The 144,179-nt window shown below is 45.3% G+C and overlaps 2 protein-coding genes across 4 annotated transcripts; both read right to left on the reverse strand.

The window, feature by feature from the left end:
* Nucleotides 1–653: 653 nt before the first annotated feature.
* On the reverse strand, nt 654–85,347 carry GSG1L (GSG1 like). Of its 3 annotated transcripts, none has more exons than XM_009674656.2 (7): nt 84,324–85,347; nt 60,371–60,418; nt 39,171–39,323; nt 31,545–31,656; nt 26,582–26,749; nt 2,376–2,978; nt 656–1,485 (listed from the first exon to the last, which is right to left on the reverse strand). In XM_009674656.2, exons 1-7 carry the CDS (start codon nt 84,622–84,624, stop codon nt 1,095–1,097), a joined length of 1,776 nt encoding a protein of 591 aa, XP_009672951.2. In that variant the 5' UTR covers nt 84,625–85,347; the 3' UTR covers nt 656–1,094. The 3 variants fall into 3 exon arrangements, with proteins under 3 accessions (XP_068764843.1, XP_009672951.2, XP_009672952.2); XM_009674657.2 differs by lacking the exon at nt 656–1,485 and adding an exon at nt 17,855–17,922 and having other exon boundaries at nt 2,863–2,978; XM_068908742.1 differs by lacking the exon at nt 26,582–26,749 and having other exon boundaries at nt 654–1,485.
* Nucleotides 85,348–108,516: 23,169 nt separating this feature from the next.
* IL20RB (interleukin 20 receptor subunit beta) lies at nt 108,517–117,592 on the reverse strand. The gene is made up of 7 exons (XM_068908985.1): nt 117,588–117,592; nt 117,100–117,285; nt 116,136–116,326; nt 113,778–113,902; nt 110,111–110,261; nt 109,658–109,803; nt 108,517–109,484 (listed from the first exon to the last, which is right to left on the reverse strand). The coding sequence occupies exons 1-7, from the start codon at nt 117,590–117,592 to the stop codon at nt 109,359–109,361; spliced, it is 930 nt and encodes a 309-aa protein (XP_068765086.1). The 3' UTR covers nt 108,517–109,358.
* Between the last annotated feature and the right edge of the window lie 26,587 nt (nt 117,593–144,179).

Here is a 144,179-nt window from a genome sequence, read left to right on the forward strand (position 1 = left end):
CTGCACATTTGGCATTATGAAGGTAGAGGACCTGGACTGCAGTCAAGCAGTATTTGTCCATAAACGTCACTGCCCATTAAAAGGGGGAAGTGATCTCACAGAGATATGCACTAATGCATAAAAAAACAAGAACCTGGGCTCCTATTACACATGTCCTAGATGCTGGATCGTTAAGTGAGACAGGTAGCACGGGTAACCAGCACGAAGTAGGGAAGACATGCACCAGAGGAGCACCATTGTCATATGAAGACAGAGCATGGTTGTCAATGTATGTGAGCTGTTCTGTTTGCTTAGTTACCAGAAACTGGGAAAGATGGAAGTCACAGACTCCTACCTTTACCTGTTCCAGTGGTGGATAGTTATGTCCATCATGTCTGAACTGACGTAGGGGCATATTGTACATCCTCGTATCCTTGCCTCTTGGCCCTCTAGTTACCTAGAATGGAGACCTGTATGAGCGCACTGTAGCTCTTGACCAGCCTGTGTGCTCTGCTTTTCTTCCCATGCAATCCATGATGCAGGAGGGCAGGGGAGGGTGGTTTGCTGCATGGCCAGATCTCACCCTATTGTGTGTTCAAGTTAAGATTGTTGTTTGATTTGATGTGCAAAGTATTTGTAGACAAAAAAAAAAAAAAAGACAGGCAAAATTTTCTAACAAGTAATGTCATTTAATGAATGGTACGCTCTAGAAAATAGAAACTAGCCAGATGCTGGTTGGTAGGTCTGTTTGGGGTGGGGGGAAGGCCCTTGTCTGCATACACAATGCCTTCTTTGGCCTCTTTTGGCAGCAGCTGTAGTTACTGGAAACAAGGGAGCATCCATATATTGAAAGAGACACTAAGGGGGTAAATTTTTTCAAAAATGTAGAAAGTACGCAGAACATCTTCCCACCCTGTCTCATCAGGTAAGAGTGATACGAAGGGCTCGGAGCTCACCAATGTGTTTACAGATAAACTCCTACCTAGAAGGGATAGACCCAGCTAACTTTACACACAACAGTTCAGTGCTCTGAAAACATCAGAGATTTCTCATCTTGCAGAAGATTTTGTGGACTATGCTGTTATTGCACTTCTTTCTGTGTCCTTTTCTGCACGTTATGTCTCTTCCCTCAAGGTCTGACTGCTAATTCCAGGGAATATGCTTTTCAGAATGTCACGGTACACTGTGTATAACTCAGGGTCTATTTTGGGCTTGGGCAGAGATCTTGAGTTGCAGGCCTGTTCGGTGACTGAGTGCTGTAGCAAGTACACATCACTGAAGAGCACAGTTAGGATTTTGTGTGCAGCTTTGTAAGGATCATCTTCAAACTCCACCATTGCCTTGAGCTCATTTAGGGTGTAGCCGTTGTAACGCTTGCTATCTTCTGCCAGGGGCTGCACTGTCTCACCAACGTGTCTCACTTTCCACTTCAAGCATTTCAGTTCTTCTCTTACATCTTCTAGTTCTTTCTCCATGGCTTGGAATTCCTTCACAGTTACAAATCTCCTGCCAAGAAAAGAAATGGCAGATGCACTGTGGAATTCACTGGCTCACTAGGATAAAATCAGTCCAGCTTTCTGGGGCCAGAGCCTAGAACCTGAGGTTTGGGATGGAAGATACCTGCCATGTCACTGAATACAATCTCCACCTCTCATTTGTCAGACTTTATAGTAACAGCAGGTTTTCTCTGCTGCTACTGTGATTAAGAGATTCTTCCAGAGCTTGATCATGCTGTTAATTAAGAGGCTTTTTCCAGTGTCCACACAGACTGTGTTTGTGGCCTTTTTGCCTTTATGTCAATTTTGGTATTTTGTTTAAACTCCTTTCCCTCCCCAGAGGGAGGCTACACCCTTCTAACTGCGGCCAAACACAGCAGTTTTGTTGTGATATTTGGATTTGGGGTACTGGTGTCACTTGAATGGGGAATGTTGTTCCATAAGTCTCACCTGGAAGCCCAACACTGAATGATAACAATATCAGCCCATTAGAGGATAAAGAAGGAATGATGGAGGGGGGAGGTAAGCTGTATTATGACAATTCTGCTTCCCAGGTGGCGGTGACTAGTGTAATGAGGGATGCATTTTCTCATTTGAAAGGAAATGAGACCACCTTAAAACTGTGCCCTGTTTAAGGAGCTGAGATTGACAATCTGGCCCAGACATGGTCTGTAATCCGGTCTGGATAGCCAAAGGAATGTATGGAAAATATAGTATTTTGCTTCTCAAACAGATGTTAGTGGGAACATACAGTCATTACTAGAAAATAAACACCGGGAACATGTAAATCATTAAAGGGTATTTAAAGCATTTGATAAGCAGTTGTTTGATGACCCTGTACCATCTGTATTAAGTTGAGTTATTTAGTGACTTAAACATACATATGATCTTGATACATACCTTTCATGATCAGGATCTTCCAGATCTGATTCAAAACCCTTTCCTGTAGTCTTTAATTCAGTATTAGAATAGTCAGGAGACTGGGAACTATCTTCAGGAGTCGTTGTTGGAGGCCTTGTGCTTTTCCTGGGTGGGGTCAGTGTGTGGTCTGATGCTGAAGCTTTTAAGTTTTGTGCTGTGTGAGGACAAAAGGAATAGAAGGAACTTGCATTGATCCCTGGACTGACTGGAGAGGAGTCAGAGAATTGCTGTGGACTGGCTGAGCTGGGTGTCAGACTGAGCCTGGGGCTGGCTGGGCAAGATGCTGGAGTTGTTCTTGCACTGAGTGGGCTGGAGCCTGATGTTGCTAAATGTTTATTTCTTTGCTCCAATGGCTGAGGATTTGGTGATTCTCCTGGGGCCAATCTAGTGATGGAGACAACGTCCAACAGGGCTTGATCCTGAACCATGGAGATCTGGCTGGCTGGTTTTGATGAAAGTGAAGAGCTTTTTGATGTGTTGCTAGAAGAGCTTGACGTAGTGAATGGGGGTATTTTCTGAGCATTATGGTCACTCCTGTTCCTCTGCGTGTTAGTGACATTTAGAGCTGGGTGTTGTGAAGCCCTGAGGAAAGATAAACAAATACTTTTTCCCTGGACTGGACTGAAGGCTTATAAAGCACTTTTAGGCCTATTTTGGGCCAAAATTAAGCCTTTTTCCCACAACCTGGTTCTCCCATTGTTTGATTTGCTTCTCATATCTCTATAACACCCTCTGCTCCTGACAGCCAACAGCAAAGTGTTAGAGAATAAGGCACATCAATTCAAGATCAGTTCCTCCCTGGTGTCACCTTATCTATATTGTCAGTGTAATTCCTGGCACATCAGTATTTCCTTCTCGAAGTCACAGAGGCTCTATGAGAACCAAGGGCTTGGTGCTGGGGATGGGGACAGGGAGGGCAGAAAGTTACTGGTACGTTGAGAGTGACAATTACAACATGAATGAAAAGAGATGAGATTGACTTGCAAGTCGCCTTGGGCTTTCCCACAGCACTGGCCCTTGATCATCGCTGCCAAGTGTAAAGACCTGCATTCACCTTGGACCTGCACGCTTTAGACTCCTGCTAGAGCTGCACAGTATTTTTGTTGCCCAGTGAATCAGGAGAGGAATAAACAGACAAGGTAAAGGTAGAAGGGCAACACAGAATGACATCATCAGTCCTGCAGGGATATTATAGGTCACTTTTGTACAGCCCAGAGGAAGAGCGTTAAGGTCTTCTCTTTCCCCCACCAAAGCTGTAGACTTCTACAAGGCTGACCTTCTAGGTGGCTTGAAATGCCAACTGGATAGGATCCAAGCTACCTCCCCCAAACGTTGTTCCCTGTACTTGTCTCCTGGCTGCTGCCAGGCAGGAGACATCCCACCAGTTTTTGTTCTATGGTTAAATTACATTTAGTTTGACAAGACACTGATGGCAAGGCTAGAAAATGGACCCATGTAACCTGAAAGTGCTCTCCTGGATAATAAGAACAGTGAGAACCTTGAAAGGGAACATGAACATACATGAACATTCATGATCCAGAATTTCTAACAACTAAAAGATACAATGCACTTTCACAGCAGCACCAGTGACCAGGTCGGTCTCCTTGGGCATCTGGTATGTTCACGTTCCTCTTATGGTTGAAGACAACAGAGAAGCCAGGCCTGGATGTGTTATAGGCAATCTGGTGCATGAGGGAAAGCACAATCCTGTTCTATTAGTACCAAAAGCAGAATGAGCTACTTATCAACTTCTCCACCTCCTTGTATGTTTGTCAGTGTTTGATAAAAGCAAGCCACAAATTTTTATGGCCCAAAACAGCATTGCCTTTGGTGCAGGGGGGAGATGGTGGTCACACAGTTAAGGCTTTTGCTATATTATCACGTTTAAATGAAATGTAGGGTTATTATAATTGGAAGAGCAGAGAGTCACAGTTCTACTGAATAAAAACCAGAGGTCTTTAAAAAAGAAGCATAAAATGTGTTATAAAAAAGGCAGGAAAGAAAGCAAGAATGCACATGTCAGAAGGAGCAGTCCTTCCCAGAAATGCCTTGCTTTCATAAACTGAGTGAATAGGGATTGGGAAGACATTCCCATTGTAGTAATTAGAGAAGCTAAAGAGCAGGATCTAAGATGCAAAATGGAAAGAGCAGTGTGGTAGAACAGCAGGCTTCCTACCTGCAAGGAGGACAAACATGAGCCAATGCAGCAGAATTCAGGAGAGAGCAGTCTGAACTCCTGCTGCTCTCAACTGTCAACTCAGCTGCCAAAGGCAGAATGTGACATGTTCAAGGCCAAGGCACTAGGGATGGAGCTGTGTGTACTTGTCAGGGGTTTGGAAAGCTCTTAGCTAACTGAGTCACAGTTTGTCAGGAAAGGTAAAGCATTGCTGTAGCCAGAAAAAAAGTCACATTTGGGGGAATATGGATGCTTTTGCAGGTTCCCTGCTTTTTTTCCTCTTCCTCCTTCTTTGACAAAAGGTTTCTATTTGCTAGTGTAAACTGTTCTTTGGTTGGCTAGTACAGCTTTTTTTTCCTGCGGTTAACTCCTGCCTGTCTGTGTGTAGCTTAAATGGTCTAGAACCCATATCAGAGATAAGTGGAGATATCTTGGACCCATGGCCTAGGATTGTGCTCAGCCCTGGGATCTTGCCATCACTTGGGCATCATCAATAAAGATATTGTTAAAATTATTCCTTTAGTAAAATGGAGAAATCATATTCCTTCTCTCTTTTACTACCTTCCTGTGAACAATATGCCCCATTGTAAATGATCAGAAACTTGAAACAGCTTCAAAATGCAGTCTTCTCCAAACAAAATTTGAAATGAAATGGAAAACTTTGCAGCTACAGAGGTAGGTTCAAGCACTTCATCCTCTTTCCTACTTGTCATAATCATCCATTTTCTGAAATAGCCCAGCACATCCTTATATATTCCTTCCTAATATGTAAACAGGTTTATACATCTACTGTAGCAAATGAATATAATTCTTAAAGTTTGTCACCTTTTACCAATTGCTAAGTTGAAACTTATTTGCCATTTAAGCTAAGACACTGCTAGTAGAAAAGCATACTTAACTGAACAATTTCTCTTAAGGGTAGTGTTACAGAGAATGTTTTAATTTTGGTCTTCAGTATTAAGGTTCTCTGACAGAATTTAAGGCCCAATTCTTAAACAGCTATCCAGGGATCTGAAAAGTCTTTAAAACAGCTTTTATACAGAAGTTCAAAAAAAAACAAACCAAAACCCTAATCTGATGCTTTCAAAGAACATTGACTTTTTCTATACAACTAGTTTACTGTTCATTTTCTAAAGGGGCTTAGAAAGCTACCTCTTATGATCTTCTAGCTCTGGAATTAATATTTTCATTCTTTATTTACCTGAAAACATATATATTGCTGAAAAGCACCTCTAACAAGGAGATGGTTCAAAGGATAATTGAGGTCATTTTGCAGAATAAACTCCAGGCCAGATTTTTCAAATGTGTTGAATCATGGCTCTATTTCAGCTCACTGAATATGCTTTACTTTAGTGCTCCAGCAAAATCCAGTCCTAAATATTTAGATCTCTATGTAACATGTGCAAAAGGAAAATGAACCCAGTGACAAAACTTCGTGAAGAAAGTCTTTAGCAGACCAAGCCTGAGGTGTCTTGGATGATGTTAGGAGTGCTTCAAGGACCTCTAGTTTTCTGTGCCATTGGTCACACACGGCATGGCATGACACTCATCAAAGCATGATGTGCAGAACTTGCAGCAGCGTCTGGTGAGGGGAAGGGTTCATAGCACAGGACTTGCTGTTCCTGTAAGAGAGGGGGGAAAGGCTGATCCATAGTGCACCTGGTTAACTGCAGAGCAGAATCCAGTACCCATTCAGCATGTAACTGTTACCCAGACAATGCTGCCGTGGGCAAAAGCAGGTGAGTCATGACTTGCTTTCATGTCAGAACGTAGGAACTCAGTAGAAACACTGGGCCATGCTCCTGTCTCATCACCACAGCAAGTGCTCCTGAAAACCTAAGCTGGGATTTTTAAAAATGTCTAAGGGATTTAGGCACTGAGATCCCTGATAAAGAAAGGGGAATACTTAGTTGCCAGGATATTTCTGAAAACATCATTTCCATCCTCATGGCAGGAACTACATGAGTACCTTGGCTGCCACTCTCTCAGATTTCTGATGCTGCGTTACTCGGACTCCAGTCACGTCAGCTTTCATAATAATGGTGCTCACGTCTTCATTGCTATTGTAGCGATCTTCCTCTTCTCTTCTGCTACTGCTCCTCACTTTTGTTTTCCTCTGACCCAACTCTCTTGTTTCAATGCAGGCTTGAGGCTGGCTGGCTAGAAAGCAGCTTTGCAGAACAAATAGGAGTCAGCAGTGTGCCCTTGCAGCAGAGAAGACCAACCACATCCTGTGCTGTATAAGCAAGAGTGCAGCCATCTAGGTGAGGGAAGGCGTTTTTCTCTGTTCAGAAATTGTGAGACTGCATTTGGAGTACTGTGTCTAGTTTGGACCTCTCCAGGTCAAGAAAGACATTGAGGTACTGGAGTGAGTCCAGGGAAGGGTCATCAGGATCGTTGGGGACTGTAGCATATGGCATACAAGGAAAGGTTTAGAGAGCTGTGGTACATCCTGGGAGAAGAGAAGGTGAAGGGGTGATCTTGCCATCTACAGCTAACGGAAGAGTGTAGAGAGCATGGAGCCAGACTCTTCTCAGAGGTGAACGGGGACAGGATGAGAGGCAACAGACCCAGGGCGGAATACACAAATTTCCAGCTAAGGAAATGCTTTTTCACCACAAGGATGGTCAAACACTGGGACAGGGGCCCAGAGAGGTTTTGGGATCTCTATTGTTGGAGATACTCAGAACTCAGCTGGACAAGGAACTGAGCTGCGTGTTCTAATGGATGTGTTCTGACCAGTGGTTTGGATTAGAGACCTCCAGAGGTCCCGTCCACCCCTGCGTTGTTCTGCGATTCAGTGGTTCTACCTAACTCACTCAGAAGCAAAGCACTAGTGTCTCCCACGAAAACACCCCTTCTTTCTCCCACAATTTCCCTTTCTCCCTTCCCTTTTCTCTCCTCTGACTCCTGTCTCACCATTCTTCTCTTCCATTCCACCAGCCTCTCTGGGCTGTCCCCTTCCTTACTGGCATTACACTTGCCTGTTGCAGGAGACACTTTCAAAAATAAAAAGCTTTTTAAAGGGAGGGGATTGTTATTTGCAGCCCTCTGGCTTAGTCTGATTGCTCCCCCCTTTTTCACAGAAGTCAAAGTCAATAGATCAGGCCTTTGGAAAAGTGGACTGTTGGAGCAAAGATAACTTGGAGCTGGGCGTCTTTGGCTGCTGCTTCTCCTTTGGAATGTGAGTTGCTGTTTCTCAGGCTCTCTTGAAAGCAAGGAATGCTGTATCGGTGCATGTTTGGTCATGCCATGCGTGTTTTCACAACATGTGAATATGACACAGGCGAAGGTGACTGTTCTTCATCTCTCACTAGGGTGACTCAGAAACCTGGTAAACTCGTTAAGGATCTAGAGCAAGAACTTCTAGCTGAAGAACTGCATCTCCTCTCTCCAGAGATCTGGCAGATGGAGAGTGAGTTGTCTGTGGGCTCCTGGGCTGCTCTGGGACCAAGAGGAAGAGTGCAACAGGATGATCATCTGGTACAGGGAACACATCAAAATGACTGAGTTATATAAAACGGAGCTGAATCTCAAGCATTCCTTAATTCTCGCTACAAAACCCATTGCATTACGCATTCAGTAAGTGCTTTTTGCTGAGGAAAGGTGGAGGAAGTTTATTCTGACAGGAGCAATACCCCTCTGAAGAAAACACATATTTGTCCTCAAATATCCTGTGGCATAAAATGATCAATAACATTGAGAAACAATCCTTATCTGCATTCTGGAAGAACTACAATATAGCCAGTAACTGAAAGGCTATTTGAGTGCATATACAATTACACAATCTGAAATGCTTCACTTTGCATCTTTAGCCATGTTGGACAGGGTTTTTTATAACATAACTCCAGAATAAGCTGTAGGAGATAGCACTTCTATGGAAAGATGCTGTTTAAAAGATTGAGAAAAAAATCATTTACATAACTGATCTTATTAAAACGTCTATGAAAAACTTCACCAATTCACCTGCCCACCAGAGGAAGGAAAATAGTAATTTAAATGATCTTTTTTGTTTGTTTTGCTTTTACGCTTTTTATTTTTCACTGGCCCCAGTGCTAAATATGGGATTCAGTTTACATTTGTCATCCCTGTCTGCCTCAGAAATACAGGAACTGGTTGATTAGGAAGAAATCTGAAGTTTGTTAAAGCAAAATGTCAGTCTGGGTTTAAACAGAGTAAGCTGAGGGCAGACCTGAGACCTTTAATTTTGGGGTTTCGTAGTGAGCAAGGGCTTACTTGAAGACAGGAACAAAATTCCTATTGGTTTCAATAAAGCAAGTCTGGATCTTAGATCCGTAACCTTAGTACTTCATCAGAGGAGATTTTTTTCCCCCTGCTTTTACGTAATGTATCACTATGAAATGAATAAATTACAGGAGGAGTTACAGGAAGAATTGCAAAACCTGGAGTTGAAATCAATGCTGACATAAAATAGAAAGGTGATTGCAGCTGTCATGTACCTCCACAAGGAGAATCCTTGACTCAACTTTGAGTGACACTTCAAATGCGTCAAGTCCTTGTTGTCTGCCTCCTTCCAGCCCTGTGCTGCTCAGCATATAAAGCATGTTCCCTGTTGTCAGAGTGACCTTGTCTGCCGTCTGTGCCTCGCCCTCTCCTGCTGAGCTTGTGCAGACTTTTTGTAGCAGTGATTTTGGACGCATACAAGAGTTGCCTGCAAACCCAGCACCACCTTCGTTCTGTGGCTCTTGCAACCAAGCAAACACAGTGGATTTTCTTTCTTCTGAATCATTTGTACCATATTTAAAATCTACAGATCTTCTGATTATCTTATTCAAACAGAAAAAAGAACAGGCCTTACAGTGAAGCACGGAGGGGCCTGTTGCATAAATCTTACTGTAGATAGGCAGAGGTGGGAGGATGGTAGAAGAGCTGTGGGATGGATGCAAGAGAAACTCCTGCAGGGTGATAATGAGGAGAAAAGGATTTTTTCAAAGCCCACTCCCTGTCAGATGACCCTCCTAAAGTGCCCATGCTGTCAAAACAGTGACTCTCCTATTTTCCTAAAAGTGAATTCATTTTCAGTGTTCCTTTAATTTCTAAGAGAAAAGTTCATGTCCTGGACCCTGGATTGATCTGCTCAAATAACAAGCAATACTTTTAGCCACAGACAGTGGGCAACATGATGGTCAATATATGCTGTTTCCTGCTCCACTCTTGGCCCTTTTAAACTGTCCCTTTCTCCTCTTTAGCTTTGTCACCGTAGTGTCACGTTTCTCCTGCCTCTCCCTTTCCCCTTGTTCTACATCCATCATCTTTACCTGTCTCATCTGCCCTGCAGGTCCCAACCACATTGATCTAAGCAGCAGGCACATCATGTTAATGCCTAGGGGTGGGAAAGGATTGGAGGAGAGGGTAGAAGTAGCATGGACATACAGATGTCTGAAATCAGCTACAATTGCTGCCTGGAGTCTAATAGCAGCGAGCGTTTCTTGGTAACAAATGCATAACAACAAAATCCTAATGTGACACTTCTCCTTCTATCATCTCTGCACAGCAGCTCTGCACGACCAGAATATGAGTGCACTGAGATCTCCCAGCCCTGCACATCTGAAAGAGAAAGTCAAGACCTGCAAGGCCAAAAAAGACAGCAAATAGGCTCAGAGTGTTTAGAGATTTGTAATAAGGTAAGTTTGGCATGAATGAAACATGACTGGGAATATTGGTGCGTAAGGACCAGTTCTATATGTTTAAATAGGAAGCAACACATGGAAGCTGGTTCTGGGGGAACAGAGAATGCCAGTTTATAGCTAGAGCTCTTTGATGCTGCTCTTAGCACAACTCAGACATGTTTAAACCTTGTTAAAGGAGTATTACATTTTAGTGATGAGCATCACAGGGTTTAATGTAGAATTATCAAGACTGACTATTGCATTAGCCTGATAAAGACTCCTCTGGAATCAGTTTCTGATGAGATTTACATTTTGAGGCCACTTTTTTGAAACTGATTGATAGCTTAATCATATTGATTTTTCTGGCAGAAATTATCCACAGAACTCACTGACACATCTCACCAAAAACATAGTCAAGTTTAAAAGGAAATTTTATAGATGTTTAGCAACAGTATTGTTTAATGAACAGTTAATTTTAACTAATTACCTCTGTGGTACTGAAACATGAATGCATTTCATCATAGACTTCTTTGCCTCATGGCTCCTCTCCAGAATTTTACAGCGTGCAGGTAATGTTTATATCTTGTATGGGACAAGAAGGATGTGAGGGTCCAGACTGCAGCCTGCTTTTTTTGGAATTAACCAGGCCCTTAAAACCAGACCACTAAGATAAGCTTCAGCACCAAGTGTCTTGATAGCACATCGTGGGCTTCCTCTAGACATAGCCGGTTCTCGCTAGCAGAGGAACCTGAGATCACATCCTGGTCCTGGCTTGGCATAAGGTCCTTAGTGCTCCCTGCACTCTGGCCTGACCACTGCTCCTGTGCTATTCTCAATCCTGTAATCTTCTCTCTTCTAAAGTGACCCATCAGGTGGGTACTTATTGTCTTCTATCATTTCTTAGCATTTTTCTTTTTTTCTCCTGTTGAGAGGTTGTAGTATTTTGCTCTACAGTGGCAAAAATCCGTAAAAATCCTTATCTCTCAGTAAGGACCAGATGCTCTGTTACATCCTTATGGAAGGACAGAAAAGAGAATAGTATCTGAGGATGAGTGAATATTGTTTATACGCTGTTTGGTTCAAGTTAGAATAGCCTTTGAGCGTTTCTAAATGAGGCCAGCTGGCAAGGCCTCCAAGAAATGAAATGCCAGTTGAAATAAGCAGTAAGAAATAGCTTCTGATTACATGTCCCAGTGTCCTGCTGGTGCAGGACAACCTCTGCGTGAAGAGTTAAATATGAGACTCGGCTCACATTGCCTCTGCTAGAGTAATGCAGGTGGTGAGTTTGTCAGGCAATGCAGAGGACACTCTGTGTTCTGAAGTGCTCTGCCCTCCTTGACAAAAGCAGGCCCCCGGATAATCAAAAGGGCATTGTCACCTTTGTGATTGATCTGACTCAGCATGGCACTTCCCATGTCCTGTTCCTGCCATCAACAGGCCATGAGCCTGTTGCAACGCTGGCTCATCCGAATGGAGAGGCCTTGTCCCCTGCCGCTTGCCACTGCCACAAGACAAATGCATAATAATTAGTACTAATATTAATAAATAATGTTAGTAATAAACATTCATACTAATGCTCGCTGCATATTTTGTGGCTTGAATGTCTGCCTCTGGATTTTGTACTTCCTTGTTCACATCCCTTTCATTGTATACTGCAGAAACAATCATCAGCTTGGCACATGTGAAAAAACTCAGCACCAACATTACTAGCAAACTTTTATGTGCAAACGGTAGAGAAGTCACAACAGTCGCAAAGCCAGCTGGCAGAATGGCATGTAGAGATAGACCTTTTTTTCCACATGCAGAACCTGGCCCCAAACTATGGTTTAGAGACCCAAACTCTATGACAGTGCCCTTCCTAAGCCTAAAGAAAAGGATTGTAGAAAGGTGAGGCTGAAGCTGCAGCCTGTACCTTTTGTGACCTTGGACATGTTGTTTCTCATTGCTGCCTGCTTGTCTTCTTGTTGGTAGAAATTATAACACTTACCTACCTCACAGGGGTTGCAGACCTCATCACTGATGCTTTTGCTGCAGCTCTGCATGGTATTTCTTATGCAGGTATTATAATGAGCTTGTCTGCATATTTCCAATTAATTGGCATACAACCAAAAAGATGAGCTTTAGAAAAAAAGAAAAGAAAAAAAAGTAGGCCCAGTGCTGGGGAAAGCAAGCTGCTTTGGTTTGGTAGAAGACTGGCATTTATCCTTAGTATGAGATGCCTTTGGCTATCTACCTGGGCCAAGCAGGGAGGCAGATGCTGGTGGTCCCAGTGCAGTTGTTCAGTCTGCCTGCAGTGGGCAGTTCCTGGCTTGTTTGTGGGTGCGCTCATGAAAGCTGAGGTGGGTGCACAGCTCTGGAACTGCAGCTGAGACTTTCTCAACTCTTTCTGCATTCTGGATGCTCTGCATTTCGTGGGGAGAAATGGCTTTGAATCTGCACTGTGCTGAGTCACGACACTTGCTAGTGATGCAGCTGAAGAGCTCAAATCCATTGATCAGCCTTGTGACACCAGCCCCTGTGAACAGCTTTTGAGAATTTGGCCCCAGTGCGGACAGTCTTACAGTGATATAGAAAAGGCTGGTCATCAGGAAGTTTTCAAACAAGATTAGGATGACTGTTAACGTGTTGTCTCCTCTCACTTAGTGGCACTGTGCAGAATTACGGTGCTGAGGAGCCTGAATGTGAGCTATTTCGTGAAATTCTGATGTGCCTGTTCTGCCCTGTCCCTAACAGGCTCTCATAACACGACTCTGAAGTCGGTTATGAGCGGTATGGTGCTCACTTGCCTATACAGCAGGGAGTCTGTGCAAAGCCACTCGCAGGTCTGGGCTCAGAATGCAGGTTATTGTCTCAGCCTCCATCATGCAGCTTCTGCCAGAGGGGGTGCACAGACAGTTTGGTGCTCCGTGTTGAAAGAGTCTGGCTGTATCACCAAAGAAATGACTATGTCTAGAAAAGGACAAGAGTGTTATAATTGCTACCTTGCAGTTCAGGCAGTAAAACCCAAGGTTCATGGTGTAACATCCAGCAGTTTCAAGAGCTGTTCTCAGTGATCTCCAAAACAGACGTTATTACATTTGTCTGCTCTCTCTGTAGTCATGCAGCTACAATCTCACAGGGTCAGGAAGAGGCAACAAGAACTGTAATGCCTAATAATGTTCCTAAATAACGAGTTAATGCAGCAGTGTGCAAAGTCCACCTTTGTGCTTGTCTGGCCTTTTTCTGAGCAGCAGTCTGTGGTTTCAGGCCAGAAAGTAAAAACTGAGATGATTTTGAACTCAAAAGCCTAACACTGAGATGGGATTGTGGATGCTGTGCAGTATAACTTGTTTTCATTGTCACATTTTTAGCATTTGCAGTTTGGGTAATAGGACAAAGATAGCAGGAGTGTTTGAAGCTAGGAACAAAGCTGAGGAGAATCCTCTGGTCAGATACAGGCATGTTAAGATTTGACATAGTATAAGAATTGTTCCAGGAAACGGACTTTTCATCTAAAGGTTGTGAGCATTTGTGCCATCATGTGCAGCAGGAACTAACTTTTTTTCCTCCCTAATAAGCATGAATAATAAAGATTCTAACGTGGAAGTTGCATTCATAAGTAAACTCAGCTTGGAGCCAAACTACTCTTGCATCACTTTATTAAACTTGATCGGATGTAGTCACAGTAGGTAACTGATGTGAAGCTGAAACTGATGTGATACTGAACAACGGCCACTGTTCCTTAACCTGGTCTTCCTGTCGCTCTACTCCTATCCCCCAAATGAAAAAGCATTTCTCTTCTCCTCTCCTCAGGGAAAGTGTAGTATCCCTGAGGACACTACACAGGGATGATTCCCTGGGTTCCTGTTTAACAAACCATTTCAACTGACATACATCCGTATTAACTTGTTACCTTTTAAAGGAATGGTCCTGGCCTGCCCTCCCTTCTTCTGTTTTGTCTTCCCGAGGTGCTTGAACAGCAAGTAGTGCTCCCCCTTGGTATGAATGAAGTAAGTATGGAACCGTGTTGGTGTAAACACCAGAAGAAACAACAGAATTAAAGGAATGGTCAGTGCTGATAACTAAGAACATTACCTACAGCAGTAAAACCATCAAGCCCAGAAGGCCAAGGCCCCGATAAGGTCATGACTGCTAGAGCCGATGCAAGCAAGGAGGTGAAAATTCAAGGCCAGGGGAAGAAAAGACCATTCTGTTGAGCAGTCTATTGACTTAAACCAATTGCAAAACCACAAGTTTAACTTACAAAATGACTTCTGTACTGTGCACAAGACTGCTGGCCCTTTGGGTCAGGGTCTCATTTGGATAAGATACTTCATGGCTGTATTATCTCAGTGCAGTGACCTGAAATAGCTACTCTTGTCCTCTGTACCACATCAGTGTCACTGTGTGGCAGTGCCCTAATAATTATGCTGGAGTCATTCTGTGAAGGGAGATGCAGCTCAGTGGACTACTATCAACATTCACCCTTCTAACACATTCACAACAAGGTCACTTCCTTTGCTTGTTGCTCTTAGTTATGGGCTTCTGAAGCGTGCGCTTTTTACCTTCAGGCTTAAAGTCAGAGTGAAAAGATGGATATAGATATATGATCTTCAAAGCAATATTGGGCAGCAGGAATAATACAAAATGCAAAGTGCTATACTTGAACTTCTCAAATATGCTTGCTCTACTGATGCTTAAGGTCATTTTCAATCACAAAGAGACGTGTTAAGTTAGGAAATAGAATTTCTTAGAAATTGTACAGGGGTAAATGCTGACTACAGATCCTCCACAGGATTACACTGACTTCCAAAGGTTATCCACTTTCCACTAGCTGAGGATCTAGCAAAGAGACGGTTAACTACAGTCTAACAGTGAGGAATGTTAAAATGCTGAAGAAAATGCTAGTAAAAGCAAAGAGTTAGGTTGGGTGAGGAGACCTGAAGATGGCATATTTGAAGTATATATACTACTCTTCTTTCCTATGGTTTTCCAGTCATTTGCTACCAGCTACTGCCAGAGGCAGAATGCTAGGCTAAATGGACTTTTGATCTGACTCAGCTCAGCCACTTTCACATTCCTTAATATTTTGTGTAGGCTAGGTTAGACTTTTGCCATACTGCATTAACTCTAGCAAATCCAGTTATTAGATGCTAACTCTTTAAATCAGGGCCATGAATCGACCCTCAAAGCGGAGTCTACAACATACTTTGGTCTTCTGTTGAGACTAAACCAGTCTTCCCAGTGGGATGACTGGCCAGGTCTGAATACCTCTGAAAAGTTCAGCTTGTGGCCTGTGAAGTGAACCTGTGCTCCAGTGGCTTGTGTTTTTCTACAAAGCAGTGACTTTTCCTAAGTAAATGGTCTTCAGTCTTTTGGAAAGTCACTGTAATTTGTCACTGAAAGTGTGGATGATCGATCATTAGTCTGCCCCCAACCTTCCTTATGCAGAGCATCTGGTAGTGGGGACATTCTGATATTACTGTAGGTTCTAGGATTTGCTTGTAATATTTCAATTTTTGTCTTCAGTTTGACCTAGTGATATTAACTGTCTTACAGGTTATGAATCTTGTTACAGAGTTAAGGAATGATCAGTTACTGGTAGTAACACCTTTGGATTAATTCACTTCCTAAACTGATTTATCAAGAGGTTTGTTAATTGGTCCAGGGAAATAGCTCCATATCACAGGTCTTCCACTCTGTGAGGCCCCAGAATTAAGGTTAATTTTACTTTTGTCCTTGGATTTAGGACAAAAGTGGGAGGGCTCTTGTGTAGCTTTTGGGATCATTTTGGCTGTATTATCAAGAAAAAGAAGAATGCCAATGCTGTAGATATTTTATGTGGTGACTGGGTAAACCTGCTGCCAGTCAGATGAAGGACTGACTCCAAAGTTCATTCCAAGGTATCACTCAGAAAAAGGGAATTGGATTATTTTAAGGAAACTTCTTGAGTATGTGAGAGCAGGAGGAAAGAAGAGGAACTTTTAATGATTTGGGGATTCTCTTGCTTTTGCATCTGCTCCTGTAATAGCAGGGTGTGATAATGGTCAGAAATTCTTTATTTCACCTAGATTTCACATCTATCACTCTTTTTGCTTCCCCCTTGCCCCCAGATCATAGTACATTCTACGTGTCTGTGACTTTTTAGCCGAAGCACTGAAATGGTCTTTGCAGGTAAGGACACAGCATCATCTCAAAGTCTAATTAGCTGAAAGTACACATGTATATAATGCTTGCATTAAATTATTAAGCGATTGCAGCAATGGGAAATTTAATTTTTTTGTTTGCTTTCAGCTGTAATTGGTTGTAATTCAAGACACTGACTTGAACACACTGAATGAAGTGCACCTGGTGATTTGGATACCCGTCTTCTTGCTTGCAGTTTGCTTTTACAGAGCTGCCAGCGCAGCTATGGAGGTAAGCTGCGTGTACTTTACATCAAAGTACAAAGAGTGGAGCTGGGGGTAGGATCAATAGAACCTTGATTCTATTCCTTGAAACACCTCACAATGCCAAGAATTATTTTGTGATTTTTATTTTGAAACAAAGACCTTTAGACCTTCTTCATGATGAAATAAGCCCATTTGAGCAATAGCCAATAGCCTGCTACGCTGGGAATTTTCTTGGGAAATAATGTCACAGATCAGTTTCATATTGATAGAAATTTTCTGCCTGTGAAAACAAAGTAGGTAGATCTGCCTGTGGAAAGGCCCCTAACTGACATGACATTTCAAAGAGTAGGAGCTACCAGCTGAGCTGGTGACAAACCAAGCTTGAGAGCAAAGCTAGTACTATCATGCCTATGGGAAGATCACCTGCAGGGACATGGGGCTGGAGAGGTGTTTCAGCAGGTCTGATGAGGAATCAGGTGCCTCAGTTGTGAGGGCTGTGGACATCACGCTGCCCTGAGTTTGTAGCTGAGAGGTGCATCTCAGCAAGACAGAGGAAGTGAAATGCTATGAGGTTCCCACATTTTAGTAGTGCAGAGTTGATCTTAGAGCTCTGTCAAGCAGGTCACTTTCCCAACTCTCCCTTCTGCTAAATGAGGAATTGCTTGCTTTCTTTTCAAGGAAATTAATGCATAAAACTGCACACACCTTTCCTGGAGAGTAAAGGAAAAATATAGTATTCACAGTGGGCCAGGATTTGTGCTCCAAAATTGTTCCATACATAGAACCACCGACTGCCATAGCCTAGAGTAAGAATTTTTGCAAATGCTGAATAAAAACTAGCAGTTTTCTGAGAAAGAATTAATAGAAGCGCTGGAAATGGCATTAATTATATTAGTCTTATTGTCTACCAATAGCTGCTTTCAATCATTTTATATTCAATAGCATGCATCATCATGAATTGGTGATAGAGAAGAAAAAAGGTAGTGATACTGAAAGTTATATAGTTATAAATTAGAGCATATTTTAAAACTATTATGAAGTCACAGCTTCTTGAGCTAACATAAAATTATAGGATATGTGCACATCCTAAATTGAATCCTGGAGAATTTTGTACTGTTTATGTGCTAGTGGATTATCATTTGGGTAACACTATCTGGGGAAAGTACAAAACTCTATTTTCACAAGTTCCTACTCCAAACCCTATTCTTAACCCCAAGGAACCGGTATGGGGACGGTACAAGCCATTGTGTATTGGACATGTTCAGAGCCATGGTCACTTACTATTTGGGGAGCAGCTATGGAGGCACTGTAACCTCAGGTCCCCAGCCTCAGCCCTGTCTTCCTCAGTCCTGGAAAAGAGAATATAGAAGTAGCACTTTTAACAGAAACAAAAGCTGCTCCCAAATGTACAGAAATGGAAGGGTGAAAATCAATAAGAGTACAACATACCTGGCCTCCTCCATCTATAGCCAGCCAGGCCCATTATGGTGATCGTAATGGTCTCAGGAAGGACTTGGTTCCATTGGCTTTGCCCCTCTCAGGGAAAAGCTTATGTAAAGAGGCCATGGGGAATAGAAATGAGGGGCTCAGGGCTGCGTCTCTCCCATTCTTTCATTCTTCGTGATGAATCTAAGCGTCGGGGACTAACAGCATTGTACAGTACATGTGTGTTGGAAGTGGGTATGTTGCTAGTGCTACACCATTTAAATGCCAGTCCATGTAATTTTCCAGAAGGAACAGCTCTGCAGATAAACCTTCCTGTGTTGCAGAATAAAGTACAGAATAAATCCAAGGCAGAATGTTACACTCATCCTTGTGTGCTAATGAAAGGTGAATAATCAGATTTGAAATTCTTATTGATGTCCATATGGAAAGATACTGACGTCATAAATGGGAGGTACTGCAGCTCAACAGCTTAGAACCTGTTCGGATATCTAGGTGACCAAGGTGGACATCAGAGCAAAAGGTTGGTATGTCTTTGGAAAATATTGGCTATGATTATCTATGACTGGAAAATATTGTCTATGTCCTATATGAGTACAATGAAGTTATAAAAAAAAGAGGTAAGATTAAGGTACATTAGAGAAATGCTGTTGGGTCAGGAATAGTTCTGATTTATCATTTCTGCTATAGTTTTGGTTCTGATGTCTGTTTCCACCTGCTCCCAGCATTACAAAACTGAATTTTCAAGCCCTGAAGAGACATTTTGTCTGCACCGGTGTCAGTGGAAGTTTGAACTCAGTTCACACTAGAATTTTACCAGTAGCATCTGCCTGATGTTGAATTGGTTTCGCAGATCAGAGCAAGCACTCAGTCACCAAGATCAATGCAGTGAAATCAGCTGCAAGTGCCACAGCGAGTGTTGGTGGGCAACTGCAGGTTGGCATACATTGCGTTATGGATAAGTTAACTGTGGAAGGCTTAACCTTCCAGATTTGCTGGCTGAATTTGTATGTTGGGTTAACAGTGCCTAGTAAGTGAGATTTGCTTCACAGGGAGCAGAAGGCTGGATATCAGGCTGGAGAGAGGGCTATGCCATTCTCTAGGATTCCCTCTCCCACTGGTGCCAAGGTGGGCTGACCTCCTTCCCCCTCTCTACAGTGGCTGCAGTTCCAATGGGACTCAACTCCTCTGGCCTCCTCCAGCCTCTCCAGGCCTGGATGCATTTCCAAAAGCTGCTACTCCTCCTCTCATCGGCAGCAAAATAGTCAGTGGTTAATTTAGGTTGTTTCACATTACTGCAATAACTTGTCATTCCTTGCCCAGGCAGTGAGTAGCTCTCTCCACCCAGAGCTCACCTGAATTGATTTCCACCCTTTCCACCTGCTATGCCTGATCCTAGGCTCCAGTTCTCCCGTACTCTCATCCCAAGCCTCTATGTTTCATTGCTCCAGATCGTTCCCCCTGTAGCTACAATCCTCCTTGTTCCAGAAGCTGTGACAATTGCTCCAGAGCCTCCATCTGCCCACTAACATCTTCTGCCCTTCGCCCAGCTTACTGAATAAGGAAAGAGGAAGGTTTCCTTTCTTTATCTGAAATCTAAGTCCACCAGAGTCCTGGGAACAGGGAAGGAAGGTGGGGAGTGGCTGAAAGAGGTCTTTTGAGTATATAAAAAAAGTAGCAGAAGAAACTGGGGACCAACTTGGGGAAGGCATTCAGCACGAATAGCCTAGATGCACTATTCCCTATCTGAGCTGATGTGATAGTGTCATTGTAGCCAGCTGGTCTAAATACTGAGTGCAGTTCTTGTGTTATCCGTGTTCCTAATTATAACAGCAATAGGTTGGGCAGAGCTGCTAAAATTGCTGCATCTACTCTTGATTTCCATCTTGCCTTCCTTTCACTGCTTCTTTTTGAACCCCCAAACTAGGCAGTTGCACATAAGTGAAAAGTCACACAAAGAAAGCTGAAAATTTGGCAGTCCAGGTGCACTGAAGTTAGTGCTGCACTGGAAGGGTTACCTCTGTCCTTTGCTTGTGAGCTTTATTGTCCCATAACCTTACAGCTAAGCTTGTACAAGGTAGAGAAGAAAGTGAGGGAGATCAGGGCAGTTTCCTGATTCCCTGTCCTAGACCCCAGTGAAGAGCAGCTAAATCTCTGTGGCAGCAGGCCAAAGGGAGCGAGGCCCTGGAACTGCTAGCTGTGCTCTGCAGGGCATTACAGAAGGCAACTGCAGTAGAAGTGGGGAAGGTCCCAGCATGTTGACATTCCTCCAGCTGCCTGTTACATAGCGTATCAAATGAGAGAACATAGGACCTCCTCCTAACACGTCTGGAAGGGTCCTCAGAGGAAAGGAAGCAGAAGCCCATGTGGAATGATACCCCCTCTGCTAGCTGATGTGAACTGTGGACAATGGACCATGCTCAAGATAATATGGGGCAAGAACAACTTCATATGAAACAGAGCGGAAGGAGAGCTAGACAGCTATTATGAATTGAAACCTAATTAAACTGAAAATTGAAAAAGATGAGCAAAAATTATAGCAAAATATTTAGGCAAAGGGAAAACAGTAGAAAAAGGGCAGACAACAGATAATAGGACAAAGACCAGAAGCTGAGAATTTGCAGCACATTCTACTGATAGTTTTATAGAACGCTTAGTACATGAATAGTGCCTCCAAGTCTGTATCATCTACTTGTTCTACCTTGAGTTACTCTGAGAACAGAAGGGCTAAAATGTCCTCTGATTTTATGGTGTGAGCTACCTAGTATTTTTTGTCTGGACTTTTCAAAGTATACCAGGCCTGGGAGAGAAATAGCTGTTGAATATAGCCCCGTAAATCTTTCATTTTCAGCAGCTCTTTAAATAGTTATCCCAGTAATTAAAAACAGTAAAATGTTTAGCTGTGGAGAGACACAGTTTGCGTCTTTGTGGCTGCTTGTAGTCAGCGAATTAGGCCGTCTCTGTGTAAGCATGTAGTTTGCAACTTCATTGTGCTCTTGTGCGGACCTAAGTTTGGATAACCACATGAGCACTGTTCCAGGTAGAGTCAGACCAGGCTGTGGAGCAGCATCTGGGGTGTCCACATATGTTCATCCTATCTGAAAGGTCTTGCCTATGTTCATCACAGCTGAGGCCGTTCTTACAATGTGGAGATTGAACTTAACAAGCAGCAGTGTCCCATGAGGGATGTTTCCCCCACTTCAAGTCTATAAATAACTTTTTTTTTTTAACCTTTTACTTCAGGTTTAAATCTGAAAGAGGCAGACTGAGGTGACAGTAATGGAGACTGTGCGAGGCCCACATGCTAGGGGAGGGGATGGGGCGAGCTGATGGGGAGGGAGGGGGTCAGGACAGCAAGTCATGTGCTGATTTGGCTTGTCCTCAGCATGACCCCTCTGCACTGGTTGGTGGACAGGGCACACACTTTTGGAACTGGGAGCTTTCAAGGGGACATAACAGCTCTATCATCTAATACAGCTCTAATAAATCTTCATATGGGATCTTAAGGACTCTTCACGAGAAGGTGATGCAGTTATATGCCATTAAAATTAACTGAAATATAGTGATGCTACTTTTGACAAAGTACTTGCAGTATTAGTGATGTTTTACTATCAATATTTTTCATAAAAGAAATGTCATCTTCTCTGGGAGCAGGGACCTGGAGAAATATGTTCCAACAGAGAATTTCTGTGAGGCAAAATGGGGGCTAACTCCTTCCCTGTCTCTCAGAAGATAAACTGCAGCTGTGGAGAATAACGATAAAGCTTTAGCTTTCAACAAAAACATATTATTCTTAGAAAACTGCCCATTGCATGAAGTCTGTTCAGCACAGAGGCTAGCTGCACGTGTGCAAGGTGCTCCATGTGTACTCAGGTAGAGGAACATGCAGAGGTGGGAGCAGGGATGCGTGCAAAGCAACTGGAAGGAAGAGAGGCTGGAAGGATTTATTTATAGGATATGAGAAGGAACATGGAGGTGTAAGAGTAGGAGGAAATTTGAAGTATCCCTGGATATGTGTGCAGGAAGGAAGGCTAATCTAAGTTATTTTCTATTTGTGCAAAGGAAGGACAGAGACAGAGGAAACTGTGTGCTTGCTGGGACCGCTGGCACTTCGCTGGCGACATAAAGCTTATGAAAATACTGTGTTACTAATTGATGCTCCCAGGACCCTCTGCACTGGCAGAGAATACACAGGTCAAAGTAGTGAAGCTGATCGTGAATATGCCAACTAAAAAAAAAGGGCATGTAATGCTGCATAGCTTTAGATCTCTGGAATGATCCCATGGTAACGCTCTCTCTGGGCTCCTTGTTATGTGTTCAAATACAACAATTAAAATCATGTGAAATAAGAAAGTAAAGTCGTAATCACGAAGTGCATTAGTTGACAGCAAAGCTGAGCTCACATATCAACAACGTGCTAGTTAAAAATTTGGTAAGGATGTTGTAATTATCAGTACAGAGACGTAAGACCGTTGTAGCCGAAGTGTGTGTGCCGGGCGGTCTGTGGAGTGCTATGCTGAAGGATGAGCAGGGATGCAGCAGAGGCGTATTCTGCATGAGAGGTCTGAGAGATGCCAGCTCTGTGATGCGATCGTGGGCCTGAAGGGTACATATGTGATTCGGAGGTGCATATGTCCATGCACATATACATGGGGCAAACGTGTATTTTAGGCTCCCTGTATTAAGAGTAGCACTTCCATTTTGGAGGGGGCCCACTGAGGGAGTGTTTGGGTGTCTGCTGAAGCTGTTATATGTACATGGCGTGATTTCAGTTTGGGAACACCATGCGCTTGGGCTGTGTTTGCCGAGTGTCTGTGAAAGGGGTTGGAGGATGTGACCAACAGGTGAATTGTTTACACAGACTGAAAATGTGCAGAGAAGCTGGAAGGACAGAACAAAATATACAGGCCTGTGAGAAGGCAGGTAATGCAGACAAATGTATTAAAGACAGCGTGGCTCAGACCGTGTACAGAGGAATCACAAGGACCAGGCTGTTCTGTATGTATCTTGTCTAGTACGGAGCTAGTTTTGTGTGAGATGTATATATAGAAAAGGAGAGGTAAAAAGCATATTGTTTTTTACTGACCGAGGTGGGACTTGTATCTTGTCTAAGGCGTATGTGTTTAAATACCCTGTCAGTTGCATGGGTTTCTCCCCGGACACCTGAACAAGCCTTTGCTGCTGCATGCAACTTGTCTTTTTTTGTGGACCAAGATCAGCACTTGACCTGATTAGCTAGTGTGTTGGTGTGAAGGTCAGTGAGATTACAGCTACTGCAACGTGAATTTGATTGGAGACTGTGATGTGGTGTTGATCTATACGTATATAAAAATGGGAGAGTTTGAAGTGTCATATGGAGAGTGCAAGAGGAGTCAAAATCAGAACACACAAAACAAATGTGGAGAGATTGAGGATTACACTCTTCCATGCAATTAACATTCCTTGCTATTTGTTGTTCCAGAAAGGGTAATAGCGATACTTTATCAAGTTCCCTTAACTTTTCCCAATGTAACTCAATGTATTCTATTGCTTACGATTCTGACATTCTGTCATCTGCAATTCTGATTTCAATAATTCAGTTTACTGTCTTCCTGTCACTTACTGCTAATTTCCCCTGAGGCACATGCTGACCACTTCCCCCTCACTATGTATTTTTTTCCTACAAAGAATTTTTAAAAATCACTATTACATCTAAAAAGAAAATTAGGAAGATCACAGTCATTTGAATCCTTTCACTGATCATTCCAGAGTGTCTGAAGGGTAGAGTGAGAACTTGTACTTTGGTAGAGGAGTAACTGTAACAACAGGGACTATTAGTGAACGTTAGCTAACCAAAGCAAAGTAATAAGCATGGAAGGTCTCCATTTCTTCCTGCTCAGAACTCCTCATGTTTGCTATAGAAATGTCTTGTGACTCCAAATCTTCTCTCTCCTCTGAGCTTCCCCACCGCTCTCTTCCACCCTGAGAAACAGCCACATCTGTCAGCAGAACAAGAATGAATCGTCCTCCTGCCTTCTGCCCCCAAATTATCTTTGCGTTACTTCCAGCAATAGACTTTTGGTAAGCCTCCTCTCTGTACTTATCAGCTCTTCATTCTCCATGAAGGGGTAGGGAGAGTCTATCCACCCTTCCTTGTATCTGGGGTCAATTATTGGAGTGTCCTTCACATCCTGCAGTTTTAAGCAAAGCCTCAAGCTTCTCACCACAGGAAGGCAGCAAGTATCCCCGTGTAGCCACAGAGCGTAACAAAGAGGTTACACAGAGCTATCTCTAGCAGAACTCAGAAGAACATGCTTTCTAGCATGGCATATCTACATCCCACTTATTGAGCCACAGTGTTTTTCAGAAGGACCCTGCAAAGTCTGAGGTCTTTTCTATTCTGTTTATAGAGCAATTATTTCTTAGGCAATGTACTAGTTTATATGATACGATGTGTCAGCACTTTCCAGAGCAGCTGATGTGCGTCCTGTCTCTGTTGCCCATGTGTGTAACTGCTCCAGTAGCTCATGTCAAGGCCCGTTATACACCCCACCGAGACAAGGATAAGGTGTGCCTGACTCTGCATTTGGTAAAGGCAAGAAAAGAGAGCTGGGTGGTAACAGGAGGGGAGGAGTGCATGGATGCACAGGGCACAGAGCCTATTTGACAGTGGACTGACCAGCGTATTTTTAAGAGGGGAGAATACTTGACATGTGACTGATGGTTGCAGTGGGGAAACAGTATGGTAGAGATCACTGATGGTGTGTATGTGTATGGGCAATGATTTTTGTGTGTATAAGAGTGTGGGGAAGGGGAAGCATGTGTTAGGAAGGGGGTGGCTGGTGTATCATGGACCAAATATGGAAGGAGATTGGAGGCCAAATAGTGTGTGGGAGGCAAGTAATATGTATGAAGGGGAAGACCATTGCATATGCCAAGATGGTGTGTAGACAATGTGTGAGCCACGCTGGTTAGAGAGGATGGGCTTTGTGTGCATGGGGGAGTATGTATAAATCTATCTATACGTATCTATATATACACACACATATTTATATGCTGAAGGGCTGTGCAATTGTTTAAAGAAGGCATATTCAGGGATTTCCGGAATTTGTGAGTGGAGTGATGAAAAGCAATATCTAAACCAGGATTAGTGGTGTGGAAGAACAGGTAGAAGGGTGAAGAGCTTGATGTATGTGAAGAGGACAGTGGAAGGAAACAAACTCTGTGTGTGCGTGAGAGAGAGATGGATGAGCTATTTATGCTGAGGGGTAGAGGTTGTGAATGCTGATGGGTATGCTGGCATTTCTGGAGGATGTATTGGGCTTGCGGGGAAGCTTGTAAGAGTTCAGTGGGGTGAGCCCTGTGTTTGGTCCAGGGCTAGCTGTTCTGTGGGTACTGAGGTATACAGTTAGTATGATTTGTACGGTGGAGCATGTGTCCAGGATGAGCCATAGGAGCGGTGCATCTCTATGGAGGACTTTGATCACACCAAAGCAGAGGAGGAGGCACAATATGGGGCACTGGCTGTGCAGCAGGAGTGGGAAAATATCTGACGCATGTGGGTGATGTTCATATGTGTAGGGGGTGGATGGCAGGAGAGCATGACAGGAAATGTTTCTTCTCTGGAGGACAGGAAATACTTTATATGAAGTGGAGAAGAAAAATGCCAACAAGAAGTGTTTCTGGTTGTTCTGTTCTTTCCATGGTGATAAAAGAACTCTTTGGCCAAGGAAGGAGCTGAATATGGAACTCTCTGATGAGCGGCTATTGAGCCGTTGGCTATGAAGAGCCATCCAGCTCTGCAAATGTGTGACTGCGGGCAGGAATGGGCAGTGCGTGCAGGAAGGCAGCGTGGGCTGATTGGAGGGTGCATGGTATTGGGTAGTGTATGGGGTAGACAGAAAGTAGGGTGGGTAGCGTGTGATGGCGGCCTGTGTTTTTTAAAGGAGAGCTGGTCTGTGGAAGAGTGGTTCTGGGCCTTCAGGGCTCAGATAGGATTTCGACAGAATTTAAGATGCTGGTAGCAGTGCAGGTGACAGCGTGGGGGGTTTTCTGCAGAGGAGCATAGTAGTGCACAACACCGTATGAGCTGGAGGAACCCAGGAGGAGCCCAGGAGGGGTTGTAAGCGTGTGAGTATGGAAGATGGCAGCTCAGCTGTGGCTTGGTGGTGGCTGGAAACAGTATCAAAGCAGTGGTAGGATTATAGGGAGGTGCTCGTTACATATGCTGAGAAAGGATGGTTGTAACATTTGTTATACTCCTGTAATTTTCCCTGTCGAGAGAGGGAAAATCTGCTTGCTTTTGCAGCATAGTTCTTATGAAATGCTATGAATCAGACACATACTGTAAGGACTTGCCAGTCTTGTGTTTTAATGAGTATATAAGAAACGGCAGGCACTGGGACATCACAAAATTTAAGAAAACACAAATCAAATAGGAACTTTTGTGTTTCTCTTTAACACACATCTTCTCCAAGTATCTCAGAGACTTCACCCACATCTGCTGAAATGGGTGAGAGCCTGGATTTTCTGAGACTAGCAGAGTCCACAAAAGCCTCCACTGATCGAGAGACTGACTGCACTGACCTTTCTCTGAAGTACTTGATGGCTTCCTGGTCTAGGAAGTTCTGCTCTTCTCGAAAGCCCTGCTCAAAGATTTTGCGCTTGTGTCTGAACTCAATGACAGTCTTAGTGTAAGAGTTCAAGGTAGTAACGGAGGCCGCCATGCAGCAGGTGAAAGAACCCCATGCCAGACTGTGGAAAGAGAAACCAGCAGACAGAGCTGGGTTAAGACAGTAGCTCTATTTCTGGAGTCAAGAGATACACATACATAGGATGTGACCAGGCAGGTAAGTCAGCAGTGACAAACCCATTCTCCGTGTCTTACTTCGCATGACCTGTGGCACATGCTCAGCCATGCAGGCATGATGCTGTGCTAGGGGATTCCTGCTCTGCTTATGGGATTGGGCACAACTTTCATCCCACAGAGAACCATGTGGAAGAGCACTGACCTGAACACTTTGTGCACTCTGAGAGGAGAGTCTAAGACATCTTGATTCCCCTTTGAAATATTTCAGAGGCTTACAGACAAGTGCTGATATGTATAGAGCCGTAACAAATTTCTGGAAGTAGCTGCGCAGAGAAGTGTAATGCCTGGAGAGCCGGTCTTCTGGACCAGAGGAAGTTCTCCAGCACCCACAGGAGACTGGCTCTGTAATGGCACAACACTACTGCAGGGGTGTTTTCTGTTACGTTCTTTATGCCTTTATCAGACTACTATATATCCTTCTTTCCTGGTTCATGCACTTTTCTAGCAGTCTCAGTTTATCTAGTCTTTGAAAGCCTGATGAGAATAGAAAAGAACACTTTTGTTTCATGGAGAGATCCAATCCGAAGGCAATGCCATAAGTGCACATGTTGTGCCAGCTGATTGTAGTCAGCCAGTGGCAGGACAACTGCAGGTGCCAACTGGGAGCATGGAGAGGCAGAGGGAGAAGGAGAGTGGAAGTGCAAAAGTGACCATCCCAATGCCAGGCTGGAAATACAGCAAGTGTTGGCCTGGGTCTCAGACAGGCAAGGAGAATTTGGCTGGGAGCTGTTCCGCTCCCTGCTCCTGGGATGGCTTTCTCTCCTGGGTGCCTTCTGCCTTTCCTGTATACCTTTCCTCCAGCCTTTACCTCACTGACCTCACATTCAGACATGGCTGGGGGAAACCCACGGCTCCTAGGAGTTCAGGTGCTTTTTGAGCATAGGAGATGGCACAGGCAAGGCACTGAATCCCTCCTTTTCCTTGCAGGACTTATCTACGTTCAGTCTCCCCTTGCCATTATGTTCAGCCCTTCCGCTCCAGCTACACATAGTTCACAGGGTCTTCCTAACCAATTTGGATTAATTTAATCATCTGTGTCACCTACACACTTTACCTGCTCCTTTCTTACACCTTGTCTATAGCCAAATATAACAATGTTATGAATTATGCGGCACAGGAAAAATACAGCCACAGTAGCATTATCTTATAAATAAGAATTATAAATAGAGCTCTCAGCATGAACTGTTTTCCTATTCTGCAAACGTTTTGCAGGCAGGGAAGCAATTTCCCATTTCAAATTTAGACAAAATTTGAAAAAAAACCCACATCTTCGTGAACTGGAAAATCTGAAAAAGAAAAAAGGTTCAAGTAGACAGAAAGGGCTCATTTCAGATTTCAGTGTGGAGTCCTTTAGGGAATCCCATGGTGAGGAGATGCGTGGAAGCAGACCTTTCCAGAAATTTTTGAACCTGTTTGCCAGTTCTAATCAAATCAGAAGGAAGGGCAGTGAACCCTGTGATGATGAAGGTTTCCCATGGTTGGGTGGAGAAGTGGAAAGGAAACCTGTGGCTACATGTGAGCATGCAGCCACAGGAAAACCTAGCAAGGGACTTTGCACACAGTCTGTGGAAAAGCTGTAACTGCCCCTAGCGTTTCCAGCAGGGCTCATAATCAACATCAAGGGAAAAGCCACCTGAAACCACCTGCTTTGCTGTGCTCAGTTGATGCCTGGGGAATGACAGATGGAGAAAATTTTCTCTTGAAAGTTTCTAATCATTCTTAATCCTTAATGCAGAAATGCTGAAAGGTTCAGAGAAGGAAATACGGATTGAAAGGCTCTCAACATGACCTCGGGTCTTGTGTCTCATAATAATGAGACAATTGTGATTTATCTTTTTTAGATTTAATGGACCACAGTTAAATATAACTTATTTTTGAGGGTAAAGAGCACTGAGTTATAGCCTGCCTTAAGTGAAGATCTCTTTAACAGTGATGCCCCTCCATGCCAGCTGTGACCCAAATGTGGTGGGCCTTTATCTATACTGCCTCTAATAACAGTGCTCAGAGCTAGGCTCAAGTTCCTCTGTGGCTCAGATCGCTCAAGTTTTTGCATTTGTAATTTCTAGGGAGGCAAAACTTCAACTTCAGTTGATCCTCACAACGACTGAGACTCCCCACCTGGAGAATCGCCTGGCTCACTCCAGGCTTATGCCGGAGGGCAGACCAAGATCTAGGCCTTAACTCTAGATAACTCTATAACCTGAGTTATCTAAGCAAATCACAAGCAGCCATCTCTTATGTTGAAGAGAGGAATAATTATCATTCCCATTCAGCAGAGGGGAAATAGAGTCACAGAAAACAATAGTTTTTTTCCATTGTCACATAGGAAACTGATAATCTGGATCTCCACTCATGCCCCCTGGCCCTTGGCCATGAGTAAATTGTTCCCTGGCACCACTCTTCAGCAGTGTTTAAATTCTCCTTGCTCCTACAGGTCGTTTAGTAGGAGGCTGCAATGATACTTTTTACAGGAGGCTGTGAATAGCACTGATGTTTACAGTACTGATAGAGGGATATTTAAATCTCATGCTTCAAGGCATCACCTGGATCCAGAGGGAGCAGGAGGAAATACCTACAAGTGCAGAGTTCCCAAGCTCGCTCAGGCCGTATGAGCACTTATTTTCGTCTTCCTTCAGACAGATGTTCAGTTTGGGCAATGCCAGGGGCAGTTGCAGTTCTCTAGTCTACATGGCAGTGATGGTTCAGTGTTAGCTGGAAGGAAGAAGCCTTGTTGTTGCAGTGCATGCGTTTCAGACTTTCCTTTGCCTGGTCTACTACCAATCACTGGCATGGCATGAGGAAGCCCATGGCCTTCCTCAGGTGCTGAGCCCAAGTGCAGGCTGAAAATGCTGCTGCTCTTCATATCTGTCACAGGGGGATAGTGACTAAGCTGCTGTTTGCTCAGCGGCCAGCCTCCTGCATTGGCAGGTGTGTTGCCTTGAAGGGCAAGAGTATTAGGGGAGGAAGAGAGGTTACTAAATCTGAGAAGTTGCCTTGTAATAGCAAGAGCTTGGGTGGAGGCTGGAGCTTTAACTAGGGTCAACAGCTTTAGCTGTTTAGCTGGAGCTTTAATAGCCACTGCAAGGAGTGAAGCTGAGGCTCCACTTCAGGGATGTGCAAAGAACTGAGGCTGCCCCCACATATTCACCTGCTCATGGATATCTCCAGCATCTGCCACAGTGAGGCTTAACCCAGGGTCAGCCCTGATCTTTAAACCAAACCTCTCCATACCCTGGCTCTGGCTGTCCAGGGGCAGCTGCAGGCAGGAAATGCACCTGAAATGCGGTCCTGTCCCTGAAATGCTCTGGGACAAATCTGTAGCTAGGACAGAAAGCAGTGCTGGGTGCTGTCACAACAGGATGGGATTTGGCTTCTCAATAACCATCTTCAAATGTGTGTAGGGTCAATGGGCCCAGGGTGGGCTCATAGCACCATACAGCACACATGAGCCTTTGGTGCCTCTTCTGGGACATGGGGTCTCTTGTCTTGCACAAGATAAAGGAGAATAATCTGTTGAGTGCTTTATCACACTAGACATTTAACACCATTCTGAATTTTAAGTATTTTAGTAAATTAATTATAAAATAGATTACCAAAGACAAATACATAGATAATACTCATTATTTTTTAACTACGTTAATGAATATACAATTAGTATCATTATAAAATAGTTATAAAAATGTCTTTAAGTATTCTAAATATATGAACATACTATATCTATGTTTGTCATATGCAATAAATATTTATTATTAATAAACAAAAATAACTATATTATAAATCTAATATAATGTTTTGTGATATGTTACTAAAATGTTAACAACTCCTCCCATAAAGCACAGCGTAGTGAAGGGTGAAAGAGAAACTAATGATCCCCTGCAGCACTGTGCATAAGAAGTATTTGTATTCCTTTATTAGTGTTTCTAAAGATTGTTGTCTCTGCTTTGAGATGGAATTAAAATAATACAGAATATTCAGAAATGAAAAGAAAGAAAGAAACTGTTTTCCCCAGCCATCCAAGGAGTTTGATGTCTCTAGAGGGCTATGAATGTTATTTGAGATGCAGGCATTTCTGTTCTCCACAGTCTTCTATTCTTGTTACACTTCTTGTAAAGTTGGAAACAATAAAACCCACCTGATGTATCTTGGCCAAATTATTTCTATATGATTTTCAGAATATAACTGGAAAAGTTAAAACAAAACAAAACAAAAAAAGAACCTCTCTCCAAAATGTCTTGTCTGGTTTCCCAAGACTTCTCCCCATGATTCACAGGGAAGTATCTTGGTACCTTCCTCTGCAGTTGTGTTAAAAATCTCAGTGTAAGGTTAAACTGAGACATTAATTAAAAGCAAAAAAAGCTAAGTCTCTGAAATGTCATGGCAATTATGTACCTAAATTGAACTTTAATGAGAGTGTTCAATCTGTGTTGGTAATTGTGGCTGCTGTTTATTTACAAATGCTATGTACCTGCTGATATGCACAGCTGCTGCTGCACAATTACTGAAAACTGTCCTCTCACACCTCAACAGTTCTACGTCCATGGTGGGTTTTGGCTGCTAGCATTCTGGCAGCTGGAAATTCACATGCATGTTCCTGGAAATTTGAGATGATACGTACAATTGCCCAACAGATTGATGGGACAACTCAAAAGTGAAAAGGTATTAACTGATAGTGACACTTACCAGAAGGACCATCCATAGTCCCACGAATGTGGTCTCCAGTCCTCTGGCCCAAGGCTGACTGTCACTTGGAAAACTTGAGTATACATCATGTGTGCCACCATCCCCAAGAGACCTGAGGAGCAGGAATTATAATAGGATTTTTTGTGCTAATGTTTTTTATAGTTCTTGAGAAAGCTGCTGCTGGAAATGCTTTGAAAGCTCCATTGAAGGGTTGTTGCACTTTTTATGCCTTCTATTCTCCTGTGGAGGAGAGAGCTGCATGGGCAGAGGAAAGGTATGACTGAGAGCTTGTTATTTTACATCATACTGAATTCTCATTTGAGAGAATAGTTAAAGAAAGAAAATCTTTGAAGAAAATGTTGCACAATAAGCATCACTACCTACTTTGCTGCTGCAAACCAAGGCTACACCACCCACAAGATATTTCATTTGGCCCATCTCAAGCAGGCCCCAGATAAGGAGACAGACTTCTGAAGGCAATACTATTGATCGTACAGTGTTGAAGACACTTGCATTTGCACCATTATGTTTTGCTGAGATAATTACAACTGGGTGAAGATAAGACAATGTATGAGTCAGTCTACTGACTATGATATTAAAGAACCTCACAGCATGGTTCTGTTATAAAATGGTGCTATTGGCAGTTTGGCAGAGTAGGAATGGGTTGCAGTTAGATCACAGGATAGGCTGAATTTGCTCTGCCACTGAGCTGACCAGTACGGTGCTTCAGCTCAAGCAGAAAAACCTGCCTTTATTTTTAGAACTAGACATCTATCTGAGGGAAATCAAAACTCGCTTTTCAAGAAGCGATGGCCAGAAGCAGCTCTGATACTTGGAGAATTTTCTAGCTACAATAGCTAGGGATGTGTCCCTGTTAGTAACTGGATGGTTCAGAATGATGACACTAGCTGAGCTCAGGAAAGGCATGGGTTCAGACACTTAGCTCAACAGCAGAGCAGGATCATCCAGGTCCCAAATAGATCTTGGGCCTACAGATGCCAGAGAACCCCTTAGGCTGCAAAATGGCTCAAGGCACTTTGAAACTCTGATATTCTGCAGCAGTGGGGTATGGTGTCGGCCCATACATTCCACTTTGCACATTAACTGAGGTCACCACTCACTCCTGTCTCTTACTATCCACTCTGCTCTACAGGGACCCTTCCTCCATGTGAAAGATCCTCATTTGCTCTCCCGAGACCCAAATTTTGGCTCTTGACTCCTGTTTACTTCCAGAGCCTAATGAACCTCATTTGTCTCACCACGCATGTGGATGATTCAGGGCAATTCTGCGGGAGGGAAGTCAGGGAATGTCATGTTAGTGTTGTGGGTATGTTAAGCAGGACCTTCAGCAAGACAAATATCATATGTGATACAAATAACTGCAGAGGCTGAAAGAGGATATTTTATTACAAGAAACTGCAGTGATTTGCTCAGCTGCTTTGTGTTGATGTGACACACTGGGAAGTTAGGAGGTGGAAAGCAGCAATTCACATTGGCAGAAATGAGATATTGGCAGGGTGGGCGGCCTAATGGGAGCACAGCAACCTGGTACGCACCTTGCTTGTTTCTGGCTATATTTAATTTCCAGAATTCATTGGGAGCTTGCAGTACTTTTAAAATCGGGATATTTTTCTCCAGTTGACAGTTACAGCATTGATGTTAAAGTCTGTGGATTGCTGTTCATATACCTACTGTCAGTAACTTTTCAACCTTGATAAAACATTACAGACAGACCACCCTGAGACATGTCATAGTCACTCACAGCCATCAGGAGGTCTGACACAGCCAAGACTACCTTCTGCAAAGCAGTTCCTTTATATCATGCAAAACCTTAATGGGGGTTTCGTCAATGTTCAAACCTTTCACTTGAAGGGACTGTGTGGGAGTCCAGGATGACAGTCCATTGATATGGGTGAGTAGGAGGTCATCAGCAAGTACTGCTCTAACACAGGGACCAAGATGCAACTGTGCCATTTATTTCTTTTTCTGCCTAATGGGAGGAGGGTCGGAGGAGGACATTTATCTGGCTGTGGTGACAACAGCACATTATGCAATGTATAAGCTACAGAGCTTCATACATGTCTTTTTTTTTTGATTATGCTGCTTCACGCACTTTTGGTTTGTTCTTGTTGCCACTCATAGATTTGGTTTATTTTACACATACCTTGCCAACTTCTCCATGTAGATATCCTATGATATTTTATATTGCATTTTTAATGTTCATATTTTGGATAAAATCACAGAATCACAGAATCGTTTAGGTTGGAAGGGACCTCTGGAGAACATCTAGTCCAACCTCCCTGCTCCAGCAGGGTCACCTAGCGCATATTGCCCAGGATCACATCCAGATGGGTTTTGAATATCTCCAGGGAAGGAGACTCCACTACCTCTCTGGGCAACCTGTTCCAATGCTCTGTCACCCTCACAGTGAAAAAGTTTTTTCTCAGGTTCAGATGGAACTTCCTGTGGTTCAGTTTCTGCCCGTTGCCTCTTGTCCTGTTGCTGGGCACCACGGAGAAGAGGCTGGCCTCATCCTCTTGACACTCCCCCTTCAGATACTTGTACACGTTGATGAGATCCCCTCTCAATCTTCTCTTCTCCAGGCTGAACAGGCCCAGCTCTTGCAGTCTTTCTTCCTAGGAGAGGTGCTCCAGCCCTCTAATCATCTTGGTAGCCCTCCGCTGGACTCTCTCCAGGAGTGCCATGTCTCTCTTGGACTGGGGAGCCCAGAACTGGACACAGTACTCCAGGGGAGGCCTCCCCAGGGCTGAGGAGAGGGGCAGGATCACCTCCCTCCACCTGCTGGCAACACTCCACCTAATGCAGCCTAATGCACCCCAGGAGACCATTGGCCTTCTTGGCCACAAGGGCACACTGCTGCCTCATGCTTAACTTGTTGAACACCAGGACCCCCAGGTCCTCCTCTGCAGAGCTGCCCTCCAGCAGGTCAACCCCCAACCTGTACTGGTGCATGGGATTATTCCTGCCTAGGTGCAGGACCCTACACTTGCCTTTGTTGAACTTCATGAGGTTCCTCTCGGCCCAGCTCTCCAGCCTGTCCAGGTCCCTCGGAATGGCAGCACAGTCTTCTGGTGTGTTAGCCTCTCCCCCCAGTTTAGTATCATCAGCAAACTTGCTGAGGGTGCACTCTGTCCCTTCCTCCAGGTCATTGAGGAATATATTGAACAAGACTGGACCCAGCACTGACCCCTGGGGGACACCACTAGCCACAGGCCTCCAACTAGACTCTGCGCCATTTACCACAACCCTCTGAGCTCGGCCATCCAGCCAGTTCTCAAGCCACCTCACTGTCCACTCATCTAGTCCACACTTCCTGAGCTTCCCTAGGAGGATGTGATGGGAGACAGTGTCCAAAGCCTGGCTGAAGTCCAGGGAGACAACATCCACTGCTCTCTCCTCAGCTACCCAGCCAGTCATTCCGTCACAGAAGGCTATCAGCTTGGTCAAGCATGATTTCCCTTTGGTGAAGCCATGCTGACTATTCCTGATCACCTTCTTGTCTTCCACATGCTTAGTGATGACCTCCAGGAGGAGCTGTTCCATCACCTTTCCAGGGATGGAGGTGAGGCTGACGGGCCTGTACTTCCCTGGCTCCTCCTTCTTGCCCTTTTGGAAGACTGGGGTGACATTGGCTTTCTTCCAGTCCTCAGGCACCTCTCCTGATCTCCAGGACCTTTCCAAGAGGATGGAGGGTGGCCTAGCGATAACATCCGCCAGCTCCCTCAGCACTCGTGGGTGCATCCCATCGGGGCCCATGGATTTAGGGATGTCCAGTTTGGACAAAAGATCTCTAACCTGATCCTCCTCCACCAAGGGAGAGTCTTCCTTTCTCCAGACTTCCTCTCTTGTCTCCAAGGTCTGGAATTCCTGAGGACTGGCCTTAGCAGTGAAGACTGAAGCAAAGGCAGCATTCAATAACTCTGCCTTCTCTGTATCCTTCGTCACCAGGGCACCCGCCCCATTCAGCAGCAGGCCCACGTTTTCCCTAGTCTTCCTTTTGCTATTGATGTATTTGAAGAAGCCCTTCTTGTTGTCCTTGACATCCCTTGCCAGATTTAATTCCAACTGGGCCTTAGCCTTCCTTGTCGCTTCCCTGCACACTCTGACAACAGCCCTGTATTCCTCCCAAGTGGCCTGTCCCCTTTTCCACATTCTGTGTACTTCCTTCTTCTGTTGGAGTTTGGCCAGGAGTTCCTTGCTCATCCATGCAGGTCTCCTGCCCACTTTGCTGGGCTTCTTACTCATAGGGATGCACTGCTCTTGAGCCTGGAGGAGGTGATGCTTGAATATTAACCAGCTCTCCTGGACCCCTCTTCCTTCTAGGGCCCTACCCCATGAGATTCCTCCAAGTAGGTCCCTGAAGAGGCCAAAGTCAGCTCTCCTGAAGTCCAGTGTTGCAATCCTACTCATTGCCCTGCTCCCTCCTCGTAGGATCCTGAACTCCACCATCTCATGGTCGCTGCAGCCAAGGCTGCCCCCAACCTTCCCATCTCCCACTAGACCTTCTTTGTTTGTTAGTACAAGGTCTAGCATTGCACCTCTCCTCGTTGGCATCTCCACGACCTGAGTCAAGAAATTATCATCAATCCTCTGCAGGAACCTCTTTGACTGTTTGTGCCTAGCTGTGCTGTCTTCCCAGCAGATGTCAGGGTGGTTGAAGTCTCCCATGAGAACCAAGGCCTGTGATTGTGAGGCTACTTCCAGCTGTCGGTACAAGGCCTCATCGATGACTTCCTCCTGGTCAGGTGGCCTGTAGTAGACCCCCACAACAGTGTCACCCACGTTAGCCTGCCCTTTGATCCTTACCCATAGGCTCTCAACTTGCTCTTCATCCACCCCGAGGCAGAGCTCCATACATTCTAGTTGCTCCCTCACATAAAGGGCAACTCCACCACCTTGCCTTCCTGGCCTGTCTTTCCTAAAAGGCACATAGCCATCCATGACAGCATCCCAGTCATGTGAACTATCCCACCATGTCTCTGTCACTGCAATGAGATCATGGCCCTGTGACCGCACACAGATCTCTAACTCTTCCTGCTTATTCCCCATGCTGCACGCATTGGTGTACAGGCATTTCAGAGAGCCAGTCAAGCATGCAAGCTTCCCAGGAGAGGTGCAAGAGAAGCCTCCATAGCCATGTGCCATGCTGTCTCCCCTGGCTGTATGCACCCGCTGGAGGCCTCCTGACTTGAGCGGTGTTTTACTGACTCTCCTGCCACTATACCACTCCCCTTCCCCCATCTTGCCTAGTTCAAAGCCCTCCGTACCAGGCTGTCCAGTCTTTATGACCTGTCTTTAACAGAAATGAACAAATGAAGTATTTACAAGACGATCCTTTCTTGCAACCTGCTGTTTAAGGGCTGGACAAATGAGACAAAATGCCTGTATGCTCACCCACCTGGACTCCAGGGCAATGGATGTTTGTGGTACCTTGCAAATGGAAAATCTGACAAAACGGTGGGACTGGAGTGACTGGTGCGGAAGTGCAGACCGTATGGATTTTTTTTGAGATCATTAGACTTGCAGGACCAGAGCTGTTTCTAAGTCCCAGTAATGGGAAACCTTAAGGGACTAGTTTTGGAAAAGACAATGTATTTTGAAGCATTTTTGGAAAAGTTTCCTAAAAATATTACTTATGGAATATATCACATGAGTTAAATATAAACATTACTATTTTGTTTTTTTTCCCATTAGTTTTAAGAGGTTAAGAAACAAGAATGCATGAACATAATGTTAGGATAAATTTTCCTCAGCTTAAATGTTTTAGCACTTTTAGCAGCAAACTCCAGGATGACATGACTTTAATACTCATGTCATTTACCTGGTATGTTGCTGAAACACATGAAATTTTGTCTGAACATAAGGAAAAAATTTTGACTGTGAGGGTGACTGAGCACTGGAACAGGTTGCTCAGAGAGGTTGTGAAGTCTCCATCCTTGGAGATATTCAAATGCTGTCTGGGCATGGCCCTGGGCAACCTGCTCTAGGTGACTGCTTGAGCAGAGGGGTTGGACTAGACGATCTTTAAAGGCCCTTTCCAACCTCAACCATTCTGTGATTCTGTTCTGTGATCATTTTTTCCAGGTACATCCTAAGCCAGAAGTTTTCTGCATTCCAAATTTAGGCTACTTAAGAATTAAAACCACAAAGTAGAGTTGCCAGTGCAGAGAAGCAGCATGTTTTTTTCCAGAATTTTGGAATTAGAATAAGCAGAACTGCTTGTCCAAAAACCTTTCACTTGTAAAAATAATGAGAAAAATGGAAACAAAAAGAAATTTGTTTTAAATAAAATTTTTAATTTTTTCAGGTTTGGAAAAAGTGAAATCTTTTCTAAAATTAGTCTTCTTTCCTTCCTCTGATATTTTTGTCACTGAAAATAACACATAGCATTTATTTTATTGCTTCTTCCTATTTTTCCATCCCTGTACCCTGTAAAATTTTAAAATTTATATTTTGAATCTGATGTCATTTTATTTGTAAAAGAGGAAGGAAAAAAGAAAGACCAAAAGATGTTTGAAAGAAAACGTTATAATTCTTGCAAAGCTTTAAAATTGCAATTAATGGAAATAAAATGGAAAGAATTACCTGAATGCTGAAGAATTCCATGTTGTCTGGTTTTGAAAATTGAACTGAAATGGCATTTTTTTATCCAAACAACATCTAGAGATGAAAAATACGCTTTGGCCATTTTTAACCAGAATTTTTTGTCCTCTCAGATCCACTTCTGATCTAAGTTTTAGACCACAAATTGCACTGTGCAGTTTGAATCAATCCCTGAGAACAGAAACTTCTCCACAGAAATGAGTACCGCATGCAATAATCTCTCTTGGCTTGAAATGCAGCAGGATAAAACGCACTTGCTCTCTTTTACTGCAGAAGCCCTTCCTGCCAGAGAAGTCTGTGCAGGAGCACTCACAAAGGACAGCTGTTGCTGGCTGCTTCTGTAATTCCTGGGAAGCTGCTCGCTGAACTATGGAGTTTTCAGTCGGCTCAGAAGTGAAAAGACCCTTAACTACATCGTTATAGTTGATAACTCCCTTTAGAGAAGTGAGTTCCTTAAATTTATACACTGAAGGACCCCCAAGCAGAGACCAAGCATGAAAATAGCCTGAAACAGTTGCTCTGAAAGATGTACATGTCCCACTTTACTCTGAGGGTTGCTGCTAAGTGTAATTACTAGAACCCTTTTCATTCCCAACTTTGCTAATGAACAAGACGGACTTCTTTTTTTTCGTTTGCAGTATCAAGCCTTCATATTTTCTTAAGATTAACATGGCAAAAAGAATTTTCAGTACTATATGTTTTTCACTTCCTATGGGCTAACCAGTGTGATGTTGCTGAAAAAAGGAGGCTTAGGGAGGCTGTGGTTGTGGGTGGGGGGCTAATTACTGCATTGTCATTGTGAATTCAGGACTCTCTATTTCTGGTTCTCCCTGGCAAGAGTCAACTTCTTTATTATGCTGGCCTTGCTCCAAACTTGTAGTGAAAATGGGATGGCTAAATGTGGATAAGGGAGTCTTGTAGTCCTGTATTTTTATTTTTTCAAAGTTTTAAAATCCATTTTTTTCTGGTTCCTAGGGCAACAAGAAAAGGGAAGGCTCATACCTGAAAGCACAGTGAAGACAGCAGCAAAGGCATTTAACTTGAGCCCATCTATCACACTGCTTGAATGAAAGAGCTCTAGGCACATAAGGCTGAATCCGACGACTAACAGCATGATGTATAACACCTCAGATACTACTGACAGCCACAGGACACCTGCAACATAGAAGAGCAGCAACCAGTCACTTATTCGGTGAAAATAAATTGGGAAATCTGTAATATATAGCAGTAGTTGGCTATTTAGACAGTTCAAACTTAGCAAACAACCACCCAAACTCTCTGGAGAAATAGAATAAGTGGTAAAGAAATGTGTGAAGAATTGAAGGTTGGTAAAAGTACTGGAGAAAGAGAAAGCTGTTGCCTAGGATCCCAGCTTGCCTAAAGACTTCCTCATTGTGTATATATATGTATTTGATCATCTTGGCTCCTGTGACCCAAAACATGGGACACAGGGTGTTCTCTGCTATGTCATGGTTTAGATGAGCAGAATTTACCATACGTGATGGTGATGGCACATGTTACCCTGCAGTATGTGGGCTGATGAGAGATGGAAAGGTTTGGACTCCTTTTCACAAGGCTATTGAAAGCAAATGCTTTCAGTGCAGGTTTTAAAATGCGTACCAGACTTGGGCATCAAGTACCAGAGCCCTGTTCCAGGAAACTCTCTTTCCTAGAAGCTAGTGTCCTGCAGAATGACTGTTCTGACTTGGGGTATTTGGATCCGCTGCACAGATCTCTACTGCTGGGGCCAGTAGACAAACTGCCAGAAGACCAGTGCATTGGAGCCAGTTATTTATGACATACTCAGTGAAAGAACCGCAGATAGAAATTTTGGCTGCCTTCTGCACCATCAACCCCCAGATATAATCTTATAGAGGAAGGGAAAAGCTGCTGTGCCCCATTGGACCCTCAAGTTCTGTAGGACTTTGGAGACATGCACAGGTAAGTGGTTCTGGCAGTGTTTTCGTAAAATGTCAGGCTGAGATTAGTGCATCCACTGCAGATGTTACGTTTGGACCTTCCAGCCCAAAGCCTCTAGCATGATCTGCTGAATCTTTTAAAGTCACAAAGCCATGGGGTAAATTTGAGAGGATGGTAGCAGATGACAATATTAAATCCCTGCCAGTTTTCCAGTAGTTGTTTCAAAACAAGAATCTGCCGGCATTCTTTAATATGTTTGCTAACCTGATTGCGAGAGAATTCACCTAGAAACAATGAGCAGTGATGGAAAATGTCAGTCTAAGTAGTTGAAACATGGAAAGTTTAAGCATCTGAAGACAATGGCTTATATGAGAAAATTATAGTCTGTAACCATAGAGATTGCTACAGACTCCACTTTATATTAGTATATTCTCTCCTAACTGTAATAGCATGTGTGTGATAATGACTGTAGCTGAGCTTATCAAATAAGGTATGCAGCTTCACTGTTATCACAGTGTTCAAATCTCCTCTTAGCGACCGGGAAGATCCCAACTCACATTTTGTTTGAGAATGTGTCTTTGTAATTTCATCTGTTAATATACGCTATTACTTGCTGCCGCTAGATCTGACCTTTTGAGTTTTAAAGCAGCGCTACAGAGATGGCAATAAATAACCCTTTTAATTTCTTACTGTGACTTTATGTGTAATATTGCATTTGTCAACAGCAAACAGCTGTTTATCTCATCACTATTAGTCAGTTTGGTGTCAGAGCAACTGGCAAGCTTTTCTGAAAAGAAGAATGAGACACTGACAGCAAGGGTATTCTGAGATGCAGCAGGATTAAGGAGGGATTTCATCTAATTTCCTCAAAAACAAAAGTTTCTATGACAAGAAAATGATGAAATTCTTTGAATTGGAAAGGCTTCTCCTTAGATTATCTAAGCCTGACCTATAAACTGAAGCAGCAGAGAGCTCTAATTAGTCCTAATTCGTAAATGTCCAACCCCACCTGGAAAGAGTGATGTACAACATATCTGTTGAGATGTTTATTTATTGTCCTGATTCAAATCTTGAGGTAGGATGACTGCTGATGTCTACACACCAGGGTATTGCTGTAGTAGTGACTGCCGTTCAACGTTATGATGTGACTCTGTCCTCTACTTCCCTGGGTATGAAATCCATCCCCTTGTTTCAGTCTCTTTCCTTGCAAGACTTCTTTGTTCTTTTCCACTTTCCCTACGTGCATCCCCACATGACCCCTACCCTTACCCCCCTGAGACTAATGCGTCTCTAATGATCATATGCATGCAGTTGCTCTGATCTCCTCCAGCACCTTTCCAGGACATGAGGCATAATGCATTTTAATTGCGCAGAATGGTGCTGAAAATGGTGTTGCAGAGCACAGCATCCTAAAGCATCACTGTAGTGTCTGTGCGTACTAATTCTGGTAACACAGGTATGTGTAATTTCAATACTGAGAGTGTTAAATAGGTTGTTCATCATGAATTTCTTCCTGGCATTGTCATGGAAAATATTGATTTAGTCTCTTATGTGATTTTTATGAGCATCTGGTTGTCTTTAATCCAAGCATTTATAGGCACATTTTACCTTGGCTTTTCTGAAGTTATGGTAGTGATTTTGAAGGAATAAAAAGTAGGAGTTTCAGACTTGTTTTCCAGTGTTTCTATCTTCATCCATCTTCTGATAGATTATTGGGTCCTGATGTGACAAGAGGATTCCAGAGTCTGTCCTATATGAATGCCTGTTACTGAGTTAGGGATGCAAGAAACACAGCAGAGCAGAGTAATCCACTCAAGAACTCTAATAGGTGCTTCAGTCTGCTTTGCATCTCCTGTCAAAGTCTCTGGCCTGCTTCCAGATTAAATGCAGATTGGAGAACTGGTACTGCAGGAATAATGGAAGAGGCCTCGAGACCAGGTCCTGATGTTCAGCGTTGTTTGAAGTTGACTTCTAAAGTAAACACGATTCATTTCTGAACAGAAGCTTTTCCTAAAATGCCATGCTCATTTGAAAGTCAGACCTAGATTTATTTGGTAAATAAAATATGCCACCTGTGCTCAGTTTTGGTCCGAGTTGTAAACAGTGAAAAATACTAACTTCACTTTCAAAGTTCTGGTGATTCTTTTTGGTCTATCGCTCTTCAACTTGATTGCTACTGCTTCTTCCTCACCTATCAGTGCAAAAAGGCCATCAGCTTCCAAAACCCTTCTCCCTGAACAATGAACTACAGTTGTCATTCATTCACCTTACAGTGGCTTGTGAATGTTTTAGGTTGACTAACGAAACCAAGAGCTTGCACTTTTCTAAGTTTCCAGAATGTCTGCTGTACGCATAGACAGTTCATTGGTATTTGTATGTCACTACCAAGCTTCAAGAATGCACTGTGAAATAAATAATCTAATGCAGTTAACAAGAAGTAGCAAGGAAAGGTGAATTTTAACGTAAATGTCATCAAAAAGACCTCAAAGCTAATTGCTTCAAGAGGTTAGGAAAGTTAATGGGGGCTGAGACTTGTGGGGATTTCTTTGAGTTGGCTCATGGGGTTTGTTCGTGTACATCAGCTGTATACAAGTTTTGTCTGTTGCTCACCTATGAAATGGTGCTTAAAGCTGGATGCTGTCGATGCAAGTGTAGTGTGTTTGAGAAATGACAGGAAGCTGGTGAGATGCACAGCACATTCCTGTGAAAAGGCCCAGCTTAACATATCCAGAAGCAGAGCAAGTGAAACACCTCAACAGTGTAGCCCACAGCCCATCTTTCCAATTTATTTACACGCTTCTGCATTAGACAATCATTTGATAAAATGGACAAAAGGCCTGTGACAGTAGCCCTTGGACTTCATTGTCCTCTCCACTGCTTTCCCTCTTCATTTGTGGATTTCACACTTAAGTTTGGAAAGTTACCCTTGGCATCTCATTTCTTTCCTTCCCGTACCATCCAGACTGGAGTGTAGTTTGGAGATTCCATCGCTTTCTTATGATTGTGGGAGGTTTTGTTTCAGAGCTGTTCAGTCTGCCTCATTCCCACTGAGCAAGGATCTGTATTATGCAAGAGATGAGCCTCCTCTCTCTCTCTCTCTCTCTCTCCCCCTCTCTTTGCACTCTGGTTAACTCATGGATTTGGCGGGGGAAGTATATTGAAAGGGTTTCTTTTTCTTTTTCTGAGTAGTCTGAACACTTCAGCTTCTGCAGCCCCTGAACAAGGCGGGGATGTTTTCTTGAGTTACTACTCTTAAGCCCATCAAGGAAACCTGCCCTTCATTTGACCATTCATTGGCTTCCATGACCATCCTCCCTGATGCCTATGCAAAAAATTGCTAACCAGTTAAACCCTTCCTAGCCTTTAATAGTGTCACCATAAATTCCCCTCAGAAGCAATCTCCCTACAGTCTGGCACATGCCGCGTGAGTCTAGACCATACCCAAAGAGTAAACATAAACTTTGCTGAGACATCTTCAACTACTCTAGAGCCTTGAAAAGCCCTGGATTCACTTCTTGGAATGAAATACACACAGAGCAAACTCAGATAATTGATAAACAACCAATTTTCAATAGAAGGTGGAGATTTTTCATGCAAGTCACTCCATCTCTCTGTTCTGAAACAGCTTCCAAGGATGATGCTAGGCAAAAAATGCCCACAACCCTACCAGATACCAAAAATTATGGATTCCAAAAAGTTACTAGCTTTAGGGAGCGTGATACTCTCTACCACTATTCCAAGAAGGAATAAACTCTTTGTTTCCCTCTTTCTACTTTGTTGTAACCACTTCACCAACCTCACCCTACCCTCAACCAGCTAGGTCCTTCTGATGAAGCAGCTGACACAAATTTAATTGAACTCAGAACAGTTGGTCTCAACTTCATGTATAGCAATGAAGTTTCCAGCTTTTGTTTCAAATCAGAAAAAGGAAGTGTGTGCAAGAGTTTTCTTAGTTTTTCCCATGATGCTAACTGGCCTAATAAAAGATTTTGCCAAACCTCGCCTTGTCTGTGTCTTCTAGATTTTGGAACATAAGGGCTTTTCTGAATTTGAGCCAATGCTCTTTAGGGGAGAGAACATCTCTTTGCTATGTGGTGGCATAGTGCTCAGTGATGTGACACTCTTGTTCACAGAAACAATGAAGATAGATAAATAACAAGTAAAGGCTAATAAATAGTAGGCTTCTATCTTTTCAGGGCAAGAATTGTCTTATTTCTCTGTTTACAGAGCCAAGCGCAAGGAGACTTGAATCCTGAGGAGTTATAACCAGAACATAAACATTTACCACCATGGTCAGTGATAGCTACAAGAGCTGACAAAGGAGAGAAGATATATGAGCCAAGATACTAAACATGACAGATAAGCTGATCTAATTGGTGAACTACCACTGGGAGGAGCAGACTCGCTGTCCTCCGACCCCTTTGCGCCTCATGTTTTCATTGTGTTCAGTCAGTAACAGAGTGCTTGTGCATTGGGTCAGCTCAGCAAGTTCACTGATGGAAAATGAACCCTGCAAAATGTATGAAGTTTTCTACACGCTCAGCCAGCTCGGCTGCCTGTGCCTGCTGCTTGAGGAGCAGCTATATATCTGGTAGGCAAGACTGCAGCTCCCAGAGCCCAGAAAACAGAGACATAGCAGTTGTCACAGCAGTAAGTGCAGCAGGGGGCAAAGGGGCCCAGAAACTCTGCTCAGGACAGTGTGGGACTGCTTGGGATTAGGCACTGATGGTTGTGATGTACTGAAAGGAAGGTGATAGAGCTGAAATGGAGAGTGATGGTTATCAGAGACCCCCCCTCTTCCCCCCCCCGCAGGGGATGGAGGCACCCATCTACCAGTCTGACTTGCTCTCTTGCTTGGTTTGCTGCTTGCCAGGGGATCTGAACTGGGATGCTGCAGAGGAGTTACCAAGATTCACCTGGCCTTCAGTCTATTACCTCTTGCTGCTTATCCACATGGGCACCAATGATACTGCTAGGGGCACCCTTGAGCATGTCCAGAGTGACTGCAGGGCTCTGGGGGCCAGGGTGAAAGGCATGGGAGCCTAGCTGGAGGTCTTGATCCTGCTAGGAAGGAGGAAAGGCTCTGTAGGAACACCTGACTGCATTGCTGGTGCTGCAGGGAGTGCTTTGGCATCTATGACCTCACGACCGTCTTTGGTGACAAGGACTGCTGAGCAGGGATGGGATCCATCTGGTCAAGTGTGGTGGTAGCGTCTTTGCTAACAGGCTAACCTTGTGAGAAGGTCTTTAAACTAGGTACATTGGGGAAAGGAAAAGTTGTCATAATCTTAAGAGATGCAAAGGCACAGGAGACAGTGAGGAAGCATTAGAGGGGTGGAGCACATGACATACAAGAAAGGGCTGAGATAGCTGGATTTGTTCATCCTAGAGAAGAGAAGGTAAAGGGAAGATTTTGCTGTCTACAGCTACCTAATGGGAGGGTATAGGAAGGATGGAGCTAGACTTTTGGAGGTGTGCAGGGATAAGATGAGAGGCAGCAGACAAAATTTGGAAGATCAGAAATTGCAACTAGAGCTAAGGAAAAAGGTAGTCAAGCACTGGAACAGGGGCCCAGAGAGGCTATGGGATCTCCATTCTTGGAGGCATTCAAACCTCCATTGGACAAGGCCCTGAGCAGCGTGGTCTAATGGACATGCTCAGAGCAGTGGGTTGGACTAGAGAGTCTGGAGCACCCTTCCACGCTACATCACATGTGATATTATAAGTGCACAGTTACTGGACCCAATGTGCTCAGGGAGCAGGTGGAGGGAGGCAGTTAGCTGGGGTGGTGATAACTGGAGTAGAAACAGAGCGGGACTATGGCTCTACTCAGCATCTCAATAGTAAATGAGTTTTGCTGTCCTCTGAAACCTTTTCCCAGTGAGAAACAAAGAATGAGTGAGTTTCCCGTGGAATGCCCAAGGAATACTTCTTTGGGTCCTGTTACAACCTAGAAAGGGACTCTTATGTTTGACTCTCATGTCTCATGATGTAAACTGAGTATCTGCTCTGTGCTTTTTTAAATGTGTTTAATGTAGGGGAAGGTCACACGTGGAGTATTCACATAGTTCTAACTATGTTTTGTCCTGCCTGCTTTGATCTTGAATTTCAACAGAAATAATAACATCCTACAAATGCAAGCTGTGTCTGGGTTTTTCAACTTCCTGTAGCTGTCAGAAGGAGAAGAGTAGATTTAGGTTATTAATTCAGGAGACTGTCTCTCTGTTCTGTGCTGGTGCTGAAGTGATATCCCACTGCGCTTCTCTCAACATGAGATTCCTGAGGCAGTCACTTGGCGTCACTGACTTCCACTTACAGCCTCAAATGCATCCTTCCTGCAAAGGAGAGAGCTCCTTCTCTTGAAGAAACCTCAGTTGTTCCCAGGTGACAGCAAAGAAGCTCTCCTGACAGTTTTTCTTTCTTCTCCCTGTCTTCTCTGCTATCTCTTTTTCTGTCCTCTGCTCCAGTAGTTTCTCTGGCTTAACCCAACTTGTGTGAAAATCTTTCCTTCAGAGGAGTCAGCACTTGTGTCATTAGGAGTCTCCTACCTGCCTGACCAGTATCTGAGGGTCCTTATTCTTATAAATCATCAGCTTTCCTTCATTTTTTTGGTCTATGTTCTGCTTATGCCTTGCCTCTTCGTTGAACTGTGCACAGGTGCTGTGGGTTTTCTGTACAGATCTCACCTAAGATGTGCATGTTATGCCAAGGATATTTCTCATTACTGCAGAAAGATTTCAGATTCTGACCTGCCTCCTCCTCAACAGAAGCAGCAGTGAGACTGCTGTGTGTCGTTCCTGCTCATGTTGTAGGAAATAATGTTGCAACATTGTAGTAGTAATGTAGTAAGTCTTGATGTGAGAAGCTCTAGGAAGGCAAGAGTTTTTGTTTTAAAACAAAACTGAAGAAAATTGATTTCACTTGTACTCCCATGCCCACATTCTCACAAGCCCAAGTGTGTGCAAGGTGTCTACCCAGCATGCAAGCACCAAGATGCATGCATTCAGCCAGTCTTTCCAGGATTCCCTGAAATGATATGGAGGACAAGGGTTACCAGCTGTCACGTCCTCCTCATGTCTTCTGGCCTCTTCATAGGTTAGCAACCATGTGATAAGTTTGGATGTGCCTTTTTGTCACTGCTAGAAGCTGACAGCGGTCTGTTAGTCACTTAGTTACCTGCTGAGTCGCACACTCTGTTAGTCACAGTCTGTTCATCTGTTAGTCACAGTTTACTACTCACTGTCCTTTGTCTCCCATCCAGGTGTCCTGAGAAGCTACAGGCAGATGAGCACAAAAATCTTGATGACCTACTAATCCAGATACCATCAACTCTTGCCATTCTTATATCCCGTATCCTGACATTTCTTCCCCTGGTGCTTCTACTCCAGCTAGTCACTTCCCATTCCTGCTGGTCTTAATGCTGCTATTACAACCTTCTACAGTGTTGCTGAGAATGACAGTTATGTTTGTGTACTGAGAGCCACTGTGGTTCTTTGCTCCTCTCCCACAACCATGACACTGTCTCTGGTGGCACAGGCTGTTCCTGGAGGGTCATCAGCTTCAGGACAATGTCCTTTTTAGCTAAAGCATCATGAGTACAGGGTCTGGCCTGAGAGGCTCATCTAGAATCTGAGATGGCAAAGCTAGGACTCACTGGAAAGTGAGCTTACATCACCAGATTCTTACTCAGAAGGACTTTAATATTTCATATTATCTGTTCTCAAAACAGGTTGCTGTACTGCCGTATGATCACTTTGCTAAAGTGCTTTGCCTAAAATGAAAACATAGCCCTCCTGAAAGCACATCTCTCATCTGTGCTGTCTATCATTGTCCAGAGATTCTGATTTCACAAGGAAACTCAGCAAGCTAGCCAGGATTTTACTGAACTTCCTTGGGTCTCTGAATACTGTGTTATTGCTGTTTCCTCAATAATATGTCAAGAAATTGTATTTTCTATGGAGTTCAGGGTGAAAAACATCAGCACTACCTCCTCAGAGAGGTGGGTTTCACCTCTGTGATCACTGGAAAAGGACTTGGCAACTGACTCAGCATTCCTGCATACAAAGGAAATTCATTTTCCAGCAACCTCAAGTGAAGTGAACATACTGTTCATCATGATTGAAAAGTTAATTATTGGCCCTATAATTCCTGAAATTTTAGGAACTCAAGTACATCAGCACCATCAGACAAGATCAGTCCCTTGCATATCTGTCAGACAGTGGAGGACAGTATGAACACTTTGAAAGTAGATTCAAAGATACTAAGGGCATTTCTGCCAAACTGGTGACCATTTTGACTGCATCTGCCAGGCAGAGGCAAAGCATTAGCAAAAGGATTTTGAAGACGATTCTTAAATGGAAGAATGAAACAAACTGAACATTTTCTTGATGGCAAGGCAAAGAAGCTTTACCATAGCCCACACACAGTTTATAATGAGCCTTAGGGCTCCAAAAGCCTTCACAAAACTTGAACTTATTCAAGCATCCTTGATCATCAGGGAAGGCCCTGTAGATGAACAGGCTATTGCCTCTCACTAAGGAGCGGTCTGAATCAGGACTCTCCTGTGCTTAGTTTCCTTTGAAATGGGAACTTTGAAAAAAAGTTGTAGAAATTCTGCTTACAGGAATGCCATGCATCAGTCCACATTTCAGTGAATCCTTTTTAAGGAATCCAGAAATCTGTGTGGTTAGTGATTTCCAGAAGTTGTCAGCTGATTCAGAACATCTGGTATCCAACTTAAGCAGTATAAGTGTGAAACTTCAGTAACCATGGTTGCCTTCTTAGGTTATTCCATTAGTATGCATATGACCTTTTTCCTTTGGAGTAAGATAAGGTAAGGGCAATGCTCAGCGCGCAGAGCAAAAACACAAATCAAGACATCAATTGTTCTTTTTTTCAAATCTACTGCAATTTCCTATTATGAAAAAGCAGTAGAATTGCTGACCCCAACTTTTCTATGAGGGAATTCTGATTAAACTGACATCAAGAAAGTTAATAAATTACTGACATGTACTTCTGTGCTCTTTCTTCACAACACGCATGGATGATTGTTAGCTGTGCTGTATTTCAGTATTAAAGCCATTCTCAGACACTTGTTAGTAGCTTGGACTGAAATACCAAAGAACTTCAACCATCTGAATGAGGTTATGTGGAGGCTGATAAAGAAGCATTTGGCATTGTTTCTGGAACCATAAAGCTCCATAATTTCATCTGCTGTTGGGCTTTTGAGATTAATATAGCTGACAAACCTCTTCTAGAGAGTCTCTCAAATGACACATCTACCAATTAGCTATGGTCATATACAACTATGGAGTTTTATGCTAAATGTTTATGATTATATACTTGTCTGCAAATCAGAAAAATTGATTTTTTGGTGCTAGCTTACTATGCCAGCTGTTTCTGACGCCAGATTGTGAAGTCCTATCTCCAGACAAGGTAATGATATTGAAATCTCTTCCTGGCCTGCTCTTCCAGGCTGCTCAGGTCATGAAAATGACTGACAAAGATCCAATATTAGTACATGTTCTCAAGGCAACCTGTACGTGTTCATCTCAAGTCTCTTGGCACTGAAGGGGTGGCCAACAGAGAAATTGCTGCTAAAGCTCAAAGCATTTTAAATCCATAAACATGAGCTATTTGCTTGTAAAAAAAAAAAAAAAAAAAACTCTCCTGGAGAAATCACATTGCTATTCCTGAAGGAGATTGCTGAGTCATGTTAACTATGCTACCTGCAGCATAGGCAGGAATTGTGTGCCTGAAAACGTTAGTCATGCCTTTTGGCTAGTGTCTTGGAAGTGATAACAGCATTAAAAAAAAGTCATAAATAGATGTATTACCTGCCAAGCTATGTGATACCACCTGCTGAAAGCCCCAGTCTTCCCTGGACAATGCCTGTACTGATTTCACTGAGCCATTTCAGACAGAAAATTAACTTCCTACTTGTGGTAAACTTATTCAGAATACTTCAGTGGGATTTTTATCCTCCTCAGAAACACCTACTGTTTCAATCTCTGCTCCCTGCTGAACATGATCTGCTTCCCAGCTGTTCTAATGACAGAACTGCTCTCAAGGCTGATGGATTCAAGGATCTGACCAAGAGATCCTCATTAGAACTGTCACACTGTATCACACTATCCCTGAGTAAGTGGTCAGGCTGCACAGTGGTGCAGACAGACAAAAGACCTTGAAAAGATTTATACTTGCCAGGCTCCTCATAACACAATGTTACACGGCTGGTCTGATAGCCAGAATGAATCCCTCTGAGCTAGAGTGAAACAGCATGTCAGCTCACTCCTCTGTCAATTCAAGTCTTATCTGTCTGAGAAATTCTGGTACAGTAGGTAGAGTCTGTGGGTTAATCTCTGTCATTGTCTACATCACACTTCACGATATGACAAAAAAACCTCAATGTGCTAAGAAAGAGTAGAGCTGAGCAAAGTGTGTTTGTTAATAGCTATTGAGGTCATCAGACCTGATGGAGATGAAGCCCAGACCACTGAAGGACAGGCTGGGTGCTGCGTTGTTGAGCAGCTGAAGAGACATCCCTATTCAAGCAACTCTGTCCTAGAGGCTGTTTCCTCTACACCCTCCTTCTTACTTCCTTGTTGGCATTGCTCCTGGTGCCAGACACTGCTATTGCTACTTGATGAAGAAAGTTCTCCTGCTTGCCTGTGGTTCAGAGCCATCATCCTCAGGATCGCTGAACTGCTGAACAACACAGGGGAAACCATGGCAAGGCTGACCGCTATCAAGTGAAGAGATGTCATCCAAGGTGAGAGGGAAAGGACCATGCACTAGAGCACAACCTAGTGCTCTGCTTTTCCAGGCTTACCCACTGTGTCGGAACAGACACCTGGATCTCACTTGAATCTCTCCTCTTCACACTCAGTGCAAGAGAGAAGAGAGAGAAAATGTTCTAATGGGTGCAGGTTGCTAGATGATGTACATCCTGTTTGAGAAAATCATTAAAAGAGGCTTAAAATGACCATTGCATCTCATCCTTTCTCTTCCAGTTGCGTTCTGATGGCTTTAGTCACTTACTCATCTCTTCTGCTCTGAGGTTGGAATTATAAGGCAGAAATATTGAAGTGATCAATAAAAAATGGTATAAGGAATAAACATTGAGCATGCTGTTGTGGCTGGCATAGGGACCCAGCTCTGAGCAGTCAGCCCATCTGTTGGTTAATGCAGCTTCATAATGTCAGACCATCTGCCCGCTCCTCTTGCGCTGCAGTGTAGAAAACTGGGATGAGAGAAATAGATCATGAAGGTATGAGAGGCCTTCCTCCAAAGCAAAATAAGCTTCATGATCCTAAAACCATCAGAGATATCTACAACTATCCCATCTTGTTAGACAGCTAATACAGCTAAGGTAGAAAAGGGGCTAGCACCTAGACCAGACATTGTATTTTGCACAATGTGAGAGAGCATATGATGAATATAATCACCAGAAGCTGCTTAGGTGATAGAAGAAATGCCAGCTGTTTTGATTTTGTTTAGCTTTACTTCTTCACTGGTTTCTTTATTTTGAGAGGTGAGCTGAAGCTGTGGACCAGTTAAGACTATTCTCTTCAGCATGATGATGTGCTTTCTCTGACATTTTTATGGTTCTGACATGGAGTGCGGATCTGAATTTACTCCTGTGTGTGACACTGGAATGTCTTTGTGCCTATTTTCCCCCCTTTCTAGTGTGACTACAGTAGAGTAGCACTGTAGAAATGACTACAAAACCACTCTAAATCAAGATTCATATGCTCTAATAAACATATTTGGGATAAATATTTCCCTTTGAGGAGCTACCATGTAGTGTACTTCCATCCTCAGTACTGGGCTGGGAAATGAATTATATTCTGACCTTATTGCTAGCATTCCCCACAGCAGAAAATTTCACTGGGCTCCATGTCTCCACATCTCCTTGTATTACCAACAGGAAAAGAAAGCTAATTGTTTCCTAATGCAGATTTACCTTTAATTCTGCTATCACACATGGTTTCTTTCCCATATATTTAATTTATTTTAAAAATAACTTCAGTGATTCATAATAGATGTGTAATAAAACACAATCAAAAGGTTAGTAATACAATTTTTTTCTACACGCTTTATTATATCTCTCCTAATACAGGTGCATAGGCACGTGTGCGTGTGTGTGTGTGTGTGTGTGTATGCGTGCTAATGCAAGCAGAATATGAAATTTGTGCAAAGACAATAGGGAATATTTCAAAAGGCTACAGTTTCCCCAATCACATTTATTTTCACTGGATGTAGGTCTCTAGGTGCATGAAATTTTAAGGATATTTTTAAGGCATTTTAAAAATGCCTTAAATATTTTTAAGGCATTTTAAAAATGCTATCCTTTTTTTTTTTCTGACAAGATCAGCTACCCAGTACACAAAAAAGGAGGTTTAGTTTTGAACTTGGTCTGTTTGAGCTTCATTTACCTCTTTTCCAACCTAAAATTTGTTCTGCATTGTCATTCTCATACAGAAAGTGTTCCCTATCTTTGGCCATAACTGTCACTCTCCTCTCTATCTTTTTAAATTTTATGACATCTTTTTTGAGCTGGAGCTGGCAGGGGAGGGGTGAGAAGTGCACAGAGTGCTGGGCGTGGGTATATCATGAATACATGTGGTGGCATGGTGATTTTTTTTTTATTTTGTTCTTTATTTCCTACGATCTTCCTAATATTTCTTTTTCATCTTTTTTTAATCTCTGCAGAGCATTGAATTGGTGTTTTCACGGAAGTGTCTGTCATCACTCCAAGAGCTCTTTCCTGAGGAGTAAGAGCTAATTCAGAACCCATCACTGCATATGTAAAGGTAGGATTATTCTTCCTGTGCACTACTTTGCATTTATCAACATTGAACATCATCTGCCATTTTCTCTCCCAGTCACCAACTATCCTGAGAGCCTTCTACCATTCTCGCAATTTTTTTTAGGTTTTAGTCCTGTGAACGGCCTATTATCAGCAGTAAATTATTCACCTGTATTCTCAAGCACTTCTGACAGTGTAGAAGAGCACTGGCCGCGATACAGTTCCCTTAGGGACTCCAGTAGCCACCTGCCTTGATAGTGAAATTTGGCCTTTAACTTCCTATCTTTGACTAGCTGATTATCTGCAGGATTTTCTTCTTCTTCACTTTTGAAGAGCTTTTAGAAAAGGAGCTTTTTGACAGTCTTTTGGAAACCCAGGTAGGTTGTAACAATCACATAGCTTTTGTCCTATGTTTACAATGACTACTTAAGGGATGCTGACAGATTTGTGAAAAGCAGCTTTTTTCTGGACTATGTTAATTCTTCCCCCTATATGATATTTTTCCGTTTGTGCATTTCTAACTATTTATCATAAGAGCTAACATTTTGCCTGCTAATAGATGTCAAAAAGGTCTGTAATTCCCAAGATTCTTAGATAGCTCTTAGAAAAACAATCTGTGGCACCTTCCACTCCTCTGATACAAAGGCATCTCTAAGTGCTTTTTACACATGACAATAATTCCCATACTCCTGAGCAACTTTAGAAGTACTAGGTGAACACCATCTGGCTCTAGAGATTTGTTACTGTTCATTTTGGTCATTTCTTCTAAGACTTGTCTGCTGGGAGATTAATTAATTAATTAATTGGATTAATTAGATCCTCTATCCCTCTCTACTGAAGGATTCCACCAGGAATCTTCCTAAGCTTCTCCATGGGAAACAGAGTTGCCAAAAATTCATTCAGTTTTTTTGTTTTAGTCTTTCTTCTTTGAGTGATCCTTTTATGTCTTGAGTCTATGGGCTAGAATCTATACATCCTAGCAGGTTTCCCACTTTGAAGTATATGAAAAAAAGAAAAGATTTATGATTATTTTAGATGCCTTTAGCACGTTGTTCTTCAAACTCTCTTCTGCCCTGCCTTGTCGTGTTTTCACTTCTAATTTATGTTCTTTTTAATATTTCTCGGTTCCATATGAAGTTTTCTTTGCTGTTTTGCTGTGGTGTTTAACAACATTGGATTCTATTTCATATTTCTAATTTCTTTTCTGATAAATTATGTAGCATCTTTGAAAAATTTTCATGCACTATGTGTCCTTTTAGCTGACGCATTTAATTTCTTTTAATCACCTTTCTCTTTTTTTTTTTTTAACATTCCCTACTTCACAATTTTTTTTTTACTTTTAATGCTCCTGCAAGGATACTGAATCTTTGTATGTTATGGTCATGATACAAGCCATCTCTTAGTAGCATTTTTAACCAGGTTCCCCACACCACCCAGGACTTAGTAAAGAGTTGTAAGTTTCCCAGCAAATTTCTCCATGCTCATTAAGTGTGTCTAAATTTTAAACTTTGCATATCAGGTATGACATTTTCTCAGCCTATGCAAGGGTTTTTGAAGTCTTGCCCTACTATTTTATTTTCTGTACTCATACCTTCTCTATCTTAAGTTTGACCCTGCTGCTGTCGCCACCCCAATGGGTGATCACTAATATAATTCTGTGTTTATTGTTTGAGCAGGGAGTTCACCCGCAGAGACTCTGTGTTGCTTGTAAATGTTATTCTGAATTGACTTCAGTACATGACATCTGCTCTGTCTTTCAGTGTGATCAGTATCATGATGTTATTGCCCCGCTAATTGTCTTTCTACTATCTAATTTCTGATACACCTGTTGCGTCAATAGCCGTCAAAACCAGTCATCTAGTTTTCCTTCTTATTAACTGCTGTTCTAGTGCTGGCTTGGAAGCAGGTATACATTTAGCGTAACTTTCTCTTTATCTGTACTCTGTTTAGGTGAGACTTTGTTTATTTGCATTCTACCATGTGCTGTCCTTGTTTTGCCAGCTACTTTTTAGACAATGCAGAATTTTTATTGCTGCATCTCTACAGGATGCATCATCATAAGCTGTGCAAAGGACATGCAGAAGACATCTCCTACCTCTGCCCGTACAGTCTGCAATTTAAAAAGTCCCTTGTAACATTTTTGAGTGTTAAATGCTCCCTAGCAATGAACATTTTTCCTTCGGTAAGATTTTGCCTTGCCTCAACATTCATAGCTTCCAAAAAGGCTTGCTTATTTTATGTGTGTGAATTTCACTATAAATAAATAAAGCACACTGCAATATAGGTGGTCCCTCATGACCTGCTGCTTTGTCACTCTTAACGGGTATTATTCCAGAGATGTCACAGCTGAGGACTGACAGACCACTAGAGTAAGTTAGAGCAGATTCTACCTTGCCCATAAGGTGTTTCTCCTGTGAAGCCAATATGTGAAGCCTATCCTATATTGGTGCAGCCATGTTTAACCTTTGAGCTAACACCAACCTTTTAGCCTATTCCTGATGCAGCTTCCCAACAGGGCTCCCGAGGCCAGAGCAGCTCATTTTAGTGCATGCTGCAGACACATCAGGTGTTTGGAGTTACAGCCACACTGAACACCACCCCAAAAGGTTTTGGGGACACCACCTTCCCTACAAACCCCTGCTCTGCCCAGCAAGGTTCTTTCAGCACAGATGCTGTTTCCAGCTAATCTCCACTGCATATATTCCAGTTTTTCACTTACATAAGGAGTTTGGCTGGTCATTTATGACTCCTCATCCTCCTGTTCACAGTATGATATTGTGGTTGAAAGCTGACATGTATACATTTGGGGAAGGATGGGGGAGCTGGAATCTCCACAGAGGTCTAGGCAGGAGGAGGAACAGATCTATGTGTCTAGATAGTTGGGGTGTTACGCTCCTCGGTGAAGTCATTTATCAGATTATTTGATGGGACATATTGCCACCTTTGCCACTGCTCTCCATTGTGGTATCACAGTTTCCAGATACAATATTTGCATTAGTCTCTGTTCATTCATGTGAGAAAGCTGTTCACACATTCAAGAAAGTATCCTCCATGGCCTCTGGGCTGTCCTCAGACATGGATGTGAAGCAATGGGAAAGGAGAGCTAGACGGTGCACCCAGAAAGGCTCATGAGAGGAGGATTGTTGTCCTAGGCAGTCTGTTGTGTCTGGATGGACACCACATCAGGGAGCTTAGATAGGAAACCTATGCTAGCAAAGATGTGAGGAGCCCAAAGAGAGGAAAGGCTGGAGACGGAATTGAAAAACAGACCAGGTAGCTAAGAGCAGGTCCTCTGCCTGCTGAGAGAGGAAAGGAAATAGGAGAGAGCTCCAATGGAAAGATAAAGAGTTTGTGGAAAGACGAGGGGTTAGTGCATGACCTTACTAAGTTTTTACACCTGCAGAGTTACCTCAGATAAAGGGAAATCTATCAGGAGTTCGGCTGCTTTATGGCATGTCAACAAGAAAGAGGAAAGTTACATTTCTTCTCATGCGGAACAAAACTAAAGTGAACACAAGTCCTGTAATAAAGAAGTAAAAGAGCAGAACTAAGTCCACTTTTTGGTGTATGGCACAAGTATCCCTCACTGAACATGTTGCTCTTTTATTCTTTGGACATCAGAAATGCTCAGCAGGAACATAGCTTTGATTACTCTGGAGAAGATCACAGGAGCAACTGAGAACTTAAAAATCAGCTCCAGTCTACTGTGATCGTCTCCTTCCAACTCCTTTTGGAAATATTTGCTGTATTACTACTCACATCTGTAAAGGAAATTAGAAAATAGCACACTGCCTGTAACCCAAAAAACATCTGTTTAGTGACAGCCCATTAAAAGTCCTGGCCAGAATAGCCAGCTATTGCCCTATCCTCCTTGATCAATAGCAAATAGAAACTGTCATCAGAAATATTTGTGGACACAGAAGATGTTTTTTTCTAGTTATTATCTACTGTCACCAAGCTGATTTTGTTAAGCAGATTTGGCACTAACAACCAGCAATAGCTAATAAATTCAATGTTAGGCTTACAAGGTTCTGACAAATTGTTGGCAGCTGCCTCCTTAAATACAGGGAAGGGCTCTCTCAGTGTGGGTTGGAAGTGTTTATTTATACCATACTGTGGGTCTGTTTGCCCCAAATTTGCCTGCCCAGATCTGCCTCCTTTTAGTAGATGTCGCTGGCACAATATATGCAAAGGGTATAATAGCTGATCAGAGAACTGGCATCCAGCTACACAAGTGATCAGCACAAAGGGATTGAAGTTAGGGAGCTCAAGCATAAGTTATTGCTTTTTTACAGTAAGAATAAGAAAAATGATCTCAGTTATGAATGCAACATTTGTGGAAAAGATGTAGTTAGCCCTTGCCATAGATTTCTTTATATTCTACCATGAATAGTTTAGAGATTAGCTTTTCAAATGAAGAAACTCTTAATTAATATAAAGGAGGTTCATACTGCCTTGCTGTTACTGGACTTTAAGAGGGACTGGTTCCACAACCAAACTAAGCTTGTTCTTAGGCTTCCTTCTAGCCTGACTTAAACGTGGAAGATGATGTGCTAAGAGATATTTTAAAGGGCTTTTTGATCTACATGGGGCTGAAAGTCCGTTGCACAGAGGTTTACTTTGGATCCAGGGAAACCAACTGAAAGAAAGCATGGAAAGCTGAGTGCCGAGTTGCAACAGATGCAGAGCATCTACACGCAGAGACATTTAGGAAATTACAACCCTGGACTACCACTTGTTAGTGGTAAATGATGCTATGAAGGTATACAGTAACTGAAGGAGCTGAAACCTCATTGTGAAGGTAAGTTTAATTTGAAAATCCCCAGTTATACAATGGACAGAAAAACCAAGCTACGTGAATATAAATGATCTCAAGAAAGATACTCAACTTTTGAAATTCATTACACTTTATCAAATCTCATTCCCTTGGAAGAGGAATCAGGAGTCTGCCCCAGCACTGGGTGTTACTGACTCGTTGACAAGCCTTAGCAGTGTGCATGCCCAGTCAAGGCCACAAGCATTTGGAGATGCACATTGGTCATCTCTGTGCTCCAAAAGGAGGGGGAAAATCTGTCTCTTGTCCCATACCAGCAGCCGACCACACAGTTAGCTAGCTGCCCAGTGTTATCGCCTTTATTAAATAGGTCACCTTGGAGTTGAGCAGAGATCAGCTCTCGGGAATCATCTCTTCATTACACTTACTGCTTCCTTTGAGAAATAGAGTTTCAAATGCTGATTTCTTGAAATACCCTTTTAGCATGGGGTACACTTAGTAAAGTCAAAGCCAAGTGAGGGGAAGATGATGAAATTAAAGGAGTATGAGATCCTTTCTAACTGGAAAAGAAGAATAGAATAAGCCAAGAAGTTAAAGAATTCTGCAGTGAAAATAAGTTAGGCATCATAACACACAGTTTTCCCTTTGCATGTGATGAAAGTATCTCTGGACAATACGAGACTGATGGAGAAGAATTCAGATCGACTACATTTCAGTGTCCAGCTTGATGTACAATTGCAGAATTTATTCTGGTTTTGTTTGTCCGGGTGTCAGCAGTTTCTGTCTCCAGGCGAGTGTTCCCCTCTCCTGTGAGTAAGCCATACAACTAACTCAATGGAAAGACTTCAGAAACATGAAGAAATCATTTTCTTCACTAAACCTACGCCAAATGCACTCACCTTCTTCAACAAGGAAAAGTAGAATAGTCTAGAAACATACCCTGACACCGAGCAGTAACTCTAAAACTGCTACAGAAAAAAATCTATCGCTGACAGCTTTTAACATGACCAACAGAAATACTTCATGTAAATCACTAAATGCTGCCTTGGAAAGTGCGTGGGTGAAGCAACTAAATATCATGCACCAAAATGAACTTGCTCAGTAAAATAATGCACAGAAACATCCCGCTGCCTTCTGAACATGCACATCCTGTGCAAGGGAGCTCCACACTTCAGCCCACGATGCAATAAGCATCCCCTTTTGCCTGTTTTGGATCTACCTCCTGGTAGTATCATGTAACGTCCACTAATCCTTGTACTGGGAAAGACTAGCCAACAACCATTCCCCAAGCTGCCTTTTTAATTCCTCTCCCAAATTTGTAGACGTCTACCACTTTTCCTTTCAGGCATCTTTCCTTTAAGCCTTACTCTCGTCCTTATACGGAAGCTTCCATAGATCTGGGAATTCTTGCTGCCCTTCTGTGAACTGGACTGAAAAGGACAAAATCATACACTATAGTTAGTATATGGGAGAACCTATTGGATGTATACATTCATCATGCGTCAGGATGTTGTCTGCTCTGTTCTGTCCTTTCCTAATGCTTCCTAACATCCATTTCCTTTTTGACCACTACTGAATATTGAGCCAGTGGCTTCATAAGAATTGTTGTACCAGAAAGATCCGTTTCTGTGTATAAGACTTAGCTCAGAGCCCATGGTAGTGCCTCGGGATTGTTTTTGCCTTAATTTATTTTCTTTCATAATTTATTTAAGTTTACTTATATTGAATTTCACAGAGGCATGTCTGTGATACCTCTTCTCCCACTGAAATACCCTTCCACTTCGTTGATAGTGATTACCTTTCTCTTTCAAATTGTCCAGCTGATCAACAATTAAGATAAATTAGGAACAATTGTTCCGAACAGCATTTCTTGCCTCCCTGCCAGATCTGATGAAGGTACCATATGCCCAAAAGGTTTTGCAATTCTATCACGTGATCTAACAAAATATATCACTTCCTCTTACAAGCATTTATTTTCCTCTGTCCTTTGGCTTTTCCAAAGGCCCGTTATTGGCATGAAGGACACTGCAAAGCTTGTGAGCCTGTTCAGCTGTGGGCAGAGTGCTCCGTCTTGAGCTGGAAGCAGGTTGGGCTCAGCTGCGCAGTTTGCCAGTTAATTGAATTCTATTCATTTTTTTTTCCATGATGAATACAATTTTGAAATATGGATTAAATGACTACTGAGAATCTACAACTCCAATATTAGAGTAAAGAAAAGCTTTGCAGCCTGCCCCCTTCTGTGCACTGGTTTTTTTTTTTTTTTTGAGTGTAGCTTGGACAGAGAAGCAGCTACATGATCTCCTCTCATAGACAGACATTTAGTGCCTGAAAATGAACATGACTGCAGTTTTCTGTCTATTAACATCTTTGTGGTCTGACGAAACTGCATAGCATGCTCTTCCTCCTTAGAGGAAGTAGGGAAATGTCTCCATTATGATATGCATCTTCATTTCCTTGAAGAAATATGGCTGAATGAAGAGAAAATGCATCAGAGAAAAGACAGATTTGAATAAAACCACTAAATAAAGAACTGTCTTAAATCTTTTGCACTTGTTTCACATGGCTGTATGTAATTTGGATGACACACAGGTTCTTGTGCGCTTAGAAGGTGATGTTTCCCCTGGCATTAAAGTACAACAAGAACAATACAGATGAGATTTGCAAAAAGGGAAAAGGCCTTGACTGTATTTGTCTTACCTTTTTCAGAAGCTGGGGCAAGGTCAATAAAACTTCGACATTTTTCACCTTTAAAAGAAAAAGATTATTTTAGGAGACAGAAGTTGATTAGTTTTGCTCTGCCTTCCCTTTTTGACTGATGTTTCTGCTACCTCTCCCACCTGAGATGCTGCAGGGCTGCTGAGCTCATTAGCTCTTTCACATTGAGAGCAGATGCTTACCTGGGGCTCCACTCTGGGCGATACACATCATCCTTACATGGCTGGACTCTACCTTAGGACTACAGGCTCTTAGTCGGGAGTGTGAAATACAATTAGTAAAGAGAAATTTTCTCTCCGATTGCTGGATCCCTGTTGGTTGAGAGCTGCTCTTTCCCAAGGGCTGGGATAGTGCTGCACACCAGCTGGAGTGGCACAGTGCAAGGCACTGCGGATAGATAGCGTTGGGAGGACATGGCCTCTTTTCGCCAGTGCTTTTCCTTCCCTTCCCACATCCAGGATACCATCTCTACCCCATCAGGGTCAGACTGAACCTCCCAGTGCCAGCAGACATTCCTATGGGCACAAATATCTCTCTCTCTCAGGGTTGCTGAGATAGATTTTTCTCAGGGCATGTTCATGTGCCAGTGTGGGGAAAACACTGGTGGCTGCAGGATCCTGGTCAGTGCTAGGGAGCTACCTTTGGTAAGATACTATTAATATTAATATTAACAGGAAATATTTTGAGAAAAAAAATTGTATGAAAACGATACAGAGCAAAAAACCAATTTCCTCTTTTCACTGTTATCTGAAAGTACTAATATGTACAAGGGAGGCAAAAAGTTCATGCAAGCAGGGGAAAGGGAGTAGTATAGGAAAGACTTGCCAGGTCCGCCCCAGGATATTGGCTGCCGTACAGTAACATACTGCCAGAGTGCCTGAGGAGATGGACGTGTGCTATTGCAGCATCCAGCTTTCTCCTGCTGCCTTTGAATCAAGCCCTTTCCTGCGGGAAGCCCTGACGAGTGTCTGGCAGACAGTAACCTGGCATCGACACCCCTCAGACAGTGACTGGCCATCCTGTCCCAGAGCTTTTTGATCAAGGCACATCCCAGTTCAAAGATCCCACTAAAGCTCGCTTAGCAACACACTGTTGCAGTTGCTCATGCAATATGTTCAATAATTAAAGAAGCACAAGCAAAGAGCTTTGGATTTGCCAAAATTGTAGGAAAAAGCAGCTGTAGGAGTTGAAGATGGGAGGGAGAACTGCCAATTATCCTGAGTTTTACCTCTAGCTTGTCAGAGCTGGATGCAGACCTGCACTAACTGTACCACAGAGATTGGGGTTTCTTTGTGCTTCTAAGGGTGCTATAATAATGTGAATTGTGATGTTCTAGAGTGCAGCCACCTTGTCCATCTTGCAGTGCATGATTAAGAAAATGCATGAAACAACAGGCAAGAGCAGAGAACAAGGTCGCACAAGGTGACTTGGAGCGCTAGGGTAGCAACTATTGTAGCAACCCAGGTAGGATTCTATTGCTTAGATCTTTGCAGACACTTTAGCAGAGAATAATGAAGAAAGAATGAAGAAAGGGTTGAAGAATGATCAGAAATAGCACAGAGGAAACCTTTGGAGTGGCAAAACCAGAAAAAGATCTTCCCATCTTCCCATTGTTATTCTGAAGGCTACAGAGCAGGGAGGATTGCATTAATGAAAGCTAAGAAAAAGTGATTTGCTGGATACGCAGGATATTGGAATTAGGGATACTGGAATATAATGGGAATAGCCAAGAATCAAATGCCTGCCTGGGCTATAATGGTGAGGAAAAAGAAGAATGGGAAGCTGTCCTCAATAACTGCAAAAAGAGAGAGCTCTGAAGTCTCAGAGCTCACTGGGTTTATGTCCAGTTCACTGCACAGCCACAAAGGGAGGTTAGGGAGCTTCAGACTGGGTGAGAGGAGAAGGATTCAAAGTATAGGCAGGTCACAGAATCGCAGAATCACAGAATAATTGAGGTTGGAAGGGACTTCTGGAGATCATCTAGTCCAACCTCCCTGCTCAAGCAGAGTCACCTAGACTACACTAGACAGGATTGTGTTCAGATGGCTTTTGAATATCTCCAGCAAAGGAGACTCCACCACCTCTCTGGGCAACCTGTTCCAGCGCTCAGTCACCCTCACAGGAAAAAGTTTTTCTCATGTTCAGACGGAATTTCATGTGTTTCAGTTTCTGCCCATTGCCTCTTGTCCTGTTGCTGGGCACCACTGAGAGGAGTCTGGCACCATCCTCTTGACGCTTTCCCTTTAGATACTTGGACACATTGATCAGATCCCCCCTCAGTCTTTTCTTCTCCAGGCTGAATAGGCCCAGCTCCCTCAATCTTTCCTCATAGGAGAGATGCTCCAGTCCCCTCATCATCTTTGTAGCCCTTCAGTGGATTTGCTCCAGTACCTCCATGTCTCTCTTGTACTGGGGAGCCCAGAACTGGACTCAGTACTCCAGGTGAGGCCTCACCAGGGCTGAGGAGAGGGGGAGGATTACCTCCCTTGACCTGCTGGCAGCACTCTTCCAAATGCAACCCCACGCACTGCTGGCTCATGGTCAACTTGTTGTCCAGCACAACAAGGATGTGTCCTGTGTCCCAGGTCCTTCTCCAAAGAGCTACTTTCTAGCAGGTCAGCCCCCAGCCTCTACTGATGCGATGCATGGGATTATTCCTGCCTAGGTGTAGGACCCTACACTTGCCCCTGCTGAATGTGATGAGGTTCCTCTCTGCCCAGCTCTCCAGCTTGTCCAGGTCCCTCTGAATGGCAGCACAGTCCTCTGATGTATCAGCCACTCCTCCCAGTTTTATATCATCAGCAAACTTGCTGAGGAGGCACTCTATCCCTTCATCCAGGTCAGTGAATTGAACAACGCTGGACCCAATATTGACCCCTGCAGCTACAATCTACAGGCCTCCAACTAGACTCTGTGCCACTTGTCACAACCCTCTGAGCTCTGACATTCCGTCAGTTTTGAAACCTCCTCACTGCCCACTCATGTATCTCACACTTCTTGAGCTTGCCTAAGAGGATGTGATGGGAGACAGTGTCCAAAGCCTGGCTGAAGTCCAGGGAGACAACATCTACTGCTCTGCCCACATCAACCCAGCCAGTTGTTCCATCATAGAAGGCTGATCATAATCAGGTTGATTAAGCATGATTTCCCTTTGGTGAATCCATGCTGACTGCTCCTGATCACCTTCTTGTCCTCCACATGCTTAGTGATGACCTCCAGGAGGAGCTGTTCCATCACCTTTCCAGAGATGGAGGTGAGGCTGACAGGCCTGTAGTTCCCTGGCTCCTCCTCCTTGCCCTTTTGGAAGGCTGGGGTGACATTGGCTTTCTTCCAGTCCTCAGGCACCTCTCCCGGTCTCCATGACCTTTCCAAGATGATGGAGAGTGGCCTAGCAATGACATCCGCCAACTCCCTCAGCACTCGTGGGTGCATCCGATCAGGGCACATGGACATGTGGGTATCAAGTTTGCCTAAGTGATCTCTAACCCAATCCTCCTTCACCTTTCTCCAGAAAGTCTTGCTTTCTCCAGACTTCCTCCCTGGTCTGCAGGGTCTGGGATTCCTGAGGGCTGGCCTTAGCAGTGAGGTCTCTGAGTCATCAGTATGAAGAGTTAAGTAGAAGCTTTATTTTTTAAGTTGGACTGAGGATGAGGTTGGTCCTCCAGAGAATCAGTACAAAGAATAGCAGAAGTGGGAGGAGAACCAGAGTAAAACGAAAGGTGAGACTAGATAAGTCTCCTAGGAAAGCAAAATCAGAATGTGGAATGATGAAGAAATAGTTGAGTGGTGTTGTGAGGATGAGGTTACTAAAGATTTCAGTAAGAGTTACTCCAAATAGAGATGAACTCTTCTCATTTTGTCCCTTCATAAGTTATCCAAACATGAGGGTTTTTTTTTCCAGCCTATACAGTTAAAAACAGGAAATGGGGAAAATGACCTCCTTCTTCTTGTCACTCATCCCAAATGCCTGAAAATATCCATTCTCCTGCATTTTGTAGAAAATAAATGTTGGTGTTCATTTGAAATAGTTTTCCATCCAAAGTTTCTGAAAAATTTCATCTAAGAAAGGAAAATGTGATGAAAAACAAGATTAAAAAAAGAAAGAAAAAAAAGTAGTTATCAAATTTGGAGTAAAAAAGCATTGTAAGAGAGCTCCCAGATGTCAGGAAGAAGAAAACTCTTTGGATCATGTTGGCATGTCCTAGATAGCATGAGTGGATTTACTGGGGCCTAAGAAAGTTTTGCTCCCCATTGGTCAGTGCAGAGCACTTCCAGCAACACACAGCTGTCTCAGCCCAGCAGCTGCATGAAATCTCCCTCTAATTAGACTGAGGCTGCTTCTATTTCTAGTAGCTATTCTCAGATCTGAGAGCAAATCATTCACGAAAATGTTCTTCTGTGAAATCTCATAAGAAAAGAAAAAACATGTCTGCCCAAAATCACTTTCAAAATGGGGCCCATTATGCTGTTATCGTGCAACAGAGTGTTCCTGGTTGACATCATCACCTGTAAGTAGCTGTAAAAGATAACTGTCCTCGACAGAGCCCTGCTCTGGGTGCATCTCTGCTAGGATGGCAGTAAAACCATCAAAATTCTGTTTTGGGTCAATTCATGCAAGATCGTTTTTCCAGCGTACACTGAGTTCCCTCTACCCTCGCAGCTATCATTTCTGAGTATATAGCTGTCCCTGTCTGCCGTGGGATGATTCTTGACTGTCCAAATGTAATCCTTGATCTTGTCTCAGAAAACCTTAACTGGGAATCTGGGAAACTTTTCATGACTCAGGTGGCATGCTGTCTTCCTCTTGGACCAGTTTGCTCAAGCCAACAATGTCTTGAACAAAGTGGGAACAATTCTAAATTTTCTGACTGGTTTTAGTGTCTTGGTAGTTGCTGATGAGAGAATTAAATTGGTGGTATTTTGAGGAGAAACATGAAGAAGCTACAAGTTTCAGAACAGGAATCCTGCAAATGATGGAGGAGAAAACATTTTTGAATCAGGTAGCATATCTCTTGAGAAAACAACAACAAACTCTTCACAGCTTACAAAAGACTTTTGCTTGCCAATTATCCTTCAGCAGAATGAAGAATTCTTCCACGTCATAATAGACCCCCTCTGCACAATAGCTCTGACATGTTCTAAAGTCTTTTTAGTTCTTGTGGTAGTTGCCAATCTACAGCAATCATTTCTGTAAAATGCTTTGTTTTTAAATATGTCTGGATATTGTGTACTCATAAGCAGGCTGCTTGGAGGAAAGGTATCTTAATGAAGGACACTTGACTTCGGATTCATATAAATTTTCCTTGGAAGAACTTGGTCATACAGGAGGCCTACTTATTCTCTCAAGAGGTGGAGCGGGAGGTGGAAGAATTCTTTGAGACTTTCCTGAGTTGTTGCTAGTAAAGATTTGTAAATTATTTTAATTGAACACCTGTCTCAAGGTCAGAGAAGAGGGAAACCTAAACCGGCAAATGATTAAATTGTTATCATCAGTGGCTACATCATTTCCATCATGTCTGCAGAGTGGGAGGCTTTTTTTCAAAGAATGCAGAAGAGCCTGAGAGAGCCTGCAAGCTGCAGGACAAAAGACAGAATGAGGTGGAGGGATTCAGCTAAGTGCAAAGCAGTCAGGAAGGAATTTGATTTGGTCCACTGTAGCGTGTATGACAGGGAGAAAGAGAGAGACCGGGAAATGAATAACACCTTGTTTTCCTCTCCTCACAGCTTAATGGTAATGACTGTCTTGCTGTAAGGATACTGATTTTTGAGAAAATGGCAGCAGGCAGCTCACACATTGAGGATGAAATTATTGATGGAAGCAATGGAGCAAAAACTAGAATGAAAAGGGAGGGAAAAGTTATACATGGTCTTTCCAGTAAAGCTGAGAAACTTCTGGTATGTGGCTAACTTCTGGTATGTGGGGTCAGCTGAGAGGGGCATGGTGGGGTGAAGTTAGTGGGTAGGGAAGAAGTCACAGCAGCATGTGTATGAGTAACAGTAGACTATGAAAACTGGCAGTTACAGCAATCATGACAGGATAGTACCAAGACTCAGACCTGATTTTTTATGATTTGGGAGTGTAACATTAGGAGTGAGTTTTTGGCTAATGTAACTTTCTGTAGAGTTACAACATTTTGTGATGGTCACACACCAGCTATGGCTACTCTGTGCTTCACTAGCCAGAGAAAATGGCTTGACTAGCCTTCTCTGAACACCTTTTCCATCTTCCACTTCTTCCCTGTACACCCATACAAAATTAAACACACAAGTCAGGGATCATCGCTGTTTTTTCTTTTCTCTGCAACAGTGACATTCAGTTGGATTAGACTCTGGTAGCTGAAGCAAAACTAGTTCAACTGACAACCTCACAAAAAATTTCTGCCCTACTAGTACCACTTCTGAATGCTCCAAAGTGGCTGGCACATAACAAGGACAGTAGGATGTGACTACGTAAGTTAAAGTGGGGAAAATCCATTAATAGGTATATATGCCAGATTGCAAAGTATTCAAAATATTATAAGGTCACATTTTCTTTGATCAGAACTTTTATTTTTCCAATGTGAAATTTTTACTTCCGTTGGAAATTTTCAAGCCGTAAGAAAAAGGGGATTAGATGGAGGATAAGGTATAAAAAGTTCAATTGCTGGGTTCTAGTTACGAAAGAGCCATCTATGCCACCAGCCATGAGAGAGCAACTCAGCTCAGCAGCGTCAGAGGAACCACATCATCCAGAGGCCACAAGCACCAGACTGTTGTTTATGAGCAGGTTGATCAGGACTTCACAGAGTTTGCATATGACAGGTATCTACCACTATCTAAAAATGTTGATTTTGTAGTGCTCATCTGAAACTGAGTATCAAAAAGCACTTTTTAGTCCTAATAATAGTATTTATACTTAATTTCAGCTAAATGGGCAAAATCCCATGTAGTGTGTTGAAGATAAAGGCCTTCAAAATTTGAGTACACTTATACAAATTTTCTGTGCTTCACTTCAGAGGGTCTTAATAGCTTTGGTTCAAAAACAAACTTGAGGGGCCATTCACTTGGGTATAAATATATAAAGCCCAACATTGAAATTACGGCTGCTCAAACACTATGCTTTTCACTCAGGAAGGATGTGAATGATAGGAGAAAGGCTGTTTTTTATTATTCTAGAAATATGTTATTAACCAAGCCATGAAGACATGCTTATATTCTCATGGAACAAGGTAAGCAGAAGAACAAAAATCATACTGATTCTACCTGCAGACGTTACTGGATTCACACTGTCAGCCAATTGCTTTGGAAAGATTATTGCTAAATGCCTTGAGAGTCAGCCTGGGGTCCCAGCTGGGCACTTGATCATACGGCACAAAGCAGAGGCAAGTACTTTCCGCAAGGACTTGATATTTAGAAGGTACTAGCTCACTGAGAAGATGGAGGGCTTCATCTTTCTGGGAGGGCTGAGCAAAGCAATTTGTCTTACTCTGGCTTCTTTGGTGCAGAAGTCTAAACCTCACCCACCCTCCTTCTCCAAAGGGCAAGAATCAGGCTCTGGTTTAGATATGAAACTTATGACTATGACAAACAAAAACTAGGGCAGAAAGCAAGCTAAGGAATTGCATAGCTTTTCCATGTCTTTTTTCTCCCACTGTTAAAAAAGTAGGCCATGCCATATCTGTCACACAGCCCTGTGACACTGGCCCGGGTGCTCTCTCTGCCTTGTGGCTGTTGCATCCTTTTATCACTGTAAATTAAATTTCCTCTTTTTAGGACTCCACCTCTGCTTTCTCAGGCACTCTGAGGAGCATATTGTTTCTGAGCAGGAAATGTATCTTGAGGATGGATGTTTTGACCTTTCTTTCTACTTCTTCAGGCAACCAAAGAGATTATAAAATAATTCCTCTGCTCAAGTGCATCCATCCACCAAGTCTACGTGTTTCTTTCAGTATGATGTGCCACAAGGTGACCAATAGCCTGCCTCAAGTAATCAGAGCACCGCACGCCTGCCAGACATAATGGAGAGGAATCCATTTTGCTCTTTAAGTCTTTAATTCATGCAAAGACCGCTAAAGGAGGATAACATTTTTTACTAGTTTTCCTCAGTTTTGATTACACACTCAAAAGACTGATTTAGGAAGTGTGAGCCATTAAAAAAGAATAAACAGCAAAATGCTGTAGAGATGTTGAAGTCAGTGTGTAATTTTTTCTAAATAGTAATTAATTATATGTAGAAATCACTATAAAATGTTAATCCTTCTGGTGTCTTTGGTGCCAGGATTGAGATGAAAAAAACAGTCAAATGATAGCTGTGCTGAAATAAGAATCTATTATAATGCTATTATTTTTACTTTTTAATTTACTCTTTATGGTTTAAAGTCTATACTAAGTATGCTAAATGTGCTGTGTATGTAGTCTATAGTTTGTTTGTCTATGTATAAGGTGCTTAAAAGGAAAAGTTCACTTGCTATTAAAATGAACATACTGAGTCATCACAGCAGAGAGAAGGACTTTTACTCTTTGAATCCAGGCATTGTCAAGAGGATAGTCAAGGAGAGGAAGGTGCATCTCAAAGCAAAATATCTATTTCCAAAGAGGTAAGGCAGTCCATACCTGATCTTAATATAAGCAGATTGCGCAGAGGTTTTCGTTTTAGCCATATGTATCTGTGGTGTTTGTTTTCGATGTGAGCATTACTTCTATTGGCGTTTTATCTAAATCTGACTTCAAGGTAAATGGCTAGCACTGCCGACCCTCACCCATGAGCACAGTGAATCTGAAGCCATATTACTGGAAACCTTTAACAAATATCTGATTCTCTAGCCTGTTATCCTGAGACAGCCAAAGAGACAAAGACAGCCATTTTCTACCACAGAAGCCATATAGGCCATTCTGAGAGCTGGAGCTGCATGGTGCCTTTCAGATACATAGTAGAGTACTGAGAAAGCCTTTCTGCTGAGGGGGCTGATGGTACCATAGTGTTTGGCTGCAGGTGCCTTATCTGCTGGACAAATGTAGAGAGTATGATCAGAGGCTATCCTGAGGAACGTGCATCCTCATCCTCTCTCAAGCCAGCTTGCCCAGAATGCCATCTCTCCAAGGAGAGCTGGCTGTAACCAAGGCCTCCAGGTTAAATACAGACAGAAAACACAGGAGTGTGCAGAAGGAGGCCTTTTGGAGCCATAGCACAAAGGATGGTTGCAGATTGGGGACAACGTAAGAAAAGCATGGAGGAGGATCAGTTCACTTTCAGTTGTTAATTTCCAGATTGTGCTGGGCTTAGTGCTAAAGACTGTGCTTCTGTAGGAACTGCACAAGCAGTTGCTGATGAAGAAGACTTCCCTTCATTGTTCCACACATCTATCATCCTGTCTTTGGAGCAAAGGAAAAACCCTCTTCCATCTTCAGTGGTAACCACTGGTGGTATTTTTAGATCATGTTCATACCCCAACATGCAGACATGCATCTCACTGAGAGCTGAAGATGTCAGCAGTGCTTTCATTTCTCCTCTTAGGATTTATTCTAAGTTATTTTTGGATATCTTGTATAACTGATCTCTTAAGCCCTCTTAAGTTTAATTTTAGACTTGGCAGAGTTTATCCTGTTGCGCTGCCCTTTTCCGATGCATCTCCTCCTTATACTCAGGCTCCTGGAGAGCCTTCAGAGAATACAGAAAAGGCTGGCAACTATGCTGTAGGTTAGGGATTTAACAAGAACAGTATCTAAGAGTCCTCCCCTTGATGGTCTTGCCCTCATTCAGCTGCAGCAGTGATTCTGACAGAGGAGAAAGCCAAGGAGTGGTGTCTGCTACGCATAACCCATTAACATAGAAAGAGGATGTGCAACCTGGCTTGAATGCCCTGTGCTTCCCTGCAGGAGCAGTGACCGTGTAAGGCGCATGTGAGGCTCTCTGGAGCTCCGGGTCATCAGGGAGCTGCTGAAGAGAGAGGAATGTCTGAGCAGCTAGACAGGGACCAGAGTCCGTGGTACCAGCTTCCACTTGCAACCAATTTCTTCCATGGCTTCCTAAGGGTGAGGTGGAAATATCTATGCAAGCCCTGGCACATGCATGCTCTTGTAATCATGCCTGCTCTGCACAGGCTCAATCATGTTGCAGCTGGGCTTCCTGAGAAGAAGCTATGGATCATAGGAGCTGGGGGTCATGGGGGTCTGGGTCCAGCAACAGGAGAGACCGGTGTGTGTATGTGTGTGTGTGTGGTTTTTTTTTTTCTCTAGAGAACTTCAGTCCTCTGTGTATTTATGTATAATCTGTTAGGGAACTTCAAGCTGGACCAGCCAGAGAGTAGGAGGAGACCCACATCTGAAAAGACTGAAAATCTGAGCTGGTTGCTGGGTAAGGGGACTGAGATCCTGGCATGGATATTAAACAGACTTAGAGCCCATGCTAAATTCGAAGGATTCATGAAAGCAGTGTGCTTGTGCACCTGCAGAGGGAAGGGATGCGCATGTTTGACTAGTGAGCTTCAAACCTGCTCAGTCTTGAGCAGTTCCTGCTGACTTGAGTGCTGTTGGTGTTTCTGTGGGTGATGGTAAAGGCGCAGCTCTGCCTGGGTCGATCTGTGTAGCCAGCTGTGTTAGTGTCACGTGTGTGTGTGCGCACGTGTGTCTCCATACCGTAAATACGTGCTCAGCTGGACCTGCAGACGGGAACAGCAGCAACCAGGCTAGGGAGGAGAAATCCTCTGGGTCTTAAAGTCCTCCAGGCTGCGTTCCGTTTCCCAGGAGCATGCACAGCATTTTCTCAGTCAGGCTCATTGAGACTTTTTCCCGTTTCACGGCTCTGCAGCTGTGCAAGCCCCCACAACATTGCAAGTCAAATGAGTTCCAGCTCCTCAGGCATTTCTACTGAAAAAAGGTTGGCTTTGGGCTTTTGTGTGTTCTTAGGAAAAAAAAGGTGCTGGAAAAACTGGATCTAATCAGTGCAAGTGTCAGACCCAGGGGATGAGTGAGAAAGCTGCTCTGCATAGGGAGATGACCTCTCTACTGCTCCCATAGCATGAGGGCCGTACCTTTTCCATAGTGTTTCTCCTTCTGTTGCTTACAATGTGGTGGGATATTCTGACCTTTCAGCCCTTCCCAGTCTGTGCCGCATACTTGCCATGAAAATTGTCTCATGCCTGAAAAAATCAAATCATTTTAGGAAAAAAGAGAAGGTTGTGTAAAAAGCAGGCAAGAGAGCATTATTTTGGAAGAATTGCATGCTGGAGAGAGTAAATGGACTGGTAAGGTTAGAGGATGCTGCAGGGATGGGAAAGGCACTGCAAGACACTGTCCTGCAAGTGTCCTGTCACCTCAGGTAGGTCAGTGCAAGTACCACTGAGCCTGCCCTGTACAGAAACGAGGCCACAAAGCTGCACCTCCCTATCCCTAGCGCACGGAGGTAGTGGGACGGCTGTCTTACGTTTTGCACTGAAGAGTCCTACTTCAAAATCAGCCACACTTTGAAGTTGAGCCGCTCCTGACTCTGTGTTAGAGGTAAATGCTTGTTCCTCTTACTTTCCACAAGCAGAGTTCAAAGACACATGTCCCTTCCTGGCTTGATCAGTAATTTGAAAGGAAAAGCTAAGAAATGGCTGTTCCACATCCCTCAAATTGAATCCTGCCATAAAACTAAGCAAGGCAGATTCACACAGCTGTCAGGACTACAGTGTATTGGCTCCAGGGCTACTGCCACTGCTCCCCTTATGCTCTGCACACTGTATCATTTCCATGATGGAACTGCGTTGTGACAGATCAGATGCACCTTTCAAAGCAGATGTGAGGTGACATCCTTCCAGGGGCTTATGGAAGTGGTGGACCCACTCGAGAGCAACTGCAGAGCTGTATAAGGACAGCTGGACAGGCAGGTCTGAATGGGCATAGGTTGGGTCTACACTATAGCACCTAGATGGTATTCAAAGTTCGTAACCCAGCTGCTGTGATAGCAAGGACCAGAAATTGAGGTCCTGGGTCCTGCCTATTGGCCTGTGTTCCTCAACTCATTCCTCTTTGAGCTAGTGATAGAAGTCTTATTAAATAACCAAATAAAAACAGCTCTGAAATATCCAAGTTTTCTTATCTTCTGTCTAAACTATTTCAAAATATTCTAGCTAAATAATTTGACCTGAGAGAAATGTGGTAGTTCTGCTTGGGAGGAGGATTTCTGTTATAACTCTGCTTTTCATCTTTCTGCTATAACTCTGCTTTTCATCTTGGAAAAAAAAAGAAGAAATTCTGTGAATTCATCTGTATTCACTTACTCTGCATAAAATTTAATGAGTTCAAAAGTACAGTTCTGAAGGAAATTTAAAAGTTTAAATTTCATTTGAATAGCGTTTCCTTGTAGTAACACACTGGCTCCCAGCCTACGAAAAGCAAGGTCCCCTTTTTTCCCAATAGGCCCAATTCTCCTATTGTATCTAGAGTCATGTGACTTTGATGAGATTCCCACACCATGTACTGAGAGTAAAATCATTGTATTTGTCTAAAAAAACGATGTAGCCCTCCAGGGATCCCAGTCTAGGAAAGAGGATGAGGACTGCAACACAACTTCAGTGAAATAAAGTACTACATTAGGGGAAATGCAGGTTAACGAGATAATTCAAACTGAGTTGTATCAGGTTAATTAAGAAATAAAATATTCCACTTCTGATTAAACTCACCCCAGATGGAGGATTTAATTGAAATTTTTCTAAGGAAAAATCGAATCTTAATCAAATGGTCATTTGGAAAATGTTGATTTGGCTGGAACAATATCATCTTCTGGAAAATAAACCACTTGTTTCAGAATGACATTAAATTTTGTCTTGAGCTATGAAAACAATTGTTTTCTCTCTCTAACAGCTGTCATTCATACTGCTGCCTGTCAGCATTTCTCTTGCTTCCAAGTAACATGAGAATTTGCTCCTTTTGTTCAGCCTCTGCTGAAACAACTCACAATGTTTTTCCCTTTTGGGGCTGTTTTTAAATCTGAATATTATAATATTTCCTGATTTCGGAAGACTCAACCTCTTTAAACTTTCTGCTTCTTGAAGTGAAAGCGCGCTTCTTTAAGCTTTCCACTTTCTCACTTCAGGCATGCATTTCTCCTCCCTTCACATATTCACAGAACAACCACCTTGGGGATAATTGTGTTAGAGAGGTAAAGCCCATATGTTTTGCAGGCGCTGGAGCTTCCTCTTTGCTTCCCTGGAGCACTCGTCAGCGGTGCGGGGGGCAGCGGGCGCAGGCAGAGCGGGGAACACGCCAGCGCGTTTGTGCTAGCTCAGACCATGTGCCATGGCAACTGTGTTTTCTGCTCTGAACCTCTCCCTGTTGTGAGAATCTTTCGCAGTGTCTGAAAGCAAACTCCTCCACAGTCTGTTCTCAAGTCACGTCTAATTCAAACACGTCCCAGTCACAAGACTCATCTGATATTCTTAGGCCTGATGAACTGAGTGGCCGTTTGCATATACACATCTATCGTTTCCCGGGAAATAGTTCAGATTGTTGAAGGAATGGGAGAATCAGGGAAACAATGGTGCAGGGAGAGGCTTTCAATGACGCTGGTGTCAAATTAGACCTGACTTTATAATCAGGAAAATAGGAAATGAGGTAAGCAGTTCTGAAGTTGCTTGAAATGTTCCACACCGCAGAGTGGGAAGCTGGGAGTTGTTGCCTGCTCATCCCTCAGGTGACCCGTCTGCCACACTGTGTTCAGCTCTGCGGTCAAAAACACTGCGCCTTGCTTGGAGTCTCATTAGCTGTAGAAAACTCATCTCTTTCCAGTGGTCATTCCAGACAGGTAATGGGAGAGTGGAGGTGGCTCTCCAGCTCACTGGACCTGCAGGGACCTCAGGACTAAGGATTGCCCATTTTGTCCATTCTTGCAGTCCCCATTTGCTGTCAGTTGTGACACAGTACTCCAGCTAAAGGCAGAGTGAAGGGGGAATAGGCGGGGTGATTTTGTTAATGGAACTATGCCAGAATAAACTAGTTATCAGGGGGTTCAGTATGCGTGGGACTATATGTCATGCATGGTCTCCCAGGAAGCGGGCAAAAGACTAGAAATTATGCTTTTCATAGAACATATAGCTGATATATACCTCACTGCATGATGTATGACTTATGCCTTCTACAGTCTCTCATGTGACTGCATTAACAGTTCCATTCAAGTTGATGATTAACAAAGACCAAAGAAGTTCAGTAACTGATTAAGAGCCTGAAGTTCTGGCTGCAGGAGAAGCCATGCAGTTCATCACCCCCACTTTCTACTGATTAACTGTGGATCTGTGTGGAGTCTCTTTTAACCATGCCAATGCTTTTCTCCAGAGGATGCCCAACCTGAGCATTTGCATTGGATCTGTGACCTAGCTCCAGAGAAGGCAGGGCGAGATGAAAGTCACTGAGAGCAGAGAAGGGATCTTCATTTCACAGAGGGGATTACTCCAGAAAACCAAAAAAAAAAAAAAATCAGCTTCTAAAGCCACTGTGTGCCAGAGATGGGAAGGAAGACAGATTCAGGACAGGTCATTCCTCTGATGGCATGGCATGTTGCTGTGAGCATGACTGTTGAGGTTACAGTTTCAAACATATCCAAGGGAGTGTAGGCAAGAGCTAAAGTAATTGCTGGAGGGGTGAGGACCTTGAACCCAGAGTACATCAACCTGTATATTTTCCTTACAGTTAACTCTATAACACTATTTCTTTTCTGGCTTGCCCATCTATCTGCCCTCTATTCTTAGCTGTTGTGTTTCAGGCTCTCTGCTCCAAAATGAACTCCAGAAACCTCTCCCAGCCTCCCTACTCAAAAACGCGCAGTTGCTTTTTGGGCTGAGGCATCCAGTTTTTCCAGGCAAGCTTATCTAACCCCTAGTACAGAAGCTAAGATAGCTTTGACCTTCCAGCCACATTCTTTTAAAGAACCATAACAAGACAGACTGTATCACACACAACCCACTGCAAATGAATATCTGGTGGCTGAGATCACATGAAAAAAATGTGCTTGCATTTCCTTTTGTGCACCTTATTTCCAAGCTTGTACCTGAGACCTTTGCAACAGAGTCTCTCTTAATGGTTTTTTTGTCTGGTCAGGTGAAGAAAAGTGAAATCAGACTAAAAGACAGTATGATGTGTTTCTTGGTCTCTCCAGACCTGGTGAGTCTAGACATGGTGCCCATGCTTCTCAAGCAATTTCCCAAATTGTAAGCATGGCTTATATCCTCCTGCCCCCCGCCCCCAATACAGCCAAATGCAAGGTGGGACGCATTAAAGTTAATTTTATTTGACTCTGTCTATTGTACAGGCCAATTCATGTCATTCTATAGTAATAACATTTGTTTCACATTGTTTACTGCCTTCTGTAGTCCTTGTATCATTTGCCAATTAGATCAGAAAAGATATATATTACCATTTAAATTACCAGCAGTGATGATATCACACCAAAATGTGATTCACAGAAGGTCCTGTTAGAAGCCACCTTATTCCTCGATTAATCCCCATTTTAAGATCTCTCAATAAGCCAGCTTTTAATTATCCTAGTGCAAGTTCTGTTAGTTCCATATGAGGGAATTTTTAAAATCAGGATGTATATTGGTGTTAAGTTAAATACCATGAGGATACTATGATAACTGATATTCTATCCCATATTTATTACTATAGCCCTGAATGCATTTGCTAACCGGCACAGGGATAAGCATCTCAGTTCTCTGGATCATCATTTGTGTTTCTTTGAAATATAGGAACTGTGTGCTAGTCTTCAGCTTCTTTGAAGTTTATTCAGTTAGCAAGGGACTAGGAGAGCTCCTCAGACACCTCCTGTAAGACTGCTGGGTATAAATGGTGGAATGGAGGAGGAAACATCCAAACAGAAAGCAACACAGTTTTCACCCATGACACGTACAGAGTAACTTATCAAAATTAGGAGCACATCTTTGCCTGGTCCCATGCTTCTTCACCCCCATGTTTCATGTCTGTTATGGGCACCGGCCTGCAGGGATTTTGGATCTGCATTTTGCATATGATAGATGTTCATACAGCTATTCTATCCAGCAGGATCCACAAATCCCAGTGCACCACAGACACAGAATATCTTGAGCATCCTAGAAAGACCTGAAGGTCTGTAATAAAGCAGCTACCACCACACAAGCCACAGCTATCACGTACCACAGGAACAGAAGAAGACTGATCATGAGGATGACTAACAGATCTAAGAACTCTTATAATTAGCTTATATTCCTATGGTCAGGACTATCTCATCCTATTAGCAAAAGCCAAGAATTTGTTAAGAGGAGTTCACAGGTGCTTCTCTGAAATGGACCTTTTCCCATGTTATAAAGAAAGGCAAAAATCCATTACCATGCCTGTTATCTAGCCTGGGGGAGATTTCTTTTCTGATCCCAAATTAGATCATCAGCTTAATGTTCAGTGCATGAGCAAACATACCAATTAGATACTGAGAAGCTGTAATAATGCTAACAGCAGCAAAGTATCCTCCTTACATACTGTTTCCAGCTGTAGCCAATTTCTGATGCTTTAAGAGGAGGCATAAAACCCTCCAGAAGACATGATTTGCATCAAGCAGGCAACTAATTCTTTCCTGGCTCCCACCAGTGACCAGTAGAAACCCTGAAGCATAGATTTAATATAATATAATACAAACATGATGTGAACAAAGGCAGTCAAATGAAGACTGCTCCTTTCAGACCTCATTAAGATACCAACAAATCAAATATGCAGGACTCACTCCAAGCTTCCTCATGCCAGAATCATTCCTCTTTCCTCATACAGTTCCTTTACAAAGTATCAGTTTCAGCCCATTCATTTTCTTTGCTCACACTGCCCTCTGTGGAGGTCAGATCTAGAGATTCACTTCCTGGGAACCCTTCTGTGGATTTTCACTTTTTTCTTAATGACAACTTAACTTTTTTGATCCTGAATGCCTGCCTTTTACTTAAATCTTCATAATCTTTTCTTGATGTTTATCCTGAAATATATATATATATATATATATGATACCATCACATGCCTTCTTGATCTTCAATTTGTTAGATGAAATAAGACCCATTCTTCCTTTGTTTTCTTGAAGGAGATTCTCTTTTCCTTAAACTACCTTAGAAATCCCACTCTGCATCTATTCCCCCCCCTCTTTCTTTTTTTACCGTAACTATGCATGATGGTGTTAGCAAGGTGCGCTGGTGTTACTCCTGTCTTTCATAATGATGCTGATTCTTCCCTCGAATAACACCTTTCCTTTACACAGCAGCACTTTGGCAGCTCACAGTCACCGCAGAGTCAAATAGTGGTGCGCAACCTGTTTCCTATTTTGTTGCCTATAATTGAAAATTTTATGCCTTAGCATTTGGTGCTTTTAAACTTCATTTTATTCTAATTATTTGATTATTATTCTTACTAATTAGATCGTTTCCCATTTTTAGGTATGCAGAGACACCTCTTCTCACTAAAGCTGATATTCTCAAACGTTGTGTCACAGCCTATGTAATGAGTGCCTTGAGGGTAGGATTGCTGTCTCCAAATTAAGACTTCTGTGTTGGAAATTTCCACTTTTTGGCCAAATTCCTCTTCTGGCCAATGAGGAGAGCAGGTAATTCCAGGGTCAAGTTCATACAATATCAGGAGGAACTTAGTCACCCCAAAAAGTACTCATTGCTCTTCACTGATTATAATAATGATGCTGATCAGTTTAGGCACAGACAGCTACATTTGCTAACGTCCACAGGTTTGTTGTGGGATTCACCTTTCCTGCTTTTTCCAAATTAGATGAGATTAATTATATCACTAATTCCTTTTCCTAGATAGCCAGTCACATAGTGATAACAGAATCAGGCCCAAGGTCAACTTGGAGGATCACCTGAACTAACCTATCCCCATTGTGATTCTTTCCTTTTTCATATTACTTGCCACAACCTCTGTGTTAGCCTCTTCTGTAATCAGTTTACAACTTCTCTATTTATACCCATCGTAATAATATAAAGCAAAATCTGCACAGTAGATTCAGACATAAGATCTACCTACTTCAGTATCGTTTTCTAACATCATCAAATAATAGCTATTCAGGGAAGAACAAAAGAACAGGGTGAATATGGAGTGATTCTGCTCCTGATGTAGTCTCCTCTTGATATACACAAGTAGTTTAGGGACTTCCCGGTCAGCAGATGCATGCAAATTATTGTGTTAATAACACCAATAGGTATTTCTTCCCTGTACCCTGTAATCCCTAATTTTGGCCTTTACAACATTTCATGGCAGGGAGCTGCACAGGAAAGAGTATTTCCTTTGTTTATTATGCCCTCCTGTTCTTAAAAGATGGAAGTAGTGAATAATATTTCTTGCCTGATCTCTATCATTCCCTATCAGTCCCCATCAGTGTCATAGTTCTCTATATGCTGTGTCTCAGTCTCCTTTCCAGTCTGAAGAGGCTCAGGCTAATAGCATCCCCTGATGTGGAAGTATGTCTATATCTAGACATATCATATCATGGTTCTCTCTGTCTTCTGTAAAGAATTTTCAGTGGGATACTCCATCAAACGCTTTATATAAATCCAGGAAGACTGGGTCTAATGCATTACCCTTGTCTAAGAAACTATTCATCTTGTTAAAAGATCTACTTTTGATAAAACCTTACCTTTGATAAAACCCATTTATTGCTCTACACTGACTGCTTTCCCTGAAATCTGTCCTAAAGTTGCTGGGTCAAGTGGCCTGTATCTTTTTTTTTTTCCCCCTAGTCTTCTTCTTTGAATATAGCAGTGTGCAGATTCACTACAGATCCTTGCTACTAAAGTTGCATTTTCATGTGGCAATTATTTCCACAGTCTCAGGTGGAGATTATCCAGGCCCCCTGGGTTCAGCTCCTCTATCACAGGAAATTGCATCTTTAACATAGAGCTCTACCTCCTCAATTTCTTTTACCCAGTCTTTCCTTCCTAAACAATTTATAACTAGCAATTTTTACATTCCAGGCATGCAGATAGACCCGCCAGGTTTCAGTCATGCCAATTATATTACATTTCTCATAATCCAGCAAGAATTCCCAATTCCTCTTGCTTTTTAATTACATACTCACAAGGTGCTCTTCCTCTGTCCCTCTCCCCGGACTGCCGCCTGCAGTGAATCACATATGCTCATTATCACATGGTGGGGGGGAGAAGGGTGATGCGGTACTGCTCTGGATCTGTAAAAGTGTATGTCAAGTTCTTGTTTTTATATGTTACAGGTTTATCCATTTCTGCAGGATGCACCTCTCGTTCTCTGACTCCTACTGCAAATGAGCATTTAATATCCATGTTTTTGTCCCCCTTTGATGCTTCCTTGTGTATCATGTAAATTCCACTCTACCATTTACTCTTTAAAGAGTGTTAAGGAATATATAATAAAGAGAATTCAAAAAAAGTTACAGCTCCCTTGCCCTCAAAACACAATCCCAAGAAAACAAAACAAGCCTAGGTACACCCATTCTGGATCTGACTAGCTTCTTAAATGTGGAGCATGGTGAGCAGCATGGTTCATTTAAGGGGATAGTACTGTTAAATGGCACCTAGACACCTGTTTTTCTTCTACTGTTATTCCCTCTGAAAGTGGAAGTTATTATTGAGATTGTTTCTTCGTTAGGAACTAAAATAAGATCTGAGTTAGTGTTAGTGTTCTTCTCTATTAAAATCAAAGTAAACACTCTCATGAGCAAAATCTGCTAACACACAGTTATCCCTTCCCAACTCTCAAAACTCCTCTACTTATATATGCCATTTTATACCCACCTTAGCTACCTCCTGTGTTAATTTTCTCATATCACGTATGTTCATGAGTCACAAAATATACAAGCTACTTTACTGCTGGATCACTTCCCAACCTGCTGCTATTAGCACATCACCTGTCTGATGTCCTCTGTCCAGTACTGACACAAGCACAGACCTAGTCTGCAGGTTCCAAGTGAGACATGCACTAGAGGCCATACTCAAAAAGAAATGAGAGGACAGAGAGCTCAGCTTGGAGGTGCCAGGCCATAGCCAAGGAATTCGTGGCCTGGAACAAGGTACCACATGCCCTGGGCTGCACATAAGTGCAGAATGGGACTCATGACCAGAAGAGCTACAGAGCTCATACGGTATGCTTTAGCTTTATCCCCTTCTGGACTTACTCTCATTGCTCCATCCATGTGGGATCCAAAGCGCTGAACCTGCTCTGAAAGGGAGAGCCTTTATCCTCTTTTTACTAGACCAGGATTCAGCATTCTTTTGAGTCAAGAATTATGGTTTTTGGCTAACTAGCTACAGAACTCACCCACCGTTGGAATATATCTGCCCAAGTCTCTCTATTCCCAGAGGCGATCACAATTATATTTCACAGAGACTAAGTGTTTTTCAGATTCTTTACCAATCTTAAACTTATTGGATAAATATAAATTTTAGATTCACCAAACAATCACAATAGCACTTTCCCCTCATTCAGTCTATTAGAAATGTCACAGTGATACCTAAAAACCCTCAACAAGATGAAGGCCCACTTTGCTGGTCTCTGTACAGAAAATGTATGGCATGATTATTACACCTCTACATCCAGAATCTAAATGGACAGTTCAGAAAAGCAATGGGAGGTGAAGACACTCAAAAACTTTTTTTTCTTTGTGGCATTAAATTATATTCTGAGATGGGGCAGAGGCCCAACCCCTCCAGCAGGCTGGAAGTCCGGAAATCCTGTCCTCCTTTGCTGTAGCAGTCCTCTTGGGACTGGTCTTGCTGCCTCTGCACTACAAGTTCTGCTATGCTTCATCTCCTCCAGTGCAGAGCAGAGAGCTCTTGACAGTGCCCTCAACCACAGGGAGAGGAAAATCAAAAGCCTGGTGGCTAGATGAAGAGTGTGGCTCACAACTGGGAAGGCTGAGAGTCCCTGGAGAGCTTTGTCAGCACCACAAGAACACAGAGTGTTACTGGCATTGCAGAGAAGATTCATATTGCCTACCTTCAGCCACGTGTGGTGAGGAATCAGGGACAGGGCATGAGCTGTAGGAACGGTGCTGACCCTAGACTGTGACTGTACGTGCTGGGACAGAGCTGTGAGGCTACAGAGCAGTTACTGAAAGGATGCAGCAAGTGACTGGATGCAGGTTGTTCATATCAGATTGTTGACATCAGATGTGGGTTAAAAGAGTGTTTTGGCACCTGTGCACTTTTTAGAACAGTGCTTTGTGTATGGGATATGTGGTATCGACACGCAGGGTGGGAGGGCTCCAAGACACTGGAGCACAGTGTTCGCAGCACGGCAAGTTTATGGGACCTGTTAAGAATAGCACTTTGGCTGCACACAACACGTTGGTGACAATGTGATTGGTATGTGGGTTGTGTGACTGTCTTGGATGTATTACTGAGAGCATGGTGAGCTGAGGAAGGGTGTTCTGATGATGTCGAGGCTCTACGAAGTGAGAGACTGATAGCATTATAGGCACAAGGAGCATTTAATGACGGTATTACGGCTAAGTTTGCTGTGGTGTGGCCATTTTCAGGATGCTGTTGATAAAGCTGCAAGAAAGGTGTTATTGACCTTATGGAGTGTGCTCATGCTAGCGATTTCATCTAATTTAACACACTACTGTCTGTGTGCTGTGTGGTTAGTGGTATTTCCTTGGCATGCCCGTGGCACCCTAGGGTGTTTATTAACAAAATAGGCATATGCAACTTGTGATACAGGACAGTGGACAATAAGTGTGCTATGGGCAGCGCAATGATCCCTGGGATTGACTACTGACAGTTATGTGGAGCAGTGGGGTTGTATGTATGGCATGATAGCTGTTGGATTGGGGTGGCTGGTGGCTTGCTGCCCTGCACCTCAGATAAAGTAATCGCTGGTCAGGCTGCAAAAGGCCATGACAACATACTGACAGTCTGGTTTTACAAACCACTAAGTCCAGATGAAGACCTTTCATGGCTATTTAAAGTTGATGCTTTAGGGGGCAAATTTAGGTCTGTGTTTGTTATATCATTCTTGTCCTTATCAGAGAAGATATGATAAATCCTGAGCAAGGCAGTTGTCTATCTAAGCCAGTATGTCGCTGTCTGGACTCTGTCTGATGGCTGGTCACTCCTGGCTGGCTAATTGAACAGGTCCTTTCACCAAGTTAGTGTTTTAAAAAAGAGCAGGGACATATGTGGCTGCTGTGGTGCTTTGCTGGAGGGGAGAAACACCCATCTTTCTCCTGCTTTCACCATAACTTTCTAGATCTGGCTTTCAGCTGTCCTCTAAAATCACTCACTATGGCAGTGCTTGGTTTACCCAGCACAGATGAAATCAGTACATTTTTCTTCTCCCACAGACACCTCGGTGTTCAGACTGGGCTAGTCACAGAGTTACAAAGTATCCTAGACATAGGTCTGGAAAGCTTGCAATGTCTGCCAGAAACTTGGGCATGCTTGATCATCCCTATGCCAGATAAGGCGCTCAAAAAGTGCAAGAGTCCTAAGCTGCTCTTTTAGGCTGCTGTGGCCTAAGCTTGTTTCCAAACCAGCAAAACAAATGATCTTTTTTCTATTTTTTTTTTTAACATCAAGAGAGTTGCTTTGCTGTACTCATTTCTGCATGGAGCTATTTATTAATAATCCCAAGCTCAGAGTTCACGAACATTCCTGTTCATACATTAAACAGAGTTTTAATGACCACTTAATTCTTGAAGCACTATCTCCCAAAATACCCGTAAGGGAGATACACAGCACCTCGGGATGAAACGGACTGTGAGCTGCTAGTCAAGTTTGCCCCACTTTACAGTACATTTTTATAGAACAGTTTTGCCAGAATCCCGTAAATTTCCCTTCATCAGAACCAAGAAGCCTGCTACAGAGATAGAAGTTATTCTACCTTCATCAAATTGGCAAGTCCTTTTCAGTGCTGTTTTGGGCAATAATTTTAGTTTGGTTCAGGGCAACACAGGCCTTTGATATTTCCTGATGTACTTTCCTCAGAGGCACAACCCAGAGTATGATTCCTCTCTCCCATCAGTGGTGAAGGAGCAACTCCCCGACCTGCTGCTTGAATGATGGCAAGATAACATGGAAACAGCCCAGCACCGCTGATCCCTGTCGCCAGGAACCAGCACTCCACCAGCCATCAGTGTCTCTGCCGTTCTGTGTCACATCTGTAAACTTCATTTTCCAGTCACATAATCTAGAAAAAAGCTCTTTCACAGCAGAGTTTGAGCACTAGCTCTACCAGACAGCTCTGGGAGCAGGGACTGTCAGTGTGCATCTGTCGAGCCTTAAACCAGACCCATCCCTGCTACCTTCCATCCTCCAGTGGTTTATTTGCTGGTAAGTGCCAGGATACAGTGATGCACGGATAAGCTGGAGAGATGTCTTCTCTAGTGACTCTCAGCAAATAAATGGCTGAGCAGGGAACAAAAATGAGCTTTTGTATGCTCAGTCCTGCCCTTTTAACTGCCATTTCTCTACTGTACTCCGGTAAACATAGCATCTAGCCACAAGGAGGGATTTGTGGGTGGTCATTTCCTTAAGGGATACTAGAAAAGAGGAGGTCTGGGCTGCAGACTGTGAACTTTACGCTTTCCCTGTTAGTCAGACCACTGCACTTCGCATTATTTAGGGGCCAATTACAATTAGCTTGGGTGACTATTGGAGCCTCCATAAAAACTAACAGCCCCTGTCTTTTGTGTGCTCCCGAAAGAGAAGCGCTGACCAGTCCCCGGCTGCAGTGCCAGCGAGGGCTAGCCCATATTGCTTAGCAGAGGTTCAGCTGGATCCAGAGCCCAGACCCTGCATCAGCCAGCAGGTAAACAAGCAGATCTTTGCTCTTGGTGGAAACAGGTTGCTTTTGAACAAAGAACTGCTAAAATTCTGCCTCTCTCTGCAGGATGAATCTGCTTTACGATACAGCACAGAGCAGCTTGTCTATGTGTTTATTGCGATAAGCCAAACAGAAAGCAATGCAAGCTGGAAGGAAGTTATTTTATACTTACCGGCAGCATTGATATTTTCCTCGCAGGAGTACCAGATTCCAGTGTGAAAATACCTGAAAAGGAAGCGGTCATCTCCCGTCTCCCAGCTGTAGTGAACCACGTTCTGGTTTGTCTCATTGGCAGTCTCATTCCCGCTGTAGTTGAGGCAGTTTGTCTTCTTCTCTTTCCCACAGCTTGGCTTGGGGACCCTCTGCGTGCCCTCACACCAGTGAGTCGTGATAAAAGCTGTTGTAGAGAAGAGGAGAGCCATCAGGTTCAGACTCACTGCTAGCAGGGCTCTGCATCTTCGATTTGTCTTCATGGTAAATCCGCCCTCCCTCCCCCTCCTGCTGAGAGCAGAAGTCAAAGGGTTTTTTTGTTTTTGTTTTTGTGTGTGTTTTTTTTTAATTGGGGGCAGGGGGGTTCAAGCCTCTCACGATTCAGAATCCAGTTTTCCAGGGAGCAAAACTCTCGGCTTCCTCCAAGCTGTTGTCGTAGCGGCGAAGGAAATGCTGCAGCCAGACTCCCATTCTTCTCTTCACTTGAAATCCTGCCTTTGTATGTTAAAGGAGCAGCTGCAGGCGCGGGAGCGCAGCCGTCCTCTCGTAGCCGGTGTGCTTCAGAGCGCCGAGAGGAGCAGAGAGGGTCTGTCGCGAAAAGAGCACCGAGAGCAAGTGAACATCTGCTCGGGTATCACACATGATCCCAAGGGGCTCTGCAGCTTCCTCCACCAGGAGACACCTGCAGGCTGCGGGACTCAGTGTCCTCCGCTCCCAGCGCGACCAGGCAGGAGAAGCCCGGCAGGAGCCAGGCAGCAGGGACGGCCACCGCTCGCTGCCACAGTCCTCGGCGGACCTCGGGGGCCACTGCATCACTGACAGCTGACTCTCACTGGGGGGAGGCGACACATCTTAGTCTCAAAAAGAATCATTATTCGTCCCTGTGAAATGCATTTTTTTTTATATCAGAGGGTAGACATTTGGCCAGGAAAAAGAGGGACTGAGTGGTACTTTAGCTTTTCTTCTCTGAGCTAGTGAGTCTAAATTAGGGGTTGTTTCTGCTGTCAGTACACCAGTGTAATTCTCTGTCTTCGGGGGTTTGCTCTGGAAGTCAGCAAAGCCCCAGAGGCATTCATATTTGAAAGTCTGTAATGAATAAAATACATGTATTCCACCATAATGAATGGAGCCCCTTTCACAGGCTTTCATTTCCAGACAAAATCCATGCAGATGTTCAGTTTGAAGTTGGCCTGCAGGATGTTCCTGGTTTGTGTGGAGGGACAGAACTAACTATAACAATCTGTGGCCTTTGCTTGCCAGATGCCACTGCTGTGAGAGCAGGGAGCACTCGATAATATCCCATTTCCAGAGAGATGTGTATTGCCCCATCTTGTTGGTTTGCTGACTCTTTCAGCTTATGACCACTTTCCATATCTGGTCAGAGCTATCTGGTGAACACTAACTGCTGTGAGAAGACCAGGGCACTCGATGTCAGTGGTGGTACAGTCTGTAAGACCTTGCGTCCAAGCACTGAGGCTGCCTATATTTGTCACACAGCATTGTTTTTGTGCCCTTATTAGGCAAATATAATTTTTTGTGGAGAAGAGTTTGCACATCCTGCCTGGGCTTTGGACTGACTAATACTCCCAGCTATGGCTGTGGGGATGCTCGTGGCCTCTCTGAGCAGCTGTAGTGGGTGGATGCAATGGCCAGGCCCCATTCCCCAGCACCAGGAGCAGAGCAAGCCCTGAAAATAGTCATGAAACCACATAGGCTAGTGCTATTGGAGGGGCCAATGCGGACACAAAATGTGGCAGTAGTTCCTCTAGCTTCTTGGGCAGGTGCAGGAAGGGACAGGTGAAGCTTCTCCTTAGCAAGCCACTGCACAAGACTTCAGGAACCGGTTCCCGACTCTCTCGCACCTCCCTCCCAGGTAGCCATAGGACTCTGTATTGTGCCTTTTGCTGGTGCCTGTCTTGCATGTTTGGTCCCAAATGTTTGTGAGAAGAGAGTTGTCACTATTTTTACAGAATGGTGTGGTTCTAGGCTTTTTCTTTTAAAATAAACTAGGAAGGTACAAGTAGAGAATGCTACTCCGAGAACAGTTGTGATGTCCACTTCACAAGGTTAGTGGAACAGCTTTGTGCAGCGGGTACTTCCCTAGGTATGTGGCCTTCATTCGGCTCCTTCCTGCCCCTACGTAATGACACCTCCCCAGCACCAGATTTCTCCAATGGTCTGTGTTGGAGGACTGTGTCTGTGCACTGTGTCTTCCTTGCACTGTAAGAATGGCACCATAATCTCTCCATGTTCCAGTCCTTTCAGCATTTCGCCTTGCAAAGTACTCAACATTATTTGGTCAGTCTTAATTGCATGCAAGCAACACGGATGACAGTTACAGGACGACAGGATTCTAACTTCGATGATTCTTATGTTGCAGGAGATTTCACTTAGAAATGCTTAATTTCATATATTTCACTTTATAAGTGGATCTAGATGTTCCCAAGCTTCTCAAGCAGATCTACCTGCTCAGAGAAATAAACAGTGAACTTTCAACTTTGACAGGATGCCTTCACAAGAGAGCTAGGGCTCATCTCCAGGATTATCATTCCAGGGGCTGTCAATAGCTGACTCTACACTTTTCCAAGTGTGAATACATGTCTTTACAGGTCTTTTCGCAGAAATCTTCTCTATCTACTGCTCCATGGCTTGTATTTTCTGGTCCTAGCAACAACTTTTGGACACTTAGTTTCTCCTACTGGGAGATGGGCATCAACGAGTTCTGTTGTCTGTGATAATTTTGTCCTAAATACTTCAGAGATTTTGTTTTCACTCCTAATCCTAACAGAGTTTTCTATTTCTGTTCCTCCTTATCTTCTTTACTCTTGTTTTTTTTTTTTTTTGCGGGGGGGCTGACAGGTCTGCTGAGAACAGAGATAGTGGCAATATGGGAAAACAAGGCAGAAATCTGATTTCTTTTGTGATGTAGAGTTTTAGGATCTCAAGAGTTTTAAAATATTCAGCAAAAAGTAAAGCATGGTGAAAGTTAGGATTTTTTTTTTAACATGAAAGTTTTTCTTTTTCCTAGCAGAAGTCAGCTTTTTTCTAATTATTAGACTCCTCTGGCTGAATATGTTGGGATTAATTGGAAAGAAGAAAACTAGTCTCTGCTATGTAACGATTTCTCTTTATATAATCTCTGTTTATCAGATTTGGTGTGTATAAAAAAGGAAAGATCATACATGTGTTACAGAAAGCAGTTCAGATGCCTAGATTAAGTTGTATTTATGTGGTATTATCTTTAATAGTAAAGCAGAAGGGTTTGAATGCTATGGAGAAGTAGGCTTTATATCGTAGCTACAAAAACCTCCAAAGTCATTTTTGCAGCAATAGCTTTTCTCTCATATTAAGAGAAAAACTACCTTCATGGGTAATAACTAACCACCTTTTCCTTTACTATTTCTTATAGGATCACTGCAAATTGATATTAGTCCAGATTTACTCGGGTACAGAAAGAATTTGACCCAGAGGATTTAAAATAATGATAGCATTTGCAAAGGAACTCTTTCAACCAGGCTGTATTTTTTGTGAGTTTAAAACTGCAGCAACATTGACTAAAAAGGAGGAAGACCTTCTTTTGGGTCCCTCAGTGATGGTGGGGAAACCGATGAGCTTAGATTGGTTGTTTATTTTATGCAGCAGTGTCGAGGAGGTTTCCTTCTGCAATGTCTTCTGTTTCCTTCTGTAATGTCTTCTTTAGCACTCACTGGACTGGGCTTTCCTGTTTCTCCTTCCATCTTGGGCTGGACCCCTCCTGGTACCTCGTCTTCTCAGTTCCTCTGCACCACAAAGCCACATAATCCACTTGTTCAACTAATTTGTCATGTGAATGGCTCAAAATTGTCTTCTCTAGTCAGGTCTTTCCTCCTTTAACCTAGACATAGGCCACCTGCATACCTCACCTTTTTCTTGTTCTCTTCCTGTGGCAGAAATGAATTGTTGGTGTCCCCTTCCCCCCTATCCCTGTATGCTTCCTTTGTCCCCACCCTATTAAACAAAACAAAATATTTTCCTGATCTCAGTCACTCAGCTGGTTTGACTTTTACAATTGGAGAAGGATGGTGTAAGGATGGAAACGTTCTACATTCCTCCCCTATATCACAACTACGTATGTTGCCACCAGTGCATAGTTTTTTCATTCCATATCTAGGTTACCTGTTGCTGTTTTCACCTCATTTGCTGTTTTTAACCTCATCTTTTATTTTTTTTCTCAGAACTCACTTTGACCCAAAGTATCCTCTGTTCAGCAGTGATCCTCAGCACTCCAAGCCCACAGGATGAGCTGTACAAACCCATAGATCTGTGAGGTGCTGCTGAGAGACATTACTGATTTTTTACACAAGCCTTAAGTGAAGGGACAGTCTGGCAATGGTATATTTGAAGCTGGGCTGAATATTGATACCAGATGAAATCCTGGGCTTTGGTTTAAATTTGACTTTACTAAGGACAGGTCTTCCATGCACTTTGCTTGTGGGCATTGAGTCAAGCATAACAAGATTGCTCAGGAAATTTTTCCTGCTCCTAAATTGACCAGGCAAAAAAATGGTTTCTGACAGTACTGTAGCCAAAGGCCTTTAGCAATCTGGACAGCAAGGAAAGCAGTAAAAACAAGCTGTTAACTCTCTTCTATACTTGTTCCATAACTAAAGCTACATTTTCCTTGACCCAGTGTCACTTATCATATGCAAGACACTTCTAAGTGCCCTCTTCAAAGTAGCTGGTCAGATATTTTAATCACTTGTTGGTATAGCCCACCATTTCTTTGGCACCAGGACTGCGTCATTCAAAGACTAGATCTGTCAGCACTCTTTCCCCTGATGGCAAACGGAGTGTCTGTACTCATCTGGTATCTACATTTAATTCTTTCAGCAGCTGGTGGAGAGAGAGATGAACAGAAGTGTCAGACCTGAAACAAGTTTACACTGTAAATTATGGCTAGGAGTTTTGACTGACTAAGTTGCCTGAAAAGGCAGTCCCCCTAATGCAAAGCAATAGCTTAGGGCACCCTACTTACAACTAAGAAAGAAGAGGCTTTGTTTGAGGGTAGCAATAAGCTGAGAGAGAGAATAGGCTCTCCAAGAATCGTCTGACTCTAAGAGTCTTCCGTACGCAGGGGGCCTATGCTGGTCCTGCACATTGTGTTCACCCTTACCAAAGCACTGAAATAACTGAAAGTCTTAGCAAAACTGTTGTGGCTCACTGGAGCAGCCAGCAGAGCAAGGGTAAGAGCAACGATGGACTAGTATGAGCAGAGTGGAGGTGCAGCCAACGTGAGAAATGGCTAATAGGAGTGAGGGATGGTTAGAGTGAGCGCAGCCAACAGAGGCAGTGAACAGACGCAGCAGTTTGCGCAGCAGTTTGCGCAGCAGGGCACCAGAAGGCAAAGAAGGCACCTCTCCATTTTGCACACTTTGCACAGTGGTGTGTCCTTCCCCAGGGCATGGTCATGACACACCGCAGAGCACGTTCCCCAGTGGCTGCTGGAGGTGCTGCATCAGCTGTGTCTGAGGCTTCAACCCAGACAGACCCTCAGACAGCAGATGCAGCTCTGCAGGTGTCGGGCTGCAGGGAGTGCTTGGGACCTCTCTGTGGGGCCTGGGCGGACAGTCAGCTCTCCTGTGTGAGGTGTGCTGTGGTTGACCAGTTGCGTCACCAGATAAAGGAGCTACGGGAGGAGGTTAGTAGGCTGCGTAGCATCCGAGAGGATGAGCGGGAGATTGACAGGGCATTCTCGGAGACTGTGCAGCTCCAGGAGTCCCCTGCCCCCACTGCAGCGGAGTTGTCAGAGGGCTCAGCACCGTGTGTAAAGGTGCATCATAACGCTGTGGAAGAGGGCTGGAAGCTGGTGACCTCTCGTAGAAGGAGAAAGGCTCTTGCTCCTCCTCAAGACTTACCCTTGAAGAACAAGTTTAGCGCCCTCCAAGCCGAGGAGGAGCGGGGCATGGCTCCAAGGGAGGCAACTGGCCTGGCAGACCCTGTGCCGTGCAGGAACCCCCGGAAGAAGCGGCGAGTGATTGTTGTGGGTGACTGCCTGCTGCAGGGGACAGAGGCACCTATCTGCCGATCTGATCTCTTGTCCAGAGAGGTTTGCTGCCTGCCGGGGGCTCGAATAAGAGATGTCGTGGAAAGACTGCCAAGGCTTGTCCACGCGTCGGACTACTACCCTCTGCTGATCTTCCACGTGGGTGCTAATGACACGAAAGGCAAATTGGAAACCATCAAACAGGACTTCAGAGCTCTGGGAATGGTGGTCAAGGGTCTGGGAGGCCAGGTCGTTTTCTCCTCAATCTTGCCTGTGAGGGGAAAGGACGGGAGGAGGAGTAGACGGGTTTTCCAAGTTAACAGCTGGCTGCGCCGCTGGTGTTGGCAACAGGGCTTTGGTTTCTATGACCATGGGACCCTGTTTGAAGATCAACAGCTGATGGGGAGCGATGGGATCCCCCTTACCAAGCGGGGCACGTGCGTCTTTGCCAACAGATTGGCCAGCCTGGTACGGAGGGCTTTAAACTAGGCAAGATGGGGGAAGGGGAGTGGTATAGTGGCAGGGGAGTCAGTAAAACACCGCTCAAGTCAGGAGGCCTCCAGCGGGTGCATACAGCCAGGGGAGACAGCATGGAACATGGCTATGGAGGCTTCTCTTGCACCTCTCCTGGGAAGCTTGCATGCTTGACTGGCTCTCTGAAATGCCTGTATACCAATGCGTGCAGCATGGGGAATAAGCAGGAAGAGTTAGAGATCTGTGTGCGGTCACAGGGCCATGATCTCATTGCAGTGACAGAGACATGGTGGGATAGTTCACAGGACTGGGATGCTGTCATGGATGGCTATGTGCTTTTTAGGAAAGACAGACCAGGAAGGCGAGGTGGTGGAGTTGCTCTTTAGGTGAGGGAGCAACTAGAATGTATGGAGCTCTGCCTCGGGGTGGATGAAGAGCAAGTTGAGAGCCTATGGGTAAGGATTAAAGGGCAGGCTAATGTGGGTGACACTGTTGTGGGGGTCTACTACAGGCCACCTGACCAGGAGGAAGTCATCGATGAGGCCTTGTACCGACAGCTGGAAGTAGCCTCACAATCACAGGCCTTGGTTCTCATGGGAGACTTCAACCACCCTGACATCTGCTGGGAAGGCAGCACAGCTAGGCACAAACAGTCAAAGAGGTTCCTGCAGAGGATTGATGATAATTTCTTGACCCAGGTGGTGGAGACGCCAACGAGGAGAGGTGCAATGCTAGACCTTGTACTAACCAACAAAGAAGGTCTAGTTGGAGAGGTGAAGGTTGGGGGCAGCCTTGGCTGCAGCGACCATGAGATGGTGGAGTTCAGGATCCTACGAGGAGGGAGCAGGGCAATGAGTAGGATTGCAATGCTGGACTTCAGGAGAGCTGACTTGGGCCTCTTCAGGGACCTGCTTAGGGGAATCTCATGGGGCAGGGCCCTAGAAGGAAGAGGGGTCCAAGAAAGCTGGTTAATAGCCAAGCGTCACCTCCTCCAGGCTCAAGAGCAGTGCATCCCTATGAGTAAGAAGCCCAGCAAAGTGGGCAGGAGACCTGCATGGATGAGCAAGGAACTCCTGGCCAAACTCAACAGAAGAAGGAAGTACACAGAATGTGGAAAAGGGGACAGGCCACTTGGGAGGAATACAGGGACGTTGTCAGAGTGTGCAGGGAAGCGACAAGGAAGGCTAAGGCCCAGTTGGAATTAAATCTGGCAAGGGATGTCAAGGACAACAAGAAGGGCTTCTTCAAATACATCAATAGCAAAAGGAAGACTAGGGAAAACGTGGGCCCACTGCTGAATGGGGCGGGTGCCCTGGTGACGAAGGATACAGAGAAGGCAGAGTTATTGAATGCTGCCTTTGCTTCAGTCTTCGCTGCTAAGGCCATTCCTCAGGAATTCCAGACCCTGGGGACAAGAGAGGAAGTCTGGAGAAAGGAAGACTCTCCCTTGGTGGAGGAGGATCAGGTTAGAGATCTTTTGTCCAAACTGGACATCCCTAAATCCATGGGCCCCGATGGGATGCACCCACGAGTGCTGAGGGAGCTGGCGGATGTTATCGCTAGGCCACCCTCCATCCTCTTGGAAAGGTCCTGGAGATCAGGAGAGGTGCCTGAGGACTGGAAGAAAGCCAGTGTCACCCCAGTCTTCCAAAAGGGCAAGAAGGAGGAGCCAGGGAACTACAGGCCCGTCAGCCTCACCTCCATCCCTGGCAAGGTGATGGAACAGCTCCTCCTGGAGGTCCTCACTAAGCATGTGGAAGACAAGAAGGTGATCAGGAATAGTCAGCATGGCTTCACCAAAGGGAAATCATGCTTGACCAAGCTGATAGCCTTCTCTGACGGAATGACTGGCTGGGTAGCTGAGGGGAGAGCAGTGGGTGTTGTCTCCCTGGACTTCAGCCAGGCTTTGGACACTGTCTCCCATCACATCCTCCTAGGGAAGCTCAGGAAGTGTGGGCTAGATGAGTGGACAGTGAGGTGGCTTGAGAACTGGCTGGATGGCCGAGCTCAGAGGGCCATCAACGGCGCAGAGTCAAGTTGGAGGCCTGTGGCTAGTGGTGTCCCCCAGGGGTCAGTCCAGGGTCCAGTCTTGTTCAATGTATTCCTCAATGACCTGGAGGAAGGCACAGAGTGCACCCTCAGCAAGTTTGCTGAGGATACTAAACTAGGGGGAGAGGCTAACACACCAGAAGACTGTGCTGCCATTCCGAGGGACCTGGACAGGCTGGAGAGCTGGGCCGAGAGGAACCTCCTGAAGTTCAACAAAGGCAAGTGCAGGGTGCACCTAGGCAGGAATAATCCCATGCACCAGTACAGGCTGGGGGTTGACCTGTTGGAAAGTAGCTCTGCCGAGAAGGACCTGGGAGTGCTGGTGGACAACAAGTGAAGCATGAGGCAGCAGTGTGCCCTTGTGGCCAAGAAGGCCAATGGTCTCCTGGGGTGCATTAGGCAGAGTGTTGGCAGCAGGTGGAGGGAGGTGATCCTGCCCCTCTCCTCAGCCCTGGGGAGGCCTCCCCTGGAGGACTGTGTCCAGTTCTGGGCTCCCCAGTCCAAGAGAGACATGGCACTCCTGGAGAGAGTCCAGCGGAGGGCTACCAAGATGATTAGAGGGCTGGAGCACCTCTCCTATGAAGAAAGACTGCAAGAGCTGGGCCTGTTCAGCCTGGAGAAGAGAAGATTGAGAGGGGATCTCATCAACATGTACAAGTATCTGAAGGGGGAGTGTCAAGAGGATGAGGCCAGCCTCTTCTCCGTGGTGCCCAGCAACAGGACAAGAGGCAATGGGCAGAAACTGAACCACAGCAAGTTCCATCTAAACCTGAGAAAAAACTTCTTGACTGTGAGGGTGACAGAGCATTGGAACAGGTTGCCCAGAGAGGTAGTGGAGTCTCCTTCCCTGGAGATATTCAAAACCCATCTGGATGTGATCCCGGGCAATATGCTCTAGGTGACCCTGCTGGAGCAGGGAGGTTGGACTAGATGATCTCCAGAGGTCCCTTCCAACCTAAACGATTCTGTGATTCTGTGATTCTGTGAAGGGTGGCTACGTGGGTTTGAGGGACAGCTAACAAGCATGACAGCCTAGTGAAAATGAGGGATGGCTAGTGGAAGTGAGGGACAGCTAGCACCAATGAGGGATGGTCATGGCTGAGCAACTGGGATATTCCAGGGACCGTTCCCAATAGGCCATTTACCTATGACCATCCATTCTGGAAGCAAAGAAAACATAATAGTGGATGCAGCCATTCTGTGCAGATGGCTTCAGTGCCCAGGGATGGTCCCAGGCGCTGGTCCCCACATGCCCCGTATATGAAGAGGACCATGGACACGTGGGATATTTTGACACTAGTCTCCAGATATTTCCTTGAGGTTAGGTATTATTTGTCTGATGCCATCTCTTCTGTTTCTCTAGTGGGTGATGTGCGCACTCTGAAGGCAAGATTGTACGTTGCCATAGACTGCAAATTGTTGTCTTTGTTGAGTGCCTCTTGAAAAACATGAAGTCCAACTCAGGAACAATCTCTTTCATTCATCCCCTGCCCTTCCTCACTGTCCAAGCAATTCTCATCTTGGTTGTACTGTAGTCACTCATCACTCTTGTAACCTAGCTTCTGTTTCCAGGCCTCTTACACTCCAGCTGACCACTGACCACTTAGTGATTTTTACAAAGATGTTTCTATTGTAGGAAGTTTGTAGTCTTTCCACACAGAAAAGATTGTGTAAGACCTCTCCCAGATCCATGCTGTCCACTGCCTTTGGCTGCTTAAAGGTGGTAGCACATCTGATTTGCTATTTCATAATGGGTCCCTGCTTGTAATGCAGGTTTTGAAGCAGTAGGTTGTGCACAAAGACATCAGGACATATAAAGCCAGGGCAATGCAGGTTAAGTTGCATTTGGTGATCACTGGGCAGGTCTACCATCATGACTGCACAAGTCAGGGCACCCGGATGCCACAAAAGAGCATGCTGGAGGACAGCAGGGCTGGGGCTTCTGTGTTCCCCAGAGTCGGCTGCTCAGATTACTGGACAATCTGACAGAAAACAGGCTGGGCAGCCTCAGGTTGTGGTTCCGAGGGCAGCACCAGAGAGATTTCGACAGAGCGATGTCAGTGCAGCTGTAGTAGTTACTTTATTTGTTGCAAGGGCTTTTGCCCGGTGCAAAGAAGCAGTCCTGCTCTACCGGACATTGAGTGGTTTTATAACCCTCCATTCCTGTGTGGTGGCTTTTATTAAACTACTTTGCTCTGTAAAGTTATTTCGGTCTCCTGATTTATGGGTAAATAGGAAACCTTTCCCCATTCACAGTAGGAATCTTTCTAACATAAAGGATGCTTGCTCCCTGGATACAGATTTCATTCTTCCAGTTATTAAAAGTTTTAGTATCCTACTTTTGACCCTGAAATAGAAATTTTTCTGTCCTGGAGTTGCAACAATTATTTCCTCACAATCAAGATGCTGACTGTTGGATTGGATTCAGATGAAAGTTTAATTAATATTTGCTACTTTTTCCAAGGCTAACTTTGCTCAGATACATTTAAATTATTATAAGAAGTTACAGGCTCACCTAAGCAGAACTCTAGAGGCAGAATTCACATTCTTTATTACCAAAATTAAAGAAGCATTCTTGCACATCAAAGACCTGCTGGCAGCTTGTGAGCTTTTTAATATTCATAGAGTCCTTGGACTGGCAAAACAGTGGCCCCAAGAGATGATAAGGATAGCAATGTTGAGAAATGTCAAAGGGCCATTATACAAACATGCTCTTTTATAACCCCAGACATTTGATTTCCACGTTCATGTAAATTTATATATGGTCATATTCCACTGTGTGTTTGCAGGTGCCTCATTAGCTAACTACAGATGAATTTGTTTACACCACTTCCATTTTTTGCAACGTTACTAGGGTCACACTGACACTACGATAACTGATCAAAATCTTTTGAGATGGTATTGACCTTAAAAATGTTTCATCCTATTCCTTCAGGCTAAACAATGAAATTGAAATGCGTTTAATGAAAATTTCACTTCTTCCTCAGATATGAGCTTTGGCTCAAACTCTGAAATAGGTTTTTTAAACTCCTCCCAGGTATCATCTTGCTCGTCCTTTTTTCTTATCATCTGAAGACTTTTTTTCTCCTGTTATCAATATATTTCTAAGGACAAAAACTAAAAAGTTTAAGTGATTGTAGTTTTCATTTTCTGCCTCACAAAGGAGAAAATCATGTACATTTAGTGGCATTTACATGAAGACTAATGTTGCTTATTAATATGTTCATGAATTTTATTCCCTTTATTAGGATTTGTCTATATGCCCAGACACTGGAAGTAGTAGAATATGATTTGACAATGAAATTTTACTTCAAAGAGGGATGGCAAGGCAGATTTGAGCCAATGTCTGTATCCTGGGGTTCATGTTACTGTGCATTCTCTCTGGAGAAACTGTGCCTAGTACAAAATGCATCTGAGAAATGAGACTCCACCAGAGCAAAGCAGGAAAGGCTGCTTATGTTGTCTATACAGAGATGGCTTTTTGGTGGGGCCAGTCTGACTGGCAGAGATAACATCATCGAACAGGGCCAACTCTTTGTGTTATTTTAATAGTTTTATTTTTTATCATTACTGAAGAGAAAATATATTCCAGTGCTACCAAATGCACATTTCAGTAAAGAGAGGATCATTAACAGGAAAACAAAAAGGACTCGCTACACAGAACAAGCATTCAGTGACTCAAGCCAGCAGAAGATTTGAATTTCAAGACCAAAATATTCCCAAATATCACTCAAGTCTAGAAATAACAGAAGTAAGAAACTAAGATCAGCAAAAGGGACTGACTATTTAAATTTGCATAAGCAAGAACTCTAGCACACCTATTTAATGATGGAGATGCTAATGATGCTGTAGTTTATCACAGGATTGTTACCAGGAAATGTATCAGTTTATAACAGAAACCATTTAAAATCAGGCTTTGGATTCTGAGGGATCAGATCATTCCTACATGCCTAGTGAGTTGTGGTAGTTATGAATACCCCTAGGCCATGGTAATGCAAGGGATTGCAGCTTCAGTACGGACTAAGCCGGGCTGACTCACTTCCTCTTCGTGGTGGCCAATGAACGTACAAGGAAACGTCTGCTATGCTTTAGCTGGCAAGTGGTATGGGGTCCTTCTGTCTGCAGGTAGTTATTTACCTTGCCAGTTTCTAAATCAGAGCTGGTTGTTTAGAGTCAGTTCAGAGAAACACATATTTCTAGGCTGAAAGCATACATCTGAGATGTATCAGCTATGCTGGACTCCTGTTTGTCACTGTGGACTGTAAAGCATGGATATGTTGTAATATATATGCTTTCTCAACCACTTCATGGTACTATTGTGCTTCAGCTCATAAGAGGAGCGGGCTTGAGTCAGTGCACTTTGAACAAACCCATGGAGCTATGCAGGTGAACTTCATTCTAGCAGCGCTACAATGGGTGCAACAAGCTGTTAGCGGAAGAAAATGAATGGCAGAAAATGTTTTTGACCAAAATCAAACACTGGCTTTGACTGTAAAGTGATATGGACATATGCTTTATAGGGAAGAGGATGAAGACAGTCACCACTGGTTCATGGTTCTAACACAAAATGAAGGTGTATTCCAAGCCAATGGATCAAGAGCCCTTGAATCAAGAGTCACGATCCCAAGTAGTGCTGCTGGCTCAGAAACAAATGGAAACCTTAGGGTGCATGCAAAGTTTGGTGACCGCAGGAAGGCAGACTATGTGTAGGGCAATCAGGCTGGCTCTAGAAGATGGAGGTGAATTTTATAAAATACTGCATGCATGACAGTCTATGTTGAGAGAAATGACAGAAAACATAGATGATTTATACAGAGAGCAAGCAGATTTAAAACATTTTAGTGCCAAACCACAATTTGAGTAGAAGTTTCTCCTTCAGAGGAAGTCAAAACAACAAAAGGAATAACCAAGAGATTGATGGTGAAGGCAAAACAGAGAGGAAATGATCTCCATGGCAAAGCTGGCTAATTGCATAACCGTGTTCCAGGTAGAAGACTGAAGGTCAGCAGAAGGATGACAGGTTGGTGTGCAGAGAGCTTGCAACTGACAGGGGACAATGCATCACAGAACACTTGAAGAACAATGAATGAATATGCAGAAGTGACAAATAAAATGCCAGATTGCACAGGCAATATGAGAAGCTGAGAAGGCCTGAGTCAAACTGTTCCATAATATCACAGACGATGGTGAAAGGCAGCCTCTGAACTGCAAGATGTTTGAGTTAGCACCAGATTCAGCAGAGTGATAGCGACAGTGTCAAATTTAACAATGAGTTTATACCAGATGGCAGAAGAGGAAGACAGGGCCAGGGCTTGGCAAAGAGAGAACAAATGTTAGCCATCAGTCTGTCTGGATAGCACTAGGAGGGATGAGATATATGAGCAACCCAGAGGATGAGTAGGACGCTACTTAGAATGAAAGTATAGCAAAGAACAGATAGGGATTTTACATCTAACAAATGAAAGGTAGGTTTGAAAACAGGATATTTGTAAAACTATAGAGTTGTAACTGCTTTGTAGCAAAGGCTACCTCCATAGGACTGTGTGAACTCTCTGGCCCCAGCAGGGAGGCAAAATGAAACAGAAACTATTCAAATAAAATGTGCGATCATCTTCCAGGAACCTAAATAGGAATGAAGCTTGCAGGAGGGAAGAAGCTCAGCAGTAGTATAAAGGCTCCAGCCTGTTTAGGAGTCTGAGGCTATATTTGCAAGCTCACAGCTGATTGCAGATCCATTCTTTCCAAACCCTTCCCTGCATATGAAGTTGACTGAGTTTCAGTTGGGGAAAAGTCCCTTCTTCTCTCAGTTTCCTGCAAGGTCTCCAACAGGGAACAGCCCACCACTCACTCCACTTGGCCTCCAAGGCTGTATTCATCGACTGAGGAGAGTCTTATTTTTTCTACCACTCCGCTCCAGTGGTAGGCTCTAACCCACTGGAGAGCCCGTCCAGGTTTCACAGAAGTCTAATATTCTTCATTAAAACACACTGGACTGCAGTCTGAACAGCTTTAGTAAAGTGGAGAGCATCTCCTCTGACCAAGGAAGCGCCAGAAGAATTTGCACATGCTAATATAACCCATAAAGTACAAAATGGTGCACATAATCTGACAGAACACTCAGTTAAAATAGCTCTGCAAAATATGAATCATAGAACATTTTCAGCTGGAAGGGGATCTCCAGAGGTCCCCCCACTGCAAGCAGGGCTAACTTCAACGTCAGATCAAAGCTACTGAGCCTTGACCAGTTCAGTATTACACCCAAAATAACACAAGAGAGATTCTGATTGGATTTAAGGAGAAACTTTTTCACCTTGAGGACAGTTATGCAGTGGAACAGGTTGCCCAAAGAAGTTTTGCATTCTCCATCCTTGGAGGTTTTCAGGACCAGAATGGGTAAAGCCCTGAGTAACCTGGTCTGACCCCACAGCTAAGCCTGCTGTGAGCAGGAGGTTGGTCTAAAGACCTCCTAAGGTCCCTTCCAGCCTGAATTATCCTATGATCCTATGAGTAGCTATGCACCACAACTGGTATTCAACTCTCCCACCCTCACTTTGGAATTGTTGTCTGACTATTGCCCAGATTGCAGGGTTGTCTGGATTGTGGAAGCAAGTTGTCTCTCAAATTCTTTTTTGTCCTGATTTACTCTGTTTTTACATTTCATCAGACAGTTTGTGATCCCTCCTTTTTTCTCATATGGACATGACTTCAAGTTTTTGAAGGATGCCTCCTTACTTGTACTATCTTCCCTCACCTTCTTATTTCAGTGTACCAGCTTTTCTTTGCTTGTCCTAAAGTCTTTTTTAACAGGTAAAATGCATTAATTTGAGCCTCTGTTGTGTCTTTAAATAGTCTTCACAACACCTGCAAAGATTTTCCATTTAATCACCCCTTTCTGCTTCTTCATAATGAGCTTCCTAATTTTCATGTAATACCCTTGCCTGAAATTAGCACAACGATAGTGGATTTCTTATTCTTAGTTGTTCTCACACGGATGCTGATTCTGGGTATATTATGATCATCTCTTGAATATGAACATCTCTTGAACTCACCAGCAGTAACATTAAGAACCTGTTCCTGTGCAGTGCTCAAGAAAGTTGAGAGTTTCTTTTCTTCTTATTGAATCTTGAGCTAGATGCTCTAAGAAATCATCACTGAGGGGGGTCCTGTGATGAGACTCAGCAAAGTTCACTGAGAAATTTGCCACAACCGTGTGAGGTAACTGGAGTGTCCTATAAAAGCTGGTTTTGCCTCATAAACCTTTCCTTATTTAGCAGTTACAGTTACTGTTCTGGTTGATAATACACGCCTAAATGGTATTTTTCTGTTTCAGGCTCTATTCTGTTTCAGGCTTCTCTTTCAGGAATTTCAGTCTGCAGGGACTGCATTACTTGTTGATTGGCTAGCTTGTTCAGCTGGTTTGAACTGGGGCTCTTTTACATATTGTACCAATCTGGTACCTTCACGGCCTATGCTGTCCTGCCTGTACACTGTGTATCCCAGTACTGTGGCACTCCACTGATGCTCTGCTTTCTGCCAGATTCTCAGTACTCTGCTATGTCATTGATCTTGCCCAGAGCCAAGCAGCCTGTTTCCTCCAGTGTACTCCTTATGTTTCCAGCACTGGTAGAAACTTGTATACATTTACACCTACACATACACATTTCTGTTTCTCTCACCTTCTTTCCGGGGGACTTTAGGTGGACCTACCATCCTTCTTCATCTTTTTCTGCTTGGTTTTTGCTATTTTTTTCTTTTATCTAATTGAGGACACAAAGTTTCTCTGGCTGCACTGCTAGAAAATGGATGCATCCTCTTTAAACATCTGTTTTTCTTCATTTACCTGATGCCTTCCGTTCTTCATCTGAAAAGCTCTTCAGTGATTCTATTTTGTTTTAGAGGCTGATCTCTCCTCTGCAGGCTACCTCTATTCCAGAAGTTTCTCTTATGCATGATAAACCCACTTTTCTACATTCCATTTGCTTATAACCAATACAAAAATATGCCCATGAGGGGCATGAGATGCTGAGGAAGCATATAGCTACTGCAGAGATCTTGCTGGATGTCTGCACCAGAGAGCTGTACTTCAGAGTGTCTCCTCACTGTCATTACTTCCCAGTGCCCATCACATCCTGAGCTTCAGCTAGCATGGAGGGAATTGGGGGTGAATGGTTTTACCTCCGGGCAATCGTGTAATTACCCAGCACTGAGGACAACAGCAGTCCTGTTGTTAGGGCTGCAGGCAGAGGCCTAGACCCTGGCCTGAGGTTATGCTCTTTGACAGGGACATGGAAAATTACTGAATATGACATGAAAACTTCCTGGATATGACAGATAGCAATGTAAGGTGCCAATAAAACTTCAAACTGCACCATGAGGGATGGCTGGGTTTCACAGGTGCTTAAAGGGGAGTGATGTGAGATAAGTCAAATTTCACAGACAGTTGAAGGTAGCATTGGGGACTTTTTGTGGAGCAGAGCATTGCAAGGCCAGCAGCACCTAGGGAACTGTTCCTGTAATACCATATAAGGTCAAGATCATCTGGGCAATGGTCTCAGAAATACCACAGTTAGGTAGGGATATAGCAAACTAGGGCCAATGGGGTAATTAGGTGTGCTGTTTATTTGTAAGGGGATTGGGGAGCAAAAAGAAGGTGACAAAATGGAAAAAAACATAATAAGAGCTACTTTCCCTGGCTAGCAGGGGAACATCAGACAGACCGATCGAGCATCCCAGCTTCACCATGTCAGTGCCACCACCAGATAGGTAACTGGCTTCTTCCCAGTCACTTCCTAGCACTTACCTCACTACTGCAGAAGTCTCTTCCTTGTGCCAATGGTTTTGCCATTTTGTCAACGAAAAAATATGTCTAAGTTCTTGGTAGTCTGACAACAAAATGCTTCTGCCCCAAAATCAGGTGATGGCACCCCACGCTATTCCCTCCCCTGTCTGTAGCCAAAAAAGTGACCTACAGTGAATCAGAAGAGAAGTCTACTCTCTCTCAAATGGCCAGAGGTTTCATAGTCCTGAGAAGCCCCCTGAGGCAAAGACAATGAGCTGTGGGGCCAGATGTGTCTCTGATCAGGTTAAGTGTGTGGCAGGCCAGGAGGCTCCTGGTGCATCCACTAGCATGGAGCAGACAAGGAAGAGAGCACGGACAAGTACAATAAGGGGGAAGTACTATAAGGCCAACAGTGTTTGCTGGTCCTCTGGGCAAAGACCTGGCCTCAAGAAAAAAATGATAAAACAGAAAAAACAAAAAAGTTAAAAAAAAGGAAGTGATTTCAGAGCAAGTTTCTTATCTGGACAAATGGCTTCCCCTCTTTTTTCCTCTGTCTTGGGGCTTTGTTGGGGAAGCTGGGAACTGAAGAAGTCTGGCTACCTACTGGCCCACATTTTCTCTTCCTGTCCTGCCACAGGGTGCCTGAAAGGATAGGGATGGAGAACAAAGGGCAGGTCTGAGTTTCCTACTATGGGCTTTCAGGTATGCTCCTAAACTAAGCCTATATCCACACTCAAGGTGAGGTTAGCTTCTCTCTCCATCTCTCTCTAGTGTGGTCAGATATCTTCCTACAGCCAGTGTGGCAACTATTGTCTCCTCAGAGCCTTTGGAGCGCTGCACCCAGAGAACGTAACCAGCACTTGTGCACTGCAATAAGCCTGCCTCTGGCTCTGGCTCACTCTTGAAGCTTGACTTTGCCTAGCTGAGGATGCCGTGCCTGTTAGAAATAGGTGGTGGTAGCAATGACAAAGACCTGATGCCAAGCCCTCGTGAATGGCGTGCAAGTTCATCCCAAGCTGGACAGTCAAGGCAGTGCTCTGGATTCACACATCTGATAGAAGATAAAGGCTAATGTTGAGGTCTGTGGCTTGGAAAAACTCAGATGTTGTTAATGTCATGAGGGAAAATAGAAACAGAGGGCCTTCAGCCTACTTGTAACGGAAGTTGATGGTCAGTGGCTTAATGGTCTGCATCCAAGGCTAGCTCTGATATGGTGGAGCCTTGTAACCTGGGAGCTGTGAAAAGCCTCCCTCCTGCCTCAGTAGTTGCATTTGAGCTCAGGTCATGGCTCTTGATCCTTGCCAGAGCCACGTTCTAGGGCTACCTGTGCCTGGCCACATGCCTTGCTTGACCAGCAACCAGGTCCTACTGACTTGCCTTCCCACTTGACCACAGACTTGCCTGGCTGCAAGGCTGTACCTTGTCAGTGAGACCACAATCCCTTCCCACCTCACTGCACCCTCAGCACCAGCTCACCTCCCCTTGCAGACCTGCTGCTTTCCTCATGGCTCCCTGACAAGAAAATACAAAATGGTCAGAGAAACACAGATAGCTAGGGAGGAAGAACAGACCCAGGCATGGGCCCAGGACCACGTCAGTCTGCACAAAGGTAGCCATTGACATCTTGGGCCAGGCAAATTCAGGCTGGGGGTTTCCAGATTTCTCTATTTTATTCCAGCACTCAGGAGCTGTAAGGTCAGCTCAAGCACCCCATCGACCCTCACTCCGGGGCCGAAGGTTATAGAGATGAAGAGGACATTTTTGGAGCAGAGCAACTGCCTGCTGGCCTGAACAGTGAGAGCCTGGACTGCGCTCAGTAGAATGAATTGTTCTTCTTTGAAAACAGGTCTTACCAGTATTTATTCTGTTCTTGTGTTCCCAAAAGCCTGCAGGAAAAGGTTGTTTTTAGGAATCACATCCTCCAATTTATACACAGCTGAACATGCTGTAGGTTTGTATTTTATTTTCTCACAGCACTTTTTTGAGGAAAGCAGCAAAGTGTACTTTGCAAGAAATAGAGCCACTCACTGCCACATCAATGGAAAGAAACAGCAGAAGTTCATCGGAACGTATTGTTCTTTGCCACAATTACTTGCGAGGCCCTTCTTTAAAATGTGCTATCACCACAGTGGGATTAAAATCAGTTATCAAAGGCAGCCATCGTCATGACTGCTAAGGCACAATTAACTCTTTCTCCATGTGGAAATGAGCTAAATGGAGTGAGTAAGGGCAGTTGCCTATGCCAGTGCTACAGTGTTGCTATATACATGGATGGCACGGGAATTACTTTTGTTCTATTCTGTAATTTCTCAGGCTTAACAAAACACAGCACATACAGCTCAGTGGGGAGCTTGCCAGGGACTTTCAGTCAGCATCTCAAATTTGGTCTCAAATCTCTGCAGACACAAACTGGAATATCCCGATGCAAGGTGAATATGGTATTGCTAAGCTGAGAGCAGCACATAAGCACTTATCTTCCATCTCCCTGTTTTAAGAATTTTTTTCAGGTGTTTCTTCTGTTTAACATTGTCCTGGCAGCTTTGTACAACAGCTTAGTCCTTTTATTAGCAATGAGGAAGGTCATCAAATCTGTCACTGTAAGTGAGAAAGAAACTCATGCTTCATGCTTAATATTTTATTTTAATGCTTCTGGAAAAGTTTCATTAAAATTATGTATCAAGATCACTTTCAAATTAACAAGCCTTTTCTTCCCCTACTGTCTTCTATTTCCCTGAACAATTGCTGCTACTGCTATAATGCAACCAAGTCATAGGAAAGCAGAGGGAATGGTTAAGGTTTTTCAGACCTGTAGTCACTTTCTGAGTGTGGAAGGGACAAGAAACAGGAGGGGTCCCTTATGGGAGCATCCTTGTGAAGCACACTAGAAACCAAGACACTGAACGCATCCACATCAGTGGGAAGTAAAACAGAGGGAGATGAGAGGTGCAGGAGCTCCCCAAACCAGTTTTACCCTGAAAAACCTCCATAACGGGAAACTGTGTTTTGAAAACCCAAGCACTTGGCAAGACCCTTTAAGGCGATGTTCAGCTCCAGCCCTGGGCTGCAGTGTGCTTATCTGCTGACCGTCCTCCTCACCCCACCACCGGTTTCCATTGCCTGCTGCCAGGATCAGCCCTCTACCAGCTACCTCCCACTGCAGCCACCCCAGCTGGCCCTTCAGCATTTGTCATACCAGCCCCTGCACATGGTCTTCTCTTCAGGCCCAGATTCTCTCCTTGTCTGGGAGCCCCAAGGCATGAATGTCTGCAATAAGCATTTCCCAATTAAACGGGGGGGGGGGGGGGGGGGGGGAGAGGCATGGTGAACTGCCTCCTCTAGAGAACACAGAGGTGACAGTAGAGGCCAGAGTCACTTATTTTATTCACAGAGCTTTGATGACACCTGATGGCCTGATGCAAGATTGCAAGAATGAAATTCTTTTAAAAAGGCACATTTTGTAAGGTAGAGCTCTGTCAGATTTCATTAGATCCACCGATAGCTTTACAAAAAGCTTTTCAGCCCCAAGTTTTTTCATCTCCTGCTAATACCATTTTCTGCTCCACACTACTAAAGGACTGTTCTTCCAAGTGACAAACATAATTACAATATATGCAGAACAACTGTATTTTATTTGTACTTGGCAAGAATTTTTCTTCTTCTTTTCAGATCTCATGCATTAGGATGATGGTAGGATACATGGAAAACAATGATGCTGTCAGGCCTGGAACAGCACTGACACAGTGACGCAGGGATGGTTGACCCATCCGTCTGGGTATTCCCCTGCTAGCCAGGATAAGCACCCTGCCTGTTGCCCACCCTGGCTGCAGAAGCAGGTTTGCCTTGTATGGCACGGTCAGGAAAAGAAGTTTGGTTTATTGTCCTGTTTCAGCTGCAGTGATCAACCACAGGGCTGTGCCACAGGTACCCCAGACAGCCCCGACCATATGATTTACACACTCTTCTATCCTTTTTCCCTTTACTTAAGCCTCCCTTTCTCTGCCCTTTCCCTCCCCTAATTACTTTCGCCATTCGTCCTGGCGTTGCTAAATCCAAACCCAAACTTGGTATTTCTGATACCGCTGCCTAAGTGATCTCAGACCCATATGGTATCACAGAATCACAGAATCGTTTAGGTTGGAAGGGACCTCTGGAGATCATCTCGTCCAACCTCCCTGCTCAAGCAGGGTCACCTAGAGCATATTGCCCAGGATCACATCCAGACGGGTTTTGAATATCTCCAGCGAAGGAGACTCCACCACCCCTCTGGGCAACCTGTTCCAATGCTCTGTCACCCTCACAGTGAAGAAGTTTTTTCTCAGGTTCAGATAACCACTGCTGCTGGCCGTTCAAGGCTCTGCTCTGCAAAAGGTACCCAATGCTTCCTGTAACTATCTGTGAAGTTTGACTGTTTCTCACATCACTCCCCCTTAAGCACTGGTGAAATTCAGGCATCCTTCACAGCTCCATCTGTAAGATTTGTTACACTACTGTCTGTCACATCCAGGAAGTTCTCATGTCATGTTCAGTAATTTTCCACATCCTTTTCAATGAGTGTAACTTCAGGCCAGGGCCTAAGCCTCTGCCTGCAGACCTAACAGCATTTTCCTCCCTTCATTCCAACTATAGCCAAGTAAGAAGCTCTTAACACTTATTTCATGGCAGCTTTGTTTTTTTAAAAGCCCAGGTAAACTGCAGCAACCTTTTGAGACAAAAATACTGAGGCTGAAGTGGTTTGGGAGTAAGGGACTGGGCTATACATTTATTGCTCAGGTGAAATCCTGAACATTGAAGGGTGGGCACTGCCTTGGGATCATCAATGTGGGTGAGAGAGGTATAGGTGAAGTAAGTTAACACATGTCCTTTCCTCTGCTTTAAACAAGGCCTGACACATGCACAGTGAAGTCACTCTGTGCCACATAGGCTGCAGGAGCAAGGTAGCTAGAACCAAGCCCTGTAGTGAGGAAAAGGGTGTTGGGACAACTTGCACAGATGCACAAAATATCAGGGCAACAGCAGTCCTCTGCTGGGATCGTGGGGGCCACAGCCCCCAAAGCTGATGTTGTTTCAAAGGTTGCCAAAACAACCATGCAGAAATTTTACAGCAAATGCAGTAGGTGCCCACAGAGACAATACTTGTTGGAGATGGTACCTAAGATCACAGAATCACGGAATCACAAAATGGTTGAGGTTGGAAGAGAGCTCTAGTCCAACCCCCCTCCTCAAGCAGGGTCACCTAGAGCACCTTACCCAGGAATGTGTCCAGATGGCTTTTGAATATCTCCAGCGAAGGAAACTCCACAACCTCTCTGGGCAACCTGTTCCAGTGCTCTGTTACCCTCACAGGAAAAAAGTTTTTCTTTATGTTCTTTATGTTCAGACAGAACTTCCTGTGTTTCAGTTTGTGCTCGTTGCCTCTTGTCCTGCCGCTGGGCACCACTGAGAAAAGTCTGGCCCCATCCTCTTTACACCTTCCCTTTAGATACTTGGACACATTGATCAGATCCCTCCTCAGTCTTTTCTTCTCCAGACTGAATAGGCCCAGCTCCCTCAGCCTTTCCTCATAGGAGAGATGCTCCAGCCTCTTCATCATCCTAGTAGCCCTCCACTGGACATGCTCCAGGGGCTCCATGTCTCTCCTTCCCTGTCTCTTCTGTACTGGGGAGCCCAGAACTGGACTCGAGGTGAGGCCTCACCAGGGCAGAGGAGAGGGGGAGGATCTCCTCCCTCGACCTGCTGGCAGCACTCTTCCTAATGCAACCCAGGATACCATTGGCCTTCTTCGCCACAAGGGCACTTTGCTAGCTCATGGTCAACTTGTTGTCCAGCACAACTCCCAGGTCCTTCTCCACAGAGCTACTTTCCAGCAGGTCAGCCGCCAGCCTCTACTGATGCGATGCATGAGGTTATTCCTCCCTGGGTGTAGGACCCTGCACTTGCCCCTGCTGAATGTGATGAGGTTCCTCTCTGCCCATCTCTCAGGTCCCTCTGAATGGCAGCACAGGCTGATGTATCAGCCACTCCTCCCAGGTTTATATCATCAGCAAACTTGCTGAGGAGGCACTCTGTCCCTTCATCCCAAGTCATTGATGAGTAAGTTGAACAAGACTGGACCGCGTATTGATCCCTGGGGGACACGACTAGCCACAGGCCGCCAACTAGACTCTGTGCCACTGATCACACCCCTCTGAACTCTGCCATTCAGCCAGTTTTGAAACCGCCTCACTGTCCATTCATCTACTTTGCACTTCTTGAGCTTGCCTAAGAGGATGTGATGGGAGACAGTGTCCAAAGCCTGGCTGAAGTCCAGAGAGACAACATCCACTGCTCCGCCCACATCAACCCAGCCAGTTGTTCCATTATAGAAGGCTATCAGGTTGGTTAAGCATGATTTCCCTTTGGTGAACCCATGCTGACTACTCCTGATCACCTTCTTGTCTTCCACATGCCTAGAGATGACCTCCAAGATGAGCTGTTCCATCACCTTTCCAGAGATGGAGGTGGGGTCTGGGTTCTTGTTTTTTGCCTCTCTCAAATCAGGGTAACGGTAAATGAAGGCTATACTTAGAGTTTGTCTTGGTCCTTGGCCTAGAAGGCTATTAATAGAGGGATGTCATGATGTCTCACGGCATCCTCCTCCTGAGGAGCACTGCTTCAACTTCTTGGTAGGGATCAGCAGCACCTGGAGCCTGTTTAGAAGCTAGGAAGAGGCTTGCTCCTTCTGAGTAGGGAGGCATGGGAGGGTGGTGAAGAGGACAAAGAGATCTTTGAAATCTCAGAAATTAAATATGGACAGAAGGACAAAAATAAGAATTACAGTCAAACAATTTTTTTCTGAGTCACTAACTAATTATATGAAGGACTTTATTAACAGCTGCCACTATGGCAAAACATAAAAACTAATGAATGCTGCACAACAACTTTCTCACCATTACGGGACATAAGAAGAAAAATTGCAAAACAGAAGGGGAAACATGCAGCCCTAACATTCACTAGTGACCCGAAGAAGCCCAGATCCCATCAGTTCCCTGTGTTCACTACAGTGAAGGGAGGGAACATCCGAAGAGGCACAGCTCGATCCAGCTTGCATTGCTGACTCCTCAGCTGAGCAGTCTTTTCATACTCTCCTCCTATAGGACTGTCAATAGACACATTTCCTACATGTCAGAGTGATATTCTGTAATACCTACCCAGTACCAGGAAATTTTAGCTCAATATAAAGCTATTCCCTAGTCCAACAAAGCTATCATTTCCAAGCGATCGCTTCCACTCACATCTCCCCAGCATCCCTCACATCATCCTCTTTTGGGATGAGTGGGGAAGCCCAGGATGTGTGTCCTCAGACAAGGGACAAAAATCCTAATATCCATGTGACCTGTGAGGACACTGAGAACATGTCTGGTTATCACTATGACTATGAAGGGAAAGTACAGAAACTAGCAGTTGGCATGCTGGATGCAGCTGGATGCAGTTGGTGGATGAAGATGTTACAGAGGATGACAGTAGCAACCAAGACCACATGCTCACACACAACTCCTTTAGTTTTCAACATATTTTAGGTACAAAGAAAACAGACATTACTTAATGGTACTGTGAGGAAAACTGCTGGGGCACAATCTGCCAGATCTGTTTAGAAGATGTTTTTCCACAGTACCATTTTTTTTCCCTGATCTGTTCTAAAGTGTTTCTTGAATCCAGAGTCGGAGAACCTCTTCTGAGGGCATCACATGCACCATCAGATCACAGTGTTCAGCTTCTTCACTCTCACACGATATCAGCTGTGTGGAGGGCTCTGATACTTTCTGTAAAACAAGTGCACTCATATTTAAACACTCTCAGATTGGCGAGCTTGTCTGTCTTTCTTCTACCTGTCCCTCCCAAAACTGTTCCTCCTATTTTGCCTGCCACAACTACCCAGAGACCTGGTGCTCAGGACCCAGCCCTGTAGTAGCAACAGGCAAATCGAAATAGTTACCAGTGTGTCTGGCAGGACAACAATGGGGCAGCAGGAATACTGAAAGATTTTCCTTGTTTTCCAGGCAAGGAAAGGCAGGGTCAAAGCAGCCACAGCAAAGCTGGCAGAGGAGATGAGGGCAGTAACAAGCCACACGGATCTGCCACCTAGAGACAACAGAAAGAGCAAAACTTCTCAGAGAATTTATGAGGACAAACCACTCAATGCTGTCAGACTGATCCCTCTGGGACTGCTCTTCCCACTCACCCTGGTGAGATTCACTGCGCACACACCAGGCAAGGACTTCAGTGCCAGTGCACCTTTTTTACCTCCCCGAAGGAACAATTGAGGCACTGCACTTGCAAACAAGACAGGAGATATTACATGGAAGCAAAAAGAAGGGAGCTGACCAGCTGAGATGTCCTGCTTGGATGTGACTACACGGGGAGAACAGAAAGGAAAGTTGGCTGTTACCTTGTGCCCTTACGCACTGCATCTGGCTGAAGTTGCTGCTTCTGTTGATGGCCTCTACATATGTCTGAGCTTTTACACAATAATCGATTCCTGCCTCCATGGTGTCGAGGTGAAGCGCAGAGCTGATCTCTTTCACCATCTTCTGTTGCACCTGCAACAGGCCCGGGAGAAAGAGCATCAGAACTTAGGGCAAGGGTCTAATTGAGAGCAGGGGTTCCACCATCAATGCTAGCCTAGACATTACTAGGAGAAAAGATGGGAAAATAATAGGAGCAGCAGATGTTAGAGAAGATTGTGTGAATAAAAGAAGAGAAGGGAAAAGCAGCAGCCAAGAAAGCGAGGTAGAGTGAAGAATGAGACCACACTTGTCTGGAAGGGTAGGAAGGGATGGAAGGAAAGAACTATGAACTAAAGAGGCTTCATGATGGTGTTGGGCCACAATATCAGACCATGACCTACTCCTCTGGTGAAAGGGCTAGATGACTGGTCTGGGATTAGACCTTCTGTTGGAATGCCAATATCATGCCCGTGCTACCAGCGCTGCTGTTCTAGGGATGCTGAAGCCTTTCTGAGATTTTGGAGCACAGACAGGGGAAGGGATGGGCTAATGAGGAGCTAGTGAGAGCAGTGGATAGATCTCAGTACCATGTTAGATTTTGGATCCCCAGTGTCCTGCTGCTGCAGATGTTTGAAGTCTCTCCATTTGTTCAGCTGTACAATGCTGTGGTGTCCCACAGCAGTGTATATTTTCTCTGTCCCTCATGTGTGCTTTCTTCACACATCTGGTTCCTGACAGGCTGGAAGGGAAGTATAAGGGAGCTTCTTTCATGTGGATGATGTCCTTATATACACTCTCTCAGTCCTGCCCCTCAGAATCTGGCATGTACAACTGTACTATGCTCTAGCGCACCGTAAGCAGTGTATGAACACTGGAACATGGTTATCTTGTAATAAGAAGAACTCCATTAACTGCTATCAAGATGAAGTTGCTATTTCTAGTCTGCCCAGTCATGAAGAGAGGACAAGTAACACTTAGTCAGTTGCTCCTAATTCCTCCTGTGTTGCAGATACAAAGTCTATGCTCACAGCAGGCCTCATGAGCTTTCAGCACATGCATGCAGACACCACCAACTAGCCAGCAGGGCTCTCCTGCAAAAGCAAGTCCTTCTCTCCATCAAAATACCCTCCTCCACAGAAAGGTGACCTTCAGGTCCATGGGTTTGAAAAGGCTTCAAGGACAAAACCAGGTCAATGACTACCTGGGGTGTATAACCTCTTGAAAAAAATGAAATAAGGGGTGTCAGGTGTGACATTTATTAAAAAAAAAAAAAGAAAGGGTCCCAGGAGACATCTGGACAAGTACTGACCACTAAAACTGATGTTTATAACAGTCCAGTTGATAGAAAGTATTCGGAAGTCTGGAATTAATATTCATCAGGACAAATATCATATATTGGGAAAAAGCTAACATGTCATTTGTAAAAGAAAAGTTAGCCGCAAGCCTATAGGATTCCTTCTACAGCACATGGGCTGGTTAATATGTTTTACTTAGATTTCCAAAAGATGGTTAAGAAAGCCCCTTTCAAAAGGCTATTAAGCTAAAAACCATGGGAAAAAAGGCATCAGGACCCTAAGTGCTGTGATTGCCCCGACCAGCCCTACCTGGGCCACCTCACTAGCACCACCACCTTGCCCAGGGCCCAGGAACGTTATTTAATCTCAACCCAGGGGCTTCACCCTCTTCCTGAGCTATGCCGTAGGAGTGCTGTTTTCCAGCCCTGTCTTCCGGATGGATCTTGGATCTGTGCTGTAGATAGCTGGTCTCCTGGATGGACCCCTGTAAAGTACAGTGCAGCTTTGTCTCCAGTCCTGTCTCTGGCCCTGAATCCTCGGTCCCCTGACTGGGCTCCCTGGGTGGATCCTACGCCTGGTTCATTGCTTGCCTTCTATGGGGTGGTTGATGGATCCTGTTATTAGCATCTGGTTCTGTCTGCTGTGGTTAGATCCTGTAGGTCTGCACCCCATTAAGGAGGGCATTGCCTGGGCTGGGCTTACCCTTGGTTCCTGGCTTGCCTGTCCATAGGGAACAGCCTTGCTCCTTGCTGCTCCCTGACAGAAGGAAGCCTTTTGTATGGTTAAATTACTAGCTAAAATATAGGCTACAACGTGTGTATTTTAGGAGGTTATGGTGGAGACCCACGTGAATCTGTGCTCACCAACATATAACAGATGATCTAGAAGAAGGGTGAAGACTGATACATGCCAACAATACTAAAAAACAATCAGGGTACTAAAGATGGCAGCCAACTGTGAATAACCACAGGAGGACCTTATAATAAAATGATAAATGAGATTCAGCACAGCTAAATGTGAGATGATGTTCATAGGAATTTTCCCCCCTCATTTTTACACTCTCAAGAGACATCAGTGGAGCATCCCATTTGGGAACCGGAGCTTGAGGTTCAAATAAGCTTTATGAAAGTGTCAGCTCTGGTGGTCACAAATGTTAACAACTGCTGGGAAAAGAAAAGAGCGTGAAGATTTATTTTGTTCTGTGGTACAAATCCATAATGCTCCTGCACCTTGAACTGTGCAGGTATAGTCCCTTTCCACCTTGGTAAAGGCATAGAAGTTTGACAAGAACTGGAAGGATAGAAGGTCTCCCACAGGGTACAGCTAAATAGGCTAGGAGCCCTTCGCCTGGAAAGAGACAACCAACAGCCAACACAAAACAAGTGGTGTGGTGGGGAAAGTGAACAAGGATTAACTTCCTCTTTTCTAAATTAAGATTTAGGCGGCACAACATTTAATTAAGCTGCAGAATTCTTTACTACAGGAAGCCGTACATGCTAAGTTTAAGTCTCTGGTTCAGAACCAGAACCTTAAAGTCACCAGTTCTGGCTCAGGAATTCCCTGCAGATGCGTGTCTCTGAAGTTTGAGAAACTAATCTAAGCGTGAGTGCACACAGACCCTGTTCTTCTGTTCTTTCCTAGTCTTTCTTCCAGTGGCTAACGGAGATAAAAAAACTGGATTGAATGGACCTGTGATCTGATTTGATATGGCTGAATTTATATTTATATGTTCTTAAGTACTACGGATACATGAAGTTCCCAAGAGAAAAAGTCTTGGTGTCTAGTAAAAACAGAAATACCTGAATGGAATGCAAATTGTCAGTTTCCATAGCCAGGTATAATCGGTACCTTCAGCTAAGTACATTACAGCTCATTCTCATTGGGCTGTTGTATTTTACAAGAGACTCCCGAGAAACCCTTGTCACCACCTCCAATGAGACACCTTAATCTAGGTCCAAGTAAACCAAAAGATGCTCTGAGAAGAAAGTTGGCATACGCACCTTCAGTCCATGACTTCTGTTTTGGTTTATTTTAATTGTTGAGGTTCCCTGTGGGATTCTCCTTCCAAGAAGATAGAAGGTGGAAAGAGCAGACAGGCTTCTCCATGGGAATAAGAACAACATGCTGTTGTGTGTAGAGGAATACAGCAGACACCGACTCTGCGCAGGTCCCCCAGCCTTGTGTGGCAGTGACTGGCATGATCTGCTTGTTGCAGTGTGGAATAGGAAACAGCCCCTGGACAATATCTGTGCAGTCTCACTCTTAAGTTATGTGGGGTCTCCATCCTCACCCAAAACCCAGGGATAAAACTCACCCTACTCTCCTGGCCCTTCTTCCAATAGAGAACACAGAACTGAAAGGCAGGCCCCATGTCTTCCAGCTCCACTAGTAAATGATACCCGTCTGCTATGATCTTCATCAGAGGTGGGGTCAGGTAAGCTGCCAACACAGAGAGAGCACCGCCATCATGCCAGAGGCAACTCTAAAAAAAAAAAAAAAGTCTTCCTTTTCCTAGCTAGGAGAGGAAGGGGAAGCTGCTTGCCAATGCTGTCCTTCAGCTGCCACCATGAGCACAATAACGTATCAATCTGAAATAACAGCTGATTGCTTCAGTGGGGCAGAAATTTCTCTGCCACCTTCCCAGTATATCTAGGTATTGCAGCAGACATTGAACAGGAGGAGGATCATGAATGATGTTGTGAACAAGAGTTTGGCAATAGCTGAGTTGCACAGACTTGAAAGGTTTTGAATTTTCTCCAGTGGAGGGAAGTGTCTGGCCCAATGATCCCATGTGACCTACAGCAGCAGAACCAGTTGAGTCACCAGAAGTTGAGACACCAGATCAGGCCAGTTCTGCTCCTGGGCATTAGCTTAGCACTATGATACAGAGTAGGAGCTGTGGAAACTGCTGCTCCCTCACGGGAATTTTGGCAGTAACTCAAAGATGAAGGAGAAAGCAACGTGAGCCTCAAGAATAAGTGGAGTTCAACACTCCTATCCGAGAAAGGAGAACCCTGGGAAAGGGTTGGGGGTAGAGGGGAAGCTACTCAACCAGTTTTGAGTTAAATTTTTCCAAAATTCCTGCAGCTGAGAACTTCTCTAAATCTGCCTGTCAGAAAGAGAAATGAGCCTGCTTGCAGCAGGATGTTTGGTGGTGTGCTCTGCTCACTGAACAAGCTGGAGATTTTCAGGCTGCTGACCTTACACAGAGATGGGGAGCCTGAGAGCTTGACAGCGCCTCACATGTTTCACCCACCACAGCTCTGAGCCCCTGTGGTGACTACTTAAAGGCCTGAGGCTCACTTAAGGTTAAAAGTTACAAATCTCTCCACAGTACTGCTATTGTGTGTATTCTTAATGACCAGCATGGTAGCCTCCTATTTCATGGCATCTAGGGAAGGACCTGCAGCTTCCATCTATGTAAAAATCATGGTTTATCCCTTAGGCACAAAGGTGATCCCCTTCTGAAAGCTCACTGGGAAAAGAGGGGCTGGAAGGAGAATGAGAAAGTTGCTGCCCTCATCCGTGAAGAGGGTCAAGCTAAGGAATATCCTTTCCCTATCTCTGCTTGACAGTCTGGTCTGTGGCTCAGCTCCATGCCACCACAGCTACTGGAAAAGGGAAAGATTATTTATTAAAACCACCCTCTAGGGAAACAGTTCCACACCAGCAGACGCACTCACCATCTTATGCAGCACTTCTGATCATGCAGCTTTGACTAAGGGCTCTATATGACTGAGGACTGCTCCCTCATGAGGTAGTAGGTAACTTCCAATGAGCCATGAAGGTTTCAGATGGGGTCCACTTTGGTCTTGGACAGGCAGTCTCATCCCTGGCTAAAGCTGATGACTGCTGCCCATCCCAGACTGAGAACTGCCCACTAAAAGTGGCCTCAGGAGAAATTTTTATTGCTGAAAGCAGTTGATGGCAAGGCAGAGAGAGGATATAATGATTCTAGAGAAACACTGGAATTAGTATGCTGATTTTACCTGCCAGCATGATCCTTGGGTTGAGCTGCTGCTCAACTTTGCAAGAGATGGAGGGATATGGAGAAAATAGCCTTCAGTGCTGGGACTGTGGCAATGCCACGGCTTCTGTTTTTCTTCCCTCTTTTGAGGTTGCTTTATATATCTGATGACATGGGAGGAGAGAATCATGTCAAGAAGAGAGCTAGATTGCTAGGACAGCATGAGGCAGGCAGAGGAAGATGAGGCTGTTTTCTAGAGAAAGAGTTTCCCTAGTAACAGATCTTGGACCCGTGGTCACGTGAGGTTTTTTGTTTCTTCCTCAGATGAGACTTTAGATGGAGTACTGATAGCAAGCCTGATTGATGAGGACTCCTTGAAATCAGGGGCGAGACTGGTCAACCTGTCATAAGAAATGCCTAGAGTATTCTCACCTTTCTTTGCAGCCCTTAAACTTAAAGCTCTGGGAAATATTGCCCTGCCTCAGGAGGAAGCTCCGATCCAGGAACACAGTGTGGCTGTCTGAGTGAAGTGTTCCAACGCAACGTGAGAGAAACGGAGCGTGTAGCACATGCTTGGTGCATTTATAGGCTTCATGTCACATGCACGCCATGCAAACATGCACGTATGCAATCCCTCAACACTGAACAGACCGCTCTGACAAATGAATTCAACTGATGTAGCGTAACCGAAATGGCAGGACTTACTTGTGATACGATTGAAGAAACCTTTCAGGGTGCCCCACTGTGAGCTTTGAGTGCCAGTGTCTGCCCTCACACGCAGGTTATAGGGCACAGTGGCTGAGATATCCTCTGTGATGTTGCACACTGTGGCTGTGATGAGCGAACACTCACAGATGGGGATCCAGCTCTCATTGGCATATTCTCGTTCATACTCCCTGGGGAGAGGAAAAGAGCAGACAGGGAACAAAGAAAGTGATAGGAGGTATCTCTATGACATCTCCTATGACCTGGGCTAAGACTCCTTGCTAGTTCTCTCCAGGTAAAATCAGTACAGAGATACAGTGGGGCTGGAGTACCAGGAGTGTATGAAACTAATATGAGTGTGCTCTAGATTTTAGCTAGAAATAATCTCCTGAGCAGGCTTGTCCATGAGCCAAATGCAGCGTGTTACTGTGGGAGGTCAGAATATTCAGCCCAGTGTTAATGCACCAGATCCTCACTTGGCTTGGTTAGTCACGTTTGCTAAACCAGAGCCCCAAAGAAGTCACACTGTGATTCAAGTCATAGCTCAAGATGCACCAGAAGCCTCCCACATTTTCCTAAGAAATATTCATGTCTGTAAAATGAATAAAAGATTAATGCTGAATAAATCTCAAATGCTTTCTCTTTCCTCCTCTAAGTAACCTATTGCTTATCTTCTTAGCTTTTGATTCTTTGGTCAGAGACAACTTTCATGTATGGGCTTAATGCACATAGTGGATTACTCAAGTATCTATTAACAATCAGGTATGGATAAGGCATGCCCTGTACACAGTTTCAGAATTAGACTAAAAAGTGGGTTTTTTCCACTTGTGATTAACAATGATGGAATATCAAACTTCTCTTAGACCTATGAACTGAACAGTGTTCAAGACATACAAGCAATGCGGATTTTAAGTCTAACTAAACAGTTCAAAGAGCAAAGAAGAAGAAAACAGCTGAAAGTTACCCCTGAAACTCAACGGAGTATCTCACAGTTTCTCCTTCAATGGTCACAGGACTCCAGGTTAAGAAATGTTTCATGTTGGTAGAAATAATAGAGATATTCTGAGGTGCTGGTAGCAAAGCATCTTGATCTAGAATTCCCAACAACAGGAAGAAAAAGAAGGTATAAGAAGGTAAGCTTAGATGAATTCTGCAAAACTGTGTTTTGCATTAGAAATGCACATTGCTCATTTCTTTACTGTGACTTCAGTGTTTAAAGCATTTTATAAAGAGGAGGAAATGACTACCAAAGAGCAAATGACAGAGCAGTTAGGCTGGCACTGCTTACAGAAAGGGAAAGCATGCATTTCCATTATTTCAAACTTTTTCATTATATCAGTAAAACAATGTGCAAAGGTCAAGCTTTTAGGGAGCCATCTAACACGATTTAATGAAGTCAAGTAAAAGAGATACACTATTGTGCACTATGAACTGTACCAATGGACCGTTTACCTCATGGTTAAAAATGAGTCATTTCTTTCCAAGCTTGACTAGGCTCTGTAGAAGATCCTGGCTCAAGTACAGGTTTTTTCCTGTTGCAGCATTCTAATAATGTAAGTGTGTTTAGACTGTAATCAAAGTACCTCTTAATATTCTCTTGGATAATCTTAATCAATGAACTATGACTGAAGCTATTATGCTGCTCTCGGGGATCAGGAACTCCTAGGTTTGGGAAGGTGTCTACAGTGTGGTTTACGGATTTTATCCTATGACATCTTAATGTAAAAACTTTAGTAGTTTTGGGAGAAGAGTGCAGAAGGTAGGACTCCTCAAGCAAGCATTCTCCATGCTATGTTATAGGAACAGCTTTCTATCTGTTCTGCCACGTTCTGGTCCTGAGAAAGTTGCAGTATTTCTGCTCAATAGGGAACAGTTTCCAAGGTACAAAAGACCATTGAGATGGAGGGAGGAAGGAATGGCGTGGTTCCTACCAATCCAGCTAGCAGTGGTGATTTCAGCACTCTCCCAGGAACAAGGTAACTGCTCTAGCATAACATATGACTGTTGCAACAAGATTATATCTTTATCATTCAAACTTTTAAAAAATCATGTCCCTTTCACTTAAAGGTCCATCTTCCATTAATCCCTAGCTGGCATTAACATAAGATGCCTTCCTTTAAGCTATATGGACAGAGTTAACCAGTTAATGTCAGTGGTCCTACCCAGGATCAAATCTGGGTTGACAGGCCCATAATTAGTATTTTCATAGTGATTATTCTTTCAAAGGATTGGTACAATGCCTGTCATCTTTCTGTCCTCAGAATATCCCTCATATTCATGTCTTTATAAAATCATTAATGTTATGGAGGGACTTGATCCAACTCTTATGATTCTTTGATATAAGTGACATGGATCAGTTGTTCTTTAAACTGAGCTTCAGAAATCTCTGGGATGAGTTGTTTTCTTCCTCGCCATTTAGACAGCAGAATAGTCACTGTCTGCCTTATTAGCAATTGTATCACTTCTGTCTGGGATCAGTACTATACACAAGGCACTTCTTGTTTCCAAAAGACTTTTTTTAAAAATAAACAAACAAAAAAACCCTCTTTATTGACCTTAACTCTGCAGCTCAAATACCTGTTTGGACTCTTGTTCAGTTCTCCATACTTCTTGACATCAGGGTTACTTGTTAGTACTTTTCCACGAACACTTGGGTCCCAGATCAATTTTGGGAGACAATATCCATAAGTGTGCGAATTATGTAATAAACTTTAATTACATGATCCGACACTATTTTTTCCACATGAGTCATGCACATAAAATGATGTTCCTGGTCTGAACAGAGGTGACTTGCACTGACGCTTCCTAATTTTCAAGACCTTGACTTTAGGACCCTTCAGTATACATAGAATCACAGAATCACAGAATATATATACATATATATATTTGCATTCAATAGTATTGACCTCTATCTTAATTCAATTGTCTATAAACCAATCTTAAAAGAGGAAGATAGTTCTGAATTTGGAGATCTACCTTTTAATGGCCCAAAGATCATTTTTCATCTGGTCAAGACCTATCTTCATTTCCAGGATATGCTTAGCTTAGTACACAATTTTCCTGGTTTGCTGAGAAACTATTGGCACAGACCTGTCACCTCACTTTAACCTGAACCACAAAAGCCACTATGGTTTCTTTTTTTCCCTTCATTAGGAAAAAGCTCAGGGTCTAGTGATGGTGTGTGTCTCTATAAAAAAAGAGATCATAGCTTTAAGCTTCTTTTCTTACTGGTATAAAGAGCCTTGGGATAGCCACAGGCTCTGCTACTGGGAAGATCTCTTCTCCGAGAAAGATAATATGTATAAAAAAGCTAATAATCAATTGTGTTGTATACAGAACATATTTGCTGGTTTGTACAGGGTCACCTACTTCTGAACACTCCAGCAGCTATTCATTCAGTGCCATTGAGTATCTGCATTACAGTGGCAAAAAATACGTTTCCAGCACTGCAGATGAGATGGGGGTTTATATGTTATGGCCACGTAATTCAAACAAACAGTGCCCTGGTTTGGATGTCTGCCTTCAGACAAAGAGAACTGCATCCCTCAAATAAGATATTCTTCAACACTGTTGACCAATAAAAGCAATAATGGACCTCCCTTCATTCTGCCTGGGTCCCAGAGCCATGCTGAAAGCTGTATTTTGGAACAGAAGTTCATACTCTTCCAAAATACTGTTGATCCTAGGGGTAACACAATCCTGTGTCATATCCAAGCAAATAATAACTTTCTTCTTTCCCAACAGCCCATTTGTCACAACAGCTTACAAAAAACTGTAAGTAAATACATGTTTAACATGGAGAGAAAAGACAAGCTGAATGCAATCCTTTGCCATTCAGATGGGGAACGCATTGATTATAAATTGTGAAATGTGTTGGCTCAGTACTGAAATACTCCATTAACTCTGGCCCATGCCTTTTAAAGGGAAAAGAAATAATCAAAGCAGAGGAGACAACTGGACAAAGAGAGCAGGCAGGACCAGAAGGCTGTTACCCCAGGGCTGTCTGCCACTTCCATACGATTTTGGATTCACAGGCAAGAGACAAACCTTCACAGGCCAAGCTAGACTATTGCTTTTCAAGCCAGGATATTGAGTCTTACAATTACAGCACCAGTGATTTCAGAGAAAAGAAAGAAAATTCCAGGTTTTCTCCGTAAGTACCATTTTTGCCTCCTACCCTATCATAATTTATTACACTAAGAATAGAGATTTCAATTCACGACGGTGGTGATTTCTTTTGAACTTTGTTTTTATCATGTAGATACTTTTTCTCCTCTTTGTGTTAAGAAATCTCCTCAACAGAAGTAAGCAGCTTCAGGATCAAGTCTAGTACACTTGACTTTCTTACTTTTCAGTTTAAAGTGCTTAAAAATTCCACTGATAAATTGTTATAGCTCTAGGGTAGTTTTTGATACCCTTTCTTCTCTGTAAATGTAAAACACACCAGTATTTCATCACTACTTACTGCTACTTCATCACTGCTATTACCACTACTTACTGTTAAATGTGAAGGATGCCATAAAAAAATTAATAAAATTACCTCTCTTTTTAAAATAGCCTCTTCTTTCAGGGGGCTCAACAACACAAGAAGAACCAACAGTTTCAGGAGAAGTGTTGTATAGTGTTGGAAGTGGTTTGCCTCGTCTGTGTTTTTTCTGGTGTGCCCCTTAAAACTGTATATGCAAGGCTAAGAATCCCCTCCTTAATGCTGTGTTAACAAATGTTTTTATCTTTTAACTTCTAAGCATTGTACCATTTAGTCTCTTCTCTCTAATCTGGAGGACAGCAATGTCATCAGTATCTTGTATCTTAGATCATGGTCTACTTCTCTGCATTTGAGGAAATTTCAGCAAAGGGATATTTGACAAGGGAATCCTGAACTGCAAATATTGGCGACAAGAACATAGAGTAAGCATATATCTACAACACCCCAAAAAGCTAAAGGAATTTCTTTGTGAGCCTCGTGGTGAAAATGAAAGGCCATACCTCTTGAACTCCTGGCAGCATACACTTTAAGATGATAATAGCAAATTAAGCTAATCAATCTCTTTGGCTACCTTTAACCTGAAGGCTCTGGGAGCACCTCCACCCATGATCCAGCTGCACACACTGACTACATAAGGCAAGCCCCTAGCATATACCAGCCTACCCCTTTTTCTTCCCAGTACCCTGCATATAAAGCCCAGATCCCCAGGCTAGACAGGAACCGTACTGTGTTCTAACTTGGTTTCTGCTCTGGGGCAACAACAGGGTAGACATAAACCTTCCATTATAAAATGCTCTTTGCTCCAATGAAGACATTAAGAGATATAAATCTTCATATTTCTGGTCAAGGCTAAGGGAATGGGAGAACACTTGGTGGAAAGTTATCCCACCTTTCTCCCCCATGGTCTATCACAGTTTGGAAGATAAGGCTGGATGAATACCAGTTCTGAGCAAGGCTTGCAGTCACTACATAAGCAACACAGCTCCTGTGCAGAAACATCAGACAGCCAGCCAGGCCTTATTAAAAACATACACTAGAAAGAAAACCGAATTTATTTAAAGAATAGTTGCCTGTTTTTGCCATCTTTCAAAAATATTTGTCACAGTCTTTCCTATTCCACAGAATAAATTTTTAGAGAATATTTGATCTGAAGCTGAGTCAATAGTTTGCCTACCTAGCAACTAAGAACTATAAATAATCCATTCAAAGTGTTTTGCTGGCCAAAGAAGCTATAAAATTATTTTTTCTGAAGAAGAGATCAAAAAGGAAGGAGCAAGACACAACCTGAATTCAGGAGCTAAGGTGGCATACAGAAAGACATAATTGAGCAAAATCTGAGCACAATGGCAAGTGATGTTTTCTTTCCAGAGGACTGAACACCTCCAAAATGCTGAAATATAGGCAGGACCCACTAAGGTCAAACACTTTCTAGACGTGTTTGGAGCCTAGCATTTACTTAGGGAAACAGATTACAAAATGCACAACCTCCTCCCAGGGCAGAAGAGACCATCAGTGAATATTTCTTGAGCCAAAAACTAACATTTCATAAACTTTCCTTTCCAACCGCACATCCACTCCACAGGTAGGGCATCCCCTGTGTTCAAAGAGATAAGCGTTTAAAGAGGAATTGCAACTTCTCAGAGAACAGCAAAAAACAGAGGCAAATACAGTATTAGTGAGTTCATTTCCTTAAAACCAAAATTTTCCTTTAGATTTCAGAACTCACTTGTAGCACATAGAATTTATGGATTCTCCTTCTCATTTGCTTATTGTAGTATTAATTTTAGACAAAGAATTAAAATTCAAGACCACTTGATCTTACGCTACTGAGCTTAGGTTTGTATATGCAGGTTTAAATACGGAAGAAACACTTTTTGATCCCCACAACCCCTTGCACTTCTGACTTCAGTCAGATGGAGATATTTTAACGATTTACCTGAGAAATTAGATGCAATCAGAGCGCAGAGGAAGAAGGAGATGAGATTTAGGGACATTTTGCTCATACTTGTCGCCTTTTCCCACGTTCATACCCTGTTGCGCAGCTCTGAATGTCTCCTTCCTAGACAGAGAGCCCTGTCTGAGCTAGCCATGGCACGAGCTAAGCGGGGACTTCAGGGGAGTATTGCAAACATTGCTTCTGTGCCCACCTGCGCCAATGACGAAGGCACGCATGCATTGTTTGTAAGGGTGTAGTCACAGGGAGTGCCGAAGTAATTTGATTCCAGCATTTTTTTACAGGTCTGTGCAACTGCTCAACTAGACAGCATAACCCTGTTTCACTTGATTAGCAATTATATGTATTAAATGAAGTCATAAGGCAGAAATAGGATTCATTCATTTCTACGTTGTTTATACAGCTCTAAATGCTCGGTTTTCTGCTCAGACCCCAAGCTGGCTAAATCCTGATGCTTCTGGGCACCGAAGCACCAGGAAAGCTCCCCAGTATTGCTAAAGCACACGTGTGGCCTCAGACCTTGCACAAGGACTGGTGAAGGATGGCGTTCCTCTGGGCTGACAGAAGGGAGGTTCGTGCTCTAGTTAATCTTTAAATGTTATTTTTAATGTCTGGGTGTGTGTGGAGGGGACATGTTGTTTTCAGACCTGAATTGGTGCATGCATGTGATTCCCAAGGTTTTCTGATCTTCCAAGGCCTGTTGCTCTCCATCTTGCCTCTTGAGCAAAGGCAGGCTATTCAGCCAGCCAGCTGCATGCTCGTAAACATAGCTCTAAGAACAGGTCAGAAACATAAAATTGCCTGCCAGCTCCAAGGTTGCTCCAGCAGTACCCATTCTGTTTGTGAAGCTGGTTTCTTCAGAGGCCAAGGAAAATGCAAGTTCAAATGGAGGTTTTTATGTTCTACAAAAGGCCATTTAAATTAAACTCAACTCTGACCATACAGCTAATGGGGAAAAAAAAGCACCAAATTCTACCAAATGCTTTTTGCCCTGGGGAATGTGAGTATTACAGACTTTACCTCCAAAACCTCATTTTCCCCCTGATTTACCACCTGAGAAAGGATTTTTTCTTTTAAGAGATATCTTCTTTTGCATGCCCTTTGGTAGCAAATATAAGTCTACTGTTCTCAGTGGTGCACTAAAGGGATCTGTCAAAACATGTTTACCCTGTATTTTCTTAATAACTAAAGGATCTTTATTCTTTAAATAAAAGTACTATTCCTTTAATCACAGGTTAACAGAATCTCAGCCATGTAGGAAAAACACAAACCCTTACAAATGTATCTAGTGTAAATATGTAAATTAGTGACCGTCATCACCTTTCAGGAGTCCCTAACATCTTTTGAAATGCCTCTAGTCCTCCAGACATCATTACCATCATAAAGAGAATTTTTATTGCCTCCTCATAATATCATACAGTTGCGAATGTTTGCTGCTTTCTTTTTCTTATTTAATGTAAGAATTCAGGCATTTGGGCTTGCAAGTTTGATTCTGGTTTGGGGACTTTGAGCTAGGGTTTTTCCAGTTTGGGTTTGGATGCACCTGGGGGTTGGAGTTTGGGGGTTTGCATTTACGGATTTGGAGCTCTGGGCTTGGAGTTTTCAGTTGGGGGTTTAGAGGTTTAAAGGTTTGAAGTTAGGAGTTCAGGATCAGGGGCTTTGAGGTTAAGGGTTAGGGTTCAGGGTTGGATTTAGGGTTTTGGGTTGGGGTTCTGGGTCTTGGGGTTTGAGGTTTTGTGTTTAGGGTTTGGGTTGAGGATTAGGGTCTAGGGGCAATCAGGGCTGGGGGTTAGGGGAACAGCTGAGAACATCAACATCTTTTTAAATATAGTAGTTCTAATACATTAAGACGTCATGGAAAAAAGTCTGGTGTCAGATGGAGTGTATCACATCTTTTTCTTCTTGATTTAGTAGTTGCATTTTTGTAGCACCGAGGAGCCCTATTAAAGAACGTGGTAATAGCCACAGGGATGTTTAACTCGAGGGCTGGTATTTGCTTCTCTCTTCCTCCAGTTCTGGGGAGATGGACTGAAGCAGTGGCATTGCCAGCTGGTGCGGCAGTGGGGCTGGAAGGGGCAGGCCAGGACGGAGCCCTATGCCTGGCCTGGCTCATGCCTGGGCCCTGGCTGCTGTGGGCTGCAGAGGAGCCTCCCAAGGAAGCACTGGGGTTGCTGCCTGCACTGGGACCTGCAGCTCCCTGGCAGACCTGAGCAGAGTGATTTTATGCCTCCTTGAGCATCCCTGTGCCCTAGGGCTGCCAGAGTCACCAGAGTCACCTGTAGCTGGCACTAACTGGAGAACTCCAATCCCCTGTGCATCCATGCAAAGCATCCCCATGCTGAGAGCAAAGTGCTCTGGGCACCTCTGGGCTCACCAAGTTCTGCCTTTGCTATTGCCAGGGAGCTGGCTATTGCTACCTAGGGTGAACTGGCCTGGAAGGACTGCTCCACGGCTGCTGTCATCTGACTGCCAGCGCCTTTCCCTGCCTGGCCGACCTCAGAGACAGCCAGATAAGCAGGATGGAATTGTCTTGGCCAGCATCTTGGTTCCTCCAGTGGCCTTGTGAGCTCTAGGGTGTCCCTGGTAGAGGGATGTGCCCATTGCTGGGGTCCTTGACCACGCACTGCTAGCCAGGGCTTTGACTGCAGGGAGCAATGCTGAGCTTGGTGCACAATAGCAGATGTGTTTCTTAGTAGTCTCTGGCTTGTGCTAGATAGCAGGCTATGTTGCCTGCTGTTGCCTTCTGTTTGCTGCCAAGTAGGTCATTTTGGGGGGAGTTCCTGTGATCCCTGGCAGGATCCCAATAGCAGAGACTAAGTTCCTGTCCAACATTTGTTAGGACAGAGTTTGTAGGGCCAGAGCCTAACCTGGGGCACTACAGAGAGCCATGTTGATCTTACCCCACTTCTGCTCTTGCTTACTGCTGAGGCGCTTTTTTTCAACACAGATGATGCTGTTGTTGCAGTAAAGCATCAGAAGCCCCTGGCGTGGACCACAGCCTTGCTGATATGAGGAGTGAGGGAGGATCCAGGCACAAGAGGAGATGTTGGGTAAGAGCACCAAAGTGGTGAATGATCAAAGCTAAAGCCTGAGGTGATCTGGAGGCTTGAGCACCATTCCATTCTTGGAAAGATGGTCATGCCCAGCACATCTGGGTGTAGGGCCCAGAGTTGATACCCTGTTTCCTGCCTTCCCAAGAGCTTGATCTTTCCTGACTGCTTGTCCAAGGCCAGCTACTGGGGCATCCACAGTGTGTGGAGGTGGGGGAAGGGAGTGTCTGTGAGCATTGGGGTCTGTACCAACAACTGGGTGCGCCTGCAGGCCTCAGGAGCTCATATGTCCGGGTGCCAGCAGCTGGGGAGACTCGGGTTCCAGGGGCCAGCTACTGGATAGACTGAATGTCTACGCCTACATGTCTACTGGAGGGATCCACATGGTACATATGTATATATATAATATATATATATTTCCCACCAACAGACCTTCTCCCTGATCAGTCAGAGAGGAGAATAGGATGAGGCCATTGGTGCTGTTTGTGTTTGAATGACAGTTCTGTCTGTCTGTCTGTGCTGATCTGAGGCCAGTCATATGTGTGTGTGCGTGTGTGTGTGTGTGTGTGTATACATACATACATGCATATACATATATATGTATGTGTGTTTGTGTGTGTGCCTAATTGGGATTACGTGCTGAGTCCTGCCCCCTCCCCCCCAACCCCAAGCTGTCCCCTCTGCTGGAGGATTTCTGATGTGCTTGGTGGCCCCACAGTACTGCCATGGCAGTGATCTCACTGTCCCAGCTCTGTCCCCATCCTGAGAGGTCAGCAGCCACAAAGAACTGCAAGTTTTGGCCCCAGCCCCTGCCACGCTGGGCATTGTAGAGCTGGCTTAGCACAGCTGCATCTCCTGTCCTCTAGTAGTAGCTGCTTCCTCTGCCTCAGTACTGCCTTCCTCCTGCTCCTCCCTGCCTGGGCTGCCTGGCTCAGCATCTCTGGCAAAAAGTGCTAGGTAGGACTGGGGCTCCCAGCTGGCCCCTCCCGGGGAGCCAGGGCAGCCCGGGACCCTGAAGTGACTGGCTCCTGCTCTGCAGTAGGGCCTCTTGCCAAGGGAAATCATGCTTAACCAACCTGATAGCCTTCTATAATGGAACAACTGGCTGGGTTGATGTGGGCAGAGCAGTAGATGTTGTCTCCCTGGACTTCAGCCAGGCTTTGGACACCATCTCCCATCACATCCTCTTAGGCAAGCTCAAGAAGTGCAAAGTAGATGAATGGACAGTGAGGCGGTTTCAAAACTGGCTGAATGGCAGAGTTCAGAGGGGTGTGATCAGTGGCACAGAGTCTAGTTGGCGGCCTGTGGCTAGTCGTGTCCCCCAGGGATCAATACGCGGTCCAGTCTTGTTCAACTTACTCATCAATGACTTGGGATGAAGGGACAGAGTGCCTCCTCAGCAAGTTTGCTGATGATATAAACCTGGGAGGAGTGGCTGATACATCAGCCTGTGCTGCCATTCAGAGGGACCTGAGAGATGGGCAGAGAGGAACCTCATCACATTCAGCAGGGGCAAGTGCAGGGTCCTACACCCAGGGAGGAATAACCTCATGCATCGCATCAGTAGAGGCTGGCGGCTGACCTGCTGGAAAGTAGCTCTGTGGAGAAGGACCTGGGAGTTGTGCTGGACAACAAGTTGACCATGAGCTAGCAAAGTGCCCTTGTGGCGAAGAAGGCCAATGGTATCCTGGGTTGCATTAGGAAGAGTGCTGCCAGCAGGTCGAGGGAGGAGATCCTCCCCCTCTCCTCTGCCCTGGTGAGGCCTCACCTCGAGTCCAGTTCTGGGCTCCCCAATAAAAAGAGACATGGAGCTCCTGGATGGATAGCTCCATGGAGCTACTAGGATGATGAAGAGGCTGGAGCATCTCTCCTATGAGGAAAGGCTGGGGGGGCTGGGCCTGTTCTAAGTATGTGATGGGATGGTGTAAAGAGGATGGGGCCAGACTTTTCTCAGTGGTGCCCAGCAGCAGGACAAGAGGCAACGAGCACAAACTGAAGCAAAGGAAGTTTTCTCCAAACATAAAGAAAAACTTTTTTCCTGTGAGGGTAACAGAGCACTGGAACAGGTTGCCCTGAGAGGTGATGGAGTCTCCATCCTTGGAGATATTCAAAAGCCGTCTGGACACATTCCTAGGTAATGCGCTCTAGCTGATCCTGATAGAGCAGGGGGATTGGAGTAGATGATATTATACCCTGCCGCTGCTGGAGACTTTCAAAGCACGGCACGGCGAGTGGGTGAGGAAGGCTGCCCTCAAGAGCAACAGGGGGAAGGAGAAAGAGGCGTTCATCTGGTAAGGGTCTCCCCATGGGCATGCGGCCCCCCCTCTCCTGCCAAGCCCTTCAGCTCCACTGGCACCGGCCCTGGGCAAAGAGGCTCTTTCCCTGACGGCCCTTGACGCCTAGGAGCCGGCTTTGCAGTCTGGCCTTGAGGAAGCGATATTATCTCGTCCATCCAAGGGGTACGTGGTGGGCACTCAGAAGAGCATTTCAGTAGGGCTCTCCCCAGTTACGGGGGGCTGAAGGTAAAAGGATTGCTGAGAGGATTGCTGAAAGGAAGCCAGAAGGATTGCTCACCTGTTTGGCTCTCCCTTCCCAAACCAGAGAGCCTGTGTTTTTGCTCCTCGAGCGCTGACAGCCAGGCTCCTGGTCCACAGCTACGATGCCTGCTCAGTCCCAGGTCTCAGCCCTGCCTGACTTCACCCCAGGCTGACTGGCACTCTAGCTGACCTGCTTTGGACACACGGGCCCACGTCCCATCACACAGACCACTGAACTGTCCTCAGAAGCACACTTGGGAAGAGCTGCCTGAGAGCGGCCAGCAGCGTTCCTCCCCCACCTCCCTCACCACAGAGCTGAAGCCCTTTCTTTTGGATCCTTTAGCAAGGGGGAGAAGAAGCGGCTCTGGGATCACCGTGGGATGTCCCAAGCACGGCCAGCCATACCAAGAAGCTGCGACCGCACACGGGGAGTCCAACAGCCAGGTCCTTAGCCATCACGGTGCACACCGACGGCTGAAGCAGGCGCCAGGAACTGTACCCCGGCGTGCTCGAGCAGAAGCTGCCGCCGCTGCTCTCAGCATTGGCCCCTTTGCAGTGGGCGAGCCGCTCGCCATGGGGGGCGAGGGATGGGGGGAGTCTTTGCAAAGGGTAACCTCTCGTGCCAAATGCAAAATAAAGACTCTTGGTCCCTCTTGCAGCTGGAGTGACCACCCTGCGCCTTGCAACGCCTTTCTCTGCAGGAAAGAAGAACCACGGTGCAAACATTAGAAAAGCCTGAATGGCTTATCATCCACGTCCCTTAGCAGTCGCAGTTGGCACAGTGTCCTTTTGAGTAGAGAGAGGAAGCAGAGAAAGGCAGGTTGGGGGATGACGGGTTTGAATAGACATGCCAGGGCCAGTGTTTGAAGTAATGAGTGGTTTAGGGAATGTTTATCCTGCACCCACTACATCACGATTGGTAACGGTAACAGCATTAAACCGATGGTTGCTATGCACCCAATGCCCCAAGATATACCATCAGATAACGAGTCACATTTGAAAAGCAAAGTAGTACAAGAATGGTGTCTCAAGCATGGAGGTAAGCGGCCTTTCCACTCACCTTATCAACCTCAGAGTAATGGTATAGCTGAGGAATTGTACGAGTTGCTTAAACAACAACTGAAATGGTTCTAATTGGGGAATAAACTTAGGAGAGGCTGTGGGAGCCTTCAACTCACAGCCAGTGTAGTCCACTATACAAAAGCTTTGAAAGATCTCCCATACTGAACCGACACCAGAAGAGTGCCTCCAACACCTCAGCAGGCCATTGCAGAGATCTGGTGAGAATTCAACATCTATTGCTCAGGGAACACGGGGTTACTTTGCAACACTTTCAAGGTAAAGGAGTAGGGGAAACTGTAGATACTATGGGAACAAAATTAATCATTTATGAGGCTTGGATATGACCCAAGACCTACGTCTTCTTTTTCCCTCTGTAGGAACTGCTGACGTCCTGGATGACTGAGCAAAAACCACTACTGGACCAGAGTACTACAGAAAAAGATCCGCACCACTGTTGACCCCTTGGTGGAACTGGAGGCAAGCTGGAGCTGCCCAGAGAGCACCTGCATCTGCTGTCCTTGCAGTGGCCACACATCCGTCAGCTAGCTGGTGCCTTTCTGGGTAGAGAGAAGAAGCACAGCAGGGCAGGTGGTGTGGGGCTGGAACAGGCATGCCAGGGCCACCGTAGGTCCCAAGAGAATTGGGCTGCAAGCAATTCTTAGTGGAGTGTTGGGTGAGCACCTTGGCAAGAAGCTGCTCTAGGATGTGAATCTGCAGGTAGGCATGGGGTGGTTTTGGGTGGAGAGAGGAAGCGCAGCGGTGCAGTTGTTTGGCGCCTGGAACAGGCATGCCACAGCCAGTGTGCGGCCCAAGAGAAATTTGGCTCCAAGCTATTTTTAGTGCTTTTGGTAGGTGAGTAACTTGGTCAGAAGGCACCTTCTGAGCATGTGTGCGCAGCAGGACAGCATGTACTTTTGGGCAGAGAGAGGAAGCACAGAAGGACAGGTGGTGTGGGGCTGCAATAGGCATGCCAGGGCTAGCATATGGGCAACTTCCCATATGCTTCCTCTCTGAGCTATAACAGTGCTTAGGGTAGGTGAGCACTTCTGCAAAAAGCATCTTTGGGGTACACCTGTGATGCTGGCTATGGTGTCCTATGGTGGTAGAGACAGGAAGCACAGAGGTGCAGGTGTTGTGCGGCTGGAGTAAGTATGCCAGGGTGAGTGTGAGGCCCAAGAGACCTGAAGCTCTGAGCAACTGTTACCGGTAATGGTTGGTGATCAGTTTGGCAAGAAGCACCTTTTGAATGCATATGGTGTTGAACACAGGGCCATTCGGAGTACAGTCAGGGAGCAGAGAGGTACAGGTGTTGTGGGGCTGGAATAGGCATGCCAGGGACAGCGTATAAGTGAAAGATAACTTCAGCTCTGAGATATATCAGTGGTTTTGGTAAGGGAGCAGTTTGGCGAGAAGCACTAACTGGGCACAAATGTGCTGTTGGCCATGGTGTCCTTGTAGGTAGAGAGACAGAGGAGCAGATGTGGGGCGGGAATAGGCATGCCATGGCCAGCATATGGGCTCTAGAGAACCGCACTGCAAGCCACTGTTAGTGGGGTGGCAGGTGAGTACCCTGGCAAGAAGCAGCTTTTGGATGCAAATCTCTGCGTAGGAAGGGTGTCTTTTTGGGTGGAGATAGGAAGCACAGAGGGGCATGTTCTGTGGGGCTGGACTACGCATGCCACGGCCAGCATGTGGGGCCCAAGAGAACTTTGACTCTGAGCAACTGTTGTGGTAGCGGTTGTGGTAGGTGAGAAGCAGCTTTTGGGTGTGCATGTGCTGTTGGAGACGGTTTCATTCTGCGTAGCGGGAGGATACGCAGAAGTGCAGTTGTTGTGGGGCTGGAATAGGCATGCCAAGGCCATCGTAGTGCCCAAGACAACTTTGACGCTTAGATATATTAGTGGTTTTGTTGGGTGAGCCCCTTGGCGAGAAGGACCTTTTGGGTGCACATGTGATGTTGGTCATGGTGTCACTTTGGGTAGAGAGAGGAAATGCAGAGGCACAGGGGTGCTGGGGCTGGCACAGGCATGCCAGATCCATGTGTGGCCCAAGACAACTTTGCCTCTGAACAACTGTTAGTTTGGCACTAGCAGTTTGGCAGTGCAGTTTGGCAACAAGCACAATTCTGGCGCAAATGTGCTGTTGGACGCGGTGTCGTTTTGGGTAGAGAGACGAAGCGCAGCAGTGCAAGTGGTGCGGGGCTGGAATAGGCATGCCCCGGCCAGCATGTGGCCAAACTTGCACTGAGCAAACTTTGCCTCTGAGCCATTTTTAGTGGCTTTGGTGGGTGAATAGTTTGGTCCCCAAAAGCACATTTGTGGGCGTGCATGTGCACTTAGAAACCATGTCGTTTTGGGCAGAGAGAGGAAGTGCAGAGGGGCAGGTGTTATGGGGCTGGAATAGGCATGCCAGGGCCAGAGGATGGGCCCAAGAGAACTATTGCTCTGCCTCGCCTAAGCCCAGGAAAATAACATTGCAGGCTATTGTGTTTCCGTGTGTCAGAGTCCAATACTCTCTGACCAGGTTCTTTAAAGATATTCCACATATGGAAGGTGCAATGTTTAATATGAAACTTTACTTTGAAGATATTACCTGTTACATAGGTTTTAGGTGGAGCAGAGTGATACAGCAATATACTGAAATCACAATACAAGTTCATGTTGCGCATAGCGAAATATAGCAGTTGCAATATACAGTTCAATCACAATGCCAATGTGATTCCCATTACCAGTCCCTATAATAATACGTTCACCATCACAACGCTGGGCGTCCCCAGTCGCCGGGGAGGAATACGTGGGCTGCAGCCACCTCAAGCCTGTTGCTCTCTTCAAAATTTTTCTGTTAGTTGTTTAGGTTTTATACTCTGTGATGGGCTGAGCCACATATACACTTCCCCCCATGCTGGTCTGGCTGTCTCAGGGAGAAACATTTACACCAGCAGATCCACTCAACGGCTATAGCTGCTTATTTAAAACAAAGGTACCCACCAGCCCCCTTTGTGTTGAGAGAAAGTCAGCTTTCTGTGCAACAGCTGTGGTTAATGAGTCGGGCCCTACATTATTCCTGGGCTTCATGGGCACCTCACCCTTGCCCATCTCCTCTGAGCCTTCTTCCATTGTAGGGGCTAATTGGTTGGTCACACTGTGGCCCCCAGGGAGTGCACTAGCCCTGCACTGGCCCACAAGAAAGCATGGGTGGTTGTGTGTATATACAAACCGATGCAATGTATTTCAAGGTTTATTCACTGTTTGAGGATTTAAAAGGCAATCTGAACTGAGGCCTGTCACAGAGCTTTCTTGCCTGTCCCATAACCTTCCTTCACAGACCAGCTGTAAGCAGAGCCACGAGTTCAAACCAGACCCAACCGGCCTTGAGGTGCAAGGGATGTATAGCTCGAGCGCTCCATAAAAGGTAACATTTTGGATTGTGGCCTTTGATTGGTTAAGAAGCTGCTCAAAGAAGTAAGAAAGTCCATAAAAGGCCTTCTTGCTGGTGGTGCGCAGAGGCTGTGCTGGTGATGGTTGTTACCATTGCTGCTATGTGCTCTCTCCTGTAGTCCTCCAGTAAATGATAAAGTTTCTGTTCTGACCTAACCAAAAAGCACTGAGAATTTCTTCAGCACCAGAATGGCTCTGCAGGTCAGGGATCTTGTGGGCAGGCCTTTCCACTCTGGAGCCGGCTGGGAGAAGCCCCGACTGATCTCTCACTGCTCTTTGCCCCAGCTGGGCTGGCTCCATGCTCATGGCTGGGGGACGCCCCAAGGAGCTTGAGCTCTTCCTGCACAGAGGCTGACTGGGGGCAGTGGCAGCCTTGCTCCTTATTCCTTCCTCCTATCTATCTGCCCTTTCCTTCAGGGCAGAGCCCAGTGCAGACCCCCTCCACTGCCCACAATGGTAGCCCAATGTCCCCCTTTGGGGACATTGCCAGGGTCAGCACACCCAGGGGGAGCCCTGGCCTGGTGGGTTCCCACAGCCCTCTTGAGACATGGTGGGGCATCACAGGGAGGCATCCGCTTCACAGCGATAGCTCCCAAACACCATCGCCATGGTCACACAAGTCACCCAGCAGTCCCAGCCACCCTGACTTCAGGCTGGGCAGCCAGGCCAATGAGCTTGCCAGGCCTGCTCCTGCAGTGCCCCAGAGAGACATCAGTGCTGAGGCCAGCTCCGCCACCACCCTGGGCTCATCACGTACAGCCAACGGTGGCGGGAGCCTTCCTGGTGACACTGATCTCGTTTCAGTGACAAAGCTGAAGCTGCGACAAGACTTGTGGCAGAAGCTCTGGGTACGCACAACAGAGAAGAGTGTGGACACCGGGCTGGGAATAGTCCCCGCCTTGGTGTGGTGATCAGAGAAAAAGCTGTGTCTCCTCACCCAGCTGTCGTTTTCCAGACTCCAGCAGGCTGGGGAGGGCATTCTGAAGCCACACAGCATTGCTGACTCCTTGGTGGAGCAGGAGGCAAGCTGGAGCTGCCCAGGGAGCACCTGCACCTGCTCTCCCTGTGGGGCCTGCAGATGCGTCAGCCGGCTGGTGTCCCAGGCGCCTCCCACGCCGCTCCACTCTGCCACTGTTCCTGCCTATGTCCACATGCCACAGGCCCCGTTCCTGCCCCACAAGGCCCTGGAGCTCCATGTCTGGGCAAAGAGGCTCCAGCACGAGTGGGGCTTGCCCAGCTTGCCTGCAAAGTCGCTGGGCGGCTTTGCCCCCCACGTAGAAGAATCAGCCCCCAAAAAGCACCGACCAGACTTCCACATCCAGCTCCTCCTGCAGAATCCACCCTGCCCGTCTCGAGCCAGATGGCACAGCTTGGAGCCGCAGCTGGAACCATTCCTGCAGGACCAGATCAACCAGCATGTGTCAACAACTATTGCAAGGTCCGGCTTGGCACAAAGCACAAAGCAGCCAAGACAGGGCCTTTAGGGGAGCCACCGTCACCCCCGCCCTTCGCAGCAAGCGCTCTCCTCAGCCCCGCTCCTGGCCCTCCAGCTTCGGCCACGCGGTTCCTGCAGCAACCCAACATGGCGGAGGCTGCAGAGCCCTTTGCGGCGCTGGCGCCAAGAGCTGCACACCCAGCAGAGCCTGTGCTCTGCTGCCTGGTGCCAGGTTGGCCTGCCTTTGAGCACCAGTGGCTCTCTTGGACATGAAATCAAGGGCCCTTTGCCATTCCAGAAGAGCCTTTGCTTTTCTGTCAAAGAAAAAACCTGCATTACTGCAATTTCTTTTGAATTTCCCCTTTAAACCAACCTTGGGAACGTTAGGTCAACCAAAAAGGACACTGTAGAAGGCACTGCTGAGGAAGCATGTCTCCGCTCCCCTTCTGCACCCTCGGCCCTGGGCAACGCATTACTGCAGCAGCCTCCCAGGGCCAAGCCCCCCATTACCAGTGGGGAAGAAAGTCTCCATCCTTTTGCGTTGGCCAGAAGAGCAGCTTTCTTTCCTATAGCTAGCTAGAGGAAAGAGCTCATGGCGGCAAAGACAAGAAGAAGCCTCACTGCAATGGTCTCCCCACTGGACCCCTCACTGCCTGCAAATGTAGGCCAGTGCCTCCCTTTGGGGACACTGCCAGGGACAACACTCGTGGGGTCAGCCCCAGCCTGGCAGCTTCCTGCAGCCCTCTGTGACACAGCGGGGTGTCACAGGGGGCACCCTCCTCACAGCCACAGCTCCCTCTCCCCGCCGCGCCCCGGCCACACTCCGCGGCGAGGCCTGGGCGACGCCAGGGCCTGCTCTCGCCAGCGCTCTGCTCCGCAGGAGCTGCAGCAGCAGCGCAGCAGTTGCCTGAGAGGAGGCCAGAAGCGCATCTTTGGCCTCCCTGCTGAGTGCTAGCTCGAGTGAGCAGGGCAAAGATGGTCAACTACCTGGTCCTCAACCCCCCTTTGGGGCCCGAGAAGTTTCCAACGCTCAAGCAGCTCAGCACCAATGGTAAGGCCTTCAGGGGCCCTTCCAGGAGCGCTGCTGGAGGCAAGATGTGCCGAGCCTGGGGCTGCAGGGTGGCTGGAGGGGCCTGGCAGCTGCAGGGAGAGCGCTTCGGGATGCTGCCTTCTGGCTCGAGGCTCCATCCCGCAGCCCAGACTCCTGGCTCCATTGTCTGACTCTGCCCTGCTTCCCTGGGGCACCCCCAGGCAGAAGTGCCCGCGGCTGAGGTTACTGCTTGCCTCGCAGTGGGGACTGGCCACCCCCGGCTCCCAGTGGAGCTGCTCGGGGGGCCGTGCAGAGTGCGTGCAGGCAGGGAGCAAAGGCGAGGGAACTGGCCCCTGCCGGGGAGAGCCCTGGGGGTGGCCTGAGCCTGCGAGACTCCCGTGGGCCCAGCACTGTCCTGGCGCTGGGCTGGAAACCCCTTGCTAAGGCACTTTTCTTCAGCTCAGTCTGCCGCCTTGTGCAGGAGGCCAGGCGCTGCCGCCTCTGCTTTTCTTCCCACTGTCTCTGCGCTCTCCCGGTGGGCAGAGCAGGCTGGGAGCTTGGAGACCCCTTCCCACTCGCTCCCACCCTTCGCCCCACTCTCAGAGGGCAGGCTCCCCTTCTCCAAAACGCTCCCAAGGCCTCCCTGTCCTCCCCAGGCCTCCCCTGGGCTCAGCGCTGGCATCTCCTAGGCTGCAGGCACCCAAAAGCTCAGCTGGGCAGCCCCAGTGGTGCGCATGTTTGTTCTGGGCAGGGGGTGGGGGCTCGAGCGCGCTTCCCTCTTGCCTCCTTGCTTGGGAGGGTGCTGAATGGGTGGGCTTAGCTGACTCGCAGCATGACGCGTCTTGCGCTTGCTTTGCAGACATCGTGAAAATCTGGGCGAGCGCATCCTACTCCCTCAGAATACAGCTGTTGCTGAACAGGGTGAGCCTTGCATCCTGCTCGTCAGCCTGTCCCCGGAGGGCTCCAGCAGCCCTGGCACCCGCCTCTGGAGCGTGCAATTAGTCCTCCCCTCCCAACAGAGCACAACAGCCCCAGGGAATAACAGACCCTGCCCTCCCTACACCCCAACCTGAGAAGCACGCACCCGCTGAGCAGCAGGCCACAGCGCAGCTCTCTCTGGGAAGAGAGAGGAAAACGGAGGTCCGTCTCCCCTGCGGCACGACTAAGGCCCCAGCAGAAACCCTGGGGCATTCGGGGGCGTTTTGAACCGCCCAGCATCTCACCTAGCCAAGGGGGATTTCCTCTGCCTTTCCTGCCCGACCTGTGGTTCTGAGTGAGAGGGGAGGGAGAGGAAAACAGCCAGCAGCTGTCCGTCTTGCCCAGAGCTTTCCCAGTGCCCCATCTTGCCCCTTTGGATCTCAGGAGCGGGCAGGGCACCAAGCACCATCACCATGGTCACACAAGCCAGCCAGCAGCCTTCCCCGCTCAGAAGGCGCTTACTTTGGTTCCGGCGTTTGGCTTGCTTTTCCAGGCCGTTAACATTGGAATTGGGACGTTTGCAGTTGTCCCAGACTGTGTCAGCGTGGGAGACGGCCGGGTTTTGGGTCTTCAAAGGCCTGTGTTCCAGCTGTGCAAGTTTCTGAAGCGCTTTTACCACCTCAAATACGCTCAGAGGGAAATTCCTGGTAAGGAGGCAGATGAATGCCCTTGCTCCCCCTGCGCAGCCCGTGCACTCTGCTTCCTGGGGCCATGTCTCTGACCTGGCCGAGCCAGGTCTCTTCAAAGCTGGAGCGTGCTGAGCGTGGTGCACGTAGAGCAGCCCAGCAGCCTGTCCCCACCATGGGAACCGGCCCCCCCTGCCCGCCTCACTCCACCATGCAGCTGGGTGCTCATGCAAGGAGACAAAGTTGCTCTTTGCTGCTTTCAGTCCTGACAAAATCCCTGTGGCTCCCTTGGCACCTCTGTTTGCAGAGACCTTTGGAACACATTGCAGCAAGGGACCTCATGAGCTGCCTTCTGGAGATGTCGCCCGGGGTGAAACAGCACCGCTCCCCGCCGGTGTATTGCCCGAGGCAGGGCTGGGAGCAGCCAGCGCTCAGCCTCTGAGTCAGCTGAAGTGCTGTGGGAGCAACTGGTTGCTTGGTGGTTCTTTCCTAGGGGATATCGCAGTTGTGCAGCTGAACTTTGAGCAGATTGCCACAGACACCGGCTTCCTGCAAGAAGCAGTGCAGCAGTGCATAGAGGAGACCCTGCTTTTCTTTGCTGGAGCCCTGGCAGAAGGCCAGGAGGTCGAATTTGTCTTCAAGGATGTTGGCGTTCTTGCCGTACGAAGACGAGTGGTCACCATGAACTTTTTTGATCACTGTCTGGTGGAGATGGATGCGACAGGCAACATGTTGCCAGCTCTCCTCTCGGTGAGTTTGTCATTTCACCTTGTCGGTGAGCTACAAAGAGCTCTTAGGAAAAGCTAAGCTGTCAAAGCTCCCTCCAACTCCTTTCTCCTGGCGTGCCATCACCTGCCTCACCACTTGCGCAGGACACACACTGGAGGAGCGATGCCAGCTCCCGGGAGCGTGTCGGCTCATTCAAATGAGTGCCAAGCGGTACAGAAGAGAAGATGCTGAGAGGCTTTCTGAGAAGTAGCTCCTTCACTGAGCAGCGGGAAGGTCTGCTGCCCTTGGGAGCAGCAAGCACATGTCCTGGAGGTCACCTCCCGTGTCTCTGTCCTGTTGTAGGAGTCGGAGATGACAGATGTCGTCACATTTGACACCAGAAACAATTTGCCTCGGGTCAGTCGTGACGGTGTCATTGTGTTGCCAAGGTGAGGATGCTCACTCCCGCAGCCCTGGCTGCACGAGGGAGCAGCTTCTCAGCTCACGCTCGCCAGCACCCTTGTGCCAAGGCTCCTCTTCTCACACACTCTCTTCTCACTCAAGACCAACCCTTTGCAAGACAAGGATCCCAGTTACCTCCTTGCTTGTTCTTCCTCAGCTTGGGCAGGGCAGACGAAAAGCAGCTGCTCTGTTCTCGGTGGGCACCGAATGAGAGAGCGGGCAGGCTCTCCACTGGCAACAAGGAGGCCTTGTGTAGGAGTCAGCTCTCTTGCAGCAAGGCGAGGGAGGCACTGACAGAGCCTGATGGAGTCTGCAGGGCCCCTCCTGGCTCTGCTGTCCTTCCCCGCACCCCCTCAGTTCCCACACGCCTTACCAAACTCCAAGGATGCGGCAGGAGCTCCAGAAGATCTCTGTGACGAGACTGTCAGTGCGAGCTGTCAAGAGACTGTGGTGCCCTTTATATTCAAAGGGGCATTTTGTTCCCAGGTTTGCACTTGAGACCACAGACAAAACCTCCGGCCCTGCAAGTTCACTCAAGCCCAGGGAAGGGCTGGTGCCTGGTGAGCGGCAGGCCAGAAGAGGTAATGTCACAGCCCTTGTCACTCTTGGAAGGGGTTGTGCCTTCTCCTTTTGTCCTTGCGAGGGGTGGGGAGCTACAAGGCGATGCCTGGGACAGGCAGTCAAAAGGCAGGGGAAGGCATTGGCGTCCTGCCTAGCAAAGTCTGCCAGGAGGTGTCAGTAAGGCAGGGGTTTCCCTAGCTCCTGGAAGCCACCGGCTGGAATTTGAGGAGGAAAACCATCTGGGGATGCTTGGAAGAAGGCTCCGGAGCCTGGCAGGGCACGCCTGAGTGGCTCTGCTGCTCACACTTGCTTGCCCGGTCACAAAGACACTGTTCTGAAGACTTCTTTGCTTCCTGCTTGCAGTGAGCCTGCTGGATCCGGTCCTCCTGGCTCGACGAAGGATTTCTCTGGCCAAACTGGCGCTGAAGGAAAGTGAGCAATTTACAGGCAAGGAAGGTGGCCAAGCCAGGTGAGACTCCTGGAAAAAGATCAGGGGACGAGCGGGAGGCTGGGGCCAGGCGAACGCACACCGTGCTCTTGTCCTCGTGTCAGTGAGATGTTTCCTTCGGCCCCGGTGCGCATCTTGATGCTGAAAGGCTCTGGAACGTCACAAGGACTGTTCTCTTGCTGGCCACAGCATTCTCCTGCAGAACGCCTTGGCTGCGGGAGAAGGGGCGCAGGCTCTGAGCCCCGCCTGCGTGAACCGGCTCGTGCCCTGCTCCACGACACTCACCCTGCCATGTCCCTTTAGATCGCTGCCAGCAATTAAGGAGCCCTCCTCCAAGGCAGACAAGCAGCCAAAGCCTACAGCGCGACTCCATGCTGAACTCCCTGCTTGTGTTCATCAGCCATCAGGAAAGGTACACCATAGAGATATGCCGCCCCCCGTGCCATGTTTCAGGCTCCAGGCAGGGGGCAGAAGCCGGAGGAACGTCCCTCACCACCACCACCTTCCCTGCCCTCCTCCCTGACCAAGCCCCCCAGGAGACTAACGCCGCAGGCTCTTGTGTTTCCGTGGCCCCCAGGGAGTGTGCTACCTCTGCACGGATCCAGCAGAAAGACGGCTCCGGTTACTGATGGCATCAAAGCGCAAAGAGATCGAAGCTGAAATATGGGGCCAATACTACGCAAACAGAACGAGGGCAAATATCGAGCGAGGCCAGGTATGGCAAGCACTTCACAGCCCTCAGGAAAATTGCCTTTCCCCCGCTCCCTGGGAGGCGAGCAGCAACGGTCTCCCAGGCACGGCAGGATTGTTACCACCAGCTAGCTAGGCAGCTGATTGCTGACTGTCCACTTCAGGGCTGCCTGCCGTGAAGCAGGAGATGCCCCTAACAAGCAAAGGCCAGAACAAGCAATGCGCTGCAGCGTGGGTGGCCTCTTTCTTAACTGTGCCTTTCTCAGAGGGGTCAGGAATTCTACTCTGCAGGCCAAAATAAGCACTGAGCATGGTCACTGGGCACCTTGCCTGCTGTTCAGTCCCAGTTGCTGCGGGCCTGCATTTTGGGGAAGACCCCCAGCTACGTGCAGCAGTGCTTTAGAGAAGTCCCTTCTGCCTTTGCAGACCACCTCTCGCTACGTGCATGAGGATCCCGGGCCTCCTTGCCACGTGCTGAGAAAGAGCTATAACGAGAAGCTCAAGGAGAGGACGAAAGAAGGAGCCCCAAGGAATGGAAGCCAGAGAGCATCAGAAAGGAGGGAAGAGCCATGCCTCCCAGAGATTGCCTGGGAAGAGTAAGTGTGCGCTGGCTCCCGCAGAGGGCTGGAAACATTGGGTGGTCATGACCCCCAGAGATGGCCAGACTTCCCTGGCCTATGGGGTTTGGCATCCTCCGCTTCCTCACAACACAGCAATGCCCTTGAGGTTCGTTGCTGTAGATGCCACCTCCAGGGGCGGCTGCAGCCCCAGCATAAGGGATGGAACTTGTCCTGAGGTGAAGACTCTGGGTGCTAAGGGGGATGGATGTGTGTATGCGTGTGTCGGTGCACACGCTGAGCATGGAGACTGGAGAACGGAAGAGTTCTCCCTGCCAGCGCATGACGCAGAACTTCTCCCTGCCGTTGCAGCCTCGGTTCCCCACGAGCGAGCCTGCCCCTGCCGCTGCTGGAGACTTTCAAAGCACGGCACGGCGAGTGGGTGAGGAAGGCTGCCCTCAAGAGCAACAGGGGGAAGGAGAAAGAGGCGTTCATCTGGTAAGGGTCTCCCCATGGGCATGCGGCCCCCCCTCTCCTGCCAAGCCCTTCAGCTCCACTGGCACCGGCCCTGGGCAAAGAGGCTCTTTCCCTGACGGCCCTTGACGCCTAGGAGCCGGCTTTGCAGTCTGGCCTTGAGGAAGCGATATTATCTCGTCCATCCAAGGGGTACGTGGTGGGCACTCAGAAGAGCATTTCAGTAGGGTTCTCCCCAGTTACGGGGGGGCTGAAGGTAAAAGGATTGCTGAGAGGATTGCTGAAAGGAAGCCAGAAGGATTGCTCACCTGTTTGGCTCTCCCTTCCCAAACCAGAGAGCCTGTGTTTTTGCTCCTCGAGCGCTGACAGCCAGGCTCCTGGTCCACAGCTACGATGCCTGCTCAGTCCCAGGTCTCAGCCCTGCCTGACTTCACCCCAGGCTGACTGGCACTCTAGCTGACCTGCTTTGGACACACGGGCCCATGTCCCATCACACAGACCACTGAACTGTCCTCAGAAGCACACTTGGGAAGAGCTGCCTGAGAGCGGCCAGCAGCGTTCCTCCCCCACCTCCCTCACCACAGAGCTGAAGCCCTTTCTTTTGGATCCTTTAGCAAGGGGGAGAAGAAGCGGCTCTGGGATCACCGTGGGATGTCCCAAGCACGGCCAGCCATACCAAGAAGCTGCGACCGCACACGGGGAGTCCAACAGCCAGGTCCTTAGCCATCACGGTGCACACCGACGGCTGAAGCAGGCGCCAGGAACTGTACCCCGGCGTGCTCGAGCAGAAGCTGCCGCCGCTGCTCTCAGCATTGGCCCCTTTGCAGTGGGCGAGCCGCTCGCCATGGGGGGCGAGGGATGGGGGGAGTCTTTGCAAAGGGTAACCTCTCGTGCCAAATGCAAAATAAAGACTCTTGGTCCCTCTTGCAGCTGGAGTGACCACCCTGCGCCTTGCAACGCCTTTCTCTGCAGGAAAGAAGAACCACGGTGCAAACATTAGAAAAGCCTGAATGGCTTATCATCCACGCCCCTTAGCAGTCGCAGTTGGCACAGTGTCCTTTTGAGTAGAGAGAGGAAGCAGAGAAAGGCAGGTTGGGGGTGGGGGGGGGCTAGAAGAGGCATGCCAGGGCCAGCTTTTGGACCAAGAGAGCTTCAGCTCCAAGCAATTAGTCATTGTTGTGGTAAGTGAGCCATTATATGAGAAGCAACTTTTGGGTGCCAAGCTATCCTTTTTGGTAGAGGTGGGAAGCGCAGAGGTGCAGGTTTGGGGAGGCTGGAAGAGGCATGCCAGGGCCTGCATAGGGGCCAAGAGTGCTGGGCTGCGAGCACTTGTTAGTGGCACTGGTAGGTGGGCATGCTGGCCAGGAGTGGCTTTCTGCTGCTATTCTCTCCCTAGGTATAGTGCCAATAGGGAAGAAAAGGGAAGCCTAGTGGTGCCGTTGTTGTACGTCTGGCATCGGCACGCCAGAGCCAGTGTAGGTGGCCAAGAGAGCTGGGCTGTGGGCCATTGCTACTGGTTGTGGTGGCTGAGCCACCATCCAGCCGTCCTTCAATAATTTGTGCCTCCCTCCTGGGAGACTCTCATCTCTCCCATACCACTGGCTGTCCTGGCATCACGCATGTCCCCACTGTGCCCCTTCTGCTGGCCCACAGGCCCTGCTGGGAGGTCAGGGATGGGTTTTCTGTCAGGTCGCTCTGTCCCCTGTGTGGAGCCTTCTCTGGGGTTCCCCCAGCCTGCTTCTGGCCTGGGAAGTGGAGGGCTGTCCTGCTCCTTCTTGCTGGCTGCTTGTCTCTCTGGCATGGTGTGCTCACCTTCTTCATAGTGCTGGGCTGGGCCTGCAGATGGGAACTCTCCAGCCAGCTGGAGAACCCGTGTCCCGCCTGTCACCCAAGCCTTGTGCCCGCCTGGGCTGCAGGGGAGCTGGACCCCTCACCACAGCCCCGCATTCAGCTGCAAGGTGGCCTTTAGGCCCGGCTGGGGCAGCAAACCCTCAGGGCACTGTTGCTCAGGGCACCGAGTGTCCCCTGCTCTGTTCTAGGTGATGAGAAGCTGGTGTCTGGCTGCAGGGGCAGGCTCCCTGCCGCTGAAGGCAGGGCCCTGGGCTGGCAGCTGTGTTACAACTTTGGCTGTATGCCCTGCAGCAGGGCCACCTGGGAGAGGCAGGGGCAGCTGCTCGCACCATGGCCAAGCCCCCTGGCCTCCAGCTAGCCGGACTCACTTCCTCTTCAGGCTCCAGCCTCGGGCAGGCCGCAGGGACAGACCTCGAGACGCTGACATTGTGTGCCAGCCTACCCTCCAGGGTGGGTGTCTTCTCCTGGGACACAGGGATCTATTTTAAAGTAAGGTGAGTTATGCTGTACATATCATGGATTGCATCTACAAGAGTGGGACTTAATACGCTCATGTGAGCACCTATTTTGCAGACCTTAGAAGAGATGAATCCATGCTAGCAGTCAGGCAGAGACCTAAAACATACACAGAATATCTATTACTTGTTACATACCTTTTTTTCTGAAACACCTGTTGCAACCTGACTAGACACTCAATATTGGACTAGGCTAAGCTTCACTCGGACGTGAACTATCCATACTTTCTCTCTCTTTTTGCTTCACATTGTCCTGCGTGACATGTTTACACTAGACAAGATCTAATCATTCTTATTTTCCTAAGTCTAAACAAATTCCCTCCAAGTGAAAGTGCAAAACCCAAAAGTCTTTAGGGAGATTAAGTGACTTAATCTTTTTCCAGCTTCCTTTGGATATCTATCTCTGAAAAACTTCACAGATGTGCTCATAGTTCATAGATCAAAATGTGTCTTGAATCATTAACAAGGTTCCCTCTGTCATTTTTGTTGGCAATTATTTCCGTTCTTCTATGAGTCAACTCTCACAGCTTGGCAGTATGGCAGCAATACAGACACTTATAGCTGAGCTGGTTGTCTAGACTTTTTTAATGATCAACAAGAAGAAATCATAAATAATATTAAAGGAAAACGTACCTAATTTTAAAGTCTGTTTAAAACAAGTCAGATTATTTACGCTCTTAAATTGCTTATTTGATAAATGTTAGATATCTGGATTATCATTGTTTTCAGTTTCTCTTTATACTGTTAAGAAAATTTCCATTGTACTCTAGTTTTCTGCAGATAAAACATGCAAGGTCAAATGCCCTGCAAGCCAAACGTCTTATCTGACCGTGCCTCAACTCCCGTTTTTCAGATAAAGTTGAAGAAATGCAAAGAGACCAGTTTAATCCAGCCAGCAGTAGAAAAGTTGTTCAAAGGTGATGCTGGAAGAGATGCAAATCAGCTAATGAATAATCGTAAGATGGACCATTTAAGGCTGGAATTGAACTATTTTGTGCTGTAACATGGCAAGGGGATTGGTAAAACTAAGAATCATGGGTAGATCTAATTGGCTATGTAAAATGAAGTACTGAGTATGTAACAACTTACTTTCAACTTAAAAACTGTAAGAAAAAGCTACTCAGGGGTCCCTTCTTGCGCTCTGATGTGCCTAGGGAACCTCTCTGACCTGCTGATCCCTTCC

This window comes from Struthio camelus, chromosome 15 (genome assembly GCF_040807025.1).
Source record: "Struthio camelus isolate bStrCam1 chromosome 15, bStrCam1.hap1, whole genome shotgun sequence".
NCBI lineage: Eukaryota > Metazoa > Chordata > Aves > Struthioniformes > Struthionidae > Struthio > Struthio camelus.

Bases quoted from the DNA above. Each gene is read 5' to 3' on its own strand.
- GSG1L (XM_009674656.2), bottom strand. From the start codon at position 84,624: ATGAAGACAAATCGAAGATGCAGAGCCCTGCTAGCAGTGAGTCTGAAC. The intron at 60,419-84,323 runs GTAAGTATAAAA...TTTCTTTTAAAG, and splicing joins GGAAAATATCAATGCTGCCG to GTGAAAAATGTCGAAGTTTT. The intron at 2,979-26,581 runs GTCAGTGCAGTC...ATCTTTCCTCAG, and splicing joins ATCAAGTACTTCAGAGAAAG to GGCTTCACAACACCCAGCTC.
- IL20RB (XM_068908985.1), bottom strand. The intron at 110,262-113,777 runs GTGAGTTTTATC...GGCCTGTTGCAG, and splicing joins AGAAGGGCCAGGAGAGTAGG to GTGCAACAGAAGATGGTGAA. The intron at 109,804-110,110 runs GTAACAGCCAAC...TGTTGTCTCTAG, and splicing joins GCAGTGCGTAAGGGCACAAG to GTGGCAGATCCGTGTGGCTT.